Raw genomic sequence first — 114,657 nt, 5'->3', positions numbered from 1 at the left:
TTTCGTTCATAAAATATATATAGTAACATGATATTACCTCTTTGAAATATAAAAATTGAAATAAAAGTCCGCTGTATACTTTAAATTTAAAACGTTGTAGAATTTTGAAATAGTAACTTGGACATTTTTTGCTGAACATTTTTATCTAAAGAAGAAAAGTTGTTTTAAATGTAAATGTCTTTTCTAGGAAAATAAGTCGTTAAAAAAATTCGCAATTCATAATTGTGTAATAAATAAATACAGAGATTAATACAACTTGTGAGACTTTTAAGAAGCTTGAGGATTGTTAAAATTAGTCCTGTAAGCAATTTTATTTAACTTAGCATTGTATTTCTTGAATTATCAAATGATCTTTCTTTTTATTATTTTATTATTATTATTATTATTGTTATTACTATTGATAAAGGAAAAAGAAACATTTTTTGATTGCACAACACAGTGAATATCCGATAAATGACGTTTTCGTAATTAAATATAAAATTAATGCTATCGTTTGCTTTACGGTATTAATCAAAGCCTTAATCTTGTTGCAGGAAGTTGATGCTCTTATATCTTTTTATATTGTATACACGTGATTGTATACACATATATTGTATACATTGTATACAGTGTGATACATGTATATGGTAGATAGATCTTATCAAATAACGCAAATTGTCTCATAACGAACTTGAAATGTTGTCGAACATTACTATGTGTTTGACAGAAATAATATGAAAATATTACGTTTGTAGAAATATGAGAAAATCAAAGAATGTGTATATACATGTAATATTACGAACTTGCGGCAGGCATACGAGAATTGCCATAATCCACGATCAATATACCATAATCGTGGATTTTTTGGAGATAACGTTATAATAATTAAGAGAATGACAAATTGCGTAATATCTATCAATTGTCCATTGTTGTCAGAATGAATATGTTTAAATAAGGATCTAATGATTGTAAAAATTATATTATTTTACAAAATATTTTTCTTTTCTGAAATCTATCATTATTTTGAATTATTAAATTAAATATTGAATTAAATTGATAAATTTTTCGTAAATAGGAATATAATTTAAAAAATATTATCGTTTCTTTTTATTAACTTTTAGTTTAGAAAAAATATAACAAAACTTCTAATAGTCCTATATTTCTGTTAACAACTATTTCTATGAAGTTGATTAATTAGCGGAAAGTAATATTCCATACAAGTTGCAGTAATATATCTACCAATATCTACCAATATGTTTAAATACTTTTAAATAATTGATCTCATACTTAATATATCAAAATATTCAGGTGAATTCATGCAACTACGTTTAAATGTTCAAATCGCCATGTTGTGACGTATCAGATCATTATGTAGCCAGCTAATGAGCATGCTCGAGAATGTTTTGTATTTACGTTTTCGAGACAGTACGGCATGGAGTCGAAAGATAAAATTGCAAACATACGAGCAAAATTCAAGGATGTTCGAAAATTATTGGATGATCTTGAAAAACACAAAACGAAATACGAACCGTATAAAATAAAATATCAGGCAATCGAAGTATTAAACTCGATGGAAGTAGATCTGACTAACATTTTGATGGATATGCCAGAGGAAGAAAAAGAGGAGGAGATAATAATGCTTGCTGTGGTACACTTAAATCTTGGTTTATTACATGCCGATACGGAAGAATTAAAAACAGGCGAAGAACAATTCATGAAATGTATAAAATTATTGGAAAAAAAAGAGCTAGAACCAGAAGCTGTTTTACCAGTATTAAGCGCTTTGAATCAGCTGGGTATTATATGGTCCCAATGGAATCAACCTACAAAAGCAAAAGACTTTTTAAATCAAGCAAAGAAAATCTATAATGACTTTATAGATACTAACAACTCATGTAGAGACCCCATTAATATGGCCCAGAATTTTGGCATTGAACAAGTTGAATGTGAACTAAGTCCTAAAGATGTGTTAGAGAAAGTTCATACTTTAACGTTATATTATTTAGCTCAGGTATATCGTTCCTTGAAAGATCATCGCCAGTCTGCAATATATTGTCACATGACCCTGTGCAGACAATTAGGTCAAAATGACATTATGCAAGATTTAGATTATATCGATTGGGCACTGAACGCAGCCACATTGTCGCAATACCTTATGGAAAATACTAGTTTTACTCAAGCAAGACATCATTTAGCAGCTGCAACTTATATATTACAAAAATATGAAAATATATTGGAAGAGAAAACTAAAAATAATGGAGAAAGCGAAGCACTTGCAGCTGAGTGGGAAAATTTTAATCACAGAAGTGCAGACGTTGCCAGATGTTGGGCCAAATATGGAATTTTGCTTCTGATGTTATCAAAAGAAAGACTTTTACACAAAACAGAATCAGAACAGAATAATGATCAGTTGAATAGGGATTCTTCAAAGATAATTGATGACCTAAGGTTCAATGTCCTAGAAAAAGAGATAGAGTCAATTGCTAATCAGATTACGGATAAATATTTATTAGATTTTGAAGATGCTAAATTAGTCTTTCTAAATGTTCAAAAATGGTTAGAGCAAGCTAAAACATATTATACTTTAGAAAATCATGCATCTGATCATACATCAATTATACAAGATATTTCTGTAACTTATAAATATTTGGCATTCTTTGAAGAGCATGAAGATAGACAAGCAAAAATGCACAAAAGGAGAATAGACATATTAGAAAATGTTATCAAAGAGTTAAACCCTCAGTATTACGAATCTGCTTGCAGACAAATTTGGATTGAATTAGGAGAAATATACTCTGATATTCTTGATATAAAACTCGACCGCTTACGATCGTCCGATGAAAAACCTGCACCGCAAATGCTAACAAAAATTAATCACTTAGCAAAAAGTTCCATAAAGAATTTTCAAGCGTTTCTCAATTCCTTACATATTCGTAACTCTAGTTCTGATATACAAGAATTTCCTGATGAAATAATGCAACCAGCCTTATTTTCTTACTTCCACCTTGGCAGATTGTACAATAAAATTATATCTCCTGACAAAAACATTCAATTGCAAAATACACAACAAAGTATTAATGCATATAGATTTATAATTGATTATTGTGAAAAATATCCTAAAGCAGCTGAGGTGATGAAAGTAGAATTAAATCTATGCAAAGAATTGGTAAATTTATCGGTACTTAAATCAAATCATTATCAATCAAAGTAAATATGTTACAAGAAGAAATAATTGTTAAATAAAGCTATATTTAATTGATGCACACGTAATTTAATAAGCTGTTCAATTTAACATTATTTGTGTAAATTGTGAATTGCTTACAGAGCATTTTGATTCAATTCCACATCTCTTTCACCTCTATTGTTGTGACAAATTTTAATACTCCGTTTTCGTAATTGTAACAATTCCTTCATAATATCATGATAGAATGATAATATAAATACGAATGATATAAAAATGTAGTGTACATTTATTTCATTTTTCTTTCAGATTAAAATTTATATTGCATATTTTAAACAATGAGAAATTATAAATGAATAAATTTTGTTGCTAGTAAAGTTTCCTAGTTAATTTTAATTTATTCTCTTAACATGTAGGATAAAAGGTATGCAAAAACAATCAATGTAATTATGATAAGACAATTTTGTATTTATTTCATATAATAAAAAATCATTTTTTCTCTACTTTTTTACTGGCACCAGTAGCCTTTACTTTCTTAACCTTTTTTTTCAATCTGTAAAACGCAACGGTTCTTATTTTGTTTCTGATTTGTCTTGCTTTTCTTAGCTTAAAGCGGTCAAAATCACTAAGTTCCAAACGCTGAAATTGAATAAAAATGTATCTTAGTTACTATGCAAAATGTAGCTACATATGAGAACATATTCTTTATAAAATATTAAACCTACTTTCTTCTTAGCTTCGACCTTTCTTGCCCACATAGTCTCTTTCCAAAGGTCATTAATATTTGCAGCTTCCCATGCCTTACGTACAACACGGGTGGATCCAGTATATGGGAAACGTATACGGAATTTAGTTAGGTGGAGCTCATTTAACCTCATCTCAGAACGTGGGACATTTGAAGCAGGGCCATCAACCAAAACCTAGAAACATAACTAAACTTTAATATACAATATTTATTATATCTATAAAAGGAAACAATTAAATATTTTGGCATCAGTTAAAGCATAATGACATCAATTAAATATCAGTCGGCAATTCCTATCAAGATATTGGATCATCATTGTATTACTATTTAAAAAACAAAAACCCAATTTTGTACAATATTAAATATTTCAATTTAACATTTAATAAAAGATATAACATATTTATAAAATTATCTTACCCGATTTTGATCGATGATGTCTACAATAGCAACAAGTTTACCCTTGTACGGGCCATCGCTCACATAAGCGACGCGACCAGATTCTACAAACCTTTGGAACGGCTATTGAACAAAGAAACAATCCCATTATTTTAATAATAATGAACAATTATCATATTACAGCTAAATTTTATATAAGTTATTGTCTGTATAGGTATAAACAATAATTTGCAACACACAAATACAACTACCATGTGGCCGAAAACTGTGATAGATGTAAGGTTATATCAAATAATTTTTTAGATTTCTTATACATTGTCAAAAATAAATAAATGTAAATTAAACTATATAATGTACGTAGAAAATTTTCTTATTAAAACAACACCCTTTATATATAAATACTATAAAATATACGTGCAATGCACGCCAAATTTAAAACCACACTTCACTTACCATGGTTTACCGGAAACGAAAGACCAATATAATCCATAACCGGATAAAGCATTGATGATATCAACTGTTGAAAGTAAGTTGTCTCTATTAAAATTGTCTTACAATAAAATTCCCTAGATGTAGCATAAGTAATCCCCAAATACATATTGGATATAGTTCCTAAATTTACAGCATTAAATCGCATTTTTGACTTTCATATATACTATGTAGTCGATGTGTGATCGAGTCGGTACTGTACTACTTCAATTCCTAGGACACGAGATCTTATAATTTCGTTTGTGATGACATAATTCTTGTGCGAAATAAATATTTCTCATCACAAAATGTTTTATAGTTATATTTAAAAAGATACAAATATGGCTTTAACACAAGTTGATTCTACAGATTATACCACTAAATTTGATTGCATAGTAGAAAAACTACTTGTATTGACAAAAAGGAAGAAAAATAGTGAAACAAAGTTGATCAACAATTACCTTTATGATCTTAATAATCTTGATTATCGATATTTGACAAGTTTAAATAATGATGTAAGTTTAAACAAACAATTTAATTCATTGTAATTAATTTTTTTAATATATAATATTTATTAAAATATGTATCAAGTAATTTAGCTTATATTAGTTGATTGTTAGTTTAAATCAAAACATAAAAACATAATATAAAAATTGCTGCTTTACTTTTCAATAACATTTTAGGCAGTGCAATTGCTGATTGAACAATTATGTGTTATCATTACGCCTGCAGAAACTGTTTTGATACAAAATTTTTGTAAACTATTAGTCAATATAGCTCAAAACAATATTGAGCTTCAAGAACAAACATTTATATATTGCAACGAATGGATTATAGAAGTTTTTAAATCTGCCTTACCAATTACGCATAATAATATGCTTTTAACCTTAAAAAGTTTATTAACAAATAAACAATTTGGTAATATTAATCATGTAGGTACAAATTTTTTAAAATTATTTTATATCTATAAATGAAATATTACAAATGCATAATATTTATAACAATACATATTATTTCAGTATTTGAAATTATTAATTGAAGATGATCAGTTACTAAAAAGGTATTTAAATCTATCTCATGTACAATGGTCTGAAATTCACTATAGTGCAATTAGTTGTTTAGAAGGAATTTTAATGAGCTATAATAGCACTTTCATAGCAAAAGAATTGATATATATCATTAAAGATATCACACTAGATATTGTTTCTTCTTCTTTATATTTAAATGACAATAAATATTATCGTACGAAAGTGAGTAATAAATATGGAATAAAAATTAAACTGTGTAGTTTTCATTATCATTATTGGTAAATTAAATTTTTAGATATTATGTTCGTGCTTACATATTCTGCAAATAATAACAGTTAATGAAATGTTGCCACATTCCATTGATTTCATGGGAGAAATTTTGGGAGTAGTGCAAGCATTTTTATTTTATGGTCTCAAGGACTATCCTCCCATAAAACCACAGCTACTTCGTCCTGCAGTAATGAATCTTCCAGAACGAATTCATATAATTCCTAAATGTAAGAATTTGAAGAATCACAAGGCAAAAGTAAGAAAACTACCAATTAAAAAGGTTGGTACTGAAGTAAAAAATAACACTGTACCAGAATGCAAAGGAGTTAGCTTATATTCAAGTGATTCTGATACCTCAGATACTGAAAGTAATAATTCTGTCTTTATGGATTCTAAAGTAAGATTAGAATCTGTACGGTTACTGCAGGTACTCGTTGAAAATTCACCAAGTCGTGAAATATTTGGATTTTGGCCACAAATTGTTGCCACTGGATCACGAAACAATGCTAGAGTATTGACTAGAAGTATTTTAAAGGAATGTGTATCTAAAGTGAAGCAACATATGCTAAGTACACTAACAGAATTATTGATAGATGCTAAACCTTTTCTAATGCATGCAGAAGATGTCCATCATACATCTTTTATTACCTTTTTTGGCACAGTATGCCTAATGATAAAAGAATTGCATTTCACATTATGTTTGATTTTAAATGGTGAAACAAATGTAGCTGTTTTAACCCATGGTTTAAAATGTGCTGCTGCTTTAGTTCAAGGCACACCATATACACGTTTGAAAACAGGACTTGCTACAAAATTAATGAGAAATTGTAGACCATACATATTTCACAAAGGTATTTCTATTGTTAATATACCTTCTTATTCAAAAATAAAATTTTATATTTATTATGTCTTACATAGATCCAACAGTTCGTGTTGCTGCACTGTCAGTTTTTGAAGCTATTGCTTCCTGTGATCCAGTAACCCCAGAAATATTTGAAATACTCGTAAAGCAATCTGATGTAAACATAGCATCAGATCAACCTGTGAATATTTCAGTTAGTGACAATACAGAAGAAGATGAAGAAGGAGAAGAAGAAATAGATATTGAAGATCTAAAAAATAATTTGATAAATGAATACAATAATGAATTATTCAAAGAAACAAATATTTGTTTTTTAATTCATGTTTGTTTGGAAAATATATCAAATAAGGTATACTTACATTTTAAGCTAAAATTTTACATGAATGATATAAAGCATAGAATTTTTTTGAAAATAAATAATCATGTATCCAATTATTTAGACAATGAGTACACCTGTTCGTCTTCAATCACTAAAATTAATTGGTAGAATGGCATTTAGTACTGGAAGTCTTGTGTTTCCACATACAGAGTTAATTACAATGACTTTAGTAGGAATCATACAAGATTCTGAAACACAAATAATCTTACACTCTTGTCGGGCTCTAGAAATTATGGCTGGTTGTCTCATGAATATTGATTCAGAGGATAAAAATGTTTCAGTATTTTGGAATATCATATTTGATCCTATAACGTCCCTTCTTCAACATCCACAAACAATAATAAGAGAAGCTGCATGTGATTGTCTAGGCAGTATTAATTCTATTATATTTGCCCAACTTCAAGTGAGTATTTATATAAAAATTGTATTACTAAAATTTATTATACATACACATTTCATATAAACTTTTTTTTAGAGACAGAAAGCAGTTCTAATCATTACAATATTATTTGGCGCAGTGCATGATAAAGAAAGTGCTGTAAGAGCTGCTGGATTGCGAGCATTGGGAATGTTAGTCACATTACCTGCATTGAAAGAAGAAACTGGATTTTTAATGGATTTAGCTGATATAGTTTGTTTATCTGCTGATGATAAAAATCTTGGCGTTCGTATTAAGGGCGCCTGGGCATTAGCTAATTTATGCAATTGCCTCTCTAAAGAAACGTTAGTTATAAACATATTAAATAGTTAATTAATATCTTTTATATTTGCTTACAACTTAATTTTTTCTGTCAAAATAAAAAATCTGTCCTTGTAGAAATCACGAAGAAGTAGAACCTATTCCTTTGGAAATGTTATTACCACAAATTTATCAAGTCAGTATTAAAGCATCTAAGGACAATGATAAAGTAAAATGCAATGCTGTTCGGGCTCTTGGAAGTATTCTGTACTTATGTCCTAACAAACATATACTGAAAGACACATCATCAGGATTAAAGGCTCTTATAAATTGTGCTACTGTAGGAAACGATATGAAGGTACATAAATTAAAAGATTGTTATTGCATCAATAACTTTTATTGCATTATTAACTGTTATGTTAATTAAAGGTTCGTTGGAATGCATGTCGAGCTCTGGGATTAGTTTTAAGTAACAACCCAGATAATATATTACAGCCATCTTGGCGGGTATGTAATGAACAGAATGTAAATTCTTTAATTTTTTTATCATAATAAATACAATTTTATTGATTTAGTAGGATCAGGTGTTTCCTGTATTGTGTAACTTAATTTGTGATAGTCCGAATTTTAAAGTGCGTACTAATGCAGCGTGGGCATTATATTCCTGTAACTCATACGGAAAGTATATTATAACTTTATGGAAGAGTCTTATCTTAGCTTTTGAAAATTCTCAGCATGTACCGAGTTACATCGAATATCCTCACCGTGACGCTCTTATTCAACAGGTAATTAAATATAAAATTATAGGTAATTACTAAATAATAAATAATATTAAATACTAAATAAATTCTAGCATAGTTCATTAAACATTAGTCTATCAATATCTTCAATATATGTTTTTAGTTATGCCTTACTCTTAGCCATGTGGCTACTTGTACAGAAGTGTCAGATTTGCAAAATCTTTGGACAGAAATAAGCGAACATGTAGATGATGTTTCGAATTATGTGAAACAGTTCCAGGTATGATTTTAATATATCAATCAATAAAAAATTAAATTTTACAGAATCAATATCTAAATATTATTATATCATTTTTACAACTTTTCCATATTTTAGGAGATCATTGTGCCTGAAAAAATGGGAGATTTAATAAAGGCAAAATCTCAATTAGAAAAATATATGAGAAGTGCTTCCTTATTAGAAGAACGAAAGATTGCTCAAGTCTTAGCAAGTATTTTTGAAAGAACTAAGAGATATGACAACCTAGATAGTGTTGTCTTAACTTAACAATTAACAAAATAATAAATTAATTGTATATTAATAATACATATTCATGTGCATCCAATATTTGAAATTCTAACAATAATTGTGCCGAAAACATACATACGTGTTTATTTACACAATATATAAACATGTACGTAAGTATATAAGCATGTATGTATATAAACGTGTAAAGATGTACATACAGAATATTAAAGCGCAGATTAAATTTATTTAACAAATATGTTCTTCGAATTTTTTTAAAAATAAAATTTATATATATAATAATATATTCTTATTACATGGCGTCTTAATTTAAATCTTATTTATCTTTGCTAAGAAACTGAATTGTTCATATTTACACATATTTCCTGCACCATTAACTTCATTCTTATTTATGTATTTACAGGAGTATTCGATTGTTTAGACTGATTCTCATCTAAATTTATAGAACTTGTATCTTTAACTTCATTACTAGATATATTTTGGGCCTCATTATCATTTTTATCTCCTGTCTCTTCTTCATCTAAACTTTCTTCATCTGAATCAGCATTTGCACTTTTGTTATGCTGTTCTACATTTCCAGTCTTCATCTTTTTATTTTGTTTCCATTTCTGTTTTTTCTTTAATCTTTTTGCTCTTTTCTTTGCAGTTATTTCCTCAGCTATTCTTTTATTTTCTTCAATCTTTTTGTGGTATTCTTCATCTAAAAGCTCCTAGTGAAAACATTACAAACATATAACAAAATTATAAAAGTTAATAATGTAAAGCAAGTAAATTATGAAAATAGCTTCAGTTACATAAATTTACATTTTATAATTATTTCTATTTTACCTTGTGACCTTTTTCTTGAATAAATTTTTGCCTTGCATATTCTTTACGCCTTAAATGTCTGTATACGTGAAATTCTCCACTACCAGCACCAGCACTGCTACCCATTACATTACGAACAAATTCTGGTACTGTAGGTGTACTTTTAGCTTTAGGCCGTTCTGGTAATATGATAGGCTTTTCCTATTGCAATAAATAAACATTTTATGATGATAATCTAGATATCCTATATACATCTAATCTTTTTTTCCTAATCTTTCTAGGTATCCTACATATGAAAAAATAAAATATTTCTGACACCCATGTTTTTAATATTCGTTAGGATTAGAATTAAAGAAAAAAGACAACTAAGATTGATTTTTTAATATTTCGATATATTTACCGGATTTTTCATTAATTTTTGAAGTTTTAAGCGTTGCAAATCAATTGCTGTCTTTGCAACAACAGGTTTTTCTTCTTCTTTTTCTTTATTTTCTGACATTATAATATATTACCAAAAAAAAGAATTTTAATTCAATCAATTTTAAACTAATTCACAATTCTTGTCAAATGGTAACAGAGAGAGGTTATGTACATGATAATAAAAGTGAAATATGCAGAAAACAAAATCGATTTAATTACATCGATTCCAGATATACACAAATTTAAAAGTATAATCGTATAATTAGTCTTATAAGAAAAACTTTAAATCATAAATATATGTATTAAAAAATATTTAAAAAAATTTTAGGTATTTTTGTATATTTATATCTTTGATATATGTACTACAGTACATTATATTTTTAATAATGCTTCCAATTTTATTTTTAATTTTATTTTTATTATAATTTTTGTTATAAATGTTAACTTTCGTACTTTATTCATAAAATTTTGTTTGCTATATTTTTCTACATGATTCTAAAAAACGTTAAGTGCTACTTTTTAATAATTACATGTACACATATAAATCACATATTTTATTTAAAGTAAAGTTTATCTTCTTAAGATTTAACTACCTATAATTAATAATTTTTATTATATTTATTTTGGCAAAATTTTATGATATATATTTATATATTACGATATATTTTTATATTATGATATATTTTTATATATTACGTATATGATATGTTATATATTGTTATACTGAAAATACTTGTTATAAAAAAAGTAAAAATGTTTAACAAAATTTTTAGCTGTGACTACAGCAGAATTAAATTATTTTCTTTAGTGAAATTTTTCTCTTAGTGACAGTAGTAATATGTTACCAATAATTCTGAAGCGATCCAGTTGGTAGCAGTAATAGTAGCAGAAGGCTTTCAATATTGACGCACATTGACGCTTATCAAGAATCCTATAATCGCCGAAAACTGAAAAAAGATCTGCTGTCAAATTCGAAATAATTTTCACAAAATAAAGCATATTATTATATATCTTAGGAACAATGTCAGAACCCGTAATAGATGAAAGGTAATTTTTGAGCAAGGTCTTATAGTAAATGTATTTTCAATGAATATTCCATTTTTTTATTATATATTAAACTATTTTATAGAGTAACTGACGAAATTGAAGCACTAAAAGCGATATTGCTTGACGATGAATTAAATATAAAAGAAAATGACAGGTAGGTTTTTTTAGGGAATGTAATGTTTGTAACCTAATAAATGAACTAAATCAATTGTCATTTTGAGACTTTCAATTATTATAAATTATAGGTAATGTACCATTAGAAAATGTTATTTATGATTTAAATATTTGTTCCATTAACAAAGCATTTTAAATTTAATATTTATATATGTACTTATATAGGAAAGGAAGAAATTTTAACAGTAAAGTAAAGTAATATAAAAAATATAAATAATATAAAAGAATATAATATAAGAATATTTATCTTCATACAAATGTATGAAATTGGAGGCTTAACAGATATTCCTTAATAACACTGTCAGTGTTATAATTTTATACAATATCATATATTGATTATATTAGTTATTATTTGTTAGAAGTATTTTTAATTATATATATAATATATATTATATAATATATATATATATATATTTAGTATTTGTAAAATAAAGAATTTGATATTTTTAATACTCTATGATTTACTTATATTTATTAATCTTTATAATAAATTCTCATTGAACCACAAACTAACTGATATTAGAGAATTTAGAAATTTATGTATTGTGAAAAATCAATGTTTTTTCAGAGGTGAACCAGAATGTATTGAAACTGTGTTATTTCCCTCAACTGGTGAAGATTCACAGTCTCAATATGTTTGTGTAACACTGATTGTTCAGTTACCTGTGGGATATCCTGATATATCACCTACTATTAGTCTCAGAAATCCCAGAGGTTTAGATGAAAATACAGTGAGGCTTATGCAATCAGATGCAGAAGCAAAATGTAAGGATTTCATAGGTCAACCAGTTATGTTTGAACTCATTGAGGTATGTATCACATATTAGAAAGTGTTCTATGAATAATAAAATATGTTGAAGTATACATTGAGCTTGTGTAAAATGTATGTACAAGAGTTACATTTAAATTTTATTATATTGCTATTCAATTTATATCAGAGTTACTTCAGGATTTTGTAGTGTTTCATTTATTATCTCCTTTAGATATTATTATGTTATATTATTGTGCTTTTGTAACTATTATTTTATTGGCTATATGCTATGTTTTGTATCTATGCGATATTATTATAACAGTTAATAAGAGAACACCTTACAAGAAGTAATCTTCCAACGGATCAGTGTGCCATATGTCTGTATGGTTTTCGGGAAGGAGATGAATTTACAAAAACTGAATGTTATCATTATTTTCATTCACACTGTTTAGCAGCACATGTTGCTGCTGCAGAACGATATTATAGAGAAGAACAAGAAAAATTGCCACAATGGCAACAAGATGCAACAAATAAATTCCAGGTATACCAATATGTAGTTATGAATATGGAACTAAACAAATTTGTGACAGTCCTAGTTACCATTAAACATAACATATTGTTTCAGGCCATATGCCCTGTGTGTAGAGAATCCATCAATTGCGATGTAGAAAGCCTATGGTCTGCTCCACCTCCAATTGATGTTGAAGCTGCTATTGATTTTTCAGTAACTGCAGAGCTGAGAGAATTACAAAAACAAATGGCAGCATTATTCTTAAGACAACAACGGAGGGGTGGTATAATTGACTTAGAAGCCGAAGGTGTGAAAACATTGGTTAGAACAGAAGATGAGCCAGGTGCTACTACTGAAGGACCCAACCCTCCGGGAACCAGTTTAAATGCATATTCAAATCAAAATATGCAACCTGTTGATCATATGGTATGTTTATATGTTAAAAATAATGATAAAGATTGTATTGACAAACTAAATAGTAATTATATAGAACTTTTACATAAATTTTTTACTTGTTAATGAAAAAATATATAATTGATAATATGTATCTAAAAATTCTAATATTTATAATTTGTAATTTTTGTTTTTTTAATTTTAATACTTTAATAATAAAATATTTCCTTCAGCAAATGCCACAATCAAAACAGTCCTCACAGACACAAAATCATGCTCACTATCAATCAAGGCAACTACATCATAATTACCAAGGTCATAATAACCATGGCCATCGAAACAGAGGTCGTGGACGAACTCATTATCGTCGTCAATTTGACAGAGTTAGGCACACGGAATCTACTCCCAGATGACAATGGGTTCGAGATAAATTATTTACTGTCTGGTCTTCTATTTTGCTAAGTGTATACAATAATATGAACAGCATTAGTAGCATAATTGTGTATGTATTATATAATAACTGTTTAATTTCAAATCACTTTTATGTACTAAAATTATAGGTTTCATTGTTCGGCAACATTCCCGTTATAGCGGTGTATAAAATGGGATATGTTGAGACTTCCAATCCATTAAGACTCCTGAAGCCATGGTGCTCTTTTAAACGATCTACAATCGTACAAAAGTTAGTTCTTTTTTTAAATATAAATATGTATACAGAGCTGTAAGTACTGTAGCATATTACAAACAAGCAAAAGAAAGAAAAGATACCCAATCAAAATGTTATACTAAAAATATTTTATACCAGTCATTTAAAATTTAGCAGTCTCGGAGTATAAAAATAACATGTATCACTTTCAAATTAATCATTTTTACATAAATTTCATAACTTACAATACTCATTTATTAAAATTTATTAATATAAAAATTTATTAATAATATAGATTGTACTATATAACAGAGCAGACATGGATCAGTGTTTAAAGAAATACCTGTTCATTCCTTTTAAAGGAATCGAAAATTTCACTTTTGCTCTATGCATATATTCAGAAGCAATGTAAATCTTTAGAAAAAGTATGTAATGCTATTATATATCAAGTTTAACATGTGAAATATACCTTTCTCTCAAGAGTTGAGAACTTTGGTTTAATGTATAAATCAACCACTACTTCTGAAAGAACACTATTCAAAAAATAATGTGAACAACGCAAAATGTTTTCTGCAGTCATGTAGTATATACATTGAAAAAATGTAAGTCTTTGATTTTTATAATTTATTTGTATTTTGTTTTCTTCATTTTATTTTTGAACATCTTGTTAAAAAAGAGATTTATTGTAAATATTTCTTTGTTGGGTGCAAAAGTAGGTTTTGTTAATATGTAAAAATCTTCCTTGTAATTGTGATATTTGAAAAAGAGTAATAACATAAAATAGGAAAAAATTTTAAAGAATGAAAACATCAGATCATTCCAATTCAAATAAATTAAGATATTAATTTTATTATAATAATGTAAATTCTTCTTTATAGCAATGACATTTAGCAAAATACATTTGACATTAGTTATATATTGTTAAGGTAATTATGATCTCTAAAAATAGAATAGAAAATGCTTTCATAAACGATAAAATGTTTCAGCACATGTAAAATTACGTAAAAACGATTAATTATTTTTATTCTTTTTTAAACAAAATACAACATAAAACAATAATATTATGCATTTTTTGTAAATTATATTTTAAATAATATAAAGTAATATACTGTAAATCAATATAAAATACCTTTATTTTCACTTTGTCTCAACAAAAATGAACAAAGAACTGTCTGATTGAAAATTGTAATGAAATCTATATACCATATAGCTATTTGTTTTTTATATTATATTTTGTATATATTAAAATACTTTACCTAGTTCAATATGAGTGTAATTGGAATAATACAAAAAGTTTCTTCTAAATCTTTAATTTTCATTACAACAAAATTTTTATTATATGAAATAAAGAAGTAAATATTTTTGTATCTTCTTGTTGAACTTACATTCTTTTAAAAAGGATGAAAATGAATGAATTAAATGTATTTCTAAAATCAGATTGAAAGAATAATATTTCTTTATTTTTAAACTTATTTTATATAATATTTATTTATACATACAAGTACCAAAGAACTTATATTTAGTTCAATACATTCAAAGTAAAACTTTGTTGTTTTCTTTATATCGATACTATATTTACCTGTGATATTTTTAAGAGAAGAAAAGTGTAATTCAATTTTTAGTACGCTTATTTTATAAATATGTATGTACATAACTTTTTATGCCAAAAATTAAAAATTGGAAGTTCAGTATGTATTTATAACTATAGAATCTTTGTAATCTTGATATATGTTTCTTACAAATGTAATAAAAATATTCAATGAAAAAATCTTTTATATATAAATTGCACTAATATTAAGCAAATATTAAATGCAATAAACAAAAAAATTTTCCATGAATAAAATTTTAATGTATGGCTAATTAAAAATAAAATGAATTATAATATAATAATATTTATAGTGTTTTCGAAATGATTAATGCAAAATATGTTACAAACAGCTTAATAAAAGACTTAATAAAACATTCAATTCTCGTTCTATAAAATCCTATATTTCATATATTTGTCTTAAGTATATATTTGTCTTCTATTATTGACCCTTTATTTATTTTATTATTTCTGAAATCTATAATTTTCTATATTATTATTGCTTAGTTGCAAAGTTAATAGCTTCTAAAACTTCTGATAAAATCCTAAGACTTCATTAGATATTGCAATTTCTATTTCATTAATCCAATGTCACTGCATTAGAACAAAGCACATTATTTACATAAAATTCTTATTTTCCCATGTTATATACCATATCACAAATGTTGCCAAAATAGTAATTTTCACTTTTTCTACTTAAAAAAAGTCATTTCATTATAATTCTTATTTATCAAGAAAAAGGTATGTAAAAAGTATTTAAAAAATATCTGTGAAGTGACTATATATATATTTATCATAAAAAAATATATAACATTTATAATAGATATTACTTACAAATGAAAGGAATCAACGTTTATAAAATAGAATCTATGACTCTTTTATTACATTCATTTTATGAAAATTAACAGATAGGATATATTATAAAAGTAACAATATAATAATTTAGCGATATGTATGTAATATTAATACATTCATATCTTTGTTTCAATCTGGAGTTAATGTAATTTAGTAACAAATAAAAATAATTCTTTTTTTATTGTATTTTGTATTTAAAATTGTGCATAGCATTTTCATCTCGATTAGGAATGTATAAATTGTTAGTTTTGAAAAAAAATTTATACAAATAAATGTTCAACTTAGGATGCTTATAACAATAAAATTATAAAATTAATAATAAGTTAGTATATTTACAATTAATTTATAATCAATATTATGAATACCAGTCATTGGATATGTAATAAAATCATAAATGATTGAAAATAATTTAATACTATGTAGTATATTGTTCCTTTAGTTTATTAAGTTTTAATTTTAACTGTTCAAGTTCTGTTTGTACTGGTTTATAAAAGTCCTTACATTGCAGCAAAATATTGGAAGCTGCATCTAATAATACTGGACTGATAGATTTTGGTGAGGGAATGTCTATAGAAACAGAACTAACAATACTGTTGTCACCATATCCTTCATCAATACTTTCATCCGAAGTTTTTGCTAGTGCCTTCAATTGATCTTTCAAATCCTGTAAGATAAAACCAGTTTTAATACTAAATCTCTTGATAAAAATAAAAAGATTATGAATGAACAATTAATGTTTATGTTAAAAAGTTAATATAAAAAATTACTTTATTTCTCATTAAAACCTGTTTTAGGCATTCATGTAAAGAAACTTCCATTTTGTTTTTCTGAAACAGAATAGTTATGAGATAATTATAAGTAATCCCTCCATAATAAAGTCTTCTACTCTTATATATACATTATAAAATAACATTTTATACCATTGTGGTTAAATGTCCCTTTATTTGAATTCCATGAAGTTTATTTTCTAAACTTTTAACTTTTCGTTTTTCTTGTCTAAGTTTCCTGATTAAAGCAGTGTTAGCTTCATATGATAACGTTTTTAAACGTTTATTTTCATTTATTACATCTTGCATTGAATTCAATTTTTCCTCTGCTTCTATATTTTTTGATTTTAAAAGTTTATATTGTGCAATCATTTTAGTTAACTGTAATCGCAATTGAAAGATTGCATCTTCTATCTGACTTTGTTCCTGTTTAGAAGACAACAGAGTAGTCTGTAATGCTTCATTCTCAGATTTTAACTTTTGAATTTCAAGTTGCGTTTTACGCAATGTATCAGCAGTTTGATTTTTCTCAGTTTCACATTTCTGTATATTTTCTTCCATAGTTGTAATTAATATACGTTGCTTAGCCAAAGCATTTTCCATCAATGTTTTGGAAACTTCATTACCTAAAAGTCGTTTTTCTAATGTTTTTAACTCTGCTTTTGTATCTCTTAATTCATCTTCTGTTAATTCTAACTTTGTGGAGACATCTGGAGAACTTGATGTATTGATATCTAATGATTCTAAAATACTGTTTGATTGATTTTGTGTCTTTAAGTTTTGTACCTCATATTCCAAGTCTTGCTTTTCTTTTCTATGTTTTTGAAGAAGTTCTGTATAATCTATGTTTAATTGCTTATATCTAGCATTTATGTTTGCTATTGTTTGCTGTCTTTGCTGCAAAATTCCTTGATAAGTATCAATTTCTAATTGTAAAGTTTTCTTGCTTGCTTGTAGACCATGTACTTGAGATTGATACCATTTTACAGATGCTTCTGATGCATCTAAATGATTTTTTACATCTGTTAGAGTATTTTGTAATTTTTGTTTTTCCTGAACTACTAACTGCATTTCTACATACAATTCTGTGATTTTTCCTTTAAGCCCTTCATTAGCAGCAATTCTGGCATTGAGTTCAATACGCATATTTTCTAAATCTATTCGAAGTCGTTCATTTTCTAATTCTAATAATGCAACACGTTTTGATAATTCTATATTTGAAACATCTGGTGTTGATAAGTGTCTAATATGAAATTCATCGGCCATCAATTGCAGAGAATCTGTTGATGTAACAGAATCTAACTCTCCTTTAAATGAATCAGATAAATTGTCCATTATTCCAAATTATACCGTAATTTAATGTGAATAGTGTATTTTTTCTAAGTTTTCTCTCATTAAATGCAACATATTATGAGTAGGTTGTAATCTAATTTTATAATCGAAATATATTAGTCCAGCACTGTTAACTTTGGAACATCTCGTATTTTGATAAAATATATATATCATACATACTTTATTTTGCGAAAGTATTTGTTATTCTTTTTGTTATTATATTAGTAAATATGAAGAATACTGAACATGACATATGTTAATTGTAGACTATGTATATTTGTATATATATGTTTAAATGTCACTTCATATTATATTTATATAAGAATACGACTACATACGTGTATAGTACACATGCAAATATATCCTTTACTTAAATACTTATCATCAAATATAGATATCTCAAAATTTATACAATTTGTGGAAAGAGCATAAGTATTTCATGAGAATGAACTTTATGATGGAAAATTATGGTATTATAATATTGTTGTTAGAAATGGAATCTAAAAAGTAGTATCAACTATATATGCTTTTTAATTTTAGACTCTCTAAAAGTCCACAATAATATTATAATAAAAATAATTAAAAATTACAGAAGGTAACCTATCGATTGTACAAGTGAAGATATATTAAGGCCGATTAAGATTATTCATATCATGGCGCTAGTATCGTTTTAGAGACAATTTCACAGAGACGATAATCTCAGTACTCAGTAGCGCGCATGGTCATTCAACGTCTTTGGATTAAGGGTGGGTCTGTTCTTTTGCGGGAGGGGTCGTGTAAATGAATCTAAATATAACAAACAAAAAATATTGTAATATCCACACAAAGATTTTGCTTATGCATTTTACTTGCGAAGATTAATATTGTGGGTAAAAGTGTTGATATTATATTTTTGTGTTCGATGCTTATTGACAGCGTAACGGTGACGAAAACTTCTTGGTGGATGGAGTTCTCTACGATTCGTTCTATCTTTCCCTAATTTCCAAGTCCCCCCCCCCCCTCGACCCGATTCCCCATAAAGATTCAATCCCCTATACACTCTAGTCGCTCCCGTTCATGGCTGCGTGCCGGGGTGGGGGAAAACAAGCTGTATAACGACGTAAAATTCGAAGCTTGTATGCAGGAATATGTCAAGTTTAAAAATCGGTAAGCTATTGCATTTATTTGTTTTCTTTTCTCAGTAATAGAGCGATAAATTATTTTATAGTATTTCATAAATAATAAAGAGAACGGCTGAATTGAAACTCGTGCTAGTTGTTGCCCCTTTGCATTCAACACGCTTCTACATTGCTTTTGTAGTATGGTAGGCAAGAAGGCAATGAACGATATTCTATATACTGTGCTTCGAAAGTTACCACATTCTCGTTCAAGGTTTACGTGAAGGGGATCAGAAAATAATTGTCACAATTCTTGTGTATACGCGTTCTGCTGCGTATGTAAATATTTCACAATGGGCGGCACATTCGCCTGTTTTATCGAATCTATCGGTTATAACTAGAGTGCGGATGTTTATGCATTTCAGATATGTTAGAATATGTAAATGAAATATACAAAATATAGAAATATAAAATGTATCACCTGTATGCAAAAAACATGTAAAATATGCAATAATATTCTATAATAATGGAATCGTTGTTAACTATACACTATGATTATAATTCGCAGTACATAGTTAATTAGATCTTTAGTAATTGAAACTGATTTATAATTTAACATATATTCATTGTTTCACATGACACAACATTAACACTACATCATAAAATTTGTAATATAGTTGATAAAATAAATTTTGTACACACTACCATATGTTTTTCAAGAAGGAATATGCAAAACATGAAATATATAGAATATGCAAAATGAATAATATATGCTTAATATTGCCTAGAGATAAACAAATCCATAGCTCACTTTATTGTCAATTTTCCATGAAAATTTGTATAAATATCTGCAATCTGCTTATAACAACTGTCAAATTTTATGATGTTGAAAGCTATGGTTAAAATAACATTACATTTGTTTATATTTTAATCTTTCCATATAAGCTTTATCTGTAATAATTTAAGTTTTGCAGTTATTTTTGATATTTTGATTTTCTTTTCCAAATTTATTAATTATCTTTTGCATCATATTTTCTTCATAAAAGATTTTAATAATAATGCAATATTTTGCGTGTTTCTGTTAGGTACATTCTACTTTATAATACATTGTAGTTAGCATGAATGTTTAATGTTCTCTTTATCAATATTTTCTAAAAGATATTTTATTATATATTTCATTTTGTATATAAATTCTATTATTAAAAGTATATATCAATAATATTAAAATATATTTAATTTATGATTGTATTTAAAGTACATATATAATTTATATACATTTTTAGCATCAAAGTTTAGTATAGTTTAACATTTCTTGAATATATTTCGTTTAAGAAAAGTTTTAACTTTAAACTGATCTTTATCATTTTTATTTTATATTCTGTATCTCCTATTCTGTAATTATATAATTATATATATATTGACATTTATAAATAATATTGCATTAATAATATATATAATATATAATTAATAATTTTCATTGCTTTATATTAATTTATAGTTGTCTTTATTACTTTTAAAGTCAATAATTTGATAACTTTTATATAAAAAGCAAAGTAGACTTTATTCAAAGAAAATAATTGCATGTATTTTATATCTGTTCTTTATAAATACTTTAGTTTATTATTTATATATAAAATTTTACATAATATCTTTGAAAAACTCAAAAATATATGTGTTTGTATATTACATAAAATTTACTAATTATAAAATATATATCGAGAGCATTTAATTTAGCAGCTATTAGTTATATTAACAAAATTACAGAAATAGTACTAATATAAAATAACTCTCAGTATGCTACTTAATAAATAAATGTCTTTTTTCCTTTTTTGGTAAATTATATATATATATTTTTAAGTAAACTTACAATAAAATTAAGTAATAATGTAGTATAATATTTTTCTGATAGTATATCTAAATATTGTATTTTACAATATATATGATGTCAAGTTAATGATTGTTTCATTTTTTTCTAAAGTGTTGGTAATGCACTTGCTTGCCCTACCCTTGAGAACGATGGACTCTGAGCAAAGAAATCAGCAGGTATATCAACACTAAACAAAAAGCTAAAGAATGAATGCCTGCTGCACTCACGCTGCCGACACAGAACAAGCAGATTTAACATTTATGCAAATAGTGTGTGAGTAGCAGCTACTCACGCCACACTCAGACGTATATATCCATTTTCGCACATGGCAGCCATGAAGCATGGTACGTTTTATTCTTGTATGCTTTGCTTTGTATGTAAATTTGTTTAAATGTCTATATTACTATAGTTTATTAAAAAAGAATTAATTGATATACCTTTAAACTATATTTCTAAACATATATTCATTATATTTGAAAACATATGATAATAATGAATTACCAAAAAAAATTAAATAACATTTTACATAAATATATGTATGAAATATGTTATATAATGTTTTTCAGTTTCAATACAACTAACAAATTATACTTGCTGACAGATATTAAAATCTTATATGTGTAGTATTTTAAATAAATTAAAGTAATTTATAAAAAGGAATTGTAAAAATATATAAAAGGCATAATATAAATAAATTCCAAACACAAATGTATTCTTTATTTTACATTTCACATTATTTTGTAACAAATTGCTTTAAATAGTTTATCTAAAATTAATATTTTAGTATATTATAATTGGAGATTATTAAGAGATAACAGTTATCTGCACTATTAATGTATTTTGTAATCTAAGGATTAGTTAATTTAGTAGATTCTGTATATATTAGATATTTTATCTTCTGAATCTAAGTAATTATGTTTCCCATTTTCAATTGTTATTATTATTATTAATAAATATATTATGTGGTATATATATATTAATATATAAACAATTTATGTCTTATTTAATTTTTATACTTAAGTGTTAAAATAAATATCCAAATTTTAATTCTGTGATCTGATTTTTCTAAAAGCTTTTTTTACAATAACTTTAAATTTGAATTAGGATTATTATAATCAAATTTTTATATTTCAGTTGAAAATATATAATATTTAAAAAATTCATTATTGTGACAATTTTCAGGCAAGACAAGTCAAGACGACGTATGCTATGTTGTCGCCAAATACGACTATGGAGCACAAGGTGCTCAGGAGTTAGATTTACGGAAAAATGAACGATACTTGCTTCTCGATGATTCAAAACACTGGTGGAGAGTACAAAGTGCGAGAGGACAAGCTGGCTATGTGCCAAGTAACTATGTCAAGAAGGAAAAGCCATCTCTTTTTGACAGTATTAAAAAGAAAGTCAAAAAGGGCTCTGGCTCAAAAACTCTACCATCCAGTAATTCACCATCCAGAGCCGTAGAATCTCCTATTATGGCTAGGCGTTTACCTGCTGATCCAAGTGAAGCAATAGGTACAGCAGTTGTCAAGTACAATTACCAAGCACAACAAGCAGATGAATTGTCACTCGTCAAAGGCACTAGAATCTTAATATTAGAAAAAAGTAATGATGGTTGGTGGAGGGGTCAAAGTGGTACACAAGCAGGATGGTTTCCATCAAATTATACTCACGAAGAAGGAGATGCAGATGATACACTTCATACGTATGCAATGGCAGAAAATGTTCTTGATATTGTTGTTGCACTTTATTCATTTTCTTCCAACAATGATCAAGAATTATCCTTTGAGAAAGGTGATCGTTTGGAAATCCTTGACCGTCCACCAGCAGATCCTGAATGGTATAAAGCAAGAAACAGTCAAGGTCAAATAGGTCTAGTGCCACGTAATTATCTCCAAGAATTGAGTGAATATTTGACACAACCATATCGTGAGAGAGGAATGACAAGTAGTGAGATTAGTACAGGAGACTCCCTTGAAAGAAGGCCAGATCCTGGTGATAGACCACATCTTGTTGGAAAACCTTGGTACTATGGTAGCATTTCACGTTCGCAATGTGACACGTTATTGAATCAACATGGTCATGATGGTGACTTTTTAATTAGAGATAGTGAAACTAATGTAAGTACAAATAAAGATAATTTAATTAATACGATTCTTATATATTTAAATTAGTTTATTTGAAATATCATCATGCTGATAATAACAAACAATACATTATGATAATCTTTCAAATATAATAAAATGTTTAATTTAAATTATGCAATAAACATTAAATAAAAATATTATAACATTTATATAGGTGGGAGATTATTCAGTATCTTTAAAAGCTCCAGGACGTAACAAACACTTTAGGGTACATGTGGAAGGAGCGTTATATTGTATTGGTCAAAGAAAATTCCATACACTAGACCAATTAGTAGACCATTATCAACGAGCGCCTATTTATACTAACAAGCAGGGTGAGAAATTGTATTTGGTGCGCCCATTGCCAAAAGGCAACCCCAGTAGTAATGGTTGCTAGGTAAATTCGTGCCATGAAAGAGCGGTCCATGCGCTTTCGAATGTATCTTTAAGATACGCAATGCCTGCCTAGTAATATCAATATCACACATCTCGTATGTTTATACATAACAATTAATATAATTGGTGAACTCGTATATTAGTGTTTCTTGATTGTTTGTCCATTTACACTGATAAATAATTTATTACTCTAAGTAATTACCACCAACAGTTCTTATCATTCATTGGAGCTTCCATACTATTTAGCAAACAAAGCTAAGAGAAACGAAACATTTGTACGGCAGCTATATGACAATTGACTAGTTGACACAAGGCTTCTCTTTATATCCATATGTAATTGTAAAACACGACCGATCATGTTATTACAATTAATAATATATTTACAACTACACGTAATGTAGACTGCAAATATAATGATCAAATAACGGTTAATTATCATGCAATTATGACCGGTTAAGTGGATCTCTACTCTGAATCTATTGGTATTGAATTATGACAAAGACTAAGTGTTCATTTGTGATTTTGTATTTATTAGAAATTTTTAAGTAAATAAACTATATTTAAGTGTGCATCAGGTAAAATGTAGTTGTTTTTCAATCCTTTATTTATTATGCGTATAATTAATACGGCATATTTTTAAAAATTAAATTTTCTCTGCTGTATTTACATAGTAGATATATTTTCACCGATAAACATGATTTAATTTAGAAATATTTAAAAATTTTGTTCCTAATATTTAAAATATGTACATGTTTTATTATATTAAAATTAAACGGATTTTTATATATGTACAAATTTTATATATACAAACATAATTTATAACAAGACACAGTGAAATGAAATTAAATTGAATTGTATCAAGGGATGACTTTACTAGACATAATACACGATTGGTAACAAATATTAATCTTTATTTAACGTGTATATTATATTCATAAATAAAAGTATTATTTTTTTTTGTTATATGAATAAGAGATTGGTGCTCCTGTAGATAAAAGTTAATGGCACTAATTGCCAATAAGGTCACATATATAAACAATTGCCCTAAACTAAACATATTTTAGGTCTATATTATTTGTTCGTAATTCCATTAAAAACTTATGCTTATATAATCATAAGAAAGGATTGTTCGAATTTCTTGTCATGTTGCTCACGCCAGAACCAACCTAAAAAGACTTATATATTTAGATGTACAAAGATATATATATGAGTATAATTTATAAAATTAAAACGAAAATATTATATTCATACCATGAATGGATTTGCATGATATGCTGGAAGAGTTGGTTGCCATACTTTATTTGTCATTAATTGACTAAACTGAATTACATCTCTGTTACTAGATGGTCCGATACCTACCCACTGCGGATCTAAAATATTTATATTTTTTAATTTATTTCACATGTTAAATATATTGAATGTTACATTCTTTAAATAAGAACTTACCATTATTCATAGGAAATTGTACTGGTTTAAAAGGATTAATAGGATTATATAGCGAGGTATCAATTGATTGTGTATTATTATTAACTACATTAGATGGTCGCCATAAATCACCAGTTGCAAATGGATTTGAAATTACATTTGTAGTTTGATTTCCTACACTCCAGAGTGAATTCGAAGCTATGATAAGAATAATAAAATAATTTTGTAAAATTAATTTTAAAAATTAAAGATTTAATGATATATATAAATGCATATACCATTATTAGTATTCCATGTGGATGTATTTAATGTTGTTGTAGTATCATCTTTCAATTGTATTTGTTTCATTAGAGAATCTAAGTCTTTCAGTGCCGCATAACGATCTTCTGATGGAGGTACATGTGCACCATTTGCATTCATTGAATTAGTCATATTTCCTGTAGTCTGACTAAATGGACTTAAGGATTCAATATCTAGACACACACAAAAGATCAATTATTAATATAATAATGATATTGTATTAATTTGTAAAAACAGAAATGTAAAATATTGATTCAATTTACTTGTATCTTTTTGGCTATCAAAAACAGGATTGTTGTCAAAATTGGCAAAGAATGACTGAGGTACAATAGGTTGACTGAGTTTATTTGCAGGTGTTGTAGTAGTAATAAATGGATCAGGAACTTTGCTGAAATCAGCTACAAAATCTGTTGAAAAGTTATTAAAATTAACTGATTCAACATTGTTTGTTTTCGAAGCTGATGTAGATGTTGTAGAAGATAATGTTGTAGTAGATGTTCCAGAATGTGGAACCCTTGGAATGTTAGTTTGATTAGATGACTGTGATTTTTGATTTGAGTTCTGATTTGCCATGGACGGATCCAAATAATATCTTTTAAGCTCATATTTTGCACTCATTAGATCTTTCATCTTTTGTTCATCTTTTGTATCTAAAGTCTGTGATGAATTTTGGTTCATCAAGCCTAACCATATTCTTCTACAATATTCATTACCACGTTCCTTTATAAAATCTATTTCCTCTTGAGTAAATGTTGCCATAGAAATAGATTTTACTCTATGTGGTGGTGTCAAGCCCCTCCTGTAATTTAAAAAAAAATTAGTAATATAAATTTCTTCCTATTACATTTTATATATACTAATTGATCAAATTATTATAATTTGTAACATTAAAATAACATAATTAGGTCATCCTTTAAATATTATATTTCTTTTGTATTAACAATTACTTTCTACTAACTAAATCTTCTATTCCTCTTTTATAAAATCATGTTATGATTCTATCCAATTCTATTGTTCTATGTATAGAAAATGTATGATATTCTTATGCATTTAATAATGGGTAAAAATAATCTAAATTGGCATAGAATAAAAACACTAAAATTTCACTGAAACTTGTAACAATGTAATTTATAAATAATATATTCATACTGAATATTATTATAATAAAAAATATTTATTGTGTATATTAAACATTATTTATAATATTTAATAATTTATCTATTCTTTCCATTGCCAGTCAGACTAATTAATATAATATATATTATGGACTCTATAAAATAGCTAATGATATTCTATATTATTTATGAATAGAACACATTTTGACCATTGATAACAACTACTACGCACAAAGAAAACACTGATACCGATAGTATATATTAACTTCCTGACCGCAAATGCGAGCATTTAACAAAGATCCACAATCTCCTATTCATCATAGTAAAATACATTCATCACACGTGTTTCAACAAAACCTATTACTAATGCATTTACAAATAAGAATATATTTTATTTTTCATTAAATGCGAAACTGAACCTACCTAATATATTCGAAATGTTGACATTTATCCAGTGATAATTATAATTATTTGATCGTTAAATATTATGTAAAGCATTTGTAAAGTACATTTTGGTCAGTTCTATTCATAATATGATAAAATAATGAAGTAAAACAACAGTTACGTCATTTTTTTATAAGGAAGAAGAACTTGGTACACTTTATTGGCTTCTTACAAGTAACGAGTACTTACAGCATACCAGAACAAGAGGTACAGACAAATGAACCGATTGTCATGTTGACGTAAGTTGGGCCTCGCTGATGGCAATCGAAACATTCTTTATTACCAGGTTGTGAGACCAGCTCGCGTAATATTTTCAAATTTTTCTCGTCTTGCTTTCTTTTCGCGGACGCCATCATATACGAGAATGCACTTTATAACTATAAACGGAACACGGGAGATACACAAGACACAACTCTCGCGCTCTGCTTACGGAACTGACTCAATTTTCTGTCACGACAGTCGTGCGTGTTCCGTAACGCATTCTAAAAATGTTTCAGAAACATGAAACGCGGAATAATAATAATATATTTGCAATGATTTTTTTTATGGTTGATTTTCACTCGTTAGCAGTCCTTATTTTCATGTAAGTTTCTCTCGCGCATTTTTCTTTTTCAAATAGAATATTTTATTAATAATTTTGCATTTGTTTTTGTTATAGATGCTTTTGTTTTGTAATTAATTTTCTATATAAGTACACCTTCATATAAACATTCAAAGTCTAATTATGACGTTTGTCGAATTATATAGTGTATAAAGCTATAGTTAAACTAGCATTACGTTTATGCTTTTTATGCAAGTTTCTACTGTATTTTTCGTTTTCAAGTAAAATATTTTACAATAATTTTTTAATTTAATTCTTTTATAGGTGTTTTTATTTCTCTTACAAATTTCAAAATAAAATTCATATATCACAAATTATATCATATAGTGATAGTATCGCTATACTAGTATAATAGGTATATATATGAAGATACTAAATATATACTATAAATATTATATAGAAGATAGATCACTATCGCTATCAGTATTATTACTATATACATTACAATTATTAACCATATTATAAAAACGGAATAAAAGGAAATGTATATAGTTTAATGTATTGTATTATTATATATCTTTCATAGCATACAAATATTTTCATATAATATTACATATTTTTAAAATATTTACATCATGTTCGTCCAGAAATAAAACGTATAAATATGACCCCAAATATTTGCGCAGAAAGACACTTCCATCTCTAATTTAGTAATAGATAAGGAACAATATAATTATTGAGAGAATTTAATTACAATTAAAATCTTAATTAAAACTCCTTTAAAATATTTTATTTTAATAAATTTCAATTAGAAAATTGGAAATATGTTATTAAATACTTGGAAATACAATTACATAATTCAAAAATTTTCCATCTCAGATAACCTTAAAATGAATTAGGAATAAACCTACTTATAGCTACTTCTTGGTTTCTATTTTAAGTCAGAGATAGTAAATAACTTCTACGTGCCAATTACATAGAAGATTTGATTGTAGTGTAAGTAAAATTAACTATTCAAAAGAACACAGTCAAGGTTAATGCGCGTATGCGTACACGAGGATTAGAGGAGAGTTGTTTATTATTTCAATTGTCACCTTAATTGTTTTATATTCTACTAAAGAATTTTTTAATAATACATAATCATGTTATTGAAGTAACTAGAAATAATTGTTGCCATATGGTCATTAAAGAATAAAATCAAGTTGAAAACCCATTGAATTGATTAATCTGAATAAGATGACATCTTTTGTAACAATCTCCACAAAAAGGTTTGAATATAATTAATTTGTTCAACTATAATTAATATCTCTTGAATATAATTAATTTGTTCAACTATAATTAATCTTAAGTAAATATTATAATCAGTTTTTAACTGTATAGAGCTTCTCAGATCAGAAATGTACGACAAGGTAGTATTATTGATTTAGATATTGACATGTTTCTCAAGATATCAAATTATGAAGATACAGTCAGACAACTTGATATCTATTATGGAATTGGTAAGAATATTTATTTTCATATTATTCCATTGTATTATATTTATCTCATGTAGCAATAAAGTAAGTAGATTATATATAATTTTTAGTTAAAAGACAATTGTTACGTTATCAAAGTTGTATAACAGGTCTTTTCCCACAAGTTTCAAATGATAAAGTAGTTGGAAGTGTGAGAGAAAGTATTTACTGTGCGGCCGCTGTATGGAGTTTGTACCAAGCATATAGGTAATAAAGGATTAAGTTTGTCTAGTAATTATTATATTATGGTAAATAATATTATGTCTTTTAGACGTATAGATGATGATCGTGGAAAATCTTATGAACTTGGACAATCAGCTGTAAAATGTATGCGTGGGATTTTAGAATGTTGGGTGAAACAATCACCTAGAATAGAGTTATTTAAACGTAATCAGTGTAATCGCTTTGCATTGCATTGTAAATTTCATTTAGATACTGGTGATGAAATTTTTAAAGATGCCGATTACAATCATTTGCAAGTAATTATAGTACATAGTGAAATATGATAAGATAGAGTGATTTAAAATAATTATTATACCTATTTTATTTTTTGTAGATTGATATTGTTTCACTATATTTGATATTTTTAGTACAAATGATTTCTTCAGGATTGCAAATTATATATACTCAAGATGAAGTAGCATTTATACAAAATCTTGTATATTATGTGGAAAGAGCATATCGTACACCAGATTATGGCATGTGGGAACGTGGTAGTAGATATAATGATGGTACACCTGAAATACATGCAAGTTCAATTGGTATAGCCAAAAGTGCTCTTGAAGCTATTAATGGATGCAATTTATTTGGAGAAAAAGGAGCTTCTTGGTCAGTTATATATGTTGATATTGATGCACATAATCGAAATCGTAGTATTTTTGAAACAATGCTTCCAAGAGAGTCAAGTTCTAAGGTAAAAAATATACATATTATGTAAAAATGTATTATAATTTAAATTTTAATACATTGTACTATTTAGAGTGTAGACACAGCTTTACTACCAACAATATCTTTTCCTGCATTTGCCACTCACGAAGAAGTGTTGTATAATGAAACAAAGGCAAATATAATTCGAAGATTAAAAGGCAATTACGGATTTAAGAGGTTTGGCAGAGATGGATACAAAACCGTTATAGAAAGCAAAGATCGACGATATTACAAATCTGGTGAAATCAAGGTCTCTGATGTATTTGATTGTTAGTATATATTATTTTCAGAATGTGCTTAAATGGATTTATAATTTCTGTCTACATAATTACATTAACTTCTTTTAATAATTTTAGGATGGTATTAAAAAGATATTTTTTTGTTATAGGAATTTGATAATATAGAATGTGAATGGCCATTATTTTACATATTTATGATCATTGACGGCGTTTTTAAGACTTTGCCAGAACAAGTGGAAGAATATCAAAAATTATTAAAAGAACGAATGTACAAAGATATTAATGGAGGTATGTAGATAGAAAATAGATTTGGCTATAATGATATAAAATGTTATTATATTCTGTTTAATTAAATAGATCCTGTAATACCTATGTATTACTATGTACCTGAGGATAGGTTAGAACTAGAAAGAAATGATCCTGGTAGTACATATCGAGTACCAAGTGCTGAAGGAAGAGGACAGAAAAGTTCTACAGATACAGAACCTGGACCCATGTATTTGTGGAATCAAGCTATGTTTATAATTGCTCAACTACTCACTGCTGGTTTATTACATATTAATGAATTAGATCCAATTAGACGTTATCTTCCTTCATACAACAGACCACGAAAAGCTGGAAGATATTCAGCTTTTCAAGTAAGTCAGAGTACAATTTAATTAGTACATTTACTAAATTAATTAGTTATAATAAATTATTTTGTACATGTTTGTTTCATGCAGGCAAAACCGAGTATTGTAAGTAAATGATACAAATAGTATACTGTATTTTGTAGTATTTTGTTTTAATATTTGCAGATTGATAGTAGCTTTATAATGTTATTTAAATAATATATGTATTTGAGCTTTCAAATTAAACAAATGATAATACATGCTTGAATCATGTAGCATATTGTAATATTGAATGTCTATTATTTGCTCAGATTAGTAACTGATTATTATATTAGTCCTCTATTATATATATATATACACACACTTTATTAATGTAAATATTTTTTAATTATAATGCATGAAGCTTGGATTAAGGCATGATTTATCTTAGTCGTTTTTTAAGATGCTTGTTTCTGTCATCTTCTTTTTCTCATTATTATTTCTTAACTGTACAATACATAGTTTATGCATTATTACATCATTACATTGTCTAATTTACAAATTTTTCTAAAAACTTCTAGTTTTCTTTTCATTTAATTGAACTCCTTTTTTAGTTTTGAATGTATTAGGGAATGAAAAAATGTATTATATTAATAATTTTAGCGTTCTTGTCATATTATAATAATGCATGATTGACTTATTACAAAATTTCTCTATGTTAGGGAACTCATACTGATCTTGTAGTACAAATCGTTCTTATTGCTGAATCTATGCGATTACAAGCTATGATGGCAACATACGGTATACAAACACAAACGCCACACGAAGTGGAACCAGTACAAATATTATCATCTACACAATTAGTAAAAGTTTATGAAAAATTGGGAGTGAATAATAAACTAAATCTGCAAGGCCGACCAGCAAGACCAATTGGGTCTTTGGGTACAAGTAAGGTATGTTCAATGTATAAAATAAAAATTGATTTAGAAAATTCAATATCACTTTTTTTATAGGTTTATAGAGTATGTGGTATGACAGTACTTTGTTATCCTCTAATATTTGAGGTGTCAGATTTTTACTTGTATAGAGATATGGCTCTATTAATCGATGACATAAAAACTGAACTTCAGTTTGTGGGCAAATATTGGCGACTTTCAGGTCGACCTACTATATGTCTTTTGATACGAGAAGAACATATGAGGTACTTGTTAATTTTTAAATTAATATGTTGAAATTGTAGTTTTTATATCACACTCATAAATAAAAAATTTCTTTGTTAGGGATCCACAATTTAAGGAAATGCTTGATCTTTTTGCTATGTTAAAAAAAGGGTATTGTAACAAAACAAAAGTTCGAATTGGTCGGTTACAGAATCTCATTTCATCTTCATGCATTGGTATAATTAATATTTATACATTTTATTCTCTATCATTTAGTAAATATTAATGCAAATCTAATGTTGTGTAGAACATTTGGACTTTATAAATACTGTAGAGACAGATCTTGAACTTACCCAATTTAAGCAATTAAAACATGATTATATTGGATATCAAAGTTTAACTGATGTACCTAAAGCTTTAACTTATTCTGAAAATATAAAAGATTATTCTGTAAGTATCTATAAATAATAACTATATTTTTTTATTTATTCTAATTGCTTCGTGTTTTAGTATTATATGAATGAACCGCTATATAATATCTTAAATGAAATTCGTAACAATAAAAGCTTATATACTTTGTGTCAACTTTATGGTATTTTATTGAAACGAGAAGGAATTAACTATGAAATTAATGGAATGACAGGTACTAATATAAATTGTTATTTAAAGATTATAGGTATATAGTGATATTTACTTTGATTAATATTTTATTTTAGTTGGAGATCAATTAAGATCATTGTATCAACAGGCAGGGTGTCTTAGATATTGGATGGTTGTTCGTTACTGTAGCAGTTTATTGAATCATACCGTTGATAGTATAAGTCCTTTTATAACAGGAGTTCTTGTTAAAGGAAAACAGGTACCTTTGTTAAATTGTTTGGATATTTATAGTGTGTAAATAAAGAATTTTTTATTCATCATTAATATCAGATAACAGTTGGAGTAATTGGACAAGAAGAAACTGTATTTGATAAACCAATGACACCTGTAGAAATCCAGTCAGTTATGTATTCAACAATTCAACCACATAATGTAGTTCAAGCAGTACTTCAACAAGAAGTATTATTGTACTGCGGTCGACTTATTGGAACAAATCCAGAAATGTTTAAAGGAATACTGAAAATTCGTATTGGGTGTGTTTTATGTGTCATCTTTAACATTAATATCTAGAATATTTAGAATAAGTATTATTAAATATTCTTCTTATTTATAGATGGGTCTTAGAAGCAATAAAACTTTACCTACAAATGTTTGTTAAAAATCCTAAACCAATTGAGAACTATAGTCCATTTGAGATTCGTCAATTCCTTATAAAAGTATTGACGGTTAAAGATTGGGCCAACAATGAAAAGTATAAATAATTTAATTTATTTCTCATACAGTACACATTTATCTATTATACATAAATTAATTTTATGTTGTATTAGGATTACAGTTTTAGGACGTAGAAAAATCGAAGGTTGTTTATGTAGAGTACCTGCACATTTTTATAATCATGTTTGGGAAGTATTAATGCGTTGTCCGGATGGTATTTGTGTTAATGGACGAGAATTGCCTCAACAACCTACGCTGTCCAATATGACTCGTTCCGAACTCACGTTTGCTTTGTCCGTGGAATCTTTACTTCACCATATACAATTGCCAGAATATCGCCAAATTATTGTAGAGGTATTCTTTTTTTACTTATACTTGATTTATTTTTCGATTTATGCAAGAGCATTATTATATTCACGAAAAAATATGCAATATGTATAAATATACAGCTCCTATTTTTACAGTTACTCACTATAGTGTCAACAATTTTACTTCGAAATCCAGAATTAAGTTTTCAGAAACAATTAAATCTTAACAAACTCGTCGAAGATAGTTTCCTCATGTATTGTAAGGTACATACATTCTGACTGTAATTTTACATATATTAGTTACAATTATATATGTAAATTCAATATTAAACATAAATTTGTTTAGGATAATAACGTGGAAAAAACTGTTGATCAATCGTTGTTTTTCTCTGCTCACTATTCAATAACTACAGGATATCTTGCTAGAGCTGTAGTAAATAATATGCTTACTGGAGGATGTTTCGCAACTATTAATGACATCAACGACGCAATTGAAACTAGAGAAACTTGTAAAATTACATAATGGAAAAAGTAATTCTTCAGTGCAATCGAATATTGTTTGTAAATACATTATATATAATCAGAAGTATATTTATATAAAAATATGGTATTTTCTTAATGTGTGTATATATATTCCCTTAGCAAGAGAATTTGCTTTATATAAATAAAATCCTGAAAATTATAAAAGATAGTAATTCTGTCGAAAAATCTGTATTCATATATCAATAAAATACATAATTATATGTTACACAGTATACATTTTTTAATATATCACATTTAGATTATAGTAATTTTTATAAATAATTCAATGAAATTTATAAAACTGTACAAACTTAACTGTATTATTTGAATTCACCTTTTAGCAAAATTTGTATCCATTGCTCTTCCAGATCGTTGTATATTATTTATATTGGCTTTAATTCTAGAAGCAACAGTACTTATTTCTGCAGCAGCTGCTAACTGTTTTGTAACAAAATCTTGATTATACACTTTTCTACTATCTATTTCTTTCTTTTCTTCTATGCGATACTTTTTAACATTACGTTCTCGTTCTTCATCTCTCCATGTTGCATTTGCTATCATTTCTTGTCTACGTCGTTCTTTTTCTTCTTCTGTGAGATCCTGTTTCTTTTTAAAATTCCATTTATCTCGATTCTTATCTTTTTTGTTATACTTTCTACTTGTATCAGAAGATAATTTAGAATATGTTGTTTCTTTTTTATGTGATCTCTTTGAAAGATCTTTATACTTATTCTCGGTATTGTATGTATTTTTATGAATACTGCTTCTCCTATTTTGAGGACTGCTTGAACGAAAATCTTTCTCTCTGTGTTTTCTTATCTCTCTATTGAATGACCTATCTCTTCTTTTTTTAATTGAGCTATCATTATTATCATTGTTTGAACTGCATGCTTTAACAAGTTTTTCATATGACTTATGCTTTCTTTCTTCTTCTTTATCAGGTATTAGATATTTTTCTTTACTATGTTTTATAACTTCAGTATTTTTTTCTTTACTTTTACTTCTCTTTTTCCTGTGCTTTTTTATATGTTCATCACTTTCACTTCCTTCGTTACTACTTTCTGATTCACTATCGGAAGTTTCATTTTCTTTTCTAGACTTTTTCTTTCGTTTATGTTTCATCTTTTTCATTGACTTTATTAAATCTTTATTACTAATTTTATCCTTTAATTGTTTATATTTAGTAGTCAGTAATAGGTCAAGTTGTGCTTCATCATCACTATCAATATCTTGTTTGTTCTTCTTCTTTTTCTTTTCACTTTTACTTTTCTTTGACTGCTGTTCCAACTAAATAGTAGTTGATATTAATAAATAAATAATAAAATATTCTAATAAAATATTATAATAAGCCAATATTATCATTTACATACCAATTGTCGTAATTGCTTTAATTTAACTGGATTTTTTAGCAGTTGATTTCTTGTTTCCATCTCCTTCTTCTTTATAGCATATAAGGGGTCTTCTTGCATTTTTCTTGCTAAGTCCACTTGTTCATTACCAGAAAAGAAACGTAATGACGGGGGAATACATTCTGAAATTGCAGATAAGTTATGTATAAAACTCCTAACACTGCGCTATTCTTATACAAATTAACCCCTAGCCCTACGATCTAAGTTCCAACGGCGCGTGCCATAATCATTGGCAGGGTCAGTCAGATGTCGAGCCATTTCATGGTCTAGCTAAGCGCTCGAAGTTGTGCAAGGTACAACTAATTTTATGTTGCAAAATGTTTGATAAATAATTACTACCAATTGATCATTGAACAAGATTTTTAAGGATATCTTTCTAATATTTTATAAGAAAATATATCTGCACTTGCGAATACGACCAAGAAACTCATGTTTCTTGTGTTTGGCCCGAAGGATGTACCACGAGTCTAACTCAATGTTATAGGTTAAAGGATTAAAAACATTTAAAATATAAAATACCGTGTTCAACATGATTTCTTGGTGCTTGGTTTAATTCATTATCCTTTTCTGTTTGAACCATTTGTTCAAATGATTTATCAATTGGCCGTCCAAGTAAATATTCTTCTCTATTGACTAATTGATTTGGTCCTTTATACATCCAATCCAGCTTTTTGTCATCTTTCTTTTCTATTACTCCTTGCTCCATTGCGTATTTTTTCATATCCTCTCGATCTTTCTCCATTTCTATTTCTTTCTTTAATTCAGCTATTTTCTTTTTTTCTCGACTTTGTTGTTGCTCTGCTTTCCAAACTTTTTCTATATTTTTCATAGTAGATGGATGCCATGACTTCTTCAAATTCTATATTAACAAAATTTGCAGTTTTGTTAGATACAATATGTTTCTATTTATTTAATATAATACGTGCTTCTCCAACTTAAAATTTAATTTCAACTTACCAAATCTCCACCACCCATTTTTAGCAGATAATAAGACACGAGATGTATGTGTGAAAGAGATATACTTTTATATTATTCAAATTATATTATATATATTCCAAATATATTATTGCTTTTTTTACCAACATTGATAAACAATATTAGTATTGCTGTACATTATACAACAATATAAAACGAGTAAATATTAAATATTTACGTATGATCTTAAAACATCTCTAGCGAACAATTGAAATTTTATGGCTACAAAGATGGCATTACTGAAGCCATGAGTTGTGAATATTCTTCTTGTAAGATGGTAAATCAAATATTACTTTTTACGCTTATTCAGAAGTTTTCTCAGTGGTCGAGTTTCATCATATTCTGGGATCTGACCTTGGAAATCAGAATGATTTAGACACTTGAAAATATCAAAGAATGACGTGGGTAATGTGACATAATAAAGTAAAGGTGAACAAAAAGTGTGCGTTTATTTAATTTAATTAAGAGTTTATCACATGTGATGAGTAGCGTACATGAAAATTCGTGGTCTTGGGTAGAATATTTGGTGGAAACGATCAATAAGCTTACCGATGACTTAGTGGGCTCAACAACGTTTGAGTTAATATTTCACCCGATCAACAGCATAATCAGCAATGAACTTCAACAAAAATTTTCCGATTTTTTTCACGAATTTATTGATTTGGTAGCATTTGACGATTTTCAGTTGCAATTGTTGAAAGTTTTCTTGTTTACATTTGTTAGTACCGTGGCCCTTATTTTCATCGTTTGGTATATTTACGGTCCAAGAATTTCCGAACAATTTATGGAACCAAGTAAGAAAATCATATTTTCGTTTTGATATGTATACGTATTCACGTTATTGTGTAGAACAGATTGTATGTATGTATATGCTTACAATAGTAAATATATCATTTTCAAAACATGTTTTAATAATACATATATAATTTTTTAAACATATTTTAATAATAAATATATAATTCTCGGAACATATTTTTCGATGACTATGCAATATACTCAGTATCTATTTATATGTCTGTTCTTCCTGTTGCTTTTAATCGCGTAATAATAAAAGCATATTGTTAAGTATAAATTTTTGTCATTAATTTTACTGGATTTACTTTACTTTTATCTTGCAATAGCACACTTTTTATGATTACCAAATAGAACATTGAGGTCTTTTAAGTTCAATATGATTTTTGTGCATTTAAATCACAAAAACTTTTGTAAAAGACACAGTGTAAAAAATTTATTTAAATATTCATAGATATTGCTTTTAAGTTTATAAAATTAAATGTTCAAAAAGAAGTTAAAGGAGTTTTATTGTTTTCTCCTCCATTAATAAAAATCAATATAATTGCAAAAAAAACTGGGGTTATGAAAGACAATGGTATGCCATTGCAAGATTAAGTAAAAATTCTTTTATTTTTGTTGAAGATCAAGGGTAAAAGAGGTAAAAAAGAAATATTTTCTTCAGTATAATGTTCAGTATATGTAATAAACAAATGGTATTAAATGATTAAGAAATTATTTGCTGTTAATTTATAGTATATATATAAAAGTTATCATGTCTAAAAATTGAAAATTTAAAAAATTCTTATCTTAATTCTAATAAAAAATATTGTTGTTAACACAGACTCTGTATCAAAAGATTTTGACAGTTCATCTGGTGAATAATTTGTTGGTTAGTAAGTATACATTATTTTACCAAATATAAAGTAATTGTAAGCAAAATGGAATTATTTTTGTACATATATATATATATCTTTAATACGTTAGTAATAAATATATATAGAATTTTTCATTTTTTTCTAGGTTAAATAAATCCAACAGAATTGTTTTGAGCAGAAAATTTAAGTTACACGATTGATCTGCTTTTTACAACCTTTTGGAATGAACCAAGTAACAATTATGTCAGAAAAAATTAAATCATTTTTTCACAAGGCAAAGTTGGATGTGAAATTTATGAATGCTGGAAAAGGACACAAGTAATGTTTATCATAATACATTCTAATTAACTATTTGATTTTAACATAAAGGATAGAAATTTTCAGTAGTTTTTTTAATTGTCATTTGAGATACTAGTGAATCTTATGTTTTAAATTTCAAATATATCTCAATACTAAGCTAATTATCATTAATATATTATATCTTTCATAACGCAAAATTATTTTATGTAGATTAACAGAATCAACTAGCAATGATGGATCTACTTCTGTAGTAGAGCCAAGAGAAAGAGTGGAACCTACAGAAGAAGCTAAAGTAGCTGGTCAAGCAGCTTTGACAAGACTGGAAGCAAAAGAATCTAACATAAAAAAATTTAACACGTATGTTTTTCATAAAAAATAATAGTTTTTATTTATAATTTTAAATATAATAACATATTTAATAATATATTATTCATAGATCATATGCAGCTATTAAAGCACAAGTGAAACGAGAATTAGAACAAAAAAGAGAAACACAACAAAATATAGAGAAAAATTATGTGCAGTCAAAAGAAAAAACTGAAAATTCAGTTAAGAATAATTCTTTGTTAGCTGTTACCAATGTATACTATCGTTGTTCATATTTATCTGATGAAATATTATCACAAGATGAATGGAAAGTAAAAATAAAAGAATTTTTATATGAACAATTGAAAGGAGAAGATATGGGTTTAATATCATGTTTAATTATACAAAATTGCAATAGTAAAAAGAATAGAATTGATGCTTGTGTTGAAACACTTGGAAAATATCTAGAAAATATTATAAATAATCCAGAGGAAGAAAAGTATCAGAAGATTAGGATGCAAAATAGAACATTTCAAGTAATACTTTTGTTTCTTTAAATAGATTTATTTAAGAAGAAAATAATTTATATAAACTTTTTATTAATATTTTAAAGGATAAAGTGGCCCCTATTGAAGGTGCATTAGAGTTTTTAAATGCTGCTGGTTTTCATCAGAAGAAGTTATTGAATAATGATAAGGAGGATGATTTCTTAATTCGTAATGCAGATAATTGTGATATTGAAAACATTACCATGTTATTGGAAGCATTGAAAACTGCACAGCCCATTCCACTGGAACTAGACAGAAATCTTCAAGTATTGTTACCTATGCAAGCAAACAAGAGAACTGAATTGCCATCGAGCTTTTTCAATTTAACTGCTGAAGATATAGAGAAAGAACAACAACTTCGGTAATTATATATACATACTGTATGCATTAATACATACAGATTAAATATAATATGACTTCATTAAATAAATTATGTTAAACATTTTTCCTTATCAATGTTAATAGAACTGAAGCAGTTGAAAGAGATCAGATGTTAAGAACAAAATCCATGAGAGAAAGAGATGAAAGACAGAGACTCAGAAAATATAAATTTTCATTGATCCGTATAAAATTTCCAGATAATCTTATTTTACAAGGAACATTTTCTATACATGAAAGTTTTCAAAATGTTGTTAATTTTGTTAGTGAGAATTTGATAAATAATGAGAGACCTTTCAGCTTAAAAAAGCTTCCTCAAACAACATTTAGTGAAGATTCTTTTGATAAAACATTACTTGAATTAGAATTATTCCCTGCTGTAATATTGATGTTTTTCTGGAAAAGTAAATCAGAAGAAACAAGTCACAACGAATCTGTAGGATACTTAAAGGAAGAGTTACTTTCTATCATACAACCTGCTTAAATTTGTATTATCTAATCTTTAAAAATTGTAATTATAAATACTGAAAAAGATAAATATAAGTATCATTATGCGGCTTACTTCTTTTAATATGGTAGAAACGATAAAAGGCGGTTGTAATACAAATATTCATTCCAAATTTTAATGGTTCATGCAATGAGAATAGAGTCCTGTATAATGCAGATGAAAGAAAGGTAAATGTTTCATATTTCCTTTTCTATCATATTTTTTCAATATTTGTAAGTAAAATTTATATGATTATTAATTTTAAGTGTCATCTTTTAAATGATAAAAGGATATTATCTAAAATCATTTTCAACAAAAAAAGCTTTACAGATAATAGTGTATATTATTAATTTTCTAAAATTAATAAATATTAAATGCTATTGATAATTTTAATTAAAATTTGAAAGTTCGAAATTTGTTTACTACATTATATGGAGATCTGTATATTAAGAATTGATTGCATAAAAAAAGTACAAGATTCTACAATTTATTAGGATTCTTCCAGCATTTGTAAATATATTATATTTTATTTGGGTACACTATAAAGAAATTTCGTACGTAGTAAAATTGTGATAAATTTATTAATTTGGTACAATTTTGTATTTTCAATTTTAGATCATAGAAATAATGTGCTTTTTTTTAGATATATATATATATATATTGTAGCTTTACATGCTTTGTTATTTATGAAAATAAATTATGTTATTGTTGTAATACTAAAATAGATAACAAAAGTTATGGTTTAGCATGTGTACATTAATCCTGCACGTTTGTGCATTTTGGCACTTCTGTTATATATTAATATTTAATATTTTATATATCAGTCTTTGTATATTTCTTATAAGTTTAAAACTTACTATCACTGTCTAAAGTGTTACAGAAAAGTAAATACACATATGTTAAATAACTTATGATGTATAGTGTATCCCATTCATTCAAGTAATTTATAAAACAAAATTAGTCAGGAACAAAAAGTAATACTAGTTATGCATATATGTAATTATAACATTGTAAAAACAAAATAAACGAATATCCAATAAATAGAAACGAATTTGTTTTTCATCACCGGAAAACTGTTAGTTTAACGACTATTGCAAAATGTTATAATGTTGATGAAATCTTCCATCTTAAAATATTTCAGTAGTAAAAAGAAGAAAAATGAAAAAAGGTTGAAACTTTATCGCGTCTCTTGAGTTGTGTCATTAGATGTATGATTTTTCGTTTCAACAGGTAAAGCAAGAGTAGCTATTGCAGCACATAATGCTGTTGCAGCATAAATTGCCATTGCTCCAGTAATAGACCATTGAAGAAATACTTGTGCTATGTATGGTGTAACCATTGCACCAATTCTAGCCATTGCACTACAAGTACTAACACCGATACTACGTAAATGAGTCGGATACACTTCTGGAGTGTACACATATGCAGCTTGAAACACGCCGGCAATTAAACCTCTAGCTAGAAAAATTGCTAGTGTTAATGCTGCTCTGTTTAATAGACAAGCTCTACCTAAGAAACAGATTAACATAGCAAACATTATTAATTGAAACGCCATTGTCTTTCTTCTACCAATTTTTTCAATCGCAAAAATAGTGGAAAAAATTCCTGGAAATTCAGCTAACGTTGTCCAAAGAAGATCGATGTAATCACTCCTTTCTAAACGACAATCTAATTGACAAGTATCTTCCTTTTTGTTTTCCCACAAACTACATTGTTCAGATGATGTATGGAATAATTCTGTAGTCATTAATACAACACCATAATAACAAAATGCTGTACTCATCCTAAAATAACGCCATTACCATTATTTATATAATATATCAAGATATAATATTTACCACATGTAGTATTTACCATACAAGCCAAAGCAAGGTAGATGTCCTACACATTTCCTTGCTTAATACATCTTTCAATTTGCCATGATTAATTTGATAAAAGCGATCCATAACTAATCTTCCTGGAGGTAAAGGTTTTTTATTTTCTCTTGCTACTCGTTCTAAAGTTGAAACAGCTTTATCCATTCTTCCACTCGTTATATCAAATACTGTAGACTCTGGTAACCACTAACAAAAAGTATCAGGTAAAAAATGTCATTTAATACTTGTTATAAATGCTTGATTTTTAATATTTACTGGAGTAATAATAGCAAATACAAGAAGTGGTATTGTTGATAAAATGAGAAGCCATCTCCAACCAAAGGTTGGCATTATTACCAATGCTATTGCCACTTCAAAACAGGCTCCAAGTGCCCAAAAACACTATAAAAAATAATTACTTCATATGAGCAATGTAAATGTTTACATGAAATTTATTTATGAGTGAGTATGACTGAGTGAGTAGAACTTACATCTAACAAAATGACACATTTTGCTCTTTGTTTTGCAGGAAGAAATTCTGCATACAATGTTACTCTGAAATAATAACTGATGTTATTCATATCTGCCCTAAGAACATTAATACTTTTATTTATAGGACTTACCAAATACTTACGATTGTGGTACACAACCAATAGCAAAACCAACTAATCCCCTAAGTAATAAAATCCACAGAAAATTTGGTGCAAAAGCACTTAAAAGAGCATAATAAAGTAGCAATATTGCACATAAAGTTAAAGATTGTTTACTACCATATCTATCACTTAAATTACTCCAAAACGTAGAACTTAGCATCATACCAAGGAAAACAACCTGAAATAAATGCAATAATGTATTAGATAAAAATCATTGGAAAAATTTTATTACATATGACTATATTATTGAACAATGGTTCTATTATACCGTGGTTGTTAAAGCTTGTTGATATCTAGTTATACCCCAATCACAATGTAAGGATGGACTTAAAATGCTTAATATTGTTATTTCCATACTATCTACCATCCAACAGAGACCGGTAAATAAAGATAACTTAACTTGAAATTTTCCAAATCCTAATGCATTGATAGCTTGAACAACAGTAAATGTATCTGCCAATGAAATTATCACAATATTAAGAGAAATATTAAATTTCAATAAAACAAATCGCTTTAGAACTAAATTGTCAGTAGTTATTGTATATAATACTTGTATGTAATACATGTATTACATGTTTAATTATTTACTTATTCAAATTAAAAAAAAATACTACATATAATATTTACATATAATATATATATGTATAAAATATTTCATATTATAACATATATAGGCTTAATACATGTAGGAGATTTAAAAAATCAACTTGTTAATTAGAGTTATGTTATAAAAGAGTATGTATCACATACTTTAATAAAATAAATTGTTAGTAACATTTTATTCATACCCAAGAAGAAACTGAATCATCTCAAGACCCATGCAAAGGAAAGCAATCCCATTTTAAAAAATCTGATGTTATATTTTCCATGCATAATAAGATATTTACATAACTTACAGTCACCCGCTCCTTTATAGATAAGTTTAAGCAGATTATCCTGTACATAAAAATTGTCAGTAATATTGTAAAGATACATTATAATAATTTACACATGTTACGATATAGATATTCTTAAAAAAATACTTTACCATCTGGAATAACTACAACAGAAGAAAGTTCCAAGGAGCGTTCAATACAATTTCCAAAATTTCTACTACATCTTGACACATTTCCTGAATTAACATTCAATTCCGAACCGCGTAATTCTCCTAATTCACGATAAGGTTCGTTAGACATTTGTGATGCATTAGACATGATCGTTTGTATATCATATACAAAATAATCAAATATTTAACTGTCACTAGTACAATTAATTGATTTACAGATTACTTCATTAATATTTCCTTAAAGACGAGATTATATTTGACAGTCTGTCAATTACACTAATTAAACAATCGTATACAGTATACACCACGGTCATATATCGCATACATTGTACCAAAGAGAAAATTTCCTCTCTCATTGTATATATATAAGTCTGGAAACTCCCATAGTGGGGACAAGACTCTTAATATGGAGAGGTGTGCTTTGCAAATCGGTCGTTGGTCGTGGGGATCTTGCAGCTTATTTCAAATAACTAAAAAACATGTTCAATTCAATAAAATAAATATTTTTACATTAAAGAAACTTGACTTATTTAATTAAATATTTTAACACGAAATCCAAATTTTGTAATAAACTTAGATAAAATTTCCCAATCTGCACAGCAGGCCTGAATTCTTCGAACTCTTGTCTCTAACTGATTATTTATAAAAAGAATTACGTTGATAACAAATTAGAATAATTGAAATATGTACAATATGATAGAATAATAAGTAATGTGGATACAGATGATGGTGCCATCATTGATAAATCTTAATAAAATAATGGTGGTAGGATATGAAAAAGTATTGCATGTTACATTTATTCACATAATCACAAAAAACAGTATCACATAAAATACTATATATATAGTTTAATATAATATGTATTTAGTTTAAATAAATTGTGAAACATTATGAAAAGTAAATTAGTTCATATTTTTTATCTTCAGTGTATATAGTTATTGTTTTTACCGAAAGATGGCCTTATATGCAAAAGCTGTAAAAGTTTAATAAATCGATTGCAGTGTTATGGCTATTGGTCGATTTTTAAAACACCTCATAATATCACGAGCCTTACTCCCGTTATGAGAGTTTCTATATCTGTATATACAACCGTGCCTATCAGTGTCGTCTGTCGCCTCTTCTTTCCTTTGTTAAACTTTTGAAAGCTTTACTACGGCTATACCATAAACGATAATCTTCTAATATGACGACATTTGTTGATAACGAGATTTTACGATTATAAACGCTACAACGTATTAAGTTATGAAAGGATTCATGTTATATCAATGTATGGTAATGAACAATCAAGATCCAACCTCATTTCTAGTTTCTCTAATAATCTATAGTAGTCTATAACAAAATACATAATATATGTTATTTGATAAAATAAATTTCATTATGAATTTGAAAAAATATTTTTCGAAATATAAATTAATTTTATGAATTACTAAAGAAAATCTTAAAAATTTTAAATACTTTTATAATTAATTTTACTAAAGGGAAAAAAAAGACGCAAATTATATCATAGATTAATAACGCAGTTTGCCGTTACAGTTTGATGACGTAGTGCGATGATTATCGTTCATGAAAAGAAAATACATACATACGTATATGTATGTACATATTTACATATGTAAGTATGTTGAATGAACTAGATAAATATTTCAATATTCTCCTTTTTGTAAATTTTTACTATCCTTTTTCTTATGCAATAAATTAAAATGGATTAAATAAGATTAGTGAGATTTCATTAATTCTATTAATATATCGAAACCAATGTTATTTACTATAATGTAACAATTCTTATTGTTATTAATCTTTCTATTGAATTCATCCATAATATATATATAAATTCATTCATAATATAAATTAATATCGTATAAATTAACCTTTTTCCGGTTCTTGTAAAAGTTAGCTAGAATATTCTATAACTAAAAAGGCGAGGTTTTGATCGATTAAATACAGATACAAGATTACTTTAAGTATGATTCACATTGATCGCATGCATAAATATATTTAGCGGGATGTATACATCTTCGATATAAAACATATCAAAAAGTATACTTTCGTAAAAATAGCTTTAATAAGCAATAAAGAGTACATTTGAAAATGTCTCGATCAAATAACACACATATATTAACGTACAGTAGCAACTATACAGCGTATTGGACGAGTATATATAGCATGACTACACGGGAACGTACTGGAAGATTCTATAATTCGCGAACTCTACCGCAATGCTTACCGTCATTGATTGCATGCACTGTGCTTTGTCACATGGGCTGCGTTCATTTCCAAGAAAAGTTTCAAGAAAATTCTACAAATTATATAATTCAAACGATACCTCAGAAAATAAGAATAAAATGAGAATATCGCTTTTATCTAATAATTACTATGATTAAAAGAATAAATATGTTCAGCTTTATTGATATCGATGAACAAGTTTTTAACATTCTATGATCTTTTCATACGTTTATATATGGTTTATGATATACACATATCTCTCTTAAATAAAATGATACTTAGTACAGGAAATCTAAAAGCTTATAAAGTATCGTAAAATATTCCATATTCTTTTTTATTATCTTTATTATTATCATTTACGTGTATTCTTAGAAGCCAAATGTTAGCTGTAAAAAATTATACGTTATGAATACATAATTTACTGCTTTTATTACCATGAAATATAATAAATTTAATATGTCAATTTGTTTAAAAAATTGATTATTTAGTCAAAATATGAATAATTTTCAAATAAATAAAAATAAGTTGTGAAATATAAATGACTTTCTTTTTAATGTAACCTTGTGATATTTTCATGGTTATTTAAAGCTTATGATGTTTATATGTATACATATATATGTATACATATATATGTATATATACAAACTCATAAGCAGATACATTGTTCATGCGTCACAATTGGTATAAGAATATGTATGTGTTACATGTTCATTATACATGTAATACAGATTTTCAAGTATATACATAAATGGAAATCGAGAAATGTTTGTTATATTGAATCAATATATCGATGTGACAGCAAAGAAATATAATAATACAATAGATATAAAATTCTAGAATAGTCTATTTGTCCGATTTTATGCTACATTAATCATTGATTAATGGCTATTATTAATTTGACAATGAATTAAATTTATAATGTAGCATAATTTTATTTTAATTTAAGAACGAATATGTGATAGAATATATGTATATTTCTTACGATTTTTTATCAAATTCATTGTTATTATGTCATTGTGATGATGCAGCATTATTATTCATTGGAATTGACGTCTTTTAACGTTGACATATGTACAATATGTATGTACATACATACATATATATTCTATAAATAATTGTTATTAGAGATATGTTACTGTACAAAGTGAATACGCATTGTATTTAAATTGTATGTAATATAATGTAATATAATGTTCATTGTCTGTAATATCAGCTTAATTTTCATACATATGTCAAAAGTGACACGGTCATGAAGTGAACACATAATCTATAAAGGTTACACAATTGTCACAGAAATTAAGGAATCTTAAAACAAAGCAAACCACAACCATGCATGGATATAAACTTCACATATACTTGTGTGTGTAACTACACACTTTCTAGAACTAGTTACTAAATTTTTTCCAACTTCCTTGTACTCTACTTCCGTATTATCTGTTGTTCCAGCTGGAGATTGTTTAAAAAATTATTTCATTTATACTTTGATCGTTTAAAAAATAGTTACAAGAAATTAAAATAATTTTTGTGTTTTGTAAACTTCTTTCGAATCAATCAATAACCACATAAAATTCTACCATTGATATACGTAGTTCGTGGCGCGTATCCAGTAATGACGCAAGTCTAACAGAATCTGATTTCTGATTGGTTGATAGAAGGTGCTTGAATAGGAAGAACATTCCAGAAGCGTCCTCTGGGAAAGTAATATATACCGAAATGCGGATACGGATTCTTCACTCACGTTGCGAATCGTCAAACGGAGAATCTCTTCACTGTCCTACGAAGCGAACTTTTACAAGCGAGTAACTAAGAAAGGTGTGTGTACCCACTGTATCCATATTTGCTTCTACAATATTTGACATTAATCTAATTGGAAAATCATTTCAACGTTTTGTTCATAAATTTAATTTCCATTTATATCTTGTACAGAAAAAGCAAAGATGGCCAAAGCACCTGCAGTTGGTATTGATCTCGGCACCACTTACTCCTGCGTTGGTGTATTCCAGCACGGGAAGGTGGAAATCATTGCCAATGATCAAGGAAATCGTACAACACCTAGCTATGTTGCATTCACCGAAACTGAACGGTTAATTGGTGATGCTGCCAAAAACCAAGTAGCCATGAACCCTAACAACACCATCTTCGGTAAGTCTATTTTATCAAATATTTTTCATATTACATCTCATGGATAGTCATAAATCTTTCCTTTTACTGTGAAAAATTTATTCCGCATATGTTTTTGTATTTTTTGTTGATGAAATACAAATCATTTTTTGAAATCTTGAATGCATTTTTGTAAAATTCCATTATCTGGTAAACATTTTCTTCAAATTATTTATATCCATTGGAATTGAAATAGATTTATTAGTACGTGTGTAAAAATACAAAAACTAATTTATGGATCTTGTAATTAAGTGTTATGAAACATTTAGAGATTTTTTCGAATGAAAATTTTATAAAATTAATACTAATGAAAATTTCCATATTATGTGGATAAGATTCTTTTTTAACATTATTCAAGATGTATTTTTTTTACTACAGTTTCTGAATTAATTTTAAGCTAGTTTTTAACGGTATTAATTAATATTTTAATTTTTATGAATTGACTTCCAACATTTTTCTGAGTATTTGAATTATTATTGTAGTAACTTAATGGGAATGGTTGTAAAATGACAATGGATTGTTCGTTTTAATTAATGATAAAATAGCACTACTTTGAAATTTTATAAATTTGCGTGGAGAATTTTTAATATGGTAGACGATAAGAAGCTCGATCTATAATATGTAATGGATATGCGTTATGTACGCACGCGCAGGTGCAAAGATGTACGGGCATAACGGTTACTGGTCGCCATTATGTTATCTTTGTTTCGGATTATTGTTTAATAAATATGATACTTTTATTGAATTAGAAATTCGAAATGTTACAAGATCTTTCTATTTATTTTATTAACGTGATAAATTATTTCAATAAAAATTTTTCACATAAAAGGTGATTTTTTATTTTATAGAAGTCTTAAAAATAACGTTGGGGACCGGCTGCTCTGACAAGCATATAGCCTATATATAGACGAGCATATATAATACGAATTTCCGCGTGTTTTTGGATCGATTGAAAAGATTTAAACCGACTAATATTATATCTAATATATTGGTAACGTTTTCGTATTATTCAAGCATGTATTGTAAAAACACATTCATAATTTGTTTATAGCATCCATTGCCTTTTTTACTGTTCCATTTAACAGTAGTTAGTATTTTTATAAGATACCGCATGAAATATGTAAAACATGAATTCGCGTCTCTGGTCCCCAACCGTTGGAAAATGAAAGAAGCGAATTTGCGTCTTCAGTCCTCACATTGTTAATATAATAAAAAATAGCACAAACGCATACTACGTTAAAAATGTTGTTAAACGACATTGAAATTCTAGTCAAATTTTATATTCAAAACTTAAATTTTAAATTGAGAATACAAAGGACAAAGAAGTATTTAATTTTCTACTTATTTTCAGATGCCAAGCGTCTCATAGGCCGCCGTTTCGAGGATCCCACTGTTCAGGCTGATATGAAACATTGGCCCTTCACTGTTGTAAACGATGGTGGCAAACCCAAAATTCAAGTATATTACAAAGGAGAGACGAAGACTTTCTTCCCTGAAGAAGTGAGTTCAATGGTCCTGGTAAAGATGAAGGAAACTGCTGAGGCATACCTTGGCAAGAGTGTCAGCAATGCCGTGATCACTGTACCTGCTTACTTCAACGACTCGCAGCGTCAGGCAACCAAGGACGCTGGCACCATCTCGGGTTTGAATGTTTTACGTATCATCAACGAACCCACCGCTGCCGCCATTGCTTACGGCTTGGATAAAAAAACTACCACCGAGCGCAACGTCCTAATCTTTGACCTTGGTGGTGGCACCTTTGATGTCTCAATTTTGACCATCGAAGATGGCATTTTTGAGGTCAAGTCAACAGCAGGAGACACTCATCTTGGCGGCGAAGATTTCGACAATCGTATGGTCAATCACTTTGTCCAAGAATTCAAACGCAAATACAAGAAAGATCTGACTGCAAATAAACGTGCTCTTCGTCGTTTGAGGACAGCTTGCGAACGTGCGAAACGCACTTTGTCTTCGTCTACTCAAGCTAGTATCGAAATTGATTCGCTCTATGAGGGAATTGACTTTTATACCTCAATCACCAGAGCTCGATTTGAAGAGCTTTGTGCTGATCTCTTCAGAGGAACACTCGAGCCAGTGGAAAAGTCATTACGCGATGCCAAAATGGATAAAGCTCAGATTCACGATATCGTTTTGGTTGGTGGATCCACGCGTATTCCTAAGATCCAAAAGTTACTGCAGGACTTCTTCAATGGGAAAGAATTGAACAAGTCTATCAACCCTGACGAAGCTGTAGCTTATGGAGCTGCTGTACAAGCTGCTATTCTACATGGTGACAAGTCTGAAGAAGTACAAGATCTACTGCTTCTTGATGTAACACCTCTATCTCTTGGTATCGAAACTGCTGGTGGTGTTATGACTGCCCTTATCAAGAGAAATACTACTATTCCAACAAAACAGACTCAAACCTTCACTACATATGCTGATAATCAACCAGGAGTATTGATTCAAGTTTATGAAGGTGAACGTGCTATGACGAAGGATAACAACTTATTAGGTAAATTTGAGCTCAGTGGTATTCCACCAGCCCCTCGAGGAGTTCCTCAGATTGAAGTCACATTTGACATTGATGCCAATGGTATTCTGAATGTCTCTGCAGTGGATAAATCTACTGGGAAAGAGAACAAAATTACCATTACCAACGACAAAGGTCGTCTTAGCAAAGAAGACATTGAAAGAATGGTCAACGAAGCTGAAAAATATCGTAGCGAAGATGAGAAACAGAAAGAAACTATCGCTGCTAAGAATGGTCTTGAGTCTTACTGCTTTAACATGAAGAGCACAGTGGAAGATGAGAAACTCAAGGATAAAATCAGCGCCAGTGACAAGCAAGTTGTATTGGATAAATGCAACGATATCATTAAGTGGCTCGATGCCAATCAATTGGCTGATAAAGAAGAATATGAACATAAACAGAAAGAATTAGAGGCTATATGTAATCCTATTGTTACAAAGTTGTATCAGGGTACTGGAGGAATGCCTGGTGGAATGCCTGGAGGTTTCCCAGGAGCAGGAGGTGGTGCTCCTGGTGGTGGTGCATCTGGTCCTACTATCGAAGAAGTCGACTAAATTGTTACTCACTTGCCACTGCCTTCTCCATGATTTATTCCTATGCAGAGGATAACATCAATTCGAAGAACATAGAATTTCACAGCTGCGGTCTTTCGTTCCCGAGTATTAATTTATCTAGGTTTCAGTTTTCTCTTCTACTACGTCGTAAAAATTATTTTAGATTTATTTATTCTGTTTTTGTAAACTAGCCAAATAATTTTCAATAGATTACAATGCGTAAAAAATAACTTTATTGTACTTGTAATCCGATAATGTCGATAGCAGATCAGTTGTGATGATTTTCTATGTTCAAAAAAACCATGAAAATATAAAACAATCCCTGAAACTTACATAATTGTTTATAATTTATTACCTTTTTTTTATTATCAATTATTGTTTACCTGGAATTGTTCCCAATTAATTGCGCCACTTTTGCTGCTTTTATAAAGTACGGTATATAATAAAATACACCAATTTAGTGGTGTTAAAATAAATTAAAAAGTTACACTATCAGTTATGATTAAATAAAGTTATAATCAAACGATACCCCATACTGTAAAAAAATATTAAAATGAATTATGAATTTTTAATTTTACCTATATTTTTTGCATAAACTACAAAAGATAATTGTTATATACTTTTAATTTGATGTTTTGTATAAACAATATATGAAATCGTTAAAATCATTACCGCAAAATATAATTGACCACTTAAGTAATTTTTAGACTTCTGTGTTTTTGAAATAGTAAATATTAATCCGCATTGCTTGGAAAATTGCGCGGTAGACAGCGTATAGGTTGGCTTGTCCATTGCGGTGAGAAACGTATAGCTCGTTGTGGCGCGCGCGGTTGGCTAAGTATTAAAACGAACTTGAGTCATGATATTTTAAATACATTGAAATATGGCTGTCGTCCTACCTCAATATTAAATATATTTTGTAGTAGCAAACAATTTTATAGTCCATCCCAAAAACGATATTTTATTTTAAGTAATTTAAAAACTCAACATTTCGTACATCTAAAGTTGGTGAGAAGAATAAAACCGGTAGTAACAATTAAATTTTATGAAGTTTTTCGTAATTCTTTAGTCTTTTGTACAAAAAAAAAGGAGACAAATTGTATAGTAAAATATAAAGAAGGAGAATACAGAGAAGCATGAAAAATTAAAATGTAAATGAGTTCAAAAAGGTAAAAATTATTTAGCTGCAGTTATTGAGCAAATAAGTTCACTTCTATTCAAAAATTTTAAAGAGGTCGTGGAAAGTTTTTTTGAAACTTAAATTTGTTCTATATGTATATGTACATAGCATACACATTAACTATACAGCCAAATAAATGATTCAACCATCATGTTCTTTATAGAATAAGAAATAGGAAGAGTTTCTTGTTTACCTTTTTATCAATTTGAATTGTAACAGTCATTGTAATAAAAGACTCAGAATACTTTCCATGAAACTAAATTTTATTTGCAAGCACAACAGACCCGAATGCTACAGGAAACAATTGTTCAATAATCGATAATATAATGATGAAAGTTTCACAAATGGAGGATGATATATAATTATATGTTACGATTTATACTAGAACTTGATAAATTTCCTAACATATACCCGAAATAATCTGAAATATAACACGCGGTAATAAAATACATAATGGAAACGCGAAATTCGAAAATAACGTAAAGTGCAAGCATTATCATGAAAAAAGTTAAGATTCATGTGCCACAGTAGTTGCAAACAATACGGTTGATTTCCCTTTCTTCTTTTTCTTCTTTTTCTTTTCACCTCCATTTTTCTCTGTTTCTAAAAAATAAATAAATATCAAATTTTAATTGTGCTTATTAATTATTTATAAATAAAAGATACAATTAGATGATTCACATCTCAAATAAAATGATAAAATAATATATATAATTATAGTTACAATATAGGGCTTACCTAACTTAGTTTGTTGTAAAGCGACTGCTAAAGCATCACCAAAATTCTGACTGTATGATGGTACTGAGATATAATCTTCTTCTTCGGTGTTTCTCGAGGGTGTCTGAACAGTCAGACTAGAATACTGTTTCTTATGTGTGGAGTTAATCGATGGCCATAGTGTTTGCGATTTCAAACGCGTGCCAGTATTTCGCAACATTTCTGCAAATGATGGTCCCTGTTCGTGAGCAACATTATCAGTTTGTCTAGATGCAACCATTTCATCAAATGTGTTGGAAGATGGACTACTAGCTACGCTTGAAGCCGCCGTAGATTCTAATGGTGACAGAACACTTTCCCTGCAAACATATTGAATGTATCATGGCATACGATAGTGTATTATGTAAGTATATATACTCAGAAAACAATTCTGGCTGCCATCGAGGAAAATGTCGCCGTGAATCAATGTGTACAGCAGGAGTTGGATATCTTCCCATTCGCTTATTTTCTTCCTCGGTAATTTGTTTTTCTCTTTTTCTTTCGTCACGTTCTCGTTGTTGCCTGTGTCTGTGCCTCAGTGTCAACTGATCTATAACAAATCATAACATAGATTGAGATATCAATAGAAATTAAGAATTGCAAATACAACGAAAAAATTACCTTGAAATGAAGATAAAACCTCCTCTGACACAATTGGTGGCTTTAATTCAATTTCAGCTACCTCGAATTGGCAAGTTAATGGCAAGTGACATAAGTATCTTAGTCTACGTCTTAGATCTTCTGTAAGACTTCCTCCCTCTTTTTCGAGAAGTTTTCCCATTATCACACGAGGGGAATTTTCAAGACTGCCATATTGCATTTCTAACATTTTTACATTCATTGCATGAAGATACAGATGCTGCCCATCTTCCGCTGAAAATCATACACGTATATTAAATATAATTTTTCATAAATAAATTAAAAATTATAAACAGAAATAAAAATAATAAAAAGTATTAAGAACCTTGGTAAAAATAAAAGAATTTTGGTATGTCTGAGGTTAATTGAACGCCGTTAGACGAATTTTCCGCAGATTTTAATATTTCTTCATCCACGTCCTTTTTATTCCTTTTTGTTGAAGTATTTGTTTCTTCATAGTCTTGAGATCTTGATTGAGATAAATGTTTCTCAATATCGGCTTTTTCTATTTGTAATTTGTAGGCCAATGTTGAAGTTTCATTTAGAGGAATTTCTGATTTTACCTGTAAAGAATTTTGCTATTCGCAAAAACTTTTACTTATAATGCTTTAAGTTAGGAAGTAAAAAAGTCTATTTCAATTAATTTTACCCTTTGTAATAATTCCCCTTCTCTTTTCGAAAGTTCATCAAGCGCCTGTTCAATATAACAATTTTCCGGAGAATCAGGATTATCTGATAGTTCAAATTTCAACTGTGTACGTTCACATTCAATGATATTCATCACCTGAATTATAATTCATGATACGAATCATAATTAGCATTGACAGTTTTAAATTTTTACACTTTGATTTTTGGAAGACTCAGGAACTTACATCTTCTGTACTTGCAATAAGGAGTTTTGAATACACTTGATTGCTAATAGTCTCTGATAGTGGGAAAAAGTTTGTTGGATTGTGAATTACAGATCCAACAGGTACTGCAAGCAGTGACCCTTTCTCACGGCGCATCAAACGTAAAGTGATAGTATCTCCTAAATTTAACGTACTTTGAGTGACTTCGTTAACACTGAAATAGAAAAGAAAAAGAGAATTTTAATTCCTTCACAAAAATTTAATTAAAAAGTGTATTATTATTTATACATTCAAATAAATTACCTTTTTAAATCAGATTTTTGAACAGATTCATCACAAATAGGACATTTACGCGAGGGTTTATCAGAAAGTGATAAATAATGAAGGATACATGGCCAACAATAGACGTGACCACAACGTGTTATTTTTCCAGCAACTGGTGGATACAAACATATTGGGCATGATAAGTTTTCAGAACTGTGAAGTTTCTAAACAATAAAATTTCATGATTATCATGATTATTATTAAAATAAACAGAATTTAAAAAATCTTTTACCAACATATTTATAACTTACAATTTGTTCTATCAATTTCCAGTCAACTAGTACATCAGGATCACTTAAATATAACGTATAATTCCCATTGGCATTTACAACAAACTGGCAACTAAAGAATAGTAAAATAATAAAATTTATGTTAGTATGTTAACCTTATATCATTGTCATACCTTATATCCTACCAACCTTATGTCAAATTAATATAAAATATGTTACCTAGCTTGCAAAAACTGTTCTTTGTTGTATTTATGGCGTTGCACTGGTGGAAGGCATCTATTACTGTTCCGAGGCAAACCTTTTATCGATTTTCCATGATTCCATGTACCCGAACCACCTTGCATTTCACGTGGTTCATAATGAAAATTCAGCAGATGATTCAAGTTCTGCTTTTTACTTCCTTGGACCACTACTGAGCCAGGCTCAGCTAATTCTGCTTGCACTACCTAAAAATTTAAATAATTTGAATCTAGTTTTATATATAAATTAAATATGCCAAATACAAACGAATGTGGGAAGTAACCTTGGTATCCTCCTTTGAACTGCCATGATATTGTCCTTTAGGTTTTGGTCTCTTATCAAAATTTTTTGTTTTTTGTACATTACACTTCCTTGATTGTTCAGATTTTGAAAAATTGCTAGTACCTGCTGATTCACGTCTGCGCGAGCTCCTTGGAAAAAGTTTGTTTATAATATCTACATAAATAATAATTTATAATTTTTTAAGTTTCTTCAATAAAACACTGGTATAATTTCAAGATATATTATAAACTATGTATATATATAAATATATATATACATATATGTATAATGAAAAATGTTTCAGATAAAAATTGAATGTTTTGAAGAAAATATAATTTTATGTGATTAGTTTTTCTACAGGAGGATGCGTAGAGGACATATGAAGGTCAAGTTTGCTGTTCTAGATGGAATAATATATTTTTGATCAGGTTAGTTGATCTAGGTCATAATTCTACATAAAGAGGTATTAAATCTCTTCCTATAAAAGGACATTAGTTTAGGAGATATTTTAACTTCAATTACTCAACAGTAATTAAATATTATATATATACTATTTTTGAAGTAGACACCTATACTAGATTATACATCATTCAAAATCTTTTAATTTCGCTTAATGAAATTCCTTTTTATCTTCTATTGTTTCAGAACTATTGCTTGTCCTAGTTGCGTGGGACACCTTGTACAGAATTAATTAGTATTTAAATTTGTATATATATTACAAGAATGTTTCATACGTATCAGTCTATGAATTTTCGAAGAATTCAATGGATTATACAGATAATTAAAATATTTTATCAAAATAGATTGTTACAAATAGATATAATGAGTAGTAGAGATCAGTATTTCTAAAAGAAGTCATAGGACATCAGAAATAAATGTCTTTTTTGTAAAAAGTAAGCAACTAAGACGTCAGCGAAATGGTGACGTCGTTATCGAAGCAATCAACATTCAGATAACGCACCTTGGTTTTTTTTAGCATCAGCAGGAACCCCCTTTGCGGAGGATTGTGGAAATTTCGTATTTTTTTCCATTTCTGGCACGAAAGCGTTCGTGCTGAATTCCAGATTTGTTGAGGCTACGGTTTCCTCCGTATGGAGAAACAATGTATTTCTGCAGGCCCTTCATTTTCTTCAATAAGCCATGTTTCGTTATCGTCAAAGGTGAAGAAAAATTTCTTGAGATGCCGATAGTTCACGGCCGATGTGACGGTACTAGGGTGACCAAAAACACAGGTGTTAACAGAGCAAAAGCTCTGCTTTGCTTTTCGTCGTAAACGATGATGATCCCAATTTCTGGCTCAACGGCCAAAAGCGATCCCGATCTCGTCGCTATGATGGCGACGAAACTGATGACTTGCGCAAGTAGTAATACGTGATACACATCAAATACTAGAATAATTTACAAACATTTTGATGATGAGCTAATATTATTAGTGTGGATTTTGATTCTTTTTTTATCTCTATAGATACACATTAAAAATGATGTATGTATATAGAGTGCGTAATTTTCGATATGACATTGATGGATAACAAAATTTAACTTCCGTTTTACAAAAACTTTCGACCAAATTCTATCATATCTCTTGTATACCTATGTAGTATATGATACAAGCTATGATACAACCTATGTAGTATATGATAATAATCATTTAATGTTATTGTATTTTAGAAAAAATAAAATATTGGGTCGTTTAGAAAGTTTGTTCCGATTTACACTTCGATTCGATATACATTTATTGAATTATATAGGTGCTATTTTGTTCCATAACCTTTCTACATCTTTCATGCAATTTAAATATTCCACCCTTTCAGAACCTCTCAGGTTTTTTGGCGAAAAACTTTTCAATATAATCTTTCTTGTCGATCAAATTCCTTAAAAATCGGAACGAACTTACTGGGCGACTCAATACGTACAATACAGTTTTAATTTATTTTTTGATAAGTAATTACATGTTGTTATAATTATAGAGTAACAGTTGAATTACCGATATAGTAATACATATGTAAAATATGTTGATTTTATTGTAAATAAAATTAATTTACATTCACTTAACATAATTTTAATCACGGTCTAGAAAATTATATAAATTAGAAATATATTTAAATTATAGCTGAAATCGTTCTGTCAAATGTTCAATCACTGGAAAATAAGAGCCTATTCTTAACCAGTTTTTGACAACATATGTATTATAAAGTTGCCCTAAAAGATGTCGCGGCGAGCTTGTTCTTTACATGTTCACTTGGTAATGTAACAGCGACGAAGGAAAAAGTAATATGTATTTAGTATTTACGTAAGAAGTTATTACAGTTTACTTATATTATTATTCGGACACACCATTATCTTTATATTTGTTGTGTTATATAAGATGTATAATTAAACATTATCGTTAAAAAGAAATTGTTCTCGTGGAATAAGCAAATCGATATTTAAATCATACCCTCCTACACAAAGCAACAAATACAGAGATAGTAATGTCCGAATAATAATATGAATAACTGTATATAATTTCTGTTATTGCTAAAAATTTTACATTTTAAATATATTTAATATTTTAATTTTTGATTCTTTATGTAGAAAAATAATTACACTAACTTTCTATTATTTCTGAGTGATATTGATTTCTGTAATTACGATCACGTAGTGATCTTCATCTATAGTGCAGTATAAATTTATTAATCTACTAAAAAAATTTATATATGTAGAATCGTACATGGTGCGCACATTTAAGATACGATGAATTTGTATATTCAAAATACACATACATAGTTTTAAAGTAATCAATTTAGATTTTAAAGTTAATTTTAAAGCAATCAAAAATAACATTCTAGGATAAGGAATAAAAAGAAGGAAGGTCTTTTATTTTCTATATTGTACATGAATTCGATAAATATAACAGTTAAATATTTATTATTTTTTATTTAGGAAGTTATAACATTTTCTTAGGTATATATACGCGGTTTACATGTAACACGCATACATGACTGCATTAAATTTATTTCAAAATTAAATTGTTATTTTCAAAGCATGTAAAATAAAATTCTTAATTACAATTTTTTATTCAAAGGACCGACGCGTGAGGCCTTTTTGGATGCCGCGAAATTCCGTGCATGCGCAGGCGTAAGTTCGTGTCTGGTTTGGACTACGCAGTGTCACGTGACCTCAGCGCGTATATACGTCCTGCTGCCGGCAAATTTCCTCATTCATTCTTTCGAACCTTTGCGACAAGGTTCTCTTTTCTAATTTATACCATAACTTTCTGATGGTCTGTCATCGTGACCAATGGGTAATTGCTTCCGGAGACAGCCAGCAAAGCGATCGACCACCCATTTTTGCTGCTGTGATTTTTGTAAACTATTTAATTACAATTTGAAACAAAACATGTACATAAAAGGCAATAATTAGAAATTTTCATGATTCGATGATTTCTTTTGTTACGTTTGCAAAGTAAAATAAGTGGAAAAAAAGACAAACGCGAACTTTTTCTGTATTCGAAGTACAAGTAATCATTGAATTTAGTTTGAAGTTGCAATTCGTCTGGAAGATCTTCCACGCAAAGTAAAAAAAAATATTTCGTGGACGGTTAGTGACGCGGTAATGGGTCTGACGGATACGAGTTTCGAGGTACTTTTGACCCTGTGGCGGGTTCTCGTCGTGGGAGTCGTGTGGACTGAAGAAGCTTGTGGTCACTGTAGCAGTGTCTTGTCGAGCCACAGCATCGTCGTTCTCGTTCGTTAATCATTTCGGAGAGGTTATTTGGTAAGTGAAAAGTACACGATCTCAAGTATTCAACGTCGATTATAATTTCTATTGGTATTCAAGAACCTGACTTATTTGTTAATCTCTTATGAATTAGAAGATATAAAAATCATGCATCTATCTTTTAAGATCCAGACATTTTGGGAAATAATTTGTACTCTCACAGAAACAAGGTCATAATTAATTAAGGAGCTAGTATCAAGAAATAGAAGAATATGAATAATAAGGAGGGAAAATTTGAATCAAAGTTACCAGATATAACTGTCTCTGATTATAGAAGATTTTATTAATAACAAAAAGAAACAAACGATAAATTTATATTGAAAGACGATTTGAACATTTGTATTAATTATTTATTTACTAAATGATATTTTTCATTTCTTTGCTATATTTCTCAGGATTTTAGATAACATTTTAACAATTGTAGAAAGGTCAGTATAGGTATCTTTTATTTTAAATATTGTATGTAACCTTTTTTTAAATATCTTCTGGACATAACTGCAAATTCCTTTCATTACTATCGTAAGAATATTACTATCTGTTATCTGTTGTTTGGGGAACAACGGGAACAAACAACAAGTTTGTTAAGGAAGAATATCGAAATACATTTTCTTTATGATTTATTATAGGTGCATACATATTAAAATTACCTATCACTAAGTTAAGTATTATTTACTATGGTATCTTAAGGTATAAAAAATGATTGAAAATAGATTTTTATTTATTTTATAAATGTTACGAAAATAATCTAGTAAAGATAAAGTTTATAAACAGAATAAATTCGAACAATTATTTGAACGGGTTTGACGTTACAAGTGTAAATACTTATATTTTTCATGGTCGTTTGTGGTTTCAACAATTATTTCTTATACTCTCATATTTCAACTCTAATTCGCTTTTAATAAATAGGTATGTTACGAAGAATTCTATACCAAAGGATATGTTTTCCTTGATATATTGACATAAAATCTTAGAAGTTGTAATAGAATGTAGAAGTAAAAATGGTTTAATATTTGAGATCTATTAAAATGTTATGTCAAAGATCAAAATGGTGGCGTTATACTATTAAACGTATTTATATATACATACAACAAAATTTTAAGAATGAAATTCTATTTTCCTATTACCTACTGCATGAAAGTATTAACATTGCTAATTTATAACAAAATTGCTAATTTAACTTAGCTATGACTATTATTTTTTTCAAAGAGCGATTGCAAGATGATTTCGCTATACTTATATATAATAAAGAGAAAGGGAAATTTAAAAAAGGAAAGACAACGAGATAAGTCCGCGCCGTGTGAAACTGAGAAAACTATAACGTGAAATGAATATGAAAAATAAATAACGAAGGAAATTATGATCGATTAATTACTGATATTCCTTTATATGAAACGCGAAAGTGTTTTCTTGAGTATTATTCGAGGAATGATATTAGCTTGATAGAAAAGTTCAGTCTCTAGATTTTTTCTATATGAAACATATATTTCAATCGTTAAAACGTAAATTGTAAATCAATGATGTAATATTGCAGAATTTTTAAACAGATTATGTCGCTTCATAGCAAAGCGCTTCCTAAACGTTGCATCTTGTACGAGTATTAGAGAGAAAAATTTGTTACAGAGGCAGTTTTATAGGATTTTCCAGACAGATTGATAATTTATTCATATCTTTGTAAAACTTTTGACAGAAGAAAAATGTTTAATATCGAGTTATTGAAAGAATATGTTAGTAATAAAAATTAAAAATTCAACAACGATGGAATAAATGAACTGTTAGATAAGAGAAAGGAAACTATAAGTAACAATGAATGTTATACTGAAGATTAATTAGAAGAAATTTCAGTTAAAACAATTGATTATTTTTCATGAAAAAAAAATGACGGAATTGTGCGATCAATCTAATGATATAATAAGAACAGGAAAAGAAAGACACAATCTTGCAACGTTACCTTGAATAGAAGATAAAAGCTCTAGCCCCACCGGAGTTAGCCATTCCGTTTCTTCGAATTTGCACACTTTCAACGTTCGATCTCCCTCTATTTCTTCAGTGCATTCGTGTGTCACCGTTTAAATCTTGAGGAACACGCGACGGTTATGTTTCGTTCGCTTTTTTCCGAACAAGGCTGTCTTTTCTAGATCTCGAAGCGGTGTACGTGCCTTAGATTTGTTTCTCGGTAAGATATTTGTTTCATAATGTTTGATTGCACGCGCCTCTGATTAAAACTAGTTTGACTTCAACGTCTTACTGTGTAATTCTATGCGTAACGCTAGACTCTGTGGGATGACCTGGTGCGGGAAACAATTGTTTTTATCGTCGCAATTACAATTGTTATTCAGTGTTATGTGTTTGAAATAATTCTCTGTATATAAATCGTTTAATATTATAGTGAAAAATAACATTTATAATTCATAATCATTAAAACCATCGATTAGCGATAATGGTATGTGAGTTTTATTAAATTTTAAAAATGAATGGCGAATTAATGGCTGAAATTGATTCTTTCATTAAAATTTTAAGTACATTTTTTTTATAGTTATCATGCCGGACTGTCTTAATTTTAGTTTAGAACACATATTGCAGCTTTTTTATGTTCTAAAAGAGTTAAAGTTTTCTTTATTACCATGAGTTTTGTGTTTTAAACTAAATACTTCAGTAGTATTAAATAAAACTCTAATCATGGAATTTTCAATCAAATCGTAGTTATTTTACAGACTTTTCCTTGGGCTTGTTGTTTTCTAGTTTTCTTTTAACGTTGGAGCCTATTATGCTAATAACAATTTCATGAATACTATTCATTGAATGGTAATATTATAAATAGTAGTTTTAGCCTATAGAATATATTTCTCATAAATATTTCACAAATGTTATACTAATTTTATTCCCGTTACTTATTTCATTTTGTATTCATTACTCAGATCTCCAATAAATAGTTAGAACGTACAATATTGCAACTGGTTTTTGCATTTTGTTCATGAAACCATTTTGCGAATGTTGTGTCAGATCAGAGAAGCACAATGGGCTTTTTATCCAAATAAATTGAACAAGAATAAAATGTAACGTTTACAGGATTACAGCCTAAAATTAAAAAGCGAACGAATGTAATTGAAATTTAACAACTTTGGTATTTCACATTTTTCGTGAGCTTAAGGATGAATTTAATATATTACTCGCGATCGGCCTACTTGATTTTAAACCACCTAAAGACTAATCTGAATGAAACTTTAGTAGTCGTAACAATTTAGATTAAAAATCAGTAGAAATAAAAGCATCATTTTTCGTCGCACCTGTTTACAGAGACACCAAGTGGGAGATACTAACTGCGAGAAAGAGAGAAAGAGAGTTCTATCGTCGTTCGGCAATAACCGCCGAATATCAATTAATCGGGTCGATCTATAGACAAGCATGGATCAGTGCGTGTGACAGAAAACCCCTCGTCGAGAGTCCCCTCGAAGCCGGCACCGCGGTCGCCTTTGAAATATACGCTGTTTATCCGGAACCCGTCACCAGGGCACAATGAGCCTCGCTCGGGGGTTAAGCGTTGTCGCCTGAAGGGCTATCGATAACTTGTCGTCGCCAAATTACACGTGACCGCGCCCGCACGCGCCCGCACGCGTTTCCTCCATCCACCACCCTCTTTTCTTCTACCACATCCATTCTGTCACCTTCCCTCTCTCACCTTCTCATCGTATCTTTAATCTTTTACAAAACATAATATTAAGCTGGTGTATACGAAATGTCCTTTTCTCCAAATAAAACTTTATACTTCTTTCGAAACATTATATCGTTTAATCAAAGAAATTTTCATGTAATTCAATGCATTTTCCCGACGATGAACTAGTTCCATTATCCTATATTTATAAGACTTATCTTTTAAAAATCGAAAATTCTTATTTACGGCTTCCCTTTTTTCTTCTTTTTTAATACGACCGATAGTCGGGATAGAACAAAATGTAATGGATGAGATTGGTTAAACTTCAGAGAAACGACAAATTAGATTTCGATCGACGGAGAATTAGCGAACTTTTAGATATGGACATTTTAGAAAAAATCGCCGCGGAACGAGGACCCATTGTGCTTGTCAACTCGGTCGAGATATCCCTGTCTATTCGATGGATTTCGATTTGTTGCTGTATTTCGTATCAGGATTTTCATGGAGTGCGTCTCTTTGTCTCACAATTTAAATCATCGACCACTGTATCGGGTTGTTCGGGAAATGTGTGACCAAGTTTGAGAAAATTTTAATTTTGTTGAGAATTTCAAAACTGTTTTTGAGTAAGTAACGTGATTTGAATGTTTAGAGACGTGCACATATCTTTTATTAACGTTTAATTTCACTCATAGTTTCATCAAATTACAGATTTTGTCACTTGTCAGATCATTTTTCATCTGATCCTCTCAAATAATTTTTCTTCCAATCTCATCGAATATGTACATAGCTTTACAAATAATCCTATATTTCGATAATATTACATGTTGGCTGAAATTTTGTTGATTAACAAATTTATAAGTATGAAATAGTCAGTAGATAAGCCAGAAATCGTCAAATTTTGTTTGTTGTTTGCTTCGCTTCCTTAATTCTGCAGGAAAAATGATTTTTAACGAATCAATTTGTTTATTACAGAACGGTGAGACATGTCGTCAAGGGTGGTGAAAAATCATCCAAAGATGAATGGCGGCGTTGATGGCAGGGAGACTTGGTCCGGCAAAGTTGACTTCCTCTTGTCTGTTATTGGATTTGCTGTCGACCTTGCCAATGTTTGGAGATTTCCTTATCTATGTTACAAAAATGGCGGTGGTGAGTATCGCAACATTCTATCTTTTTCTAATTATGTAGCTACTATTCATATATACAGGGAGGTTGGTAACTGGTAGTACAAGCGGAAAGGGGGTGATTCTACGCGAAAAAAGAAGTCGAAAATATAGAATAACAATTTTTCGTTCGAGGCTTTGTTTTCGAGAAAGTCGACTTTGAATTTTCGGTCGGTACGCGTGCATTTTATCGCGTCTCGTTATAACGGATCTCACTGTAGATCGTTGTCTCGAAGGAAAAAATTAAACAAAAAATTTTTTATTCTATATTTTCGACTTTTTTTTTCGCGTAGAATCACCGCCTTTCCGCTTGTACCATCAGTTACCAACCACCCTGTATATAATCGCAAGAAGTACAAATGGACACAAAAAACGTGTTTTTAACTGTGATGCTTTGTTTCCTTTATATCAGATAAACCAGATATTTCTAGATAATGATATGCGTAGGAATAGCAACAGAATAATGCTTAACAACGAATAGATCGTTTTTAATCGTCAATACTACACATCACGCTTGATCGACGATTATCAACGCGTTTTCAGCGATCAAAAACAAATTTTGCAATCTCGGTAATTCTCAAGACAACGTAGATTAAATTCAGTTAATAGGACATAGGTATATAGTATATAACATTTTTATATTTAAAATATATTAAAAGAAAAATCAAGATTTGATTTTTCCTCCACATTTATGTACTACTCGGGTTGTGAAATAACGATTACGAAATCCGTGAAACATTTAAGATATTGAAAAATATTTTCAAAGATATTAATCCTGTCAAACATCCTGTTATTTTATCTGATAGCGTTGCAAGGCGTTATTTCGTAGTTGCGCAATAGGGGATGCATCAAGTAATGCATTCCGGCAGTAAGGTAACATCGCGTTAACCGGTCGACTAATTGGCATTTACCTCGTGGAAAATGACCCTGAGATTTAGATTTCACTCTAGGCTTCTTATCCGTGAAAGCATCTGCTGCAGGACTCAAAATTGGCCTAAATTAAAGCGAAAGAGCAATTTAAGAGTCACGCACCGACTCGGAAGATTACAGCGTCCACGTAGATTTAATTCTTAGCCCTAGTTACATCATGTTTTCGATTTAGTTTCCATGTCAATCATCTCCTATATATTCTGTTCAAATAAAATTGTATGATCGATTTCATTTAAAGAAGCTTAAGCGATCGTGATATTTAGGAAAATATTTGAAGTGTCTTGATATGAGCGACTTTTTGTTCCAAGATTTTTTTTCAAACAACGTTCTCTTTTTTTAAAACGTGAGCGAGATTATTACGTAACAATTTAAATACCGTAACGAATTAAAACCGTATTTTAAACTTATCACTAGACTGTGGATGTCTATGCAAATCCATAGCTTTATAGAAAATTGTAAATAAAGCGGGAGATCTGGAAAATAAATTGTTTTACCTGTAGGAGATTTTTGTACTATTTATCTTGCATACTCTCTATGTTTCATATGTTTTGCGTATCTTTTTTTTAAATACAAATGTAAGAATACTTATTTTTATCATACTTTTGTTATTTACTAAGAGTAAGAAAGTTTGTAATCGCTATTCGCAATTTAATATATTCAGCACAATCGTTAAATATCATCGAAAAAATGAATATAAATGGAAATGTTAGAAAAAAGACCGCGTTGAAATCTTAAGACGACAGTTTCACTTTCAAGGTTACATTATGAATCGTAATATAATGGTATTATATTATATTCTATGAACCTGTTTTACTTTTATTTATCACATACAAAGTTCGAACCCTTTAGTTTTCTTTTACAAACCTTCTAACAACAATTTCCATAAGCAACTCTCAGCGACTTTGAAGACGGAGTTCAGCGATGACGATGATGACGACGACGGCGGGGTCGATGACGATGGCGGCGACGACGTTATTAGCTTTTGTTCTATAGAGTCTTTCGTAGGAATACGATTAGGACCAGCTATCAGCGATACGGGGCCTCCTCAAAAGCGGCTGCTAACTCAATTAAGAGGAGAGTAGGGCGCACCATTAGTACCGACAAGATCGGTCGCTAATTTCCAATTACCTTAATTAATTATAATTTCCCATTCGGGCCGGCCTTTGATCATGGACGTTCGCGACGCCTCTGTCTGCTGCATGACACCGTATACGATCCATTATGTCCCATGATTTTGCCCTGTGTTTCACGCTTCTTCTTTGCGAAAATTTACAAATTTTCCACATACGGTTTTGTTGTCATCATTTCCTCGTTGTAAACGAAACAGCTTTAAACAACATGATTCAAATAAAATAGGTCGTGGATTGAACTGAACATTGCGAATCGATTTTGTACGTTTATATCGCCGGATTGATTATTATAGATTTGAAAAAGTAATTATCCTTGCTTAGAACAGGATCTGGTTTTACATAATATGTTGTTAAACCTTCGACTCACTTTTAGATACACGTGTATGGTGAATAATGGCATGAACGTTGGACGATTAGCTTCATCATCTATGAGTCAATGGTCAAATTGTTTCATACATAGAAGCTGTAATTGGAACTTTGTATGTTTACGCAAAAGGTTAAAAATTGTTCGTGTTTATCGAATTTAGAAAATATGGAATTTTGAAAATTACAGCTTTTTCAATTTGAATTTTACTACGTGTAAAGTTGGTATCGTGATAGATTACGTATAACGAAATCACACACTCACACACACATAATTTACGAAATCGATTTTCTAGGAAGCTATACCGGGTATAAGGAAACTTTATTTTTCATATTTCTGGTTAATTGTTTTTATAAGGAATCACTTCCTCACGTAATAGATATATGGTTATATAAGACTTATATGTTATGTTTCATCAATGATTACTATGTTGTGTATACAATATATGATTAACATTAGAGATTGTGCAGGTTTCATATTTTTTAACGAAATACCGTGACTCATATGTATACTCCTGTCCTTAAATTGCAGAACTCTGATCATTTAGTAAATTTAGATTAAAGATAGATGAATGTTATACATAAAATGATAAGATGAAATTGAAGAAAGATTTTGTTATTATAATAAATGTTTTATGTATAATTTTCAAATGGTCAAGTACAAAATGGAAATGTACTTTATGTTCTAATTCACTTATTTATAGTTCCATAAATCCAACGTGACGGTTTAAATAATGCATTTTCTCGTTGGATACGCATTCATAATAAAGTTTTTATTCTCTGCGGTTACAGTGACTGCGTTTTAATCGAATTTCTACCTTTTGTATATTTTATCGATGAATATTCCTTATTTGCTAATGAAGCACACAGATATCTCAAATCTATTTTACATCTAAATTAATTTCATTGAAAAGTAAAAATTTATTTTAAATTGGTGTATTTTTATAAAACGGTAATGAAATATTTTCAATTAGACACGAATGAAGCGAATAGAAAAAAGGAAGAAGACTGGATACTGTGTAGGAATAAATTCATTGATATTTATAATTTTTTCCTACTGGAAGTCAAATTTTTGATTTCAAAAAGCTTTGTTGCAAAATGTACCGAAGTTGTTGATTGAACATTTCAGAAAATTTTTCGAATGCGGAAAACCATTCATATAAACCGTTCAGAAGTCACTTTCATCAACTTTATAAATTGAAAAATACAAATATGTTACAAATACTATTTTTTAAGTTTACCTTAGAATTTATTAATATTTATATCATCTATGTGCGATGAATGAACTTATAGGAATAAAGCACTCGTTCTTTGAGAATTGCCTGTTGATCGTATGCTTACGTAATGAAATTAAGAAATTAATAAAAGATCGAGTTGGATCATTTTGGTTTCTGCGTGGTTTATATATTGTTAATGCACCATTAATACTTGATTAATGAATGTAATGTGCTTAAATCTTTAAATAAACTTAAAGCTTGAGAAAATATCTTATATACACTTAAATTTCTCAAGTCATTCGTATTACAAGCATTAATGAGTTACTAAAATCTAGTTGAACCCAAGTGCAAAGTGTCGGTCTTTGAAAATCGTTATATTTTCAAAGGACCAAAATTAAACGGAAATGTTATTCAAAGCCGGGCATTTGTTCATGACATACGGAAGAACTCTCTTTAGAGATGCTATATGAATATATATATTGCAAGGAAATTGAAATACAAACGTTTATTAATAAAAATAGTAAAGAAATATAAACATAAGATTATTAAATAGAAAAAAATACAAAATTAAGACACAAAAATTCCTTAATAGATTATTAAAGAATTCTGTTGGAATTTTAATGAAAGACCGTTATCTTAACTTGTATGTAAATATGAATACAGCAAGTTTATTACGAACTTGTTATGAAGCTATTACGACATTAAAGCACATTGTAATTATTTAAACAAGTTTAGTCGCTTTTAATAGTTCTGAGATTTTACATTTAATGTTGCAATCGATTTCTAAGAATTTTTCTACACATGCATATGTATATCTATGTGTACGTTGTTCATGTTTACATAGCGTGGTATATTAAATATAATGATGAGTCTCCTAACCATACCATTAGAAATATAATCGACGAATATCAACACATCATCGATCTTTAACAAGGATAAGGAGATTTGAATATGAAAAATGCTTGATCGTACGTTTTCATAAGGAAACTTACAATTAAAAACATTACAATTAAAATAAATTGTTCACAGATAATTAATCGAATTACATGGTTTCTTATATTTAATAATATACTTAATAAGTGATTTTCTAATTATGGATGAAACATCATGGTATTTAGCATTTAGAAGAAACACATATTTCTTAAAAATATTTTACTCTTATCGAAGCACTTTACTGAATTTTTGTCTAAATGATTTGTTAAAATATAATACTTTTTAAGTAGTTAATGTCTGCATTATGTGGTATTCAGTTTATCTTTGATAATCTACGAAAATAAGTTCTAATAGCTTTATATTATTTCCCTCAAAAACAGACAAGTCCATTTTTTACTAAATATTAAAGTTTCAATAAGTTTTAATTTTCGTTATACAAATGGACAAAGAACATTCAAAAGCACTTATGTCGAATTTATTCGTGAACGAGAAATGAGAAAAATTCATCACTGCAGGGCATAAGAAAAAGGGAATATCCTTATTTAATGCGATTACGTCTCCGTGGTTACTAAGAAGAATTTATTGGGAAAAAACGAAGACGGGCAACGAGTAAGAATGTTCAACATATCTGAGGAAATTTGTATCCAAAACATAGAAGATATTGTCCATGCATGTTCCTGACTTTTAGAATCTACAAAACATGTGCAAAAAAAAATATTATTTAAATACTTGTTATAGATATATTGTTTTACTTAAATAATGGTTAATTTAAATAATGAATACATACTAAATACATACTAAAATTTGTTGGAATATGCTATGCATTTACTATATATTGTTTACCCTATTTTTACTTTTTTTATATAATCTTGATTTCGTTCTAATACCGAGTGCTAATTAAGAATTCACGATACTTGTATTTGTTTAACCGTTTGATAAATCAGCTTTATCAGAATCACCATTTCAGCCATTGCCTTGCTACATTTTCAAAAGTTCGCTATCGAATTACGTACCTAAAAGCACCTTGCTGCCACTGGTGCTCTAAATATTCTGCAATTCAGTTATGCAGCTAACACGATGATGCGAGTGGCTCGCACATCACTTTTTTCCTCGCTCTTCATATCGGTCTCTTGTCACGCGGCAGATGTCATCAAAGATGATAAGAATCCGGACGTGTCCCACAGTGCCTGTAAATAAATTAAACGCGTTCAATTTGATCAAAGATATGAACATGATTTTCTCGTTTTCTAATGAAAAAACTTGCTGTTATTTTATTCATACCTAAATACCACCATACGTGAAAGTATTTAAAAGTTTTTAGCGTTCAGACATTTTTCCTCTCCATTAATTACAGTTTTAGAAATTTTTATTATATCTGATTATTATTGAGAGAGTTATTATTTTATTATTTATGTTATACTATATTTATGCTTACAGGGGCTTTTCTGGTTCCGTATTGTATAATGTTGGTGGTAGGAGGAATTCCGCTGTTTTACATGGAACTTGCTCTGGGTCAGTTCAATCGAAAAGGTGCGATCACTTGTTGGGGTCGCCTGGTGCCACTTTTAAAAGGTAAGATCCTTTTCTTAATTATCTTGGTGCTAATTACTAAACCGAGAATAATAGTAATAATGTGACGGTTCTTCGATGACTCACGTTTTTAACGCTTTAATTTTATAAATTTCCTAACAGAAATTTAAAGTATATATCAAAGCTCGCAGAAAGGTTTGTTTCTTACCATTTACATTGTATAATATCATATAATAAAACAACAATCAATTGTACGAAATACGCATTCAAAACCTAAATAACTGAACACAGCATATTTCGAGAAACCCCGTCTAATATCATCGAGCTTAGAAATAATCGCGTTAAAATTCCTCTTCCACTTGATTCTTTGCACCGAAAAGATCAACAATGGAGGTAATAGCATCACTGTGTGCGATTACTTTTCTGATTGACTCTCAGAAGACAGTTCTGGAAACGTTTCAAAGCACTTTACCGTCATCTTCTACGACGAGGAACTATGCATTAGACACGGCCGGTATATTTTCTTTTCTTTTGCTCTACATCGCGCTATACGGTACATTATGTAACGCGTATAAATCCTGGAAAATCCGAGGATGGAAGACCACTTGAGAAGAGCTTCCATTTCCGTCGATTTCCTGGATCGTGACGATTTCACCTAGGATCGTCGTGATGATCGATGGGAATGCAGGATTCTTCTTGACTCTTGTCTTCTGCGCGCTTTTTCCTTCTGATCCGCATCGATGAACGACGTAATTGATTCGCCGCTCAAGACACATTTCCCACGGGATAATGGAATATTCTCCGGCTCAGGAATCAGAACATAGGACATGTCCTCCGAGATTTTTAATCCTTCTGAAACGCCAATTACCTTTTTACTGCTTAACTATATATGGAAAGAGACTTATCGTTCTGAAAATTAAATGAATCGCGTCCATTCTACCTTCGGTCATTGATATAGTTAAATATATAGTTAAGTACTAGCGTAGTAAATTAATATAAATTATAAACCGTTGCATGAAATTGATTTATCCAAACCTCCAAATCTAGTTTATTACTAGTTTATTAAAAGTTCGAAATATGTTCAAAAATTGAATATAACAATCGAATGTTTGCATAGGTATTGGGTATGCAGTGGTACTAATTGCATTCTACGTCGATTTTTATTACAATGTGATCATTGCTTGGGCATTGAGGTATTTCTTCGCCTCATTCTCCAGCCTTTTACCTTGGACCACTTGTGACAATCCATGGAATACGCCACATTGTCGAGCGTTTGACGCTAATATTTCTTATACATTCGACAATATGTTTGGTTCGCTCGATTCGATAGAATCTAGTAATTCCTCCCTAATAGCCGAACATTTGGGTAGAGATTCAAATCAAGGCTACAACAATACGTGGTACACGAGCGCTGCTCAAGAATATTTCAAGTAAGTTTTATTCTGCATATTTGTTTTGCGTTAAAAGCGTCGATTTTCTATATTGCTTGTGCTTTGTTGTACATATATCACTGATATTCGTTATTTATGAATAGACTGCGAATGTTTATACATACACATTTTTTTTATGGAAAATTGGTAACAAAACGGAGCCTGTATAGCAATTTGCTTTGTTTTCAGGCAATTTTTTAAGGCTATATCATATACTTACATATTTCATAATACGTTTATCATATTTAAAAATCGAAATAATCAAATATTATGAAATAAAGAAGAAGGCATGTTTTTGAGCAACTAATTCGGTAATTTTCTTGACAGTCGAGCTATTCTGGAGCTTCACGAAAGCGAAGGTTTACACGATCTTGGAACAATTAAATGGGATATTGCGTTATGTCTGCTGGTAGTCTATCTGATTTGTTACTTCTCTTTGTGGAAGGGCATTTCTACTTCTGGCAAGGTAAACTTCTTATGGTGTAAATTTAGATTTCACGTCACCAGTCGTCTAGAAATAAATTCTACAGTAGAAATAAGTGTAAAAGCAGTATGAACAAAAATGTTACTTCATCTTTTTACTATTACTCTAATATTTTGTTCACGTTATAACTCTTTCTTATGACTACTGTTGGTTAACCATAACTTTTTTGTGTTAAAACGTTATGCTATTATCAACAATCTAAGATTATCGTTCCATCGAATAGAACGATCAAAGAATTTTATTCTTTTGTTACAGGTGGTTTGGTTTACGGCTCTATTTCCTTATGCTGTTTTACTGATCCTACTTATACGAGGCGTCACGTTGCCAGGAAGTCTGGAAGGAATACGCTACTACCTTAATCCGAATTTTTCTGCTATAACAAAAGCTGAGGTAAATAAAATAACGTTATTTCACAATTATTCTATTACAGTAGCTTTTGAAAGTCATCTTATAGATATAAGTCAGAAATAATTTAGTTAAAACGAACGAAACGTACGTACAGATATTATCAAATTTATGTAATAATAAAAAATATATTGAAACTAATTTATACGATATACAAGCGATTGTACCTTGATATTATTACGCAATATCGTAGTTTCACTTTTGTGGTTTATCGTGAGTTTGTCGGCTCCGCCTCTTGAATTTAGCGAATCGCCTTTTCAGGGGATGATCGCGGCGTTATGAAATATGTAGCTATTTACAGTGGTCATGGAAAAGAATAAGAATCCGAGGGTCAGCAAGCTAATGCACCGGCGTAAGAGGGTCGAAAAAATCGGATAGTGAGAAAAATGGGAAAGGGAGAAACGTGCCGAGTTTAACCGACGACGCTGAAAATGGAAACTCTGTGTACCTGTCATAATGACTATTAGAGTTCGGTCCAGTCACGGCCATGAAATCTCACGTTCTCACCCTCTTGACTCGCAAGTGAAATGCATTTTTCTCTGGCGACTTGAATAACGTTTCTAGATCGCTCGAGTAAATTTTGCACAACGACCGAGAAAAATTTGTTGACTTCTAAAATATCAGAATTTACGGCGAATCGTTGTCTCTGTATCTTCCTTTCTCTTTTTTTACGGAGGAAGATGTTTAAAAGTTAATAAATTTGTCGATTACTTTTACGACGCAAACGTAATCTTCTGGAAAGAAAGGGACGGAAAAAATAAATCTTTCTTTATTAAAGAAGATAAACTGCCTTTTTTGAATTTTGGATGAAATTTCGATCTCAATCGTAAAATTGAGACTATCTGGCGATTTTTCCTGAATGCTTAATCTCTATTTAGGTGTGGGTGGATGCCGCAACGCAGGTGTTCTTCTCTCTCGGACCGGGTTTTGGGGTGCTTTTGGCTTATGCAAGTTATAATAAATATCACAACAACGTTTACAAGTAAGTAATATGTGTGTAATTAAGTATATTTCATTTTTAACTAGTTTTAGATAGTGAAGTTTTACAAGTAATGAGTATAATAAATTGTTTAAACGGTCTCGCTCCTTTATTTACTATAAGTATATTTCTCATTGAGAACGAATGGATAGAAAATTAGCCTAATATGGAAACATACTTTCCTCTTTTTTCTTAATCTTGACTTAATAAAATAAAGTCTTAACTTTTCATAAACTTTTCATTCGAACGCGATATCATGAAATAAAACTGAATTAGAAAATAATGAAATTTCACTTTTCATTGAACAAATTTTTATTTTCATTCAATTACATAAAATATTCTCAATCTTATTATCCAATATTTATAAATAAAAATCGTACATTTGTATCTAAATATCTATAGATTTCGATTGAATACATAAAAAATAATAAATTTGTGTACTGATAAATGTAAAATTTATTTGTCGCTTACATGTTTTCCAGGGACGCTTTATTAACCAGTTTGATAAACAGCGCAACATCGTTCGTCGCTGGTTTTGTGATTTTTTCTGTACTAGGGTACATGGCTCGAGCAAGTGGAAAGTCCATTCAGGATGTAGCGACTGAAGGACCTGGTCTAGTGTTTATCGTTTATCCTGCTGCTATCGCTACTATGCCTGGATCGATGTTTTGGGCGCTTATCTTTTTTATGATGTTGCTTACGTTGGGGTTGGATAGCTCGGTATGTCGCTATTCATATAACTTCTATTTATTATTGTTAGAAAAAATACAGAAGATTTAATGAAATATTGTTCTGTGCAATTAAGACAACGAGAGAACAGTGTGTAATTAACTTGAAAACTGTGACTACATAAATTATCATTCCTCGTGATAATGTTAGTTGTGTTAATTTTAATTACTTAATTAATCTTAATACTCTATCGCGAACACCTTACAGTGCAATATAATAATTCAATTATATTATATGTATAATCAATTCTCTTTTTGAGAGCATAATCAAATCTTTTCTTGTAGTTCGGGGGCTCTGAAGCGATAATAACTGCTCTTAGCGATGAGTTTCTAATTATCGGGAATAATCGCGAAATTTTCGTCGCTTCGCTTTTCACGCTATACTTCCTCGTTGGTTTAGCCTCGTGTTCCCAGGTAAGACGATGACTATAACGCATTTCATGAAATAATTGTAATTGACTCTGCTACTTCATTTGGATCATTTTCGATCTAATCGTGTTTTTTTTTATCGTTAAAAAACTTCCTGGCATAATTGATCTTTACATAAAAAATGATATTTGTTATACACAGGGTGGCTTTTACTTTTTCCACTTATTGGACCGATACGCAGCTGGCTACTCGATGTTGTTTGCAGTTTTGGCGGAGGCGATCGCTGTTAGTTGGATCTACGGGGTAGATAGATTTTGCGCAGATATTAAAGATATGATTGGGTTTTCACCTGGAATCTACTGGAGAGTCTGCTGGAAATTCGTTGCTCCGATATTTCTCATGGTATATCTGCCACACACATAGCTCTATATCGTATACAACGTGCATTGTAATTAGTATAATACTTTCCTTCTAACTTTCGCATAATTAGTAAAATAATACACATGTACCTAATATTTTGTTAAGTACAGATTTTTTTCAATTTTTTCAAATTTGTACTACTCGTATTCCTTTCAGAAATGTAATCAATCAATAGTTAAATAGGTCACAATTCTCTCTTCCTTTTCTACATGTCCTTTTCCAAGAAATTAATTTTTTATATTGTTACAGTTTATCATCGTTTACGGTTTAATGGGTTATGAACCACTGACTTATGAGGATTACGTGTACCCTGTCTGGGCAAATGTATTAGGCTGGTTAATTGCGACTTCCTCAATTGCCATGATACCCGGCATCGCAATTTATAAGATCGTCGTCACGCCCGGCAGTTTCATTCAGGTAATATCATGATTTTAATACAATTGATTTTATTTCCTTTTGGCGTTTTCGTCGTAATGATATTGTTTAATACGGGATAACAGAAATAATTTGCATACGATTTCTATAATCGACATGTTGTAAATGACAATATAAGTTCTATCTGTGCAGCGTAGAGAGTTATAGACGCACGATAGATAGATGTACGTAATAAATTACAGAGATTGAAAATTCTGACCACTCCCTGGAGAGATACTCAACAAAGAAACGCAGATCTATCCTCGGTGGTGAACGGTGCGGTTCGTCGTAGTTTTATCGCAGATCAGGATCTAAACGTAACAAAGGAACAACAAGATTTGACCAAAGAACAAACAGAAGTGATGATCCAATCCAGAGAAGGTGTTAACGGAGATCCACCTCCGGAGCCAGTCTAGGACAGTGCGGTTGTGATTTTGCACGGTGCCCGGTTCCAAGTATATCTTTGCTAATATTCTATCGTGGAAATATAGTTTTATTCAAAATTATTTCCACTCAATCACTAAGATTTCGAACGCACCCACTTAGATTTTACGATAAAAGTCCTTTCGTATTCATTCTTTACTCTCTGAATGACGAGGTTTCCAAATTTGGCGTACTTTTGTGGCGTTGAACTTTTGAAATTCCTTGGACAACAGAAAAGGAGCTTTCCTTAACGGGACGCGATTTATTTACGAGAAATTTTCGAAACAGACATTCCGATGTCTCCTGTGAATCGTGTTAAGCTCCGTCGTGTTTTCGATTGTTTCATACCCACACTAGTCTTTTAATGCACTTGACTCTTTTCTTACCAATAATAACGCTATAGCATATCTGTAGTAAATGTATTTTGGTATCCGAATACGTGTAGAGATTATCGTATTTTCGTATATATATATTATTTGCAGCATACAAACTTCAAACGAAACACAATTTAAAGGTAGAAGGCAGGAAGAATTTAAATTTGATTATGAACATGAAGATGATACAATTGAGTGCACAGAAGGAATAATTTTCTTCGACAACCTTTTTTTTGAAATATATCAATCTCACAATGTATTATTATACATATATGTTACGGACAAAAATCTAAAAAGACAAAACGCATTTTAATCGGTTAAAATGCCGAATCGTTAAATCTCTTAGACAATATTTGTTATACACAAATAATCGAGAAATTCTTCCTTAGGTTTGCAGAAGCACTCAAAATATTGGAGGAAATAAGAACAGCTTCTTTATTTTCATTATAATCTATCTTTTGGTTGATTCACTATTATGCTTTACGCATTTTGTTCAGTCACAACGCGATTCTACTTACTTTTTATGTTATCTGTAGCATATATGTAACTTTTACCTAGATAATTTTTAAAACAAATTTAGAAATTTCCTAAAGTGTTCAAAAGAACACATTGCAAATGTAAAACATAGCCCAACCTGTAAATATTATAGGCTTCATGAAATTTCCTCGATAAATTCGTTAAATAGATCATGAATATTATTCTAGATCTAGTAAGTTCAAGGCTGTAATTATCCGAAGCAAGGAAATTTCTTGAGTAGCTTTAACATTCAATGAAACTTAATCTTTTGTCGATTAAGAATGTTTCGAAGAAACAAAGACGAAGAAAAGTTAGAGTCTTCGTTACATAAACGTTAAATCTATAAAATATAAAATATATAAATATATAAAATAAACATAAATACATAATTGATAAAGAAAGAGAAATGATTAAATGATTAAATAGAATTTATAGAGTATATTTCATTCGTGGAGTTGCCAATTTTATCGTCCTTTGGAAGAAAAAGTTTCTAGTATCTTAACTAGTATCTTAACGCGTCTTAACTTTCGTTGTATTCTGATTGACAATATTAATTCTGCGGGCATAGAAAGATATTCTATAAGGTTAAGTGAAAATTTCACGATGGAACTTCGATACTACTTTCCTATAAATTTAAATACTCTTTAAATTTGATGAACCAAAATTAAATTTTAAGCTGGTACACATGTACGATGTAAATAATATAAATCTGGAAAGCGTATCGCTAACAAGTTTTCAGAGAAAAATCTATAGAATACAAATTTATTCTTATCCAAGGGGTTTAGTGGAAAAATGATACGAGTACACTTTTTTTCTGAAAATAAAATAAATTTAAAAAGGGATACGTGGTATCTTCATTTATATAAAGGACTTTGTTTATTAAATTTCCAAGGCTTTATAAATATGTACGGCATCATTATAATACATTTTAATACATTTTAATTTATAATCTGTAGTTATTAAATTTATAGTATTAAAAGATGCTGTCATTTGTATCATTTTTCTTCTGAGCCCCTTATTTGTTAATAAAGGATTAACACACGTTTTACATAAATAAAGCGTTAAAGAAGTAATCTGTTCGCAGATCCAACTATCTCCATTTGATTATTCGAATGCTCTTACTTCGTCTGGTTCGACCGGACGTATATGCTGTGTAGACTATACGCGAATTATAATCACCGATCAGGTGTAAAATTTTACATTAAAGAATAGTGAATTTCAAGCGTTATCGAGAAAATGTTTCATCGTTAAGAAGCAACAGCGCTTTTACCCATACAATATTTAGTACAGTCCAATACTCGTATAGATCTGGACCATTAAACACGTAAAATGCCATAAATTTATGATTAAAGTAACAATAATTTATTTGGAAAGTGGGTTACACATAACTGACAGCAGCAAATTACGTTACGCTAGAATATATATTATTAAACTGCAATTATTTATATAAATTCATATTTTTTATGAACAGAACTAAAAGAATAGGTACTAAATACGGATTTGTTTCATCTTCGAAATGCACTTTACTTCAGATATTTTATATTTGGATATTTTTATATTTTTATTTTTGGATTTTTATATTTGGATATTTAAATATTATATGTATTTTGTGCATTTTTGCCAGCTCGCATTTCTCATAAATCCATTAATATCTGCAGTCTATACGTAATGTGTCTCATTCCTGAGTGCTTTTTCCTTATACGCGGGTCAATCGCTTATAATTGTTAATTTCTAAACATTGTTGGTATTTATCGTTATTTTGATTTTTTGAAATATTATTATTTCTTATGAAACCATTTCCTTTTATTTTCTTTGCTCGATCAGTATTATAAAAAAAGATAAAGATGTTATAATGTAATATTATACAATTACTTAACCCTTCTATCATAACATTACTATTCCAAACAAAAATATCTATCGAATAATTCTTTAGAGTAATTTTCTGTCTCTTTATATAGAAATGTTAATTTGTACAAAGTTACGTTTGTCTATCTTCATAAAGGCGAGAATCGACGATACGGTAAATAACTGAGTATGTTAAGTATTTAAGAAATTATCGTCGTAAACTTGTTAGAAAATATTCTCTATGTGCAGATACACATATATGTACCATATAGTTCATAGTTATTGTTGTTAGATACAATGGTACGTATGTATGTATATTTATACGCATATACATATATACACATATATACAGGGGGAACCGTCAAAGATAAAATTTTCAAATGTCTTCTTTAACTATGAACATTTGAGAAAACGTCCTAAACGATTCGAAGAATTTTCCGAAGTGAAATTGACCTAAAAACTTTGTAATTCTTTTGTGTAAAGAATAGATCGACAAATGTTTCGTTTATATTCTTCGATTTGTAAATTAACGTGAAAAGATCGTCATAAACTACAAAAATTACCTACATAATTTCAAGATGTTTAGTAAAATAAAGATTTTGAAAAAGATTGATTTAAGACAATTCGTTCGTATTCGTGTTTCGAAAACGTAGGAATTGTGTCGTCGACATTTTATAGGTTCTCGATAATCAAGAAAATTATTCGAATGTTCCGTTTAAGACAAACTTTCCTGTCCGTATATAATTGTATGTTATATTTTATACATCGCATCCGAGTTGTAACCACAGCCATAGGTAGCAGCTCGGGCCTTGTTAATACAATAAATAAATAAATAAATATTCACAAAAGAGACTCAACGATTGCCTTCTAAACAAAATAATTTTCGTTCGTTCTCTCAACCCCTTATTATTTTCACGTCATATACGATCTTACTAACATCAGTCTAATATAAGTTTAAGTAGTTATGAGAGACTGTGTCTAGTGGGATGCTAACGCATTTTGAGATATAATTGTGGACAAAGTACGTATCAACAGCTGGCTGTCGAAACGAGCAAAACCCATATAAAAAGAAGACTAAAAAGAAAACATCCCACTGACCTTACTAAAGAAATAAAGTAAACTCGAAGATGGTATCCTGCTGGAGGTAGCCATCTACATGTTGTTTAGCAATAAAGTTAGAAAAATTTGCCAAATGTCCAGATGGACAAATCGTAAAGTACAAATTAAATACAAAAGGAACTACTTTTATTTTATTCCCGTTTCCTTCATAATCTTTGTCTTTTGTTTCCTTCCCATCTCTCACTTATCTTTTTCTTTATTTAGACTTCTCTTCCTTCTCTTTTCTTTTACTTGGTACTTTTCCACGGAATCGTCGGTCTATGTATGTGCACGAACCTCTTATTAAATAAAAAGCAAAGTATTTAAAATTTGTTATATTTATCTGGTTTAAAAATGTCATACTTATTGCGTTGGTTAAGAAAATATTTATAGATCTCATATAATTTTAAGTTTATCCTGTATTTAATCAATAACCTGACATCACATATCTATAAACATTTTCCTTAAAAATTTTTAAAACTTTCAAGTCTTCAGTTACTCCTTATAAATTTCTGTTGACTTACGACTCTCGTACGCGCGTTATACTGCGTCTCCCGACGAATACGGTCGAACATTTCCTTCGAGCCGGATTCACGTGCACTAAGCCTTCGAGTTAAGCAGTGTACACAGCTTTGACACCCAATGACCCTTTGACAACAGCACAGTGCTACGTTACTCCATCACAACGCAACGACCAGGTAAGCTCGTTAATTGTATCGCCAGGTCTAATTCCCGCCATAACAATGCCAAACGCATAAAAAATCAGCTCCTTGCGTCGAAAGCGAGGTAGCCTGCTCGGCCGATTTACGCTCATATCGAAACTACTCGACGAATACCAACAGTCCGGTTAGCAGCATGAGGCCCCTTAAGGTCATATCGGAAATTTATCGACGACGTTTTTTTTTTATTTGGTAGACTATTTACAATCAATTCCCATTGAGAATTATAAGTAAATTATTTTGGCGTGGTACTGTAACTTGGGCTATAAGAGTTTATAGTATGTTTGATTCTAGTTGAATCTAATGCTTCAATCTAAAGGGTATTGTCTTTTTAGTCTCGAGGCATTGTTAGTAAGCGAGAGAGGGAGGAGGGCCGTGATCTCCTTCTGTGAGCAGGTTATGCTTCGGAAAGAGGCTGCGGAGAGGGTGGGGGTGCAGTACTCCCACCCCGAGAGGTTCGACCGGCAAGGGCGCGGCAGAGGTCGTGGATGCGCTTCGGCGAGGCGCGCTGGGTCCTCCGCGTCCCCCGGTGGGGTTCAAACTTAGGCGCTGGCAGCTCAGCGTCTCGGGGCCGCAAAGCAGTCTGGTAGGAGACCGGACTGCCTGGCACGGCGGCTCCGACGACGAGGCGCGGTGTGATATGACCGCACATCGCTCCATTAGGGGACGTATTGTGCGCGCGGGGGGGGGGGGGGTATGTATCGCTCACATCGTGGAGGTTTTAGTCGGTTGGAGTCCGGCACTACCGCGCCCTTTTCCCCAGAAGCGGCTTGGTGTCCGTGCGGATTTCCTCCACGTTAATAAAAAAAAAAAAAAAGAAAGGAAAACAGTTGTCTGTGTGAAAACATATTAGACTTATATATTTAACAATTAATTGTTGAAAGCCGGTATATGCTTAGAATCAAGATAAGAAAATTTATAAATTGTTATGAAATGTCATAGCAGATCGTGAAAATGAAAAACTTTATAAAACAATTTTTATAAAACAATATTATTGTCATAGTATTTACTTTTATATTATTCTATATTATTGTATACTAGCATTTAGTATAGATTAACACAGTTCTAAATCAAATATTAATACCACAGAAGTGTGAATTTGATTTTAGTTTGTAAAAACTATTACAATTGTACAAATGGTTATTGTAATAAATTGTTGAAGGCGTCAATTTAAAATAAAAGTTAGAAAATTATTAAATTTGATTGTGTTATAATGAAAAATCATCTTTTATAATATCAGCAAACCGTTACCGTTCGATTGACCTTTCAGCACCTCGTCAAGTGTATGTTATTAGATTATATGCCATATAGAAACACACGACTCGCGCGCGACCTCGTCTGTGTTTGAAATTTGTTAGAATTTAATCTCGAAATTAAGATTAATAATCTGTGGAAGACACAATGTTTGTGTTGAAATAATATTATGATATTTATTAAACAAAAATTACAGGAAATATAAGTGAGCGTTGTAGAATGTTGACAGTTGGCTAGTTATTTTCAAATTAACTGCCTTAGTGACCCATGGCCCTTGAAAATGTTTTGAACCCCCACTCTCTATAATGAGTGTGACCTGAGTAGATGTCTCTGTGTGACGTCACGTGCCACGGAACTTTCTAGCAGCTTCTCGATACAAAGCGCTACGCTGTCAAGGCGCGACACCGACGTGCCCAATGTTCCATCCATATCCTTACGTTTCTTCCGCCGAGTTCTCGGAAGAGCATGCACGCGCCCCGCCACGGTACATCTAACGAACGTACGGTAGTGGGGATATCGCTGGACAACGAAGGGAAGAATCCGTTCGATCACTCACCGCATCTGTATGCGATTAATATCGTTGTATTCCAACAAACTTTCGTACCGTGAAAATCGAAGAAGAGCTTTTACGAATTAAATTATCAATTTATAACATTTGCGCTATTAATTTATAATATTTAAACCATTAATTTATAACATTTAAACTATTAATTTATAATAATTGAATTAATAATTTATATTAATTATGCTATTCATTTATAATTACTAATATTAATCTAAAACAATTACTCCATTAATTTTTAATAATTATACCAATAATTTATAACGATATCTTCCATTAATTAAAAATAATTATGTTCTTAATTCATAACAGTTATACCATTAATTGGAAGCAATTCTACTATTCATTTCATACCATCAATTCGTAGCGATTAAAGTAATGGTTTATTTTGTTCTATTTAATATTAACGAAATCTTTGAAGTGTTTGAAATGGTATTTTATTTCTATTTAGTTTTATTTTATAATTTTAAATACAGTATTTAATTTCTCATTTAACTACTTCATATAAAATCAATGCCAATGCAAACTGTAATTATTGAACGTCTATGGATAGAACGTAATACTTCATGTTCGCTCAAAACCAAGAAATCAAACCGTATTCATGGAATGGAGGAAGTAAATGCAATTTCATTGAAGGCAACGAAATCTGATTATCCATTCATGTGTGCTGCAATTGGTAAGTCGCATGGTTTGGTTCCTTCGATAATAAGTTCAATGTTCAAATATGATTATGTGAATCCATATATTATACCTATTCTAAATAATAAATTCCAAAACACACTACTTTTTTGCTATAAAATAATTTTACATCTTATGTTTCCGATACTTAAAAATTCTTTACGTTGTGACAGCAAATACCACTACTCGACACTAACTAGAGTCGGACGACGGCAGTGTAACGTCGATTCACATCAAAGACCAGGTCACACACAGCGGACAGGATGGCACCCAGATGTCTGCACATTCTTGGTGCGTACCCTCAATAGCCTTAAGTACCCACCAGGGGTCTAGGCATTTTCATAGTTAAGGTCCTTCGGACCAAGCGAGTATTTCTTGTCTTAAATTTCCCTTTGCGTTTATTGTCTACCACGTGTTGGCTTAGAAAGTTGGTTTTCTTCACATTTGGTATGTTCCGTTAGCAACTTTCTCGCGAGGGCGGCTAAAACCCTTCTTGGTCCACCAACCGTCTTATTATCCAATCGGAAACGGTGTCTACTGCCCTCACTTCCTTAACCAAAATTGTCATCAACAAATCCGATAGTCCCGTGTCCTTAGACACACCCACCCCTAGCCTTCCTCAGACATGGTATCGCCAGAAAGACTCACTTATTCTGTATCCTTAGAATAGTCAACATATCTTTACCGGTCACTACCCTTATAACAGTCGCGTATTTAACGTATCGTTGTAACTAAGTCTTACATAACGTGGTTGGAGTGAATTGTGATTTATGTTAATTCAGTGTGTGTTACATTATAATTGCTGAATTCATAATAAAGTTTATGTGGCGGCACGGGCCACGGAACTTTTCAACGGCTCCAGATACAAAGCGCGACGCCGCCAAAGCGCAACACCGACGTGCCCAATGTATCATCTATATCTTCACACTCTTTCCGCCGAATTCTCGGAAGAGCATACACGTGCCAGCACAGGCGGCACATCTATTGAATGCACGCTAGTGGGGATATCGATGGGCTACGAAGGGAAGGTCTGCGCGAAGAAAAACAAAAAGCAGAGTCAGTCTGTCTTGCGTCATTAAAAGTGTAACTCCTCGGTCCTTTTTTGATAGCAACGCGTCGAACGGCATCTCGGTGTCTATCGTTATTTGTTAGTTGTTACCTGTTGTCCGTTAAGTGTTATTGTTGATCGTTAATTGTTAACTCTGATTGTTGATTAGTTCTAATAAACTGTTATTCGTAAAAACACCAAGAGTAGTTCCTTACGCACCTATCACCATACCACCTCAAATTGGTGACCCCGACGTGATTTGACGTAATATTTAGTGAAAGAGGTGACAGTGATAGTGCTATCGTTTTGACCACCGATTTTGAGTGCACCGCGACGATGGAAGGTAATACACAAGGAACCATAGCCAGCCAGGTGATCAGCATGTCTCCACTGCTGCCCACGAACACGGCGGCATGGTTCGCCCTTCTGGAGAGACAATTCGAGGCAGCGCGAATTACGGAAGACACCATTAAGTACGTGACGCTGGCAAAATGCCTCAACGATCAACAGCTCCAGGACGTCGAAGACCTAATGACGAACCCTCCAGACATCGGACGCTACGAAAAATTAAAACATGCGCTCATTCGCAAATTATCCGATACGGACGCGACCCGGATAAAGAAGTTGGTGGAAAGCGAGGAGATGGGAGATAGAAAACCATCCCAGTTTTATCAACACCTAAAAAAACTCTCCAGCCCCTCCACGTCCGATGATTTTACCCTCACGCGGTGGAGGAACCGATTACCCGCCCGCATCAGGCGTATCCTCGCGGCAGTCGACGATTCGGACCCAGAAAGGTTATTGCGGCAGGCGGACCTGATCGCTGAAGAATTCAGGGAGGATTTTCAGCGCACCGCCCGGGTAACGGCAGTAATGGACCCACCAGCGCAAAACGTGGGAGCATACGAACCAATGGCCGCCGCAATCAACGTGTTGAGCGAGCAAATATCACAGTTGCAGGCACAGATGAACGCGTTGAGCATGATTAATCATCGTCGACCACGATCACGATCACGCTCGCGTTCGCGATACCACCGACGTTCGCGCTCGCGAGATCGGCCACGGCAAGACGGTCTGTGCTTCTATCATGCAAAGTTCGGAGAACGCGCGAGGAGCTGTCGTTTCCCATGCACGTGGAAGTCGGGAAACGAGACCAGCCGTCCGTAGACGCGGCAGACGACGACGGCCTGAGATCCCGCCGCATCTTCGTTACGGACAAGGGAACGAAGATTTCTTTCCTCGTAGACACCGGCGCCGACATCAGCGTATACCCCCGCAGTAAAATCCATAGGCACGTCAAGAAAAACGCGTACGAACTATTCGCGGCCAACGGGACGCGCATCGCAACGTATGGTACCACTGCGATTGGTCTTAACCTGTCCCTTAGACGAGCCTTCAAGTGGAACTTCGTAATTGCTGACGTTCAAACGCTTATCATAGGCGTAGATTTTTTAAGCCATTATGGGTTGCTCGTGGACCCGCGAAACAAACGACTCCTCGACACGACAACCCAATTATCAACAAGGGGATATGCTGCCACGACGGAAGAAATATCCATCAAAACCGTAATCGGCGAATCGGTCTACCATCGACTTTTGGCGGAGTTTCCGGATCTAACTCGTCCACCGGCCTTCGGACGAGAGAAAATCCGACACAGTGTGGTACACCATATTGAAACCACACCCGGGCCACCCGTCTACAGTAAACCTCGACGTCTCGCACCGGATCGCCTCAAGCAAGTCAAGGCGGATTTCGAGACAATGATCGAGCAAGGAGTGATGCGGCCATCGAAGAGTCCATGGGCATCACCCCTGCATGTCGTCCCAAAGAAGGACGGAAGTCTACGACCATGCGGCGACTATCGTGCGTTGAACGCTCGCACCATACCCGACAGGTACTCCCCACCACACATCGAAGATTTCGCGCAACATCTATACGGTAAGCGTGTCTACTCAAAAATCGACCTTGTCCGCGCTTACCACCAAATCCCGATCGCGCCAGAAGACGTTAAGAAAACCGCGATTACGACACCTTTCGGACTTTTCGAAGCAACCAACATGATGTTTGGGCTTCGAAACGCCGCGCAAACGTGTCAAAGATTCGTTGACGAAATTACCCGTGGTCTAGACTTCGTGTTCGCTTACATAGACGATTTCTTAATCGCATCCGAAAACGAAGAATAACATCGCGAACACCTTCGGATTTTGTTTGAACGCTTAAACGAGTATGGCGTAGTCATCAACCCAGTTAAGTGCGAATTCGGTGTGAACGAAATCACATTCTTGGGACACACCGTAAACGCCGACGGGATAAAGCCGCTAGCCGAACGCGTTGACGCTATTGTAGAAGTACCGCTCCCCGGGACCGTTAAAGCACTACGCAGGTACCTCGGTATGATTAATTTCTATCGACGTTTCATACCGGGGGCCGCAAAAATTTTTCAACCCCTAAACGACCTATTAAAAGGAGGAAAAAAGGGCAACGCGCCCATCAAATGGACAGAGCAATCCGAAGCCAGCTTCCGCGAGTCGAAACGCGCCCTCGCTAACGCCACGATGTTAGCGCATCCGATACCTGGCGCACCTGTTAGCCTCGCGGTAGACGCATCCGACTATGCAATAGGAGCGGTCCTCCAGCAACGCGTCAACGACTCTTGGCAGCCGTTAGGTTTCCTTACCAAACCGTTGAACTCCGCGCAGCGAAAGTACAGCGCGTACAACCGCGAATTACTCGCTATGTACACTGCGGTAAGGCGATTTCGACACGCCATTGAAGGGAGAAATTTTACAATTTACACCGATCATAAACCCCTTACATATGCGTTCAACCAAGATCCCGATAAGTGTTCGCCGCGACAATTCCGGCAACTAGATTACATCGGACAATTCACCACCGACATAAGATATATCAAGGGGTTAGACAATAACGTTGCCGACGCTCTGTCACGCATGAAAGCGATAGGAAAGTCTGTGGACCATCGAGCTCTCGCCGCCGCGCAAGAAGCCGACAAAGAACTAAGCAACATCGTTTACTCCGGTACATCCGCGCTACGGTTAAAGAAAATACGTTTCCCCGATCACGACGTAGAAATATATTGCGACGTATCAGGTGACTTTGTACGACCGTACGTACCGAAATCCTTGCGGCGCGACGTATTTAATTCGCTCCATGGACTTTCCCATCCAGGGATACGTGCCACTCAAAACCTGGTGACGACGCGTTTCGTCTGGCCGTCCATAAACAAGGACGCCCGAAATTGGACACGACAATGTATCCCGTGTCAACAATGTAAAGTCACCAGGCACGTATCCTCATCCGTCGGAACATTCGGAGAATTAGCGGGCCGTTTCGAACACTTACACATAGACATTATCGTGATGCCATATTCAAAAGGCTACCGATATTGTCTAACGTGCATCGACCGTTTTTCGCGTTGGCCCGAAGCCATTCCCATCGCCGACATGGAGGCGGCAACCGTCGCTTCGGCTCTCCTTTCCACGTGGATATCTCGTTTCGGCGTGCCTTTAAGAATAACGACTGATCAAGGACGCCAGTTCGAGTCGAACCTATTTAACGAACTATGCCGGTTGCTCGGCATCAGACATTTGCGCACGACAGCCTATCACCCCGCGTCCAACGGGATGGTAGAGCGCCTCCACCGACAACTAAAAGCAGCAATCAAATGCCACGATACGAGCAACTGGGTGGATATCTTGCCGATAGTTCTATTAGGCATACGAACAGCTATTAAAGAGGACCTAAACGCGACGGCAGCCGAAATGGTTTATGGCACCGGCATACGATTGCCGGCAGAATTTTTTGTACCGACTAAACAACAGGCCAATTCGGAATTCGCAAGTCGCCTAAAAGACCGAATAGGAAAAATCAGGCCTCATCCAATTACGCGACACGGCGAAAAGAGAACCTTCGTGTTCCGCGACCTCGAAACATCGCCTTACGTATTCCTGCGTCGCGACGCCATCGGAGACCCCTTACAACCACCCTACGACGGGCCGTATCAGGTTATAGAGCGAGGAAAAAAGACCTTCACTGTTAAAATAAACAATAAAAACGTAATAGTGTCCATAGACCGATTGAAACCCGCATTTCTTTTTAACGACAATATTGAACACCATAGCACGGAAAAGCGCAATGTAACAATACCGCCCGGTGCCCGAAACGAACAAAGCGAAGGGGACTCAAGAGTTCATCACACCACACGCGCGGGCAGGAGAGTTCGATTTCCTGATCGGTTTCAGGCGGGTCTCGGATAGGCGTTAGGAGCCGGCGAACGTACACCCTTGCCTGTAATATTTATATATATTTTTCATTTATATAGCGTTATCACTGGTAAGGGGGTACTGTGGCGGCACGGGCCACGGAACTTTTCAACGGCTCCAGATACAAAGCGCGACGCCGCCAAAGCGCAACACCGACGTGCCCAATGTATCATCGATATCTTCACACTCTTTCCGCCGAATTCTCGGAAGAGCATACACGTGCCAGCACAGGCGGCACATCTAATGAATGCACGCTAGTGAGGATATCGATGGGCTACGAAGGGAAGGATCTGCGCGAAGAAAAACAAAAAGCAGAGTCAGTCTGTCTTGCGTCATTAAAAGTGTAACTCCTCGGTCCTTTTTTGATAGCAACGCGTCGAACGGCATCTCGGTGTCTATCGTTATTTGTTAGTTGTTACCTGTTGTCCGTTAAGTGTTATTGTTGATCGTTAATTGTTAACTCTGATTGTTGATTAGTTCTAATAAACTGTTATTCGTAAAAACACCAAGAGTAGTTCCTTACGCACCTATCACCATACCACCTCATTTAATTAAAACAAAATTAATAGTTGTGTTACGACTCAGCTATTTTATTTCATCAACCAACCCTTAAGTTTACGTGACAGCAGCGCAATGGTTAGCGCCTTAGGTTACGAACGTTCGGGACCCGGGTTCTTCAAATTCCAGCGACCGTAGTCCGATTTTTCTTCCACGATTTTTAAATGAGAAGAAAAATACAGCAGTACCCCAGCAAGCGACATCTACACCCGCAGCAGAACCTATCTCGGCCTCTATACTAGGCAGCCGCACTTATCTACTATTTACACTTCAACGTAAATGGAACCCGAGCGTAATTACCTACCCATGATGAGTTCCGATAATTGGTACTGTTTTCCAAATAATGATACATGAAGTACTATTCTGAATATTGTAAACCTAATGTAATATTAATTCTAATATTAGGATACTGCTAGTGGAAAACTATATATATTAATATTTTCGAGTATTATTACTTAAGAAACGATATCAAGTTAAAATCTACTTTAATATATTTTAGTCTTGATCACACAAAAACAAACATCATAAGATAAATACTTATGTGAAGTCTATTGTGAGCCCATTCTGTACAGTGATATTTATTTGACTTGTTTATTTATTTGACTCGTTTATCCCATTTAACGAACCATTCTCGCGGTTTATCGCTTTGCGATCGTTCAGTAAGATCTGCGTGGAAGATGAATGTTTTTGCAGATATATACGTTTCTTTTTATGTAGACTTTAACGTTTAACTTTCCGTACCTGATTATGCTATTGGCTCGTGCGACTTCCCACCACTTTGGAAATTGGGTAGCGAAACTAAGATGCGAGTGGTCATTCCGTTCTCATTTCGTGCCGATAACAAAGATCGCGTTGCGTCAGGTTTGTAACGTATTCTAATATTCTAACCTACTGGTGGTGTATTTTTGGTGGCGTCGTTTCTTCATTACTTTTTTTACTATCGTTTATATCTCGTTATTAATATCATTTAATTAATACACGTTTATTTAATGATTCTCTTACCGGTAAGTTCTACTGTAAGTTTTTGTAATAAAATTTGAGTTGATTTTGTTTTCATTTAATTATTTTATACATTTGTTTTAACTTATAGTTATTTTTGTGTAGGTTATTGATCGATAGCAGGGATAATGTTGAAGTAACAGGAATCTTTATATAATAGGACGATTAATGATGAATCCGATGAATTTTCATGGGAATTTAGGAATGTTTAATTTATTTTAACTAATACAACTGTGTATGAACAATTCTATTACGTTTTTATTCGGGCATGGGTAACATTTGATATACAATTTATATTTATTTTAAAATATATTCGATACATATTTCATAATAGATAATTTTTAATTATTTGGAATACTAAAATAAAAGTGAAGACAATTAAATAGATCATTGTTCTATTTGGAATATCACTCTCTTATTTCAAACGAATTTTTCACGAATTATATTATTGCTTTAATGTAACCAACAATATAGAATTTGTTCAGGATTTGAAGTGGCCGTTGATTACGCCCCGTGGCTCTCTACATAAACCAAATGTCTAAACACCCTTATTGCGGACCCATCATAAATTTTAGCATTTTATAGTTAAGGTCTTTAACACTTTGCCAATTACGCGTGCCACAGCGAGTTATACGTTTTTCACCGCGCTCGGACTAGCCAACCTATACGCTGTCCACTGCGCATTTTTCCAAGTATCGAGAACTAATATTCACTACTTAAAAAATGAAGAAGTCTAAGAATTATTTAAGTAGTCAATTATATTTTGAGGTAATGATTTTATTTAACGATTTCACATACTGTTTATACATACAAAACATCAAATTAAAAGTATATATTAAAAGTATAAAAAAATATAGGTAAAAACAAAACATTAAAGATAAATAACGCGACTTGAACGTGAAATTAAAAATTCATAATGCATTTTAATATTTTTTACAGTGGGGTATCGTTCGGTTATAATTTTATTTAATCATAACTGATAGTGTAACTTTTTAATTTATTTTAACACTACTAAATTGGTGTATTTTATTATATACTGTATTTTATAAAAGCAGAGAAAGTGGCGCAATTAATTGGGAACAATTCCAGGTAAACGATAACTGATAATAACAAAAAAAAATCAAAAAGAGAGATCTCCCTATTCGGTTGGCTAAGTATTAATAACGTTCACGGTTCGCAATATCAACCGATCAGTTGTAACCTGACTGAAATTAGTTGAGAATTCGCATCATATGGTCCTTCGATTCGGATTCGGTGCCGTTGGAGGAAGCATCAGTCCGGAGGAAAACAAGATTGTTAGCCAAATCATCAACACGAGTGTCACCTTCAGAAAGGAAACACTTTCATCGCGACACGTACTCCGCCAACGTCTCGCTGCACAGTGACGAGCAGTAAACGAAGCATCTCGGCTTCGAACCAATTGATTTTATTTTTTTATTTATTAATATTTACAATCAATTCTCGCATTGAGAATTTTCAGTAGTTTTTCTGGCGTGGCGCAGTAACATGGCTAATTATTTATAATAAGTTAATACTTATTATAGATAAGTATAATTTGTAAGTAAGTATTATAAATAAGTAAATATTACTTAATTTAAATAACTAATTGAATCTAGCGTTTAGGTCTAGCGGGTAGTGTCTCTTCAAATCGGCGAAAAATTATATATGTTCATATCTTTCGGCTCATTATAGAAATGAGATAGTAAAATTAACAGAAATAACAGATAGTGAAAGTTAAAAGACAAAGGAAGTGATTTTATAATAATCGGTTTTTCTCTCATCTTAGTATTCAAATAAAATTTTCAATTTTTAATTCAACACAAATTTAATTACCTAAAATTTTTGCTTTCAACTTTCCTAGTTGTGATTAAAAAGATATAAATGATTTTCTATTTTTGCTAAAATTTAATCGAGGGTAATTTAATCTAATTGATAATTAGTACTTTATTTTTCATGTATAAAATGTTCTCATTTCAGAGGTGCCTTTTTTTTAATTTGTAATCTAGTAAATGAGTTTGTTTCAGATTTATCAATTTACGGTTACATATTTGCTAATGGCTTAACAGAATGAGAGAAATAAAGAAGGTGAACAAAAATAAAGAGCTAAATATTACGAAATAATATTGAGCCTTATCAATCAGGAGGTAATTATACATATTTTATAGAATTTTACTAATCTTTTACAAATTGAATTTGCTTCAGGATTTTTTGTGGCATCAAATGAAGAGGACACTCATACTCCATACAATATTTCTTTCTTTTCCTTTATTACATTTAGATTATTACGTAGGTAGAGTAAGTAAATATTTAGGTTTTTACGTAGGTGCGATTTATGGTTAGGTAGGCTACTTTGAGGTTAATACAGTTGGTTGTAAGCCAATGCCAAAAGCATGGCACTGTCCCGTAGAAGACACAGAAAATCGTGAAATGAACCAGTTGTCTCCTCACGTCGTTTGAATTATTTCGCGATAGTTCGAACGTTCCACAGGTAAGTTGAGAAATTCGAACTTTAGATATGGTAGTCTATGTAAAATTTATTATACGAATCCAATAGAGTAACGGTTCAGAATGCTATAATAGTGTCAAGTGCTGATTTTGGAAAGGCTTATATACTAAAGGTTTTGGGCCCTTTGGAGAGATTGTCGCCGGGCACCTGCTACTGTCTTCTGGGCCTGGGACATTATCTGGTTATTGTCAGAAATGGTTATCCTATTACTGTTTTATAACCCTGTGACAGCATCATAGTGACAGCATGGCGTAGTAGTAAAAGCATGGTATTGTAGAATGTATATTATGTAGTAGTTAATTCCTATATGGTATATATTTTATCTTATTCTCTTGTCTTTTTTATTTAACTCTTAATCATAATTAATTATTATAATTCTCAAACATAATCAATTAGTTTTCAGTTTCATGACAATAAAGGTCGAAAATTTTGATGTACATATACATATGTATATATAAAACAGTGCCTCATATAGAATTACAGTTAAATTAAGATTTAGTTTAATTTTTAGATTTCAGATTTTCATGAATCCTAGTCAGATTTCTAGTTTTCGTGTCGGTTTTTCTTCTTAACGCCCCTTTTGTTGTTTGTTTTGCTGTTTGTTTTGAACATTGTGCAAACGCATACCAAGAAAAGTATTTTTATTTGATGATGAATAAATTTTAGATTCTTTTACGTAAAAAGAGGTCGCGGATAGGGTGGTCTTCATTTGCAGCACATCCTCGTGGTGGGACCCGGGCAATCAGTATTATTTGGTATATAATTACTAATCGTATCATTATACAGTAAAGCAATTAACTATATAATTTGTATAATTATTAATTATATGGCAAGTAATATGAGCTAATTGGATGTGACCTGACTAGGTATTCATATCAATGCATATAGGGTGCTCGCAGAGTTCAGTCGAAGATCTGCAGCTTTGCTCGATTGGTATATTGGTACTCGGACTGGGTTAGGAGCTGTGTAATTTGATGTCTTTCGTAATCCTGTTTCATTGGGTTCTTCCCATTGGAAGTGAACCCCACTAGTTCAATCGGGGTTTCATAATCCTGTTTAGTGGTACTTCCTACCGGGAGTCCCATTTGTTAGTTAGAATGTGCCAGGTTAGGCCCGTGTGGTCGATCCTTAGTTGGGGCATCGCAGCATCAATAGTCGATGGTTCTCACCATGATTCGTGTAAGCTTCGAACGGCGAGAGAGGAATCAAGCGATGGTCAATCCCTGGATCTTCCGCTAAATATCTGATGTCGTTTTGTGCACGGGAATACGTCATATTTTATTCTTTAATTGACCGCAGTTTTTTGTCTTCCCATTTTTAAGGGAAGTTTATTTAGGATATCTTAGAGTGTATAGGTAATTCCTTGATATTTTGAAAGATATTAGTGCCGCAAAAGTAGTGTTAAATTTTAGTACAACTCCGTACTAAATTTTAATACGACTTTTACTTTGTATGACGCGAAATTGTGAATAAAGTGTCAATAGCTTCGTTTTCTTTCTTTCATTTTAAGTTAGGCTAAGTATCTTCGATACGGAATGTTGTCTCAGTTGGGTTGCGAATTGTACAATGTTTGCAATCGTTGTGTAAGAAATGGATGCTACGTGATGTATGCTGAATTTTAAGTTTGTAAACATCCATATCATTGTTCTGCGCGAGATAGATGGTGCCTAGTGTAGTGCTTTTAAGTTTTAAGTTTAAGTATTGATTTTGACTGCCAACTTAGATAGACAACGTGAGATGCGTGAATCCTAGCTTTATTTTAATCATAAGACAGGGTAAATTATTAGCACCCTTCGTGAGATATGTCGTGGGATAAAAATGCACATTTTTATGTTTCAGATATATAAAATCGGATATGAAATGAAAAAAAACCACTTTAATTTGAAACTAATTAAACGAATCATTTAACTATTACTATACAGTAATTTATTATTTTGATAATTTGTAATGTACGTAACGTGTGTACAGTATTTTATTATTTTGATCGTGTGTAATACTTCTTTGCGATTATAGCATATCCGGTTCTATATTTTATTTATAATTTCATACAATACTTTAGTTTTAATTCAAATTATTACTATACCGAATTGATAACGAATGCCACATGTGGCACGAAAATTGTAATTACAAAGTACCTGAGTCATCCGCACCCTGGTGGCAAAAATAGGAATTAAATTTGAGATTACACCATTTCGCGCGGTGGTCATATTGAAAGATGGAAATAACTGCTGAGAATTCGTTATAAATGTAAAACATTCAATTATTTTTGTTTTATGTTTATTCATTATATTCATATTATAATCATTAACATATTGCGAACGAGTCAAATCCGTGAGAATTCTTGTGTTTGTTCTATATTATCCTATATTACCCATAACAAATTGCAGAGAGTATAATAAACACACTGATTTTTTTCGTGGCCAATATTTTGGGATGTGTGACACAAGATGCCATATAATATGAAGTCAATGTCAAATCAATGATTAACGTATTTAAACGGATAGTCAATCTATTTACATATTTCGTTAATAGACATATCACAGTTGAGCCTATAGGATAAATTACCTTGCATTACATTTTGTCTCTAATATCATCGACGAGCGGCATTATAAATCTTGATTTTGTGCATGATCGGTATTTCAGTTGATGTAGAATAAAATCTTATGAAGTGATAAATCTATCTTGTAGCTTGTCTGTGTTTGAACTCTCGTTATACTAATCGATCGTAGAAAAAATGGCGCCTTCTCTAGAGGGTCTAATTGCCGTACAAAAGCAAATTTTTACAAGAATTAGCAACAATGAAGTATCTGAGCTCAAGACATTATTGGCGGCAAATAAAATTAAAATGGATTTTGTGGATGAAAATGGTATGAGTCCACTTCAACATGCCTGTTACAAAGGAAACAAGGAAATAGTACAGATGCTTTTAGATCAGGTAGGTTAGTTTTTTAAATATGCGTGCAACAATTGAATATAATTAAAAAACTGTTTATAATTTTAATATTCAACATCACATTCGATTTATATGTAACAAAAAGGGAACGAAAACACGTTTCGTACATATATATGTATATATTTTTGACGTTTTGTTTTTGCATCTGTACATTGAATCAACAAATGAAAATTCATTAATTTAAAATGCATTCTGACAAACAAACAAGTATCTATCCTTAAATATAATTAACTTTTGTGTGCAGATCGAATTTGAAGATAAAACAATTTTTATCAAAAAGTATTTTTGAAGAATCTTGGAGAAAAGGAAAATCATAACAATTATAATGCGTAAAGATTTTAATTGAATTTAATATTAATTGCTCTAATAATATTTATCATATAATGTATTTGTAATATTCTTATAATAACTTGTAACACATTTAAGAAACAAAGTTTACTATTTAAGATGAAACGTTTTTGGATGAATAATAAATATTATCAATATAAAGCATTGTAGAAAAGATATTATATGAAAATTATATGATTTTAATAATTAAAATATTTTTTACAGGGAGCAGATGTGAATGCATGTCAACATGAGCATGCATATACAGCATTACATTTTGCTGCTCTTAGTGGAAATGCAGAGCTATGTCATCTCTTAATGTCTTATGGAGCACGTTTGACAGCAACAAACAGTGTGGGACGAACTCCAGCACAGATGGCAGCATTTGTTGGAAATCATAATTGTGTAGCAACTATCAATAATTTTATTCCAAAAGCTGATATAGATTATTATGTCAAACCACAAGGTTTACAAACGGAATCGATGCTTCCTCCACATCTAGCAGACTCTTTCCACAAATTTATAATGCAAATCAATGTGCATCCTGTACGTGTAGCTATGAATATACAGAGATACCCTGGTCTTTTAGAAAATGCTGCTAAGGTACAAACTAATATGCATAATGATAAAGCTTTGGATAGTGTTCCGCTATAATGCTTTTTGCTTGTAATTTTCAGGTACAAAAAGTTTTGGAATCTATGCACCATAAAGAAATGACAAGAGGTGCAGAAACAAACGAAGTGATGGCATTTAAATATCATTATCTAAGTTGCATTGTAGCTGAAGTAATCAAGTTTCAGAAGAGGCAAGAAGCAATGAAGGCGGAGAAGACTGAAAAAACAAATGAAGAAGGAGAAGAAAAAAAATCAGATACTGTCGAGGGTCTAATAAGAAAGTTCCTAAAGTGTAGTAAAAGCGACGGTATACCAGAATATCAGGAAGCTTTTCTGAGGGAAAGTGTAAGAGAATTTCCATATAGAGAAAGTACCATTTTTCGCCAAATGGTCGCAACTCTTGCAGCTAGCGATCCACCTTCTGCTGCGTCAGTAGTATCAGCTGCGATTGATGGTCAAAGAGCTTTCTTAGACAATGCTCAAGTCTGCATTACTTGTGGAGAAGATAAAGCTAACAAAAAATGCAGCAAATGTAAAGCGGTGCAATATTGTGACAGAGAATGCCAAAGACTCCATTGGTTTATGCATAAAAAAGCATGTACCAGATTAGGTCAAAATATAACGCCAAGCACAAAGATAAGCGATGCAGATAAGGAACAAATAAGCAACGCTGTGAGCTCTAGACTACAAAATCTAAGTGTTAATTAAACACAATAAAAAGTAAAAAAATTCTAAGCAATTAACTTCAATGTGCTGTACGTATCTGTTTAATTTTATATTACATTAATTCAGATCAAAAACTGAAAAGATATTCTTGTTCATACATTTGACAAATAGTTCTGACTTTTTAAATTTACAGAATTTAAAGAACTTTTTATGTATCATGACACATTTTTGTCTTTTTTGTCCAGAATATTATATATTATAAATAATTATCGTTATCATGTATTATAAACGGTTTCATATGCAAATGTTCAGTTAAACTGTTATTTCCTCAGGATTGTATTCTTGTGGGTTGTCGTCACCATAAAAATAAAATATACTTATAAACACATTTGTATTATTTCGAAATTTTATTGTTCTTAGAATTTCATAAAATTTATTTAAGAAGCTACCATGGATGTATAAAAAGTTTGTATAGCAGCAAATTTTGACAAGAACTTTGTAGAACTATTTAAAACATCTCAATGAATAAAAGATATATACATATCCTAAAAGTCTTCAGAATAAATTTCGTAGAAACTATATTTATCCATATATTTTATGAAAATATTTAGAATCAGTGAGATATATATGAATAATATCTAATTTTATTCGTACATGTTTAAATTTACTATTATCTTGTAAAAAGGTATATGTAATTGTTTTCTAGTCTTATTTTATTTGCTCTAGCTTGAATGTGCTTGTTCAGAATATTGTGCTTAATATGCGTTTTGTAGTACATGATACTATGGATAAAATAAACAGATGCAATCTGCTCCTATTATCCTTGATATGTATAGCTCTACAACTTTATAGATCCAAACTGTGATTAATTCTTTGTCATGTTTTTTAGTCGATTGCAAATTTATTTTCTTATCCTCGGTACTTTTGGCCGCTATATTATACATTGTCAATGAGATGCAAATATGTTAAACCGCTAAAAATATTATTAAACTATTTAGTAATATTTTTTAGCTATTCTGTCGTGGTATTTTTCATCCAGTAAAAGGAGAATGTACTGTTATTGCTGCATATATCGATATTAAGACAATTTTTTTAGTTCAGCTACTATTTTTATTGCATTTATCTTTGGATTCTATTTTATCTTATGAATCATCTATCGATCAATACATTAATTTATCTTTTGTGTACGCTTACTTGCTATTTTATTTTAAAACCATTTTTTGTATTATATCTGTCTACGATTCCTTAGATTGTTGATCTTTGATTATTTATAATTTCAGAAATTTCATGTAATGTTTAGTACTTATTATGTATCTTTATAATGTTTTTTTTAAGTTGTCCTGCCTTCTTGTTCCACATTAGGGTTATGATTGTTACTTATTCTTCAATCTAAAACTCCACCTATGTTGAGAATGTCTCGAGATATATTGATGTCAATTGTATTAACGTCCTACATATTGTGTTGTAATTACACTATGTATAATTTCATATAATGAGGATTGTACGAATATTTATTACGCGTACATTTTCCTCTCTGGTTTCCGAGTATATCCATATTTACTAAAATTTTCGTAAAAGATATGGATAAATAATATTTTTCTGTTAAGTTAATTTCAAAGATTCCTGAGGATTTGTATATATTTCGTTTGTCAACATGTTTTAAATAAACAGAAACATTTTACAATGTTTTTGTTAAAATTAACTACTATACAAATTCTTTTTATATTCACTGCATATTCGTCGATTATTAAGGAATATTTCTATTTGAATGTCTAATCTTCCTAGGATATTTTTAATTCTTTTTTATTCTAGATTCTAGATAAATATGTGTTAAGTATATGGTATATACTTATAGTTAATCAATTATTATAAACAAAGGTTGAGATTTTCCATTTCTAAAATTTTACTTTATTTATTTAAAGTATCTGTTTTATCTATTCACAATAGATAAAATCTGTTTTATCCATGTACAATATGTATTTACATTATTATAATATACATATCATATGCATAACAGATGTCCATTAGAGTTGGAGAAGGTTTATGTCTTTTAACCTAAGCATAATTAACTACGTAAGTTTATACGTATAAACCATTGAAATTCCTTTGATATATGAAAGGATCTGCCCTTTCATAATTATTCCGAAGCTCAAGGAGAATCCGAACAATGTAATCGATATTGTCGTAATAAGCGGAAGGTTTCAGTTTTGGTTAATTAACGATCAACGTTTACAGCCGTGGCGGTTGTTCCTGTAAGGGAACACGAAAGTCAAACTGAGCGAGGTACTTCCGAGGCCGGTCTAATAAATTATGTAACAAGAAATTCCATTGAAATGAATTGGTATTTACTTGTAATGAGTTTTCACAACTAATAATACTTCCTGTTCATGTCATGTCACTGCGTAGTACATTTCGTCATTGTTCGTCCATAATTTGCCTTCTGAGTAATTTAATTCGTTATTTATCGACTAACTTGTTAATTTTTGGCTATTGTTCACCTTACAGAAATTTATTGATAAATAGTTGTATAATTCATTAGAATAGTAACTATACCTTGGAGGCGGGCCATGTAAATTATAAAATAATTGTGTTTGGGAATAATGACCAAATTCCCAATACGTATGAACACTTGACAAACTCGCACTTGGTACGTTCACAGTCACACCTGCGTAATAAGTACATATGTACTTTTTAACATATTAGTAAACTATGCCAATTGTAAACTGTGAACCGTGACCGCGACAGCACATAAAACATTCTCTATAAGTATCGTTATATGTCGCAAGTTAATTGTTGCTTACGAGTTTTTATTTTGTAAAGTTAATCATTGTTGACTGCAGTATACATTGATTTTTAAACAAAAATGTGAGCGTCGTTCTTTCCTTTATCCTTTCTTCGATTCGATCTTATCATTACGAATTAATAAATTATAATAATATAAATTTTGTTTGCTTATTGTCACGTACTATTATATAAAAGCTTGGTATTGATATTTTACTTTCATAAAGTTTCTGTTAATGTGATGTTAATGCACACAGTGATAGTTAAATAGTAAATGTATATAGTAGTAATATGGTAAATAATAAAATGTATCACTGCCAGAGTTTTTTGATAAATAACTTAAATTTATTGTGCGCTAATTCCATAAGGAGATATGTAGTATGTTAAATAGTACTTGCAACTGAGAAATTCCTATTAATATGTAGATATGCTTTAGTCCAAATCGACCGGTGTCCTTAATTATGACATTAAAGTCCTTAAAAATGATAAATATATCGAGATGCAGTCTTAATCGATTCCAATTCGAATGTGACGCGAATATATTTAGAACGTTCCCGCGAGAAATCACATGCAATAAGTCAGCAGGTGGAAAAGAGAAAAGGATGAGTGCTTTTGGTCACAGCCGGATTACGACGGAGCGTCGATCACGGGCAATTTGTATGGCCGGTATACGCGCGGTCGTTAAGCCGATTAATCCAATCACGCGTCACGATGTTCGCATCTGGATCAATGGTGAACATGGTACGTTTGGTATAATGCCTGCATTATCAGTCATTAAGCGGTATGCCGCTGACGATTTTCCAATGGCCACGTCATTCATTTTCCTCATTGCTATATATTTCAAACTTGCTAATAAATTATAAATTTTGTTAGTCTTCGATATACGTATACTACAGCAAGTTTCTTACTCTTTAACACGGTCGATAACGATTGGCGACAAGATCAAATTTCACCAGAGATATCAGCTCATGAAATTCAAATTCCACAGGAATTACCTAATAAGAAAAGAGATAGCGGAGAACGAAATGAAGCGCAAGAGATAGGGAAAAATGACAGAAACGTTAGAAAGTAGAAAAAGGAGAACAGAAAGAAAAGTGAGAAAAGGGAATGATTGTTTAAAAAAACAGAAAGAATTACAGAGAGAGAGAGAAAGAGAGCAAGAGAGAGAGAGAGAGAGAGCGAGAGAGGGGGGACACTTTTATGCACTTTCAATTTTAGTATTATATGGCGTAAATGGTGGGGGCGCACGATTTTATGTCGCGAGAGGAAGTAGCGTGAGAAATAATTGTACGCTGAAAACATTTTTAGAAAATGCTATTCTATTTGACCGATTTGTATCTTCGATTAATTAGCCGTTTTTTTTGCATGTTATATCGGAGAATGTTTGTTATCGCGATCGTGCGATCTCATAACCCGGACACTTTTTATTTCATTTTCAAAGATATTTCGTTGAAGGCAATGCCAGTTTGAAAGAAGATCCTTTATGATATTTAGGTTTAATTTTATGATAACATTGTTATATATGGTACATTTGAAAGCAGAAAAAGAGACAAGAAAGGAAAATAGTTGTGGGAAAAATATTCAACGTCGTCTCTGAGAAAAGAAATCATTTGCTTAGTTAATCTTCTAAAATTAAACAAACATTCGGAAGGAACAGGTGAATAAGCATAGAAGAAAAACGAGGGAAGTTGGAATCAATTATTTCTCAGTTTGTCACGATCGGGCTATCACGAATAACTTTCTAAATCGGTTGACGATCGTGTAAAAGATTCATCGCTGATCGATGGAGGCTGAAGGAACGGAGCAGAAATAGAATAGCCACGCTTTTCCGTTTCTTGTTATGTCGATTTCCGTAACATTCCACGTCTCCCACGTGGATCAAAGCCAGCACTGCGGAAAGTGTAACTCGTTGTCGAACGTCCATTCGATGGATCGACAGACGAGCCAGCCATCTCTTTCTCCTCCCGTCTCCGACCCCCACGGCGTAACGTCGTGTCAAAATAAAAGAAAACGAATTTTTCCGGATCAGTAGTGTGGAGAGCAAAGATCCTCAATATTTGATGTCGTTCGTACAACTGTGGAGAATTGTTCGATGCTCAATTGAATATAGCGAGGCAGACAAACAGTTTTAACTTACGCGATTCTGTAATAATTATTAATTAGATAAATTTGTATAACCTTTGGACACTCTATATGTACATTTTTGCGCTTAGAAATTTTCTGTAAAAGTCTAAACATTCGTGGTTTGCTGTACAGTTTACTACGATACTTTAACATTCCCATTTCGTACAACCAGAATTTTCTCGATGGAAGAAAAGTAACAAACAAACTCAAGTATTTTTTTTCGTATCAGTCGGCAGAAGTTTAAAAGCTTTGCTAGACCATAGCTGCGTGATGGTGACACCGACGAGTGTTCAGCTTTAAGTGAACTGTGTAACTTGGAGAGCAGAAAGAAGCCTAGGTATCGCATCGCATACTCGACCACGTATCTCTTCCTCTCCTTCTCCATTTTCTCTTCTTTTCCTTAGTCAAGAGTCACGAGGAAGAATACGAGAAATGAAGAGAGGAGGAAACCTACGTTCAGCTTTCTTCTGAAATTACTCGGTTCCATCACGGTGACCCCTCGTACTTGGTTCTACCATTTTTACGCTCACTCCTATCTCCTCTTTTCACCTTTTCCTACACTTTACCCTTTACGCTTTCCTCCGAGTTCACCTGTACCGCGTATCGCCATGTAGATATCTCTTGAAACGTTTCTTAATTCCGCGGGAAGTAAGGGTCGACATAATGAGCATGGGCTCGATGAGGTTAGAATAGCGTTGTTCTGCACCCATGTCAACGACGCACACTATAAAAGTATAATTATACCCAAGCGTGTTATTCAATATCGTTAAGTGGTCCCTATTCTTTTAGTTTTAGCTATATTATGGATATGGTACGAAAGTAGAACATCAACTATGAAGTGCCAAATTTACCCTTAATCAATTGGCGTTTTGCCAATTTCCAAGCCTCACGGAAAATAGCCTTTATTGTTCGAATTACGGTCAACTAGATACATTCGCCGTTTATTCTCTTTCTTGAAAGCCTCGACGTTTTATAAAATTAACTTTACATCGTGGACCATTGTACTTCAAAGACCAGTCTTCTAGTATACACGGAACGGAGGACATGTACTAGCAAAATGGACGAGCCAGAAAATAGCGTATCGTTCCTATTTAGTTGAATAATTGGATACCGCTGTTCCTTCCCTTCCCTCACCTTCCTCGTTTCTAACCCTCTTTCGAAAGACTCTCGCCTTAATACACTTATCGTTAATGCAATTCCAACGGGTTTTCTACCCGATGATGGTTCCCTACCTTTCTGTTGACAACGCAACGTCATTTGCGAGGGTGCTGACACGCTGTTTTCTCGACCATTCGCACTGGCAAGGAAATTGAATTTATTAGAAACAATTTGGCTCGTCGGTTAACGTTAAAAAACTGTCAAATTCTAAAACAGTGAAAAATTGCTTGGATTTTTGATATTTTATTGTAGTTTGTTTCTTTCCCTAGTTTATCTTTAAGTTTTACATTTATTAAAATTTTAGTATTATATGTCTTGTTATTTTTACCTCCTAAATATAAATTTAGATTAGATTTTCGCAGATTGCGCTATGGTATAAATGGCACTCTGAAACTATAGATTAAACGTACAATTTAATCGCAACTGCATAAAGATATATCGTTTACAATCTTAGTTACGCGGAAAATGCAAATTTAATATTGTACGTGTATTGGAGGTGGTAGCTCTCGTGAATAACATTCCTCTCTACAGTCCTCCAAATCCTTGGTATTCTAGGTTGGCATCTAGGCACTTATGGAAATGCCAATCTAATGAATCTATACTTTTTGACGCCATGGTTTAAGATTTCTCTCTCCCTTCCTCTTGCTGTCTCATTACTCGTCAGTCATCGACGAACATCGCACAGTAATCGTTGGATTGGTGGATACACGACTTTGCATATACCATAAAATATATCTTGTGTACGTATTAGCCGAACGAATGGGAATAAATAAATGATAAGTGATTCTCCGTACAGAAATACTTGAATAACGTGAAACAGAATACGAACCAACGTTTGCAAAAAGAATATGTGAAATGTTAAGAAGAGTGTCAAATAACAGTTGAGGATCATCGAAGATACTTATTACTCACTTCATACACAACGTTTGCAAAAAGAATATGTGAAATGTTAAGAAGAGTGTCAAATAACAGTTGAGGATCATCGAAGATACTTATTACTCACTTCATACACAATAAATTATCGAACGACGGTAAGGAAGAGATCAAAGAACGTGGATATCATTGGGACAAAATTTCGAATAATATATCCCGTTCGACGCAGCGTATCGCAATTTAAAGGATGCTTCGTTAAATTCGCAACCCCTATTCAAAGTTGACGGGCAGTAGAACGGGTTACCAAGAGGGAAAGGAAGGGAGAAGTTTTCAAAGGACACGTCCTCGTTAAGACGACACAGCATTATAACATTTCACGGTTGTCAGTAACGTTGACAGACACGTGGCTACTCATTGGTATATTATATTGCATTTTCGTGGTGATACGATAGCAATGCTTAAGCTTCGTTTAGATTAGTCAAGTTACGTGGATCCAAATGAATTGAATTCGAGTAACTTGAGATCACTTTACCAACGTATACCAATTATTTGCCCGATTTAAGATATCCTTTCAAGTTTCTACGGTTATTCGCATCGATACAAGTCATAAAAAAGTTTATACCAATTTTCAATCATTTGTTCTATATACACTAATAACAATCGTAATTTGTTAACGTTATATGCAAATGTATCTGCAATGTACATGTGTTATAAACGATTCGCTTTGTTAAATTAATACATTTATTGCATTTATTGGAATATTAATAAACGATTCTGTTATTTCGTTGCAGATTCTCCACTTTGAAAGGTTTCTTTTCTCTGTTTCGATCTTTAAAGCGATCTCGTTACTTGGAGCGTAAAATATGTAAATTTATTCTATCAATGCAAATTAAAGCACGCTGCTGCTATAACTGTTGCGAGTTATCGTAATTGTTTATAACTATAACGCGTAAATGGAAAAACAATAACAATGTTGTAACAATTGCTTTTCCTGCCTTTTGCTGCAGCTCCGTTGGAAATACGATCGTATGATATTTAAATAGAACACGCATCACAATTAACAGGTATGTATATTCAAAAAATCTGTACGTATTTCTGTCGTTTAATCGTAAATGAAAAGAAAAATAAAATAACAGAAAGTTATTAAAATAAATTTTATTGGAAGTAAAACAACAATAAAAGGAATAGAGAAATAGCATTTAATAAAAATATCGAAATCAGCAATTGACGTGGTTCCAATTATATACGTGTCTCAAAAGTTAATTTATTTCCCATGAATTTTTGGAAAATTCAAGCGATATCGCCGCCGTTTTTATTGTTGTAGCATTTCCACGGAAAAACCATTATAGAATAACCATTTCTGAACGAACATTGTATATTTTACTTACATTAGAATCTGATATTTGTCTAGAACATATATAACCTAACAAATGAAATATACATATTTATACTATTTTTCTTTTCTCAGTAACAATGAATCAGAATATAACGGCAGGACAAACATAATTAACAACGAGAAGCTTCTTATACATAATATACACCCACAGTGCAGACAGAAGCATGGAAGACAACGTAGATTGCGTTATAGAAAGACACTCAGTTTCGCGTGAAACTAGCTAGGTAAATTGACTCCGGCGAGTTCTAGGGATCTAATTCTGGGATTTCACTGCTGGTCGATTGGGTTTCACTCCCACCACGATTCTCTTTGCGCGTAATTTGCCTCTGAGCAACCGACATCCGTAAATATAAATTTTTTTTTTACCGACTTTGAATTTTCTCTCTCTTTTGGCTTTCTTTTTTTTTATTTTAGATTTACCAAGCAAGCCGCAAAATAATTATAGCGATTTTGAGAATCGATCGCTTTAGAAATTGTTTTCCTCTCGCTTGGGGCGTGTTACGACTGTATTTGCGACACGATGCTTTGTTCGAAAGATTCTTTGGTAAAGAGGAATGAAAATTAAAAGGATGGTATAAGAAACGAGTATGGTAGTAAAAGAAAAGAATTTTATTCGTTAATTAATAAAAATTAATAAGAATTTTATTTATTACGATATAATAAAATTGATTTTTAAAAATTAATATGCGTAACAAGATCGACGCGAACATTCGATGTTTGTAATTTTTGCATAAAAGAGGACGAAGAAAAATTGTTGCTTAAGATAGTTAGAAGATTGGATATCTCAGCTTTAACGTAGTAAGACGTCAAAATATCGATTTGCCACGATCTAATGCTAATTAGATATCTAGCGTAGCATGGTCCATGGGGGGAACCTTATTGAAACAAGATTGTTTGACTTCTATATCGAATTATTGGAACACCGCTCCAAATAGCAGCGCTGCTTTACCCATTAATACTAACGTTAACGTATTAACTGAGATTTCAACTATTCCCAAGCTCGTATTTCTGTACTGTAGCTACCTTAAGATTAGTTTCTCTCCATGTATCTGCACAAGACGAACGCTATTACAAAATCTTTTTTATCATATTTGTAAATTCTACTGGCTCATTGGCAGACGTTCCAACTTAAGCGTGCAGAGTAAAATAACGCTATATAAAGCCATATTAAAGCCTATTTGGACCTATGGGATCCAACTATGGGGAACAGCATAGAAATTCCAACATAGAAATTCTTCAACGATTCCAATCAAAAACTCTAAGATCCTTAATAGATGCACTTTGGTATGTTACCAACGAAACAATACATCGCGATCTTAAGATACCTACAGTTAAAGAAGAGATATCCAAATTCAGCAATAGATATAACATAAGAATTAACAACCACCAAAACCTACTAGTTACCCAATTACTTGACACAACGGATCAGATCTGCAGGCTAAAAAGATAGCTTTAGATTTAAAGCTATCTTTTATTTAGAAGCTTTAGATTTAAACATTACATTCAACTAGAATCAAACATACGATAATCACTTATTATTCACGCGGAAACGGTCGGCGCATCAAACATAAAAAGAAGATTAAAAAGGAAACATCCAACAGATCTCACAAAGGACATAACCTAACAAACAAACACTCACCACACTAAAGAAATAAATCAATCAAATTCGAAGATGGTATCCCACTGGGGGTAGCCATCCACATGTTATATTATTATACCACTAAGCTATAATATTTTACCAAATGTCCTACTGGACAAATTGTAAAATGTAAATAAATAAATAAAAAAAAAACTTATTATTCACGTTATGGTACCACGCCAGAATAATTTACTTATAATTCTCAATGAGAATTGATTGTAAACTACTTCCAAATACAAAAAAATCATATTTGTTCAATTCTTTTTTTGTATTATTTAATTTGTACTTTACAATTTGTCCAGCTTGACATTTGGTAAATTTTTGTATCTTAATTGCTAAATAAGATGTGGATGGCTACCCCCAGTGGGATACCATCTTCGAATTTGAGTATTTTATTTTTTAGTGAGATCGGTGGGGTGCTTTATTTTTAGTCTTTTTCCTATGAGAGGTTTTCAGCTGCAAACTGGTTTGGATGCGTTGCCTTTCTTTCCATGTATTTTTCTGCCTACCTGCCGGTTTCTTCTTTGAGCGTTGGTATTTTTAAGTCTTTGTGTATATCCTCGTTTCTGACCATGGGGCGTTGACTATCGTCCTCAGTATCTTCGATTGTAGCGACTCTAGTTTATGTGGCTCATTGCTGCTGTTCCCCATAGTTGTATTCCGTACGTCCAAATTGGTTTTGTTATCATTTTGTAGATTTTTAGTTTATTTTCCATGCTGAGTTTAGAGTTTCGTCTAGTTAGCAAGTATATCTGTCTTCTTTTTATCTGTCTAATTCTTAACTGTTTGTAATTTCTCTATGTATACCTCAAAATCAGAAATCTTTTAAAAGGGCGACAAAGATTGAATCTATTACTTGTAAGTCAACGGTAGGAATAATAGATACTACCATCGCGTGCTAAATATATTTTTTTAATTTAATAAATGGAAAATGTCGCGTTTAGAACGCTACCTTAGAAACGAAGTAATCTTTATTCAAGGGATGATTGAAATTTTTTTCGAGACGTTGCACTTTTGTGTTAACGAGTTATTTCGTTGGCTTTATTCGTCGGGAAGCAGGTAGAGACCGGAAATTCATTGCATTAAATTGTGAACACGGTGCATCGGTGGTGGTCGCGTATAAAAAATCCGGGTGTAACAATGTGCCACGGTTCACAGAGGCATCTGGAGCAAAAAGAAAATCCTCGTAGATGCTGATGTCGACACCGTGAGTTTCTTTGGTTGTCTGCCTCTTGTTTCTGCAGGTGACATAAATAGTGACCCATTTACACCCCGGCACTCGCGAACTGCGTGGTGGCACAACGCGAAGAGCTGGCACGAGAACCCTTTGGCCCACAGGTCTCCAAAAGAGAGAGAGAGAGAGAGAGAGAGAGAGAAACTCGCTGGACAAAGAGACACTGGAAGAAAGATATCACCAGCTATTGACTTTTCTGCGAATTCCTAAAGGCTCAGTTTGCTCCTTTTTGCTATATATGTTCTTGCTATATTCGTCGTCGTCAACGAATTGTTTATTTATACCACTTGTTCTTTTCTTTCACTGAAAACTGTATGTATAAATAAATCTTTCATTATAGTTTACAATCTCTTATGGACGTATTGCATGTGCTATTTGAAATATTTTGAAATGTTACTAATACTATAATGATAATATTAAACGATTCTGTATATACAATTTTTTTTTTATTATGTAATTTGTACTTTACAATTTATCCAGCTGGACATTCGGTAAATTTTTCTAGCTTTATCGCTAAATAACATGTGGATGGCTACTCCCATCTTCGAATTTGTCTATTTTGCTTCTTTAGTGCGATCAGCGTGGTGTTTACTCTTTAGTCTTCTTTTTGTGAGAATTTTCAGCTGGTTTGGATGCGTTGCCGTTCTCTTCTTGTATTTTTCTGCCTACCTTTTTTTTTTCTTTTTTTTTTATTTATTTGTTGAAATTACAATCAATTCTCGCGTTGAGAATTTTCAGTAATTTTTCTGGCGTGGCGCAGTGACATGGCTGTTTATTTACAATAAGTTAATACTTATTATAGATAGGTATAATTTATAAGTATTATAAGTAAGTGCATATGCTTAATTTGGATAATTAAATGAATCTAACGTTTAGGTCTAGCGGGTAGTGCCTCTTCAGCCTGCGAATCTGGTCCGTCGTATCGAGTAGTCCAGTGATTAGGGGGTTTCGGTGTTTGTTGATTCTTTTGCTATATCTGTCGCTATATTTTGCTATTTCCTCTTTGACGGTGGGTATCTTGAGGTCGCGGTGTATTGTTTCATTGGTTACATACCAAGGTGCGTCAATTAGGGATCTTAGCGTTTTCGATTGAAAGCGTTGGAGTATTTCAATGTTGGAGTTACTTGCTGTTCCCCATAGTTGGATTCCGTAGGTCCAGACAGGTTTTATTACGGTCTTGTAGAGGGTAATTTTATTCTGTATGTTTAGTTTGGAGCGTCGGCCCGTGAGCCAATAGAGTTTTTTTAGTTTGTCCTTTAGTTGCTTCGTTTTATCTGAGATGTGTGTCTTCCACGTTAGTCTCCTGTTCAGGGTCATGCCCAGGTATCGGACTGTGTCCCTGCTAGGAACTGTTGCATTGTTGATGGTGACCTGGGGGCAGGTTTGTTTTCGGAGCGTGAAGGTTACATGTGAGGATTTCTTTTCGTTGACTTTGAAGCCCCATTTGTGAAACCACTTTTCCATGGAGTCGAGACTTCGCTGGAGAGTGCATGAGGCTATTACCGGGTCTGCGTGGGTAGCTAATAGCGCTGTGTCGTCTGCAAATGTCGCTATTGTTATATCGTTTGATATAGGTAGGTCGGCAGTGTAGATGGAGTACAGTAGGGGTCCGAGGACTACAGTACTACCTTGGGGTATGCCGGCTTCTATTGGGAATGTTGCGAAAGTGGCGTCTAGGCATTTAACCATGAATTGTCTATTGGTTAGGTAAGATTTTAGGATGGAGTAGTAGGGGTGAGGTAGGATCTTTTTAATCTTGTATAGTAGTCCTTCATGCCATACTTTGTCGAATGCCTGTTGGATGTCTAGGAAAACCGCTGAGCAATATTTTTTCTTTTCGAGTGTTTGGCTGATCGTATGAGTTAAGCGGTGGATTTGCTCTACTGTAGAATGATGTTTTCGGAAGCCGAATTGGTGATCTGGGAGTGTTTTCAAGTTCTCTAGGATTGGAAGGAGTCGGTTCGTGAGCATCTTCTCGAATAGTTTGGACAGGGTAGGTAAAAGACTGATTGGGCGATAGGAGCAGGTTTCGTATATCGGTTTACCGGGTTTAGGGATGAGGGTAATCAATGAGATTTTCCAGGCCTTAGGATAGTGTTCCAGGCGAAGGATAGCATTAAAAATCGATGTGATGAGTGCTATCCCTTTTGTGGGAAGTTCCTTGATTGCTTTATTGCTTATTAGGTCGTGTCCTGCTGCTTTCTTGGGGTTTAGGCGACTGATTGTTTCTATAGTCTCTGCAGAGGAGAAGGGTTCGATAGGAGGGGACATTTGGAAGGGGGTGTGCAGGTATTCGGTAACGTCCGCGGCGGCTTTGGGGGAATGGGGTTTGAATACTTTTGACAAGTGTTTAGCGAACAGGTCGGCTTTTTCTGTAGGGCTTCGCGCCCATCCACCTTGCGGACGGCGGATAGGTGGGATTATTTGTGGGGGGCGTGTGAGTTTCCTGGAGGCCTTCCATAGTGAGTAGTTGGCGTCGGCTGTGGGGGATAAGCTGGCGAGGTATTTATGGAAGCAGTCGTTTTTATAGATTTTTAAGGTTCTGGATAGCTTCCTAGTTGCGTTGTTAAGTTTGCGTTTGACCTCCGGTGTTCTATGGGTCTGCCATACTCTTCTTAGTCTACGTTTTTCTGCTATTTTTTTTAGTATGTATTGGGGATATTCTTGTTTGCTGTTAGATGGCTTTGTCGGTGTGGAGAGGCGGATTGCGTTTATTATGCTCGTGTTTAAGTATTCCGTGGCTGCTTCGATATCTTCCTTTGTTTTTAGTGGGGTGAAGGCTGAGGTTGAGTGTGTAAAGACTTCTCTGAAGAGCTGCCAGTTGGTGTGTTGGTTGTGAATGGAGCCATTAGGTGTATTCTCGATGATTGTTGAACTGACTGTTGCTATCACGGGAGAATGATCAGAGGAGAGATCAGCCGAGGAGTTGATCTGGACGTGTCTTGATGGGATATTTTTAGTTATGAAGAAGTCGAGAAGGTCGGGTATTTTGTTGGTGTCAGTGGGCCAGTATGTGGGTTCGTATGTGGTGAGGTAGTTGAGGTTGTTGTTTATTATGCTGTTTAAGAGGTTTTTGCCTCTTGCTGTAACCAGTCTGCTGCCCCATTGGATGTGCTTGGCGTTATAGTCTCCTCCAACTATGAATCTATTGCCCAGGGTGTCCAGGAAGTTATCAAAGTCTTCTTTGGCGATGGAGTGTCTGGGAGGGCAGTATACTGCTGAGGTGATGATTGAGCCATGACAGTCTTCTATTGCTACGTTTGTTGCTTGGAGGTAGTTTTTCTGGAATGATGGAAGTTCGTAGTGCTTAATACTTGCTTTGATTATTATTCCGGTGCCACCGTGGGCCTTTCCGCTGGAAACCCCGATTAATCTGATATTCTCCTAAAGCCGGGTAGTGGCTGGTCGGCGTCTTTGGCCCCCGCCAGTTTGCCGATCCGATGAGGAGAATTTCGGAGAAGTCGGTGGGTCCGTATCTGCCAAGACCACTCACTTCACCTTCTTGTGAGGCTCCCCGTCGCCCTGCACCAGCCTTGACCAGGGTAGGGTGCGAAAGAGTGAGTGCCACCAGGATGGAAACTCTTGTTGACGACCTCGGCGATTCCTTACGAATTATTATGGAAGGTAAGACGAACCAAAAAATCGTTTACGGTGCAGGGGAGGGATACCCCAGTACCGGCGCAGCCGCGGGTGTAAAGCGGGCCCCGCTGCGTCGTCATCGAGCAACCGTGGCCGTCCGGGGGTGGGCCGCCAGGCCCCCGGACACGCTCATGCGTCTGGCGAAGGGGACACGCAAACCGGGGGAACGCGTCCGCGGGGGATCCGGACTCCGCGTTACTGCCGGTGCCCGATAAAAGGAAGAAGAGGGGCGCGAGGCGCGGGGCGGACACCGATACCGACACCGACGCCGCCGTCGCCTCTACCATCCGCGGCGGTGCCAACGACATGCGGAGTGACGACATACATATCTTTCAGAAATCATAAAAGCATTTCAACAAGTATTCATCCTTAATATTGATAGTACTCGGTATTCAGCGAAGCCGTTTTTAACAGTTGTACATGCTTAAGGTGACTATTTATACTCTGTACTAATTTTTTATACGTGTATTCATATCGTAGATTAAGCAGAAGTTCGCAAATTCTGTATACACTTTCAGATTGGTTTCAAAATTTACCAATATAATCATTACAGTTGCGTCTCATTAGATATTGTGCTAAAAATTTCGAAATATTTTACACAACACGTACAATATACACACAAAAGCTTTCTCATAAGCGTAGAATACTTTTTAATAAATAAATAAATAAAAAAAAAACTTTGCTAGTCACCGTATATATACTCGAAGATGGTATTCCGCTGGGTGTAGCCATCCACATGTTATTTAGCAATTAAGTTAGAAAAATTTACCAAATATCCAGCTGGACAAATTGTAAAGTAAATATTAAATAATAATAAAAAAAAAATCGTATATATATGAGTTTTCTTTGTAATGTAATTGTTAAGCCCGATAATTTTTACTTATAATTCTCAATTTACTGAAAATTCTCAATGCGAGAATTGATTGTTTGTTGATTTTAATAAATAAATAAACAAAAATTCTCAATGAGAATTGATTGTAAAAATTCTACCAAATAAAACAAAAAAGGAAAAAGAAAGCCAGGTGATCTTCTACACAAACCTGGCCCCATATCATGGGCCAGATGCCTGCCAGATGTCTACACACCCTTAATGCGTTCCCTCAATAATCCTGAAGACCCACCATTAATCTTGGCATTTTCATAGTTAGGGTCTTTCAGACATCTGTCTGTTAGGTATCTGTCTAGTAGGCATCTGCGTAGTTGAAGTATTCTTTAAATATATTGTAGTATCGTAAATATAATAATTAGTTTATTAGTAATAAATGGATTAAACAGAAAACAATGGTTATTTAACATGAATTAATCGTAACGACGTATTATAATTAATTAACAACTCTCGTCAACACGGATTCAACTCTCTCTCAACAACGCTAACAACACTATCTCGACAACGCAATCCGCACTCTCTTGCTTCTCAACTCATACTGTTGTTAATTCGTTTATGTCCCTTAGCAACCCTTTGTCTTTTGTCTTAGCCCCATCGTACACATGCTCAGCAACCGCTTGTTTATAATTCGCATGACACCCCCCCCCCAGGCCTCTCGTCCACGATACTACAATATTGTCCATTCCGGGAAGGTACGAGAAACTCGGTTTTTCACAGGTACAGTGTCTCCCGCTAGCAACTTTCTCTGGGGGGCAGCTGGAACTCTCTCCTCACCCACCAACCTTTTTCCTGACTATTATCCCCACTTTCCTAACCAAAATTGCCATCAACGAATTCGATGGTCTCGTGCACTAGACACACCCATCGATAGTTTTCCTCCGCCACAACATCGTCACCGAACTTCGCTGGTTTTCCATCTTTAGATCAGTCAACATTTTTTGATTTTGGTCCGACTATGGGGAACAGCGAGTAATTCCAACATTGAAATTCTTCAACTATTACAATCAAAAACTCTAAGAGCCTTAATAGATGCATCTTGGTATGTTACCAACGAAACAATACATCGTGACCTTAAGATACCCACAGTTAAAGAAGAAATATCCAAATTCAGTAACAGATATAATATATGAGTTAACAACCACCAAAACTCACTAGTTACTCAATTACTTGACACAACGGATCAGATCCGCAGGCTAAAAGGACATTACCTTTTAGATTTAAACATTAGATTCAATTAGGATCAAACATACGATAATCACTTATTATTTAAGTTACAGTACCACGCCAGAATAATTTACTTATAATTCTCAATGAGAATTGATTGTAAAATTCTTCCAAATAACAAAAATCTCTTGACTGGCTTTTCATTCGTTGACCAGTCAATATTTTGATTGGTTTATCATCCTTAGATAAGTCACCATCTCTTGATTGATTTTCCGTTCATTAATCAGTCATCAGTTTAATTTACTGTTTACACGTCGCTAAGAATACGTCTACACGCACTGCGCGTAACTCTATATTTACAAAGTTGTTGGAATAAAGTGTATATTGTAACCTGGTTACTTCAGTATTATAATCAGTTCAACCATCTCCATTATCCTAA

At 31.6% G+C, this 114,657-nt stretch overlaps 16 protein-coding genes and 3 long non-coding RNA genes across 34 annotated transcripts; 10 read left to right on the top strand and 9 right to left on the bottom strand.

Annotated features, from left to right (window-relative positions):
• Positions 1 to 1,309: 1,309 nt before the first annotated feature.
• Positions 1,310 to 3,257, top strand: LOC117160016 (KIF-binding protein). The gene has a single exon (XM_033340382.2). It carries the CDS (start codon positions 1,412 to 1,414, stop codon positions 3,188 to 3,190), a length of 1,779 nt encoding a protein of 592 aa, XP_033196273.1. The 5' UTR covers positions 1,310 to 1,411; the 3' UTR covers positions 3,191 to 3,257.
• A 350-nt stretch (positions 3,258 to 3,607) lies between these two features.
• On the bottom strand, positions 3,608 to 4,824 carry RpL14 (ribosomal protein L14). 2 transcript variants are annotated; one of them, XM_033340395.2, is made up of 4 exons: positions 4,755 to 4,824; positions 4,323 to 4,424; positions 3,886 to 4,080; positions 3,608 to 3,799 (listed from the first exon to the last, which is right to left on the bottom strand). In XM_033340395.2, the coding sequence occupies exons 1-4, from the start codon at positions 4,755 to 4,757 to the stop codon at positions 3,650 to 3,652; spliced, it is 450 nt and encodes a 149-aa protein (XP_033196286.1). In that variant the 5' UTR covers positions 4,758 to 4,824; the 3' UTR covers positions 3,608 to 3,649. The 2 variants fall into 2 exon arrangements, with proteins under 2 accessions (XP_033196286.1, XP_076477511.1); XM_076621396.1 differs by lacking the exon at positions 4,755 to 4,824 and adding an exon at positions 4,553 to 4,575.
• Positions 4,825 to 4,946: 122 nt separating this feature from the next.
• Positions 4,947 to 9,537, top strand: LOC117160015 (HEAT repeat-containing protein 6). 2 transcript variants are annotated; one of them, XM_033340379.2, is made up of 12 exons: positions 4,949 to 5,284; positions 5,453 to 5,701; positions 5,789 to 6,019; positions 6,093 to 6,918; positions 6,986 to 7,278; positions 7,370 to 7,711; positions 7,784 to 8,031; positions 8,126 to 8,345; positions 8,417 to 8,494; positions 8,566 to 8,772; positions 8,891 to 9,007; positions 9,104 to 9,537. In XM_033340379.2, exons 1-12 carry the CDS (start codon positions 5,111 to 5,113, stop codon positions 9,272 to 9,274), a joined length of 3,156 nt encoding a protein of 1,051 aa, XP_033196270.2. In that variant the 5' UTR covers positions 4,949 to 5,110; the 3' UTR covers positions 9,275 to 9,537. The 2 variants fall into 2 exon arrangements, with proteins under 2 accessions (XP_033196271.2, XP_033196270.2); XM_033340380.2 differs by lacking the exons at positions 8,891 to 9,007; positions 9,104 to 9,537 and having other exon boundaries at positions 4,947 to 5,284; positions 8,563 to 8,697.
• Positions 9,354 to 10,708, bottom strand: LOC117160021 (uncharacterized). Its single transcript, XM_033340394.2, has 3 exons — positions 10,461 to 10,708; positions 10,082 to 10,261; positions 9,354 to 9,963 (listed from the first exon to the last, which is right to left on the bottom strand). Exons 1-3 carry the CDS (start codon positions 10,557 to 10,559, stop codon positions 9,643 to 9,645), a joined length of 600 nt encoding a protein of 199 aa, XP_033196285.1. The 5' UTR covers positions 10,560 to 10,708; the 3' UTR covers positions 9,354 to 9,642.
• Positions 10,709 to 11,316: 608 nt separating this feature from the next.
• Positions 11,317 to 15,892, top strand: LOC117160020 (E3 ubiquitin-protein ligase RNF25). 3 transcript variants are annotated; one of them, XM_033340393.2, is made up of 7 exons: positions 11,317 to 11,527; positions 11,610 to 11,681; positions 12,270 to 12,510; positions 12,775 to 12,993; positions 13,078 to 13,389; positions 13,590 to 13,775; positions 13,917 to 15,892. In XM_033340393.2, exons 1-6 carry the CDS (start codon positions 11,502 to 11,504, stop codon positions 13,767 to 13,769), a joined length of 1,050 nt encoding a protein of 349 aa, XP_033196284.1. In that variant the 5' UTR covers positions 11,317 to 11,501; the 3' UTR covers positions 13,770 to 13,775; positions 13,917 to 15,892. The 3 variants fall into 3 exon arrangements, 2 of the variants coding, with proteins under 2 accessions (XP_033196284.1, XP_033196283.1); XR_004464707.2 differs by having other exon boundaries at positions 11,319 to 11,527; positions 13,590 to 13,858; XM_033340392.2 differs by having other exon boundaries at positions 11,319 to 11,527; positions 13,590 to 15,892.
• A 560-nt stretch (positions 15,893 to 16,452) lies between these two features.
• On the bottom strand, positions 16,453 to 18,930 carry LOC117160017 (uncharacterized). Of its 2 annotated transcripts, XM_033340385.2 has the most exons (4): positions 18,291 to 18,476; positions 17,363 to 18,213; positions 17,210 to 17,269; positions 16,453 to 17,106 (listed from the first exon to the last, which is right to left on the bottom strand). In XM_033340385.2, exons 1-4 carry the CDS (start codon positions 18,337 to 18,339, stop codon positions 16,858 to 16,860), a joined length of 1,209 nt encoding a protein of 402 aa, XP_033196276.1. In that variant the 5' UTR covers positions 18,340 to 18,476; the 3' UTR covers positions 16,453 to 16,857. The 2 variants fall into 2 exon arrangements, with proteins under 2 accessions (XP_033196276.1, XP_033196274.1); XM_033340383.2 differs by having other exon boundaries at positions 16,457 to 17,106; positions 17,363 to 18,930.
• A 328-nt stretch (positions 18,931 to 19,258) lies between these two features.
• dock (SH2/SH3 adaptor protein dock) lies at positions 19,259 to 24,608 on the top strand. Of its 2 annotated transcripts, XM_033340388.2 has the most exons (4): positions 19,261 to 19,687; positions 21,617 to 21,849; positions 22,688 to 23,625; positions 23,807 to 24,608. In XM_033340388.2, exons 2-4 carry the CDS (start codon positions 21,831 to 21,833, stop codon positions 24,026 to 24,028), a joined length of 1,179 nt encoding a protein of 392 aa, XP_033196279.1. In that variant the 5' UTR covers positions 19,261 to 19,687; positions 21,617 to 21,830; the 3' UTR covers positions 24,029 to 24,608. The 2 variants fall into 2 exon arrangements, with proteins under 2 accessions (XP_033196281.1, XP_033196279.1); XM_033340390.2 differs by lacking the exon at positions 21,617 to 21,849 and having other exon boundaries at positions 19,259 to 19,687.
• Positions 24,609 to 24,917: 309 nt separating this feature from the next.
• Positions 24,918 to 27,815, bottom strand: drongo (Arf GTPase activating protein drongo). Of its 2 annotated transcripts, XM_033340386.2 has the most exons (6): positions 27,501 to 27,810; positions 26,016 to 26,551; positions 25,731 to 25,925; positions 25,474 to 25,650; positions 25,279 to 25,397; positions 24,918 to 25,193 (listed from the first exon to the last, which is right to left on the bottom strand). In XM_033340386.2, exons 1-6 carry the CDS (start codon positions 27,665 to 27,667, stop codon positions 25,140 to 25,142), a joined length of 1,248 nt encoding a protein of 415 aa, XP_033196277.1. In that variant the 5' UTR covers positions 27,668 to 27,810; the 3' UTR covers positions 24,918 to 25,139. The 2 variants fall into 2 exon arrangements, with proteins under 2 accessions (XP_033196277.1, XP_033196278.1); XM_033340387.2 differs by lacking the exon at positions 25,474 to 25,650 and having other exon boundaries at positions 27,501 to 27,815.
• A 645-nt stretch (positions 27,816 to 28,460) lies between these two features.
• LOC117160059 (putative phosphorylase b kinase regulatory subunit beta) lies at positions 28,461 to 34,659 on the top strand. 3 transcript variants are annotated; one of them, XM_033340470.2, is made up of 20 exons: positions 28,462 to 29,120; positions 29,233 to 29,351; positions 29,438 to 29,573; positions 29,638 to 29,845; positions 29,923 to 30,279; positions 30,346 to 30,543; positions 30,682 to 30,820; positions 30,890 to 31,170; positions 31,255 to 31,269; positions 31,845 to 32,075; positions 32,136 to 32,323; positions 32,403 to 32,518; positions 32,590 to 32,732; positions 32,793 to 32,925; positions 32,999 to 33,141; positions 33,213 to 33,415; positions 33,496 to 33,633; positions 33,710 to 33,950; positions 34,061 to 34,168; positions 34,251 to 34,659. In XM_033340470.2, the coding sequence occupies exons 1-20, from the start codon at positions 29,089 to 29,091 to the stop codon at positions 34,425 to 34,427; spliced, it is 3,306 nt and encodes a 1,101-aa protein (XP_033196361.1). In that variant the 5' UTR covers positions 28,462 to 29,088; the 3' UTR covers positions 34,428 to 34,659. The 3 variants fall into 3 exon arrangements, with proteins under 3 accessions (XP_033196362.1, XP_033196361.1, XP_076477459.1); XM_076621344.1 differs by having other exon boundaries at positions 28,463 to 29,120; positions 29,218 to 29,351; XM_033340471.2 differs by lacking the exon at positions 31,255 to 31,269 and having other exon boundaries at positions 28,461 to 29,120.
• Positions 33,628 to 37,062, bottom strand: LOC117160062 (uncharacterized). The gene is made up of 5 exons (XM_033340475.2): positions 36,793 to 37,062; positions 36,355 to 36,694; positions 35,797 to 35,957; positions 34,761 to 35,713; positions 33,628 to 34,576 (listed from the first exon to the last, which is right to left on the bottom strand). The coding sequence occupies exons 1-5, from the start codon at positions 36,808 to 36,810 to the stop codon at positions 34,561 to 34,563; spliced, it is 1,488 nt and encodes a 495-aa protein (XP_033196366.2). The 5' UTR covers positions 36,811 to 37,062; the 3' UTR covers positions 33,628 to 34,560.
• Positions 37,063 to 37,133: 71 nt separating this feature from the next.
• On the top strand, positions 37,134 to 40,541 carry Gint3 (GDI interacting protein 3). Its single transcript, XM_076621348.1, has 7 exons — positions 37,134 to 37,239; positions 38,426 to 38,473; positions 38,605 to 38,777; positions 38,970 to 39,116; positions 39,196 to 39,601; positions 39,679 to 39,974; positions 40,079 to 40,541. The coding sequence occupies exons 3-7, from the start codon at positions 38,683 to 38,685 to the stop codon at positions 40,473 to 40,475; spliced, it is 1,341 nt and encodes a 446-aa protein (XP_076477463.1). The 5' UTR covers positions 37,134 to 37,239; positions 38,426 to 38,473; positions 38,605 to 38,682; the 3' UTR covers positions 40,476 to 40,541.
• Positions 40,542 to 41,028: 487 nt separating this feature from the next.
• Positions 41,029 to 47,619, bottom strand: LOC117160060 (synaptic vesicle 2-related protein). 4 transcript variants are annotated; one of them, XM_076621346.1, is made up of 10 exons: positions 47,238 to 47,619; positions 46,257 to 46,641; positions 44,015 to 44,134; positions 43,884 to 43,923; positions 43,256 to 43,440; positions 42,969 to 43,165; positions 42,826 to 42,889; positions 42,611 to 42,736; positions 42,333 to 42,541; positions 41,029 to 42,262 (listed from the first exon to the last, which is right to left on the bottom strand). In XM_076621346.1, the coding sequence occupies exons 3-10, from the start codon at positions 44,015 to 44,017 to the stop codon at positions 41,656 to 41,658; spliced, it is 1,431 nt and encodes a 476-aa protein (XP_076477461.1). In that variant the 5' UTR covers positions 44,018 to 44,134; positions 46,257 to 46,641; positions 47,238 to 47,619; the 3' UTR covers positions 41,029 to 41,655. The 4 variants fall into 4 exon arrangements, with proteins under 4 accessions (XP_076477461.1, XP_033196365.1, XP_033196364.1 ...); XM_033340474.2 differs by having other exon boundaries at positions 43,776 to 43,923; positions 47,238 to 47,618; XM_033340473.2 differs by lacking the exons at positions 46,257 to 46,641; positions 47,238 to 47,619 and having other exon boundaries at positions 44,015 to 44,154.
• Positions 47,620 to 47,909: 290 nt separating this feature from the next.
• On the top strand, positions 47,910 to 51,839 carry Hsc70-4 (heat shock protein cognate 4). Its single transcript, XM_033340461.2, has 3 exons — positions 47,910 to 48,067; positions 48,182 to 48,397; positions 49,767 to 51,839. Exons 2-3 carry the CDS (start codon positions 48,193 to 48,195, stop codon positions 51,500 to 51,502), a joined length of 1,941 nt encoding a protein of 646 aa, XP_033196352.1. The 5' UTR covers positions 47,910 to 48,067; positions 48,182 to 48,192; the 3' UTR covers positions 51,503 to 51,839.
• LOC143303142 (uncharacterized) lies at positions 51,569 to 52,443 on the bottom strand. Its single transcript, XR_013059158.1, has 2 exons — positions 52,123 to 52,443; positions 51,569 to 52,037 (listed from the first exon to the last, which is right to left on the bottom strand). It is a non-coding gene; the product is annotated as an uncharacterized LOC143303142 (long non-coding RNA).
• Positions 52,444 to 52,924: 481 nt separating this feature from the next.
• Positions 52,925 to 57,367, bottom strand: LOC117160053 (E3 ubiquitin-protein ligase RNF10). 2 transcript variants are annotated; one of them, XM_033340456.2, is made up of 12 exons: positions 56,966 to 57,367; positions 56,006 to 56,178; positions 55,702 to 55,928; positions 55,504 to 55,594; positions 55,232 to 55,416; positions 54,950 to 55,142; positions 54,727 to 54,861; positions 54,403 to 54,655; positions 54,060 to 54,311; positions 53,817 to 53,988; positions 53,421 to 53,758; positions 52,925 to 53,285 (listed from the first exon to the last, which is right to left on the bottom strand). In XM_033340456.2, exons 1-12 carry the CDS (start codon positions 57,033 to 57,035, stop codon positions 53,191 to 53,193), a joined length of 2,184 nt encoding a protein of 727 aa, XP_033196347.1. In that variant the 5' UTR covers positions 57,036 to 57,367; the 3' UTR covers positions 52,925 to 53,190. The 2 variants fall into 2 exon arrangements, with proteins under 2 accessions (XP_033196347.1, XP_033196349.1); XM_033340458.2 differs by having other exon boundaries at positions 54,403 to 54,640.
• A 7,028-nt stretch (positions 57,368 to 64,395) lies between these two features.
• Positions 64,396 to 76,410, top strand: DAT (Sodium-dependent dopamine transporter). The gene is made up of 11 exons (XM_033340331.2): positions 64,396 to 64,558; positions 70,583 to 70,717; positions 71,793 to 72,105; positions 72,433 to 72,571; positions 72,845 to 72,979; positions 73,873 to 73,976; positions 74,456 to 74,693; positions 74,987 to 75,115; positions 75,272 to 75,472; positions 75,740 to 75,907; positions 76,108 to 76,410. Exons 1-11 carry the CDS (start codon positions 64,396 to 64,398, stop codon positions 76,318 to 76,320), a joined length of 1,938 nt encoding a protein of 645 aa, XP_033196222.1. The 3' UTR covers positions 76,321 to 76,410.
• LOC143303158 (uncharacterized) lies at positions 64,457 to 66,895 on the bottom strand. Its single transcript, XR_013059183.1, has 3 exons — positions 66,367 to 66,895; positions 65,484 to 65,566; positions 64,457 to 64,536 (listed from the first exon to the last, which is right to left on the bottom strand). It is a non-coding gene; the product is annotated as an uncharacterized LOC143303158 (long non-coding RNA).
• A 19,051-nt stretch (positions 76,411 to 95,461) lies between the features above and the next one.
• Positions 95,462 to 97,712, top strand: LOC117159995 (ankyrin repeat and MYND domain-containing protein 2). Its single transcript, XM_033340330.2, has 3 exons — positions 95,462 to 95,699; positions 96,270 to 96,647; positions 96,722 to 97,712. The coding sequence occupies exons 1-3, from the start codon at positions 95,499 to 95,501 to the stop codon at positions 97,364 to 97,366; spliced, it is 1,224 nt and encodes a 407-aa protein (XP_033196221.1). The 5' UTR covers positions 95,462 to 95,498; the 3' UTR covers positions 97,367 to 97,712.
• A 6,300-nt stretch (positions 97,713 to 104,012) lies between these two features.
• LOC143303170 (uncharacterized) lies at positions 104,013 to 108,876 on the top strand. Of its 3 annotated transcripts, XR_013059224.1 has the most exons (5): positions 104,013 to 104,418; positions 104,490 to 104,677; positions 105,052 to 105,324; positions 105,729 to 105,999; positions 106,071 to 108,876. It is a non-coding gene; the product is annotated as an uncharacterized LOC143303170 (long non-coding RNA). The 3 variants fall into 3 exon arrangements; XR_013059225.1 differs by lacking the exon at positions 104,490 to 104,677 and having other exon boundaries at positions 104,015 to 104,418; XR_013059223.1 differs by having other exon boundaries at positions 104,015 to 104,677.
• The last annotated feature ends 5,781 nt before the right edge of the window (positions 108,877 to 114,657 follow it).

This window comes from Bombus vancouverensis, chromosome 9, assembly GCF_051014615.1.
Source record: "Bombus vancouverensis nearcticus chromosome 9, iyBomVanc1_principal, whole genome shotgun sequence".
NCBI lineage: Eukaryota > Metazoa > Arthropoda > Insecta > Hymenoptera > Apidae > Bombus > Bombus vancouverensis.
The sequence above is the reverse complement of the archived record's forward strand: the minus strand, read 5'-3'. Positions and strand labels throughout refer to the sequence as shown.

Bases quoted from the DNA above. Each gene is read 5' to 3' on its own strand.
- LOC117160016 (XM_033340382.2), top strand. From the start codon at position 1,412: ATGGAGTCGAAAGATAAAATTGCAAACATACGAGCAAAATTCAAGGAT.
- RpL14 (XM_033340395.2), bottom strand. The intron at 4,081-4,322 runs GTAAGATAATTT...TTATGTTTCTAG, and splicing joins ACATCATCGATCAAAATCGG to GTTTTGGTTGATGGCCCTGC. The intron at 3,800-3,885 runs GTAGGTTTAATA...ATTCAATTTCAG, and splicing joins AGGTCGAAGCTAAGAAGAAA to CGTTTGGAACTTAGTGATTT.
- LOC117160015 (XM_033340379.2), top strand. From the start codon at position 5,111: ATGGCTTTAACACAAGTTGATTCTACAGATTATACCACTAAATTTGAT. The intron at 5,702-5,788 runs GTAGGTACAAAT...ATATTATTTCAG, and splicing joins AATTTGGTAATATTAATCAT to TATTTGAAATTATTAATTGA. The intron at 8,346-8,416 runs GTACATAAATTA...TGTTAATTAAAG, and splicing joins CTGTAGGAAACGATATGAAG to GTTCGTTGGAATGCATGTCG.
- LOC117160021 (XM_033340394.2), bottom strand. From the start codon at position 10,559: ATGTCAGAAAATAAAGAAAAAGAAGAAGAAAAACCTGTTGTTGCAAAG. The intron at 10,262-10,460 runs GTAAATATATCG...TTATTGCAATAG, and splicing joins AAAAATTAATGAAAAATCCG to GAAAAGCCTATCATATTACC. The intron at 9,964-10,081 runs GTAAAATAGAAA...TGTTTTCACTAG, and splicing joins TTCAAGAAAAAGGTCACAAG to GAGCTTTTAGATGAAGAATA.
- LOC117160020 (XM_033340393.2), top strand. From the start codon at position 11,502: ATGTCAGAACCCGTAATAGATGAAAG. The intron at 12,994-13,077 runs GTATACCAATAT...ATATTGTTTCAG, and splicing joins ATGCAACAAATAAATTCCAG to GCCATATGCCCTGTGTGTAG. The intron at 13,390-13,589 runs GTATGTTTATAT...TATTTCCTTCAG, and splicing joins TGCAACCTGTTGATCATATG to CAAATGCCACAATCAAAACA.
- LOC117160017 (XM_033340383.2), bottom strand. From the start codon at position 18,544: ATGGACAATTTATCTGATTCATTTAAAGGAGAGTTAGATTCTGTTACA. The intron at 17,270-17,362 runs GTATAAAATGTT...ATTCTGTTTCAG, and splicing joins AGGGACATTTAACCACAATG to AAAAACAAAATGGAAGTTTC. The intron at 17,107-17,209 runs GTAATTTTTTAT...TTTATCTTACAG, and splicing joins AGGTTTTAATGAGAAATAAA to GATTTGAAAGATCAATTGAA.
- dock (XM_033340390.2), top strand. The intron at 23,626-23,806 runs GTAAGTACAAAT...ACATTTATATAG, and splicing joins TTAGAGATAGTGAAACTAAT to GTGGGAGATTATTCAGTATC.
- drongo (XM_033340386.2), bottom strand. From the start codon at position 27,667: ATGATGGCGTCCGCGAAAAGAAAGCAAGACGAGAAAAATTTGAAAATA. The intron at 26,552-27,500 runs GTAAGTACTCGT...TTTAAATTACAG, and splicing joins ACCTCTTGTTCTGGTATGCT to GAGGGGCTTGACACCACCAC. The intron at 25,926-26,015 runs GTAAATTGAATC...GTGTGTGTCTAG, and splicing joins TGATAGCCAAAAAGATACAA to ATATTGAATCCTTAAGTCCA.
- LOC117160059 (XM_033340470.2), top strand. From the start codon at position 29,089: ATGACATCTTTTGTAACAATCTCCACAAAAAG. The intron at 29,574-29,637 runs GTAATAAAGGAT...TATGTCTTTTAG, and splicing joins AGTTTGTACCAAGCATATAG to ACGTATAGATGATGATCGTG. The intron at 32,733-32,792 runs GTAAGTATCTAT...TTCGTGTTTTAG, and splicing joins AAAATATAAAAGATTATTCT to TATTATATGAATGAACCGCT.
- LOC117160062 (XM_033340475.2), bottom strand. The intron at 35,958-36,354 runs GTATTTTATATT...CTGCAATTTCAG, and splicing joins AAGAAATCATGTTGAACACG to AATGTATTCCCCCGTCATTA. The intron at 35,714-35,796 runs GTATGTAAATGA...ACTACTATTTAG, and splicing joins TAAAGCAATTACGACAATTG to TTGGAACAGCAGTCAAAGAA.
- Gint3 (XM_076621348.1), top strand. From the start codon at position 38,683: ATGAACCAAGTAACAATTATGTCAGAAAAAATTAAATCATTTTTTCAC. The intron at 38,778-38,969 runs GTAATGTTTATC...TATTTTATGTAG, and splicing joins AATGCTGGAAAAGGACACAA to ATTAACAGAATCAACTAGCA. The intron at 39,117-39,195 runs GTATGTTTTTCA...TATTATTCATAG, and splicing joins AACATAAAAAAATTTAACAC to ATCATATGCAGCTATTAAAG.
- LOC117160060 (XM_033340472.2), bottom strand. From the start codon at position 44,180: ATGTCTAATGCATCACAAATGTCTAACGAACCTTATCGTGAATTAGGA. The intron at 42,737-42,825 runs GTAAGTTCTACT...TATTTTTTATAG, and splicing joins AATGTGTCATTTTGTTAGAT to TGTTTTTGGGCACTTGGAGC. The intron at 42,542-42,610 runs GTAAATATTAAA...ACTTTTTGTTAG, and splicing joins TATTTGCTATTATTACTCCA to TGGTTACCAGAGTCTACAGT.
- Hsc70-4 (XM_033340461.2), top strand. From the start codon at position 48,193: ATGGCCAAAGCACCTGCAGTTGGTATTGATCTCGGCACCACTTACTCC. The intron at 48,398-49,766 runs GTAAGTCTATTT...ACTTATTTTCAG, and splicing joins CCCTAACAACACCATCTTCG to ATGCCAAGCGTCTCATAGGC.
- LOC117160053 (XM_033340456.2), bottom strand. From the start codon at position 57,035: ATGGAAAAAAATACGAAATTTCCACAATCCTCCGCAAAGGGGGTTCCT. The intron at 56,179-56,965 runs GTGCGTTATCTG...TTATTTATGTAG, and splicing joins TGATGCTAAAAAAAACCAAG to ATATTATAAACAAACTTTTT. The intron at 53,759-53,816 runs GTATATATACTT...ATATGTTTGCAG, and splicing joins CAGCCAGAATTGTTTTCTGA to GGAAAGTGTTCTGTCACCAT.
- DAT (XM_033340331.2), top strand. From the start codon at position 64,396: ATGTCGTCAAGGGTGGTGAAAAATCATCCAAAGATGAATGGCGGCGTT. The intron at 72,572-72,844 runs GTAAACTTCTTA...CTTTTGTTACAG, and splicing joins GCATTTCTACTTCTGGCAAG to GTGGTTTGGTTTACGGCTCT. The intron at 75,908-76,107 runs GTAATATCATGA...AATAAATTACAG, and splicing joins CGCCCGGCAGTTTCATTCAG to AGATTGAAAATTCTGACCAC.
- LOC117159995 (XM_033340330.2), top strand. From the start codon at position 95,499: ATGGCGCCTTCTCTAGAGGGTCTAATTGCCGTACAAAAGCAAATTTTT. The intron at 95,700-96,269 runs GTAGGTTAGTTT...TATTTTTTACAG, and splicing joins TACAGATGCTTTTAGATCAG to GGAGCAGATGTGAATGCATG. The intron at 96,648-96,721 runs GTACAAACTAAT...TGTAATTTTCAG, and splicing joins TTTTAGAAAATGCTGCTAAG to GTACAAAAAGTTTTGGAATC.